Here is a 144179-nt window from a genome sequence, read left to right as displayed (position 1 = left end):
ATACAATAGCTTCTGGCTCGGCGCTAGCCAAGGTGTGGGAGTCTTCACAAGCAAGCTGTTGGTCTTGACGAGCAAACTCTTTCAGTTGGTTTACAGTCTTAAAGTCTAGGAATCATGTTTTTTTTCTTTTCTTTTTGCCAGTATTAACACAGGGACGGGGAAATGTTGGTTCAGTTCTGAGCTTGTCAGAAACTACCTCCTCTGATCTCACAACAGTCCCAGGAGGAGTCAAGGAGGGGCCTTCGCTGACCCTTCGCTACAGTTCCCAGGAGACAGATGTTCATGACTACTGGAGAGCTGAGGAAACTGACGTCGGGCAGGCATTATTACCCCTCCCGGAGGAAAATGAGACTCAGAGAGGTTAAGGAACTTTCCCAAAGTTCCCAGAGCTAGTAAGTAATCCATCTGGGATTTGAATCTGGCACTTGAGACTGTGAGTTGAATAGGCACATATAATAATATTACCTTAAACCAAACAATAAAAACTAGAGCTACCCAAGCATTATTTGTAATAGCCCAACTAGGAAAAAAATAAATAAATAAAAATCTATCAGCAGCAGAATGGATAAATAAAATGTGCTGGGGTCACACACAGAATACCCTACAGCAAAGAAAATGAAGGGGACGTCGCCACAAGTGACCACGTGGCTGAATCTCACAAGCACACGCCAAGGGAAAGACACAGACACCAAAAAAACAACAAAAACCTACCTACTGTGTACTTTAATTCACGGAGAGTTTATAAACAGGCCACCCTAACCCACATGTTAGAGGACAGGATGGCAATTCCCCTTAGGAAATAGGCAGGGGTCAGGGGGTGAGCAGGATCGCAGGGGATCCTGGGGTTTCAGGGGAACTGGCAAAGCCCTGTTTCTTCATCTGGCAGCTGCTTACACAGGTGTGCTCACCTGTGCTAACTCACCGAGGTGCACACTTAACACTTTGTGCATTTTCCTCTACATTTTTGTTAATGTTTATTTATTTTTGAGAGAGAGAGAGAGAGAGAGAGAGAGAGAGAGAGAGAGACATTGTGTGAGTGGGGGAGGGGAGGGGCAGAGAGAGAGGGAGACACAGCATCGGAAGCAGGCTCCAGGCTCTGAGCTGTCAGCACAGAGACCCACGCGGGGCTCGAACTCACGAGCCGTGAGACCATGACCTGAGCCGAAGTCAGATGCTCCACCCACTGAGCCACCCAGGCGCCCCTCTACATTTTTATTTAAAAGTTTGTTTTAAGCAGGGATACCTATGCTTTGCTTTCAATGTTAATTTCAGGATCAGTATTCCAGAAGATGTCTGTGATCACGCAGGCTGAAATAGAACGAGCTAATGCCCCGGGGACACTTAGCATGGTGTCTGGAACAGAGACGTACGTTCCATAAATGCTAGCAAGTGCGATTACCACTGTGATCATGTCTGTGACTTTCCGAAACGGCAGTGGAGAATTTCCGAAAGGCACAGCACGACTAATTCCCGGCTCGAGCGCCAGGAGTTGGCTTAAAGAGGGGCAGAGACGGTAGCAAACAAGGTGAAACCCCCCCACCGCCCAGGCAGGCTGTGGACATGGCCACAGGCCCCGGGCGGGCTGGCAGCAAGGGTGGCGGGCACCTCGGGAGGGCCCAGCCGCCTGCCAAGTTCCAGCCCAGATCCCTTCCCAGGTCCAGATGGTTTTCTCTGCCCTTTTTCCATTACCCACACAGGACACCTTTTTTATAACGTGAGGCTTCTGGACTCGGCCAAAGAGCAGGCACATGCGTCCGCGGGGAAAGCAGAGCAGCTGCGGGGCTCTGCGGGCCACCATAGCCGCTGCCATCGAATTCGCCGCGCCCCACACCGAAGCCCTTCTCCTCCCAGACACCTACGCCCCCGTTTCCCCCACTGGCTCCCCCGCTCCACTGCCGTCCGACTCTGCGGCCCACCCTAGGTCCGGAACTTCCCCCACACTTGGGCACAGTGCTGTGTTCACACTCACATGTTCACACTTCCGCTCATCGAGAACAACCTGTGACCAAGAAATGCCCTTTGTTCACCAGGAGAGGCTCGTGAACCCAGGGCGGGGTTTCTCGAAGCACCGTCTCCCGGTGGCTTACGTAGCACGGTCCCCTGATGGCTTGCGTCACCATCATCTGCCGTGTAAAAAGTCCCACCCTACTCAAGCCCCAGGTCTGCTGAGGCAGAACCCACAGAACCATGGCCCAGGAATCTGCACTGTACCAAGTCAGCATGGGTGGTTTTCACGCACAAAAAACCTGGGAGCCACGGCTCTTTCTAGAGAAAAGGCAGAGGAGTGTGATGGGGGCAGCAAAAATAATCCCAAGGCGGGAGTACAGGGGGGAGTGGGAGTCCACACCCCTGACCCACCGACCCCCTGCTCTGAGCACCATGAAGGTGGCTCTGGCTGGCCGTGGAGGGGGCTGGACCGGGCCGCAGGAACAGGGAGGGACAAAGGGGTTGAGTGACTTCTCTTCGTCTTCAGTGGTAAGAGCAACAGTACCAAGGACTGGAAGAAAGCAGATGTCACGCTCCATAATAAGGTTATTTTCTCAACCCCGGCAGCTTCGGAGGGAATTTTTATTCTGGAGTCCTGGATTATCTAATTACTGGGTAATAAGCCATCCCCAGATTTAATGGTCCACCATTTTATAATCTCATAACTCTGAGGGCTGACGGGCTGGGTCATCTCTGCTGGTCTCACTTGATGGCTCTCACGTGGCTTCAGGAAGATGGAGGTTGGGGCTGGAACATTCAAAATGGCTTTGCTCACACGTCTGGCACCGCAGCAGGGACGGCTGGAAAGCTGCCCCGTCCTCTCTCTCTCTCTCTCTCTCTCCAAATGGCTAGCTAAGGGCTTCCGTACATGGCAGCTGGATCTCAAGGGTGGGAGTTCCAAGAGGAAAGAAGCCCTTCTCCCTCACCTCAGGTTTTGACACAATTATTAAGTAATCTTGAATAAATTTGTCTTTGTTTAATAAAGTTAACAAATTTTGTATCATCAACTAGCATTTTCTCGATTCATCACCAAGAGTTTTGACACCATCAGATCTCAACAAAGAAAACAGTACGTTGTGACAAGATCCATATTTCCTGTTTCATAAGAGAAGCAAAACCTTGGGGCACCCTCCGTACAGATGTCAAAGAATTCCTCCAACACAGATCATTTGTTTTCAGATATGAAAATGCAGCATGAAGTATATTAAATGTCTAGACAAAAACACGAGAAAAAAAATCCTAGTGACCTTGGGTTTAGCAAAGATTTCTTAAATAGGACACAAAATATATGAACTGTAAAAGAAAAAAAAATCGATAAAGTGGGCTTCATCAGAATTTAAAATTGTTGCTCTTCGGGGCGCCCGGGTGGCTCCATCGGTTAAGTGTCCGACTTCGGCTCAGTTCATGGTCTTGCCATTCGTGAGTTCGAGCCCCACAACGGGCTCTGTGCTGACAGCGCGGGGCCTGGAGCCTGCTTCAGATCCTGTGTCTCCCTCTCTCTCTGTCCTTCCTCCACTTGTGCTCTGTCTCTCAAAAATGAATAAACTTTTAAAAAAAATTTCTTTTTTAAATTGTTGCTCTTCAAAAGACAGCCATGAAATCAAAATGCAAGCCCCGCTGGGCAGAAAATATTTCCAAAACACGAAGCTGACAAAGGGCTTGTATCAAGAATAGAAAGAGTACTTACAACTCAAAAAGAAGAAGATAAACAATCTGATAAAAAAAAATGGGCAAAATATTTAAACAGGTACTTCATCCAAGAAGTGATACAGGTGGCAAAATATGCACCTGAGAAGATGCTCACCATTACCGGTCCCTCAGGAAATACAAATTAAAACCGCCATGGGATATCCCCACACACTACTGGAATGGCTAAAATTAAAAAGACTGATCGTATCGAGTATCGGCAAAGATCGAGCCTTGCAGCAGGAACCCTCACCGTCTGCACGCGGTCGATGCTAATGAGGTACAACCACTTGGTAAAGCGGTTTGGCAGTTTCTTGTAACGCTAAACACCTACCTGCCTATGACCCGGCCATTCCACTTCTAGATGTTTCCCCAAGAGAAATGAAAGCACCTGTCCACACAAAGACGCGTACATGAGCGTTCATAACGGCTTCGTCTCGGCCAGTTGAGAACTAGAAACAAACCGCACGTCTGTCCACAGGTGAGCAGATAACCTGCGGCAGATTCACACAACGGACTATGACTCGGCAACGAAAAGGAGCAGGTGAGGCTTACACGTCAGCCTGGTTCCATCGCGTCTCAAAAAAAAAAAAAAAAAAAAAAAAAAAGGAGCAGACACAAAAGACTACATCATGATTACATTCTATTAAGTTCTGGAAAATGCCAACTAATCTGTAGGGACAGAAAGCAGATCCGTGTTTTCACCTGGGCACGAGAATGGGGAGCAGAGAGAAACGCATCGCACAAAGATTTTAGGGGTGATGGGCGTATTCGTGATCTTGATTGTGGTGCTGGCACAAAGAGTGCAAAGAAAAGATGTCGAAACTCGTCAGATTATGCGGTTTATTGCACGTCAACTGTACCTCAATAAAGCTGTAGTAAAAAATAAAATAATAAAAAAATAAAAAGTAGGGGTGCCTGGGTGGCTCAGTCGGTGAAGCGTCCGACTTCGGCTCAGGTCAGGATCTCGCGGTCTGTGAGTTCGAGCCCCGCGTCGGGCTCTGTGCTGACAGCTCAGAGCCTGGAGCCTGTTTCGGATTCTGTGTCTCCCCCTCTCTCTGCCCCTCCCCCACTCATGCTCTATCTCTGTCTCTCTCAAAAATAAATAAACGTTAAAAAAATGTTTAAAAAAAAATAAAAAGTGTATATCAGCCTTTACTTGTTTTAGGCAACTCTTTGGAGCAGGAAAACTACCCTTGGATTTCATCATTTACAAATCTTACAAATGCTACCTTTAGCGAAATACATTGACATATCAACCTAGATGAAGAAGCTATTTTTTGTCTCGCGTAAACCTCTTCAGGGCCGTGTGCCGGGTCATCAGTATCTTGACTTAATTGTATTCTTTCAGAGTGGGACCTTTCCAATTCCTCGGAGTGCATCTCATCTTGGCATTTCACTCACTAAAATTTTACTGGCGTTATTAGGTTTGCACTAACTGTGTGGCCTTTCCTTTTTGGGGCATTAGTTCTGCTGCTAGATAATTTCGCTTCTTCCGCCTGAGTGACTTTTCCTCAAAAGCTTTACGCTGCTAGCGATTCCAACAGCCATTTCGATGCTCGCCTCCTTCCATATCAAGGGGCCATGCCACTGCTGCACCTGCAAATTGTGTGACACACGGGAGGACAACAGGACAGGACCTCGTGGATCGCCGGCTGGTGAAAAAGCCCGCGGATGAGTGGCTTCCATCGTAAAGAACAGCGTCTCTCGAGTCCCTCGTGTGCCCCGGCGCTGTGAAATGTCTCCGAGGACCGAAATTCCTCATCGCTGACCTCCGGTTTCAGGTCCCACCTGCAGCCCTCCTTCCCCGATCCCTAACCTCATCAGAACTGTCCACCCTGGACCTAGAGCTCTCCTTTGTTTTGTTTGTTTTTTAATATAATTTATCGTCAAATCGGCTAACATACAGTGTATACAGTGTGCTCTTGGTTTTGGGGGTAGATTCCAGTGGCTCATCACTTACATACAACACCCAGTGCTCATCCCAACAAGTGCCCTCCTCGATGCCCATCCCCCATCCCCCCCCCCATGGAGCTCTCCTTTGTCACTTCCTACCTCATCTCCAAAGCTCACCACCCTACTCTCAAAAGAGTTTGTAAAACACAAACATTAATAACACATAAAGTAGAAGGGCATGATAGATAAACAAGAAAACTGCACACAGGCGGAAATTCACAATGCCGTTCTCTTCTAAGCTACACAGTGGGTGTTTTGCAATGTTTACCACGGCAGCACAGATGCAGGGTAGGGCAGCTGAGGCACAGTGGGTGAAAATTCCTTTTTCCCTCTTGACTGTTCTCTCTGACTTTCTTTCTTTCTTTTCTTTTTGTTTTTTAAGTTTATTTATTTTGAGAGAGAGAGAGAGAGAGCCTGGACGTGAGCAGGGGAGGGGCAGAGAGGGAGAATCCCAAGCAGGCTCCACACTGTCAGCACAGGGCTCAAGGTGGGGCTCGATCCCACAAACCGTGAGACCGTGACCTGAGCTGAAATCAAGAGACGGCTGAGCCACCCAGGGGCCCCTCTCTCCTTTTCTATTACACCTGTACAGCTTGTTTGCTCCTGGAAGCCAGTCAGTAGTGGGTCAGGATGGCGGGGAGAGGTCATTTGGGAGGGAGGAACTGATGTCATCAACCTGCTGTCCCCCCCGCCCCACCTCCCCCCGGGGTAACTGAGAACTCACTAGCTTTCAACAGCCCTTGAATCAACAGACTCACTGAGAACGGGCTCAGTAGATGAACACAGCGCTGCTCTATGCTCCCGCGGAGGCTGGGGTGGTGAGTTTTCTGTGTCAACTTTGTTATCAGGCTATAGTCCCGGGTTATTGAATCAAGCACTAATCTAAGTCTTGCTTGCAAGTATTTTGTAGGTGTGATTAAAGTGTATAATCAGTTTACTTTAAGGAAGGAAGATTATCCTAGATAATCTGGATGGGCCCAATTCAATCAGTTTAAAGGCTTTCAGAGCAGAATTGAGGCTTTCCCCAGGAAGGAGGAATTCTGCCTGGAACAGCAGCTGCCGCTCACGCCTGTCCCTCCTCGAGGTCCGCCCTACAGAGCTCAGACCTGCCTCGGCAATCCCCACAACGGCTGAAGCCCCTTCCTTGCAGGAAATCTCTGCACACGTGACTCCTGCTGGTTCTGTTTCTCCGGCGGAACTCTGTCCCACCCAGGGGCCCAAGGACCTTTAACAAAACTGTGAGTCTTTTATTGCAAACGCAAGCGCAGACATAAACATTTAAATATAACGCGTGCTTTTTTATCGGTCGCAAATTCTCACAGACACTGAGGTCTACAGAATCTTAGTTTAGAAACTCTGGTTCAAAGTCTTAGTTCCCGACCATTCACCTGGACCTCCTTCAGCGTTCGGAGACAGCACTCTTTCTGACACTGTGACAGTTTCTCATTTTGAGTTATCTGAACCGAGCTTTGCACACTGTCTTGAATAAACAACTCCCAGCTCTAGCTGATCCAGAGACCCCCACACACACACCCCCACCCCATTGCCTGCTCCCCTCGCCCTTGGAAGCCAGTTCCCAAGAAGCTATCCACAGACCAAGCAGAAAATAAAGATCTCCTTTCCTCGTAGGCAAAATGAAGATAATGATATTTGTCCTACCCAACTTCATAGAACTGTTGGGAGAATCAAGTGCGATAAAGGATTACTTTGAAAACTTCAAGTCATAAAGAAGGAAGGATCATCATTATCTTTGTAATTATCTTAATTATTATTATCGCTTAACTAGACCCACCAATTATTCTCTTCCTGCCCACACCCCTTTCTAAGAGCATTTGCCTCCATCCACAGAGTGAGGCCCTGTTAAGCCACTGCATATCCTCCTGGGTGGTTTAGACGGAAACATTTGGATTCCTTTAAGAATTGGCTATACTTCTGTGCTCAGTATCCTTGAAAAAGTTACTTTATATCAGTTAGGGTTCTCGGAGTGTAAATTTTAGAAAAACCCAAGCATACTGACTTAAGAAAAACAACTTACTGGGCCATAAACTGAAAGTTTGCAGAGGACTATCACCGCTAATGATTACATAGTACTCCAGGTCATAGCCGATGTTATAAAGAAAGAAGCAAATGGTGTAAAAATTGGAAGGGAAGAGATAAAACTGTCATCATTTACTTAGAAAAACCAACAGGATCGACAGACAAATTATTAGAATTTATAAGCAATGTTGCCTGATACAAGATTAGCCCATAAAAATCAATAGCATTTTTCTACACCAGCAATAAATCAATAGAAGAAAATAACTTTAAGACACATATTTTTCCACATTTTAATGTGTGTGAAATTGGGATGCATCATACATTTGAATACATACAGAAGCAAAAATAAGACGTCATTCACAATAGTCAGATATTTTAAGTGTCTTGGAAATAACAAAGAACGCACAAGACCTCTACGGAGAAAGCCCTAGAACTCGAACAAAGGATACAGAAGATGATCTGAAGAAGTGAAGTGACTTTTTGTGTTCTTGATGGGATGACTTAATATTATAAAATTGTCAATTCTCTGCAAATTAACTGATAAATTCAGTGCAGTCCCAATGAAAATTCCATATGGACGTTTCAGAGGAACTTAGCAAAATTCTACATAGATTGAAGACCTCACTATGAAAAATACTACAGAATTAATTTTTTAAAAAACAGAATATCACTGTGACATTGGCCAAGGTTTCTCAACCTTTTTCTATTAGCACCTCCTAAGGAGGTTTTTTAGACATTTTTTTTTCCTAATTGTAACCCCACCCTCACCCCAGGAAAATTTTAATATCACAGTTATACTGATTTTCTGTTTATATATTGTATGTATATCTGTGCTTTATATATAAAAAGAGTTAAGGTTTTTCATCCCCCAAGAACCAATTTTCACCCTCTTGGGGGTGATCACCCCACTCACCCACTTAGAACGCATGCATGCTTAAGGTGAGGAAGACCTTTTTTTTTTTTTTTTTTTTTTTTTTTTTTGGAAGACCTTTTTTTTTAAAAAAAATTCAGATCTATCAATTCCACTCCTGGATATATACCTAAAGGAAATGAAATCAATATGTCAGAGATCTCTGCACCCTCAGGTTCACTGCAGCATTATTTACAACAGTACAACAGCCAAGACATGGAGACAATCTAAGTGTCCATCAATAGATAGATGGATCAAGAAAATGCAATATATATATATATATATATATATATACACACACACACATATACACGTATATATGTATATATGTGTATATATGTATATATATACACATACACATATGCACATATGTACATATACATATATACATATGTGTATACATACACATACGTACATATACATATATACATATGTATACATATGTATATACATATGTATATATGTATACACACATATACATGTATACATATATATACATGTATACATATATATGTGTATGTGTGTGTGTATATATATATATATATATAAAAATACACACACACACATGCACACGTACATATACGTACATATACATATATACATATGTATATACATATGTATATATGTATACACACATATACATGTATACATATATATACATGTACACATATATATGTGTATGTGTGTATATAAATATATACACACACACACATGCACACACACGCACACTGGAATAATACCCAGTCATAACAGAGAAGGGAATCCTGCCATTTGTGACAACATGGATAAAATTCAAGGGCATTATACTAAGTGAAATAAGTCAGAGAAAGACAAGTACTGTATGATACCACTTATATGTGAAATCTTGATTAAAAAAAAACAGGGGTGTCTGGGTGGCTCAATTGGCTAAGCGTCTAACTCTTCATTTCAGCTCAGGTCACAATCCTGGGGTTGTGGGATTGAGCCCTGGGTCGGGCTCCACGCTGGGAGTGAAGCCTGCTTAAGATTCTCTCTCTCTCCCTCTGCCCCTCTCCCCTGTCCACGTGCATGCGCTCTCTCTCTCTCTCTCAAAAACAAAACAGAAACAAACAAAACCAAACCCAGACTCATGGGAAAAAAGATCAGATCTGTGGTGATCACAAATGGGGGCTGAGGGGGAGGGGAGATTGGATGCAGGTGTCGAAAGGTTCAAACTTTCACTTATAAGATAAAGTGCTGGGGATGGAGGGCACAACAGGACAACTAGAGCTAACGCCGCCGTGTGCTAAGAAAGTAAATCCTAAACGTTCTCATCACAAACATATCACAAATATGTTTTGTTTTCCTTTTTTTTTTTTTTTTTTGTAACTCTATGAGATGATGGATATTAACTAACTGCGGCAATCATTTTTGCAACATACGTCAGTCAGGTCGTTATGCTGTACATCTGAAACTTATACGGTGCTCCTGTCAACTCTATCTCAATAAAAACGCAAGAAAAAATTCAAAAGCAAGCATAAACTGTAAGGCAAAAGACTGATAAATTTCACTACTGTGTTTAGTTTCCTGCTGCTGCCATAACAAATTGCCACAAATCTACCGACTTCAATCAGCGCTCATCTATCGTCTCACAGTTCTGTAGGTTGGAAGTCTGGTGAGCTCAGCAGGGTACTTGGTTTAAGTTCCCACCAGGCTGGCCTGGGCTCTCTGGTCTGGAGGCTGGAGGAGAATCTGTTTCTAGGCTCATTCCAGTTGTTGGCAGAGCTCAGTTCCCTGCAATTGTGGGACTGGGCTCCCCGTTTTCTTGCTGGCTGTCAGCCGCGGGGGTCCTCCTCGGCTTTTAGAGGCCACGTTCATCCTCTTTCCTCCTTCCTCTGTCTTTCAAACCAGCAACATACAGTCAAGTCTGTCTCATGACTGAAATCTCTCCGGCCTCCTATTTCATTTCTCCTCATGCCTCCTTCTGACATCAGCCAGAGAAATGTCTCTGCTCTTAAAGACTCAAGTGTTTAGGGGGTACTGGGTGGTTGAGCCTCCGACTCTTGATTTGGGCTCAGGTCATGGTCCCAGGGTCATGGGATCAAGCCCCGTGTAGGGCTTTGCGTTGAGCTTAGAGCCTGCTTAAGATTTTCTCTATCCCTTTGCCCCTCTCCCCCACTTGTACTCTCTCTCTCTCTAAAGTAAAAAAAAAAAAAAAAAAAAAAGACTCAAGTGTTCAGATTGCGCTCACCCAGACAATCCAGGATAATCCTATTTAGAGGTCTGGGCTATGGTCTGAATGTTTCTATGCCTGCAAATTTCATTGAAACCTAACCCCCAAGGTGATGATGATATTAGGAGGTCAGGTAATTGGGAGGTTATTACGTCCTGAGTGGGGAGCCCTTACGAAAGAGGCCCTAGGGAGCTCCCTTGGCCCTCCCTCCATGTGAGTTTACAGCTGGAAGGTGCCATGTTTGAACCAGAAAGTGCGCCTCACCAGACACTGAATCTGCGGGGAGCTTGATCTTGGATTTCCCAGCTGCCTGTACTGTGAGAAATAAATTTCTGTTTATAAGAAAATAAACGTGTAAGCCACCCCATCTATGGTATTTTGTTATTGCAGCCAGAATGAACTAACACAGGCCATAACCTTAATTACATCTGCAAAGTCCCTCCACTACAGTATCTCCATTAGTGTTTCATGGAATAATCAGGGGACGGGAATCTTGGAGGGACATCTTCAGATTTCTACCTACTACAGTGACATTAAAACTAAGGATTTCTGGGGCGCCTGGCTGGCTCAGTCGGTTAAGTGTCCAACTTCGGCTCAGGTCATGATCTCACGGTCCGTGAGTTCGAGCCCCGCGTCGGGCTCTGTGCTGACAGCTCAGAGCCTGGAGCCTGTTTCAGTCTGTGTCTCCCTCTCTCTCTGACCCTCCCCCGTTCATGCTCTGTCTCTCTCTGTCTCAAAAATAAATAAAATGTTAAAAAAAAAAAAAACTAAGGATTTCTGATTCACAAAGGACACTGTGGGCAAAGTTAACGAACCGATGAAAGAAGGGGAGAAATAGCTTCAATTTCGGAAAACAACAAGAGTTAATACATATAATATATTTAGAATACAGAAGGAATCTTTGCAAACCAGAAAGAAGAAATGGGCAAAGAGTACGAACAGGTAGTTTATAGAAGTGGTAACCCAAAATACTTACAGGTGTATAAAGAGATGCTCACAATCGTTAGTAATCAGAGAAATGCCAATTTTAAAAACATGAGGTATCATTTTATTTTTATTTGCCTGGAAAATATTAGAAAGCTGGATAATGCTCAGTGCTGATCGGGAAATAGAGATACCGGAACCTTCAGATACTGTCGTAGGGAAGGTAGACTGAGACACCCATTACCCAGAGAAGTCAGCCATTAGTTAGTCAAACTGTGTAGCTCCTAGGACCTAGCAATCCCACTGCTAATGCTCTGACTCTAGGAATCTTACAGAGCTCCATCAGGAGATCTATGCAGCCTGTTCACTCTGTGGAACATGTTTGCTCTGGTTCACTCTTTCGTGGCAGGAGAATGGGTGTGTAGAATATAGTAAACATACACCATGGGGAAGTACGCCATAATGAGAGCCAATGGATGATATGGTACCCGTGGCTAAGAATGGTTTCAGGCACAGCCTCATCCAGGCCTCAGGCAACGTGACCGGGATCACCTCTCTTGGGTTCGCGCTACCCTCAGACTGGCTCGGAAAATCAAATTCGATGATACGCGATTTTCAAGGCAAATGTGTGTTCTGCTTGATTGAATGTTTTTATTTACTAGGCCGTACTCAGACTCGTGGAAAATATACCATCTATTAGTGGCCGCTCCTGCTTTGGTAATTTTAGCCCCGTGAACTCATTTGAATGGGGTTCACTAACGTCTCCGGCGGGCCATGTTGAACAGCTGCAGTCATAGTTCTCAAGACGAACAGAATACAGGCTAATCTGCAGATAAAAACATCTGCACATGGTTATAATCACCCCTGGACGTGCTTATGATTTGATTAAGTACTTGAGATAAGCTTGTTTATTTTTCTGACAAATAGAGAGGAAAGGAGAAAAGTTCATTACGTGAGGACACTAGCTTAGTCGGAATGAAAGCATTAATGAAGGCTTTGTTCCCCTTGGTGGTGGTGAGACACTTCTCAGCTTTCTTCCAGTCGCCTTGTGGATGAGCTCCCCCTCAGACCCCAAAAGTTGGGGGAGAACCAGGGCATCAGCGGCTCTGCCCCTCCCTTCATCTTGAACTCTGCGACCCGCCGAGAACATCACTGTCCGTGATAGCTGCGTTAGTTCTTAGGGCACCCCTAACAAATTACACAAACTGGGGGGTAACCTCTCACTCTTCAAGAGGCTCCAAGTCTAAAATGGAGGTCCCTGCAGGGCTGGTTCCTTCTGGAGGCTCTGAGGGAGAATCTGTCCCAGGCCTCCTGCTCTCTCAGCTTCTGGTGGTCCCCAGCAACCCTTGGAGTTCCTTGGCTTTAGATACATCCCTCTGGTCTTTGTCTCCACCTTTACAGGAACATCTTCTCTGTCTGTCTCTCTGTGTCCTCTCCTGTTTTTATGAGGACAACAGTGATCAGATTTGGGGACCACACCAATCCAGTAAGATCTCACATTAACCAATTATATCCACAAAGACCTTATTTCCAAATAAGGTCACATTCTGAGGCCCTGGGTGGACATGAATCTGGAGGGGACACTCTTCAACCCACCATAGTGGCCTAGCCCTGCATCCGCCCAGGCCTGGACAGGTGATCCGTGAATGCAGGTGCATTAGGCTGATTCACCTCATGCAGAGGGAGGGAGGGCACGTATGGATTATGTGCCATTTGGCCAGACCTAAGCCACGCGGTGATGGCCACCTCATCAATAATAAAGGTCAGAAGCGAGTTCTGACAAACCCCTGCGTTCTGCAGGCAGCAAAGCACCGTATGCTCTGGTAGGGAGAAGTGGCAAAGAACAGAAGTTTACCTTGAGGCCTCTTTAAGACCCGGAGGTCCTCTGGGCTCCTCCGTGGCCATCCAGTGGAGAACAATCACCTTTCTCCAGCTTCCTTGGATGGCTCTTTTACGTTTAATTATGCAGCAACCAACCCCAGCATGTGACTGGAATCCCTAACCGCCATCCGTACCCTGCAACTGAGAGGCGTATCCAAGGAGACTGACAGGTAAATGTGAATGGTATAAATCAAGATCTTGATGTTGCATTCTTAATGCCTTTTTTCCTCTGAAAGGGCTTCTGTGCTTCTCTCTCGGCAGACTTGGTCGGGATGTAATTGAACTGAGGGCTGCACCTGAATGAGAATGTCATCCTGTCTGATTCCAGACCGAGGTGGGAAATAATCCTCCTACCCTGGAAACCCAATTCCTGGGGGGCGTGGGGGTGGGCGTGGGAATAGATACTGCAGCCAAGTATTGTCTGGAATCTTCCTTTCCAAGTAGCTTCATCTCACAAAGGCGCTGTCCACACCTTTGGCCGGGTCAGCCATTCAAAGCATAGTGGTCATTCTTGAATTTGTTACTTTGCAATTGGTTGTTTTAAGGTGCGAGTGCAGCTAGGGCAGGAGTCATTTGTAAAGCTGTCATCCCTCATGGCCTTTTAGAAGATGCTCCATAAGCTTTAAAAGGATCTGTGGGTGAAAGGCACACGGGTCCTTTACAGCAAAATGTTTTCTGTCTTTAAAGCCTGACGGTGGGGCGCCTGGGTGGCTCGGTTGGTTAAGCGTCTGACTTGGGCTCAGGTCATGATCTCACAGTTCACGAGTTCAAGCCCCATCTTGGGCTCTGCACTGACAGCTCAGAGCCTGGAGCCTGCTTCAGATTCTGTGTCTCCCTCTCTCTCTGTCCCTTCCTCACTTACGCTCTCTCTCTCTTTCAAAAATAAATAGACATTTATCAAAAAAAAATCCTGATGGTTTGTTTCTTTAGTCATTCCCTGAATAATTTTTTGAGCTTTGTTTTGTTATCTACTGCTGCATGACCAATCAACCCAAACTCAGTGGCTTACACAACAACAATCATTTCATTAGTTCACAAGTCTGTCATTTGGGCAGGGCTCGGCCGGACAGCTTAGGGCTCTTGCTGTATACACAAAAGGACGATAATGGCTTGTGTATATAAAGTCTAGGAGATGAGCATCCGATGTTGACAGCCACCTGTCTTTCTCCATTTCTGGATTAGCTTTCCTCTCAGGCAGGCCAACCCTCCCCTTGAGATGGCAAAGGCCCCATCCTACCAGCCCCCTCTGAAGAAACCTACTCTTTGCAAACAGCTACCCCAAATCTTCAGGGATTGAAGGTCATTGAACCAGATTGGGTCATGTGTCCATCCCCAAAATAATCGCTAGGGACAAAAGGCAGGAGTAGCTTGAGCGGCCAGGGTCACCTGAATCCTGGGGTCTAGCCCCACTTCATGTGTTCCCGGAGTGGAGGAGAGGCGATTCTCCAAAGGAAAATCAAGGTCCCGTCGTTAGAAGGAAGAGGAGTGAATGTCAAGCGTGCAGAATCAGGTGTCCGTCACGCTACCTTACCTGCCTCACAGTCAAGTTTAACGTATGAGGGTCATGCATGTGGCATTTATTCATTGCATGTGGCAGATACAGCTCCACTCCCTCCGCACCCCCATTTCTTGCTACCAGAACCCAGAACCTGGATTTTACTTCAGTAGAAGGCCTGGAGCCCTTGAGTTCAGAGACCAAAGACTCCTCCACAAGCTCCAAGGGATAAATCATGATTGGTCTACACCAACATGGCGATCCCACTGCACCTTGCCCGATACTGTCTTTCCCATCCTTCCTTGCTGCTAGAGGCGGCCACATCCCCAAGTTCTACCTGGTGAGATACAAGGAGAAGTCTGCCTGGGGGCTCCTGGGAGAGTTTTTGCTTCCTGGTAAAAGTCAGCAGAGCTCCCTCCGGCCATCCCTTCCCCACTTCTTTTCTTGACCATGGTCGCGTCAGGACAAGATGCTTGGAGCTGCAGCAGCCATCCTGCAACCATGAGGCAACAAGCCTCAGACCAAAAGCAGCATGCTGAGCATGACAGAAGAGACAGAAAGCTGTGACTGAGCCACTGCACCAGCCTGGGACTGCCTATCGGCACTCATCTCGTTATAAGAGATAATTAAACGTCTTCATTGCTCTAACCATTGTTAAGTATTCTGTAATGTGCAGCCACACGCACCCTGACACTTTATTATAAAAATGAAAGATTGTTACACCCCTAGTCTGTTTTCCTTGAAGGATCACAAGAGACTACGGAGAAGCTTTCACCAAAACCATGAACTCAGATGCTCCCTCTGCCAGAATTTCAGCAGCTGCCCATTAATATAACTTCTGGAGGCAGGCAGGGTATCTGCAGCTAGCCTTGCTAATTTATAAAGCTGTTTTCACAGCATAGTGGACTATATTATTAGCTGCATAAAGTAGGCAAGTTAATTCCATTCCCTCTGAAATACATGAAGGAACAGGGTATAATTCAGTTTTTTTCTGGGTATTAAAGAGAAAATCATCAGGGACATTTGTCAAGCTTTCAGCAGGGTTTTTTTTTTTTTTTTTGAATTACGAAAAGCAAAAAGATTTTTTTTTTTAAAGATGACAAAGTCACGGAAGTCCAACATATAATAGCAGGACACTCTTGAAACAACTATAGAATTATCTTGTGCTAAATAGAAGTGAACAAAATCCTAACTGTTCAAAAGAGACTCATGTAGCAAAATGATTATACACGACCCACCTATCTGGAGAGCCACAAAAATGTCTTAGGAAACCGGGGTGGGGAGAGGGTTGTCTGGGGCTTAATTCATTAAATAACAATTAGGTGTTTGTAAACCGTAACAGCAAATGCAACAAATATTTACCGACTGCATACTCTCGTGTATGCAGGCACTCCGGCTTGTGCTGTCAATGGATCAACTTACTTAATATTCACACGCATTCGGGAAGTAGCTACTGTTCTTATCCGCATTTTCCAGACGAGGAAACAAGCCTGAAGCTGTTCAGTAAATTGACAAAGGTCATACAGCTCCACTGGGGTGCTGATGGTTAGATATTCAGGAATTTTGTGAGCCGGTTGTTAAACATCGGTGGCTTGAAATTAGTGTGGCGGGAATATTAAGACCACAGTAATTGGCAAATACTACCAATCGGGGCTCCCCCTCCCCATTAATGAGCACACTACTGCACAGCTGATAACTGGTCTAATTGAAGTATCAATATTTAACCGGAACAAATACGTGATTCTATTGATGGAAAGTGACAGACCAGGTATGTTGCTGACAGATTGGAAAATGAGTGGGAATAGTGAATATTCCAAGTAATGACAAGCCCCCGACAGATCCAGGCAAGGTGGCATATATATGCAAAAACAGGATTTTTAAGGATATGAGAATCATCTCTGTGACTCAGTTAGTCTCCAGATAGAAAAATGTAAATTCCTCAAAGCTTAATCAGTGTCAGGGCCCCCTGCTCAGACATCTGAGTTATGTAAATATCACAGACTTGAGAGCTGGGTAGCGTAGAATACATTTGCAAGAATATAACTACTTTAAAGATATTTGCAGAAGCCTTCATTTTGGGGCTGTTGAAAATATTCTACCTAACCGAGAAACAGAATTGAATCCTCTTACGAGCCCGGAAAACAAGGACGATGGCGATAATTTTACAGTGTTCAAAATCAGAAAATTGTAACCGAATATGTGTATTATACGGGGAAAACGCACATTTGAGCTGATATCAAAAGACAAAATAAACGTCTTTGGCCCTCAGCTCGTATCGGTCTTGGGTCATTTCCTGACATTTCCCGTAACATATGCCATGCTGCAGTCACTCTGACCACTTACCTGGCCTTTGCATATACTTTTCCAACGGCCTTTCTTTTGGCTTAACAAACTCCTAGGCCATCGTTGAGACCCAGATCAAACATCACCTCCTCTTGCTGACCTTCCCTGACTCCTCCAGGCACTCCCAGCCACTCCGTTCTCTGAAGTCTTCTAGCCCTCTTGTAGAAATCTCTATTTTGCTGTCATTTACCCAGTCACATGGTGATCTCTCCCACTTGATGGTAAGCCCCACAGACAATCATGTCTGATTCATATCAGTATTCTCAGCATAATCCCTATCTCTTCTCCTAGCACCCCACCTTTATGCCCACCCTAGTGACAGTGCCCTCTATTTCTTGAACTTAGCTAGGCTCCTTTCCATCGTAAAGTTATTGTGTGAGCCCTACAAAGAATGATCTACACAGACACACACACATACACACACACACACACTTTACCTGCTAGGCACCATTCCTAATGTTTGATTGAATCTTTAGGCCTTAGTTCAAATGTCACCTCCTCCTGGAGTTCCTCCTAGATCTCCCAAGCTAGATTAGATGCCACCCTTCCTCCCATTTTATATTCTCATGCTATCCTCCATTTTCCTCCTCAACAAATATTACAGTTAGAACTACATACTAGGGGCACCTGGGTGGCTCAGTTAGTTGAGTGTCAGACTCTTGGTTTCAGCTCAGGTCATGAGCTCACAGTTCATGGGTTCAAGCCCTGTGTCGGGGTCCTCGCTGCCATCATGAAGCCTGCTGGGGATTCCCTCTCTCTCTCTCTCTCTCTCCCTCTCTCTCTGTCAGTCCCCTACTTGTGCTGTCTCTGTCTCTCTCAAAATAAATAACTAAACTTAGAAAAATTTTTTTTTTGCTTCTGTTCCTACTATGTCCCAATGCCTAGCACAGTGACTGGAGTCTAGTAGGTGGTCAAATTTGTGTGCTGAATGAATGAGTAAGTGAATGAGTGAACAGATGAACAGCTGGCCTTCAATTTATGTTTTTGAATGGGTGAAGTGCTTACAGGGGTGACGTGGGCTGGGTTCCTGCTCCTCTCTCTCCTCCTCCTCCTCTCCCATAACCTGAAGGATGGACATGTCAGCATATTATTAAAAGAGTATTCTCTTTCACCCCAGTCTTGTGATGGGTACTTGATTTCATATAAAGGGATTACTGGTCAAAAGAAAGGATTACTTTGGACTATGATCCATTCCTGGTAATAGGCTACATTGTTTCCGAGTAAGAGACTCAAAGAGCTTTTTCTTGGTTTCTGATAAAGCCCAATACATCATGGACAGCAGACACAGCGCCCCTCACATTTAGCTCCCCCTGCCCCTCCCTCCTCCAGATTCATTTCTCTCTGGAGGAGCATTTAGGGGAACCCTGCTGGCTGTTTGTTAAGGCTGGAATCATCCCAACAAAGCAAGGATTGTCCACATTAGCTGCTAGGGAAGCAGCCAAGCCAAACAGACCCTCTCTCTGGGGCCATTTGGGTAAAGCTCTGACCTCTCATTCCCTCCAGGCTAATTATCTAAACACTCATTAACTAATTAACCCAAAGCTCCACCCTCCTCTCTCTGAGGCCCTTGACAATAAGTCTTCCTCTTCCGGCCCTCAAACCCCGTCTCTTGCAGAGTAATGGTGGTGGGGGAGGTGATTTTACACCGACAGAACTCTTGAAGGTTGAACTGTCATTCTCGCCAACTGACCTAAGCCAGTATGGTCACGCACAATCTCTTGGGTTACTTTTGACAGATAGGAGAATTTTCCAGAACGTCTGAAGTGAGCAAGGGTTAGCTAACTTCTCTGCAACCTCGCTGCCGGTTATACTGAAAGCAAACCTCCGACTAAATTCACCACACCTCACAGATTTTTAATTTAGTGCATGAGCGTGCAGTTCACAAACAGTTTATACAGCATGAACTTGGTAAAGTTCCAGCTCTCCAACTTTTTAGCTGATCTGCTCACACATTACAGGGAACGTGTTCTTGAGGATTAGACAAACAAATTTTAGAGGCAGGATCCTGTTATCCCTATGGTTCATATTGGGCAACCGGATAGCCTCCAATGCCATGGCCGGACACAGGCACCATCCCTAAGGGCGCAGGGGAAGCCTTGTTGATATTCTTAAGCCCAGTCATCCAAGCATGGAGAATGTCTCAAAAACATTTCACCCACTCCCCTAAACTTGAATACCACTAATTTTACTAACGAGAGCCCATTTCTGACATCCGTGAGGTCGTTAGCCACGATTTCACCAATAAAAACCCGCTTTTGCTACTCTCTATGCTAATTAGTGAGACACCTGGTGTTGACCAGCGATAAGGCGAACAGACGAGCTTGCAGCAGGTGCCTTGAAGTGTGACCCTTGTGATCTAATCATAACCATCCCTGGCGTGTGGATTCCCTACTGGCTTAGAGGGTCCCTAACACACACACTTTATATCACACCATCTAGAACTAAGTATGTTAAGGTAACAGCAGATACGATAACACCAAGACTTTCTTTTTTAACCTATGGGTCACAAACCCTCAGTGAGTGCGTGCATGGGATTTGGGGGGAGGTCCACGGCTTTGGGTGGGGAAAGCTTACATCTTTATTTTCATTGACCTTGGTATTTATAAACCCTGTCTCTTTGCCATTAAATGAAGTCAGTTATTTTCATATCACATTATAGATGCTTTACGTATCTCGAAATAGCAACACGGATCGCTTCTTCTGGATTATTAGATTCTTCCTCTAGATTCTTCTTCTAGATTATTAGACCTACTGACAGGTCTTTCATTAACTGTATTACCGTATCAGAATAATTCCTATGTCATGTATTAATACGTCATAAGTCTGTTTTCATAATAGTTTGATAACTATGTTTCAGTAGAATTCGTTTCCTTTGCAATCCTATGTATTTTATTATGCATCTACAAACACTACTCTAAGAAGAGGTCCACAGCACAAAAAGAGAATTTCTGACGTGGCTGAGAAGCCTCTTGACCCAGCGGCCGGGCCTCCGGAACACTGCTTTGCTTCTCAGCTTCTAGACTGAAAATTTGCAGTATAGTGTCTAAGTTTGTGGCCAACAAGCCACACCTGATATTCTGGTGGCTTAAAACCGTTCTGTCAAGGTGATGCGTCACAGGTTGGGTTCCCCGGGAAGCAGACTCCGAGGGAGACACCTGCATGCGGGAAGTCTATCGGGGAGCGCACTTTGGAGCAAAGCCTGCTCTGTCCACACAGCGAAAGAAGCAGGGCTGGACAGAGCGAGGGGTGGCCCGCAGTGCAGTCACAACAAGGGCCTCAGCCCATCCCACGGGGGGCTCTGGAGCTGGAGCCTGGTGCTTCACCCCTGTCCCAACTCGGTAGGGAGCTGAGCCTTTGGATCCCCACATCTACTGGTCTCTGGGTGTAGCTGACCCTGGGGAAGGAGGTGTGTCCTTGGGTGAGACAGGACTCAGCTGTCACCTGTCAGCTACCAACACATCCAGCAACTGGGGACGAAAATGCTTCCGTCCCGCAGGGATTCCGGCTGGTGCAGCACGACCTCCTCTGTGTCTACACCACACTGCAACCCGCCATGAACCCCTCACCTGTCTCGGAACCTCACAACCGTTCTAACAAGGTGCGCTTACCACCCTCATTCCAGAGCGGAGGAACTGATGCTCAGAGCCGGGGGGGGGGGGGGGGGGGCGGGAAACGCATCCCCTGCTATAGCCCTCAGTGTCACAGGCTGACACTCTCGTTAAATTTGGGACTTCGGGTTACATAACTATCAGTTCTCAAGCTAGAATCAGCGAACAGAGGAACCTTTCTATTTTCACTCAGGTTTCCCCTCAGAACCTGCTCCTCCCTGTAATCTCCTTTTTCTGGTCAGAGCAGCACCCTCGTCAGGTCCACACCCCTGGTCCCTGATCCCCGCTCAATCCCCATGTCTTGTGACTCCCGTCATCCTCCCCACCTCCCAGCCCTCACCTGCCTGCCCCCCTCCCCGCCTCCACACCCACATTCACCTGAACTGTCCTCACAGAGTCGGGACTCTGGCAGCTACTGGTGTCCCCGTCCCAGCCCACCCTCTCCCCTTCCCCCTCCCCACAGCCAGGTCCACGCTCTTCAAGCTGAGCTCCGACCGTATCTGATCACAGCACCCCATCACCCAGCAGATTAAGCACCGGCACTCACAGGTGCCCTCTACAGAATGTTCCCACCCTTCCTTGCCATCTGTCACCTCCTACACATACTCCACTCTGGTTCCAGCTCAACTGGGTGACTCATTCTATTCCTCACTATTACTCACGATCTTCCCTTTGCCAGAAATGTCCTTCCTGCTACCCGTCTCCCTCCATTCCCCAACCATGCCTTCATTCATTTCATCAGGGGAATATGTGCTGAACGCCCATCAGGTGCCAGAAACCACGGAGGAGGGAGCAATGAGCCAGACGAATGGGGCTCTGACTTTCCGGCTTAACCTTCTGCTGGAAAAAGAAGGTGGTGAGCGAATCAATCCACACGATAATTGCAGATGTTGGTAATTGGTACAAAGGAGGTAGAACAGGTTCGCGCAGGTGGGCCGAACTCCCTGGCCCTGTGCCGGGAACATATTACACATAGATGAGATGTGGAGCCCCTCAACTTTTTGCTTATCCATATAGTCCAGGGAGCCCTGCCCTGTAAGTACCATTTTATGCCTCCACTGGGACATGAAAAAAGCTCGGAAATAGCAAGGGCTGGAACGTGGCACGTGAAACAGTAAGGGCCCCAGTGGCCGATGGCCCGTTTGAGGTGTGGGCCGCTAGGCGGACAGTCGAGAGAAGCCCTGTGTGTGGGAGTTCGGAAAGGAGCAGTCAGGCAGAGGGTCCAGTGGGCCGCAGGCCTGGAGCCAGGCCAGAGCTGTGTGTGTTCCCAGGACACAAGGAAGCTTTCCAAGGTGGGTCCTGGGTCAGGTGGAGGCCTGGTGTGGGGTGAGGCTGGAGGGGCGGGCCAAGGACCAGACCTTCCCTACTCCTGGTGCAGCCTGTGGACCAGCAGGGCCACTACATGTGGGAACTCATCAGAAATGCAGAAATGCTCCACCCTAGGCTTACTGAGTCAAAAATAGCATTTTAACAAGCTCCCCAGACCATTCATTAAAGCTGTGCTTCGGGACCAAGCTACCTAGGTTCTTTTAGACCCTTTTAGATTTAGGAATTTGAAATCCTATCATCCTCTCCTTCAAGGTCAGCGTCAAGTGCTTATTCCTCTGGAAGCCTGTCCTGATCCCCATAAGCTGTTGGAATTTACGTCCTTGTAGATGTCTAAAATGCACTTGGCCACAATTATTGGATCAGAGGATCACAGGTTTCCCGAGATCAGGAAGCACACCTTAGTCATCTTGCAATCTCCAAATCCCCTCACAACATCTTGCCCACCATGGGTAAATTATCAAAACAAAAACACAAACAAAAAACAAAAAACAAAAAATATACTCATGTACTGAGTGCATGTCAGTTAGAATGATGCCATATCGGATGGAACTCTTTTAGGGGAAAGTGACAGAATCAAACTCCACTGGCTTAAGCAAAAGAAGAGGGATTTATTATCTTCCATAGCTGAAAAGTATAGGAGAGTAGCTTCAGGCATGGTTGGATCCGGGTGTTCAAAGAATGTAATCAGAAGTCTGTTTTCCTTCATTTCTCTACTTTGCTTTCCTCTATACTGGCTTCATTCTTAGGATCAAGTTTAAGAATTGATAAAAATGGCCTCCAATAGCCCTAGACCTATAAAGTACCTATAAAGGAACCTGGAGAAAAGTAAACCCTCTTTCTTGATATTTGCAACTTTGGTTTATGCCTTTACATTGGGACAAGAGATAAGACTTAGCACCACCTGAACCAAATACTATTATCAGAAACAAAGGAGAAAGGCCGTTGAGCAGAAGGGGAAGCCATTCATTGTAGCCATCATGAGGCAGACCTGCTGTGGCATCATTAAAAATCAGGATATGGGGGCACCTGGGTGGCTCAGTCGGTTGAGCGTCTCGCTCTTGATTTCAGCTCAGGTCATGATCTCATGGGTCCGGGCCCCACATGGGGCTCTGCACCGGCAGTGTGGAGTCTGCTTAAGATTCTCTCTCCCTCTCTCTCTCTGCCCCTCCCACGCACTCGTGCTCTCTGTCTCTCTTTCAAAATAAATAAACTTTAAAAAATTTATATAAAAAATCAGGATATGGAAGAATATTTATGAAGCTGGGGAAAAAATTCATGGAGTCTTACTAAATGAAAAGAATTGGATGTAAAACATTACTGTGAAATGACATCTATCACATGGGGGGATGAAAACACATTTCTCATAATGTCCATATGCCTAGAATTAAGGTGTTAGGCAATATCCATCCCAATGGGCCCTAGTGGATTGAATATTTTTTCCTTTTTTATATTTTTTTTCCATTTTGAAATTTCTATATTGAATATGTACTGTATTTGCTATCATTGAGAAATGTATCTGGGACACCTGGGTAGCTCAGCCAGTTAAGCATCCGACTTGATTTCAGCTCAGGTCATCATCTCATGGTTTGTGGGATTGAGCCCCGTGTCGGGCTCCATGCTGTCAGTGAGGAGCCTGCTTAGGATTCTCTCTTCCTCTCTCTCTGCCCCTTCCCTCCTTACACACACACACACACACACACACACACACACACACTCTCTCTCTCTCTCTCTCTCAAAATAAATAACTAAACTTAAAAAAAAAAAGAAATGTATTTAAAAATGAATATATGTGTAATGGTTCCTTTACTGTGTCACTGTGGCTGAGCCACAGTGCCCAGATGTTATGGTCAAACACTCTGGATGTTTCTGTGAAGGTGTTTTTTAGAAGAGTGGACTTTGAGTAAAGCAGATTACCCTTTATAATGAGGATGGGCCTCGCCTAATCAGTTGAAGGCCTTACTAGAAGACTAACCTCCCCCAAGCAAGACGGGATGCTGCCAGCAGACTGCCTTTGGAGCTGACCTGCAGCTCTTCCCCATGCTTCCTGCTCGCCAGCCCACACTGGCCATAATCCTATGAGCCAATTCCTTAGCATAAAATCTCTCTCTCTAGGTATATATGTATACACATCCTGTTGGTTCTGTTTCTCCGGAGAACCCTGACTTCTACGGTGTGGTTCCTGCCTTCTATTGTTAACTCCTCATCAAATTTTTAGCAGTCTCGGAGCGAGAAAGCCCGTGTTTGAGCCCAGGGACCCTCTTACCAGAAGGCTGAGCTAGGTGAATTCATGCACCTCCCAGAGCCTGGTTTCCTTGTCTCTAACACAGAGATGACCATTCCAACCTCAACTGTAGGGTATAGGGGACAGAGCCAACAATCCCCACTGTCACAGCCCTTAATGTCACTTTCCAACACCGAGCTGCCAGTTACCTATTTTTAGAGATTAGGTGTTGCCAAGAATTTCTTTACCTTAGAAGTCTGCATGGAACAAAAAATACATACATACATATATAAATACATAAATAAAACCAAATCTCTTGAGCCGGGAGCCTTGTCGAGTCACTGATGAACAGATAAAAAGAAACGCCTGTTTTATCTTTGCACTTAAAACACCTGCAATGTCAATATATTTCCCAATCTCATTATTAGTGTAGAGGCAGACTGATCCGTGTTTAAACCCAGCAAGACTTTGCTCCCACAAGGAAAAGACTCTCACTTCTTGGGTCACCTCTCTGACTTTGTACTTTCTCCGTGCGTTAAACATCAAACGCGTCATGAAGTGAGATGCTCACTTCAAGCCCCCACTCTCTGCATTCCTGAAGAGGTTCTGAGAGCAGTGGAAATGAAACAGCCCTCTCTCCTAATTCCAGCTCGTGTTCACGGCAGGTGCCCGGGAAGGAAGGCCTGCCTTTTCCCCAGATGTGTGTGTCATTGAAGACACCAGCAGTATCCCAAGGTCCCCAGGGCTGCCCTTGGTCTGCCCAGGGTTGTCTCGTAGCATCAGAGATGCTCAAGGTGACCCCCCCAGGGCCCGATGTCATTCTGTCTACCCCAATACTTCTCACACCCGTCAGCCCAGCAGCCCCTTTATAGAACAAAAGATGTTAATGCTTCCTTCACTGTGCTGCAGTGAAATTCATAGACAATTTTACCTCCCTGCACACACAGTTTTTTTTTTAAAATCAATAGGATGTCCTATCCATTATATGAAAGAGGAATAGAAGAAATTTAGAATAAAAATTAGTCATTTAGAGTAAAATAATATCCATGCTTGCAATCATTCAATGCATGTTGATGAGTGCCTCTTCTCTGGTAATTGTGTAGGTGCTGAGGGTTGGATGAAATTGGCAGGCAGAGGGATAGGAAACGTTGAAGGTGTGGGTTAACAGCTCAGGCAAGACCTCACTGGAAAGCCTAATGAACTAATCAGATGCTGGCACCTTCTTGTGTTAATTTATTCAATATTTACTGAATGTTGATGGGGAGAACAGGGGAAGGGGCGGGAGTTGGGGGGGGCAGCACTGTTCTGGGAGATAGGAAACCAGCAGTGAACCAACCCTTCCCCTGTGGAATGCCATTCTAGGCTGGGGCAGAAGCTTGGATGAGAGAGGAATGAGGAGATCGGGACTCGATCTGTACGAGGACACTGGGGGAGCCGGAGGCGTGGCAGACACGAGAGTAAAAGCTAGGATAGCATACGTCCCACCACAAAGCCTTTGCACTCAGATGGGAGGGAGAGAGAATCGTGGGTCACTCCCAGTCTCCATCCTTGCTTTACTTTAGGGCGATGTTGCTTCCATCGACCACGGCCAGAAATACATCTGCGTCCTAGAAAGAAGGCAACCCCAGGCCTCCCAGCTCTCAAGACCTTCAGAAAGAGACTAAATGCAACCCCCAGACACCCAAGCCACCTCCCGCCTGCCACCTCGTTGACTTTTCGCTCGTTTTCCCCTTTCCCTAGAATGTTCTTTTCCCAGGCATCCTCATGGACTCACTCCTTCACTTGACTAAGTCTGTGTTCTCGGCACCTCTTAGGCCATGCCGACTGCTGCGTGCAAAAGCCCCACCTGTCTCAACCCCCCCTCTCACTCTGCTTCATTTTCACTCCTCCCTCCTGACAGCACGTTACCTGCTCTGCTGGTTAGCTCGTTTGTCTACTGTCTGTCTCTCCTACTCAATCTGCACTCTATCAGGGCAGGGGCTTTGTCTGTTTGGTTCGCTGCTGTCACTTCAGCTTAGGACAGTGCCTGGCACATAGTACGCTCTCAATAAACAAATGTCAGATATAATCTATACGCAGTGGTGTGCCGAAGCCAGCTCAAAGCAGCTCGCCAGGGGCAACTGCACACATCTCTTCCCAAATGCATGTGCAGAGAAATCTTAAAACCTGCCAGGATCGGGGGCACCTGGATGGCTCACTCGGTTAAGCGTCCGACTTCGGCTCAGGTCACGATCTCACAGTTCGTGGATCTGAGCCCCGCGTCGGGCTCCGTGCTGACCGCTCGGAGCCCGGAGCCTGCTTCGGATTCTGTGTCTCCCTCTCTCTCTGCCCCTCCCCCGCTCATGCTCTGTCTCCTTCCGTCTCTCGGAAATAAAAATGTTTAAAAAAAATTTTTTTTTTTTAATCTGCCAGGATGGGAGTATTTACTCTGCAGAAATCGGCCAGTACGACACCCTGGGGATTTTTACACCTTGAAAGCTGGTTTTTAAACATTTACCAGTATCTCACTGAACATAAATGAACATGTGCTGTTGGTAGACATCTCCTTTGTTAAGAGAGGTGGTTCCCATCCAACTCCACATCATTTGAGGCATCTGGGGACAAACTGTTTCGACCCCAAGTTGTGTTGTGTCATAGGCTAACAGCTGAGCGGTCCCACACGAAGGCCAAAAACCTACCTCCTGTTTGTTCTCTGCACACTAAGTTACTGATATTAATGTGCGAATGCAGTCGTAACGACACTAGAGCCAGCTAGTAAGGGGAAACATCCTCTCTTTGCTCTAGTAATTAAAAAACGGGAAATGCTAGTCACTAAACTAGGAGAGCTGATAAAGAGTGGTGATAATTTCCGCATTTTTCTCCTCAGGGAAAACAGCAATACTGTACATAGTCATTTTCGATAAATATAGAAAATAAGTAATTATTGCCGGAGCCATTCATTATGAATCTCTATTGCCAGTCGCACTTTTGTAAACACCATACATTGTTTAAAATAATCACTTGGAGAGGCGCTTGTGTGGCTCAGTCGGTTAAGCGTCCGACTTCGGCTCAGGTCACGATCTGACGGTCCGAGAGTTCGAGCCCTGCGTCGGGCTCTGTGCTGATGGCTCAGAGCCTGGAGCCTGCTTCCGATTCTGTGTCTCCCTCTCTCTGCCCCTCCCCCATTCATGCTCTGTCTCTCTCTGTCTCAAAAATAAATAAACGTTAAAAAAAATTTTTTTTTAAATAAAATAATCACTTGGAAAGGCCAAGCCAAACTTCTCACTGCTGGATGATGGGCACTCCTTCAATGAGGAGGCTGCAAACACACAAGGGCAGCCTGGGTGCCTAGTGTCTCACTGGTCGTCCGGGTGCTGATGGTGAAAACGAATTTGAAAAGATCGTCTTTCCAACATGGAAAAAGCCAGAAAGCTCAAGAAAAAGCTAACGTGTCTGTGTGTGCCAGCCAGGGACAGCTGTAGGTTCGGAGATCTAATTAAGAAATGCGCGGGAGGTGAAAGGCTCGCGGATTGACTTTGTGTCCACTCAGCCCACAAGAGCTCCCTTTCATGTCTAACCTTGATTGAACCACGCTTCTCAGAAAGTCCGGCCCCAACGGCAAATAAATTCCACGGAATTCGAATGGAGCCATTAACATCTCCCTTCTCGGGTTCTGAAACATTTATTTGCTTTAAAATACACACACTCATCTCCATTTTATTAGGAGGGAGAGCCAGCTTTTCCTCGGGGGGGGGGGGGGGGGCAGATTTCTCTCTGCCACTCTCCCCACTGCACATGCTGTTCTCCTCCCCAGACGAGACTGAGCTGCTGGGGGAAGGTAGAAGGGACAGGGGTCAGGATACGGGGAGTCCCAGGGGACCCACTCCTCATTGGCTAGTGAGAGAAACCTCAGCACCACTTTGACCAACCCCAAAGCCCTGCTCCCTCCTGGAGCTCACTTTTTGATCTGAATCAGTCATAGCGCCAGTGACTGGAAGAAGATTATTAGTGCAATGTCAGAGATTTGTGCCCAAATCCTGGCTCTGGTATTTTGGCAAGCCTCTCTCTCCCTCCCTGTGTCTTAGTTTCCAATCCATTTGGGAGCGGGGGTTGGACCAGTAGGGGCACTGTTCCCCATGGGGGGTCTTGGAGATCCGTCAGAACATATTTGATGATCACAATGACCAGGGCCACCGTGGACATGAATGGGCATTAAGCAGAGATACTAGATGGCCTGCAACGCTTAGGACAGTATCGCACAATGAAGAATTGTTCCACATCCCATGTGACTTTCAAAGGCCCCACTGCACATTCCTGTACCTCTGTGGTCTTTTTGGGTCACTCTGCTTCTCCAGACTTTCCTTTCCTTATCTTTAGCTGAGACGTATTGTTCTCTGGGCTCATTGTAGGAGCCTATGAGAGTGACTAAAATCAACGTGTTCCTGGGGCACCGGGGTGGCTCAGTCGGTTAAGCGTCCGACTTTGGCTCAGGTCATGATCTCTCGGTTTGTGGAGTTCGGGCCCCCACATCCAGGTCTCCACTGTCAGCACAGAGCCTGCTTTGGATCCTCTGTCTCCCTCTGTCTCTCTGCCTCTCCCCCCCTTCTCAAAAATAAATAAACACTTAAAAAATCACTATGTTCCTCCCCAACAAATATTTCCTTTTGTAATCATTTTTTAACATTTATTTATTTTTGAGAGACGGAGACAGACAGAGTGCGAGGGTGGGGGGAGACAGAGAGAGAAGCAGACCCAGAATCCCAAGCAGGCTCCAGGCTCTGAGCTGTCGTCACAGAGCCCGACATGGGGCTTGAACCCCACGAACCGTGAGATCATGACCTGAGCCGAAGTTGGATGCTTAACCGACTCAGCTGCCCAGGCACCCGGACAAATAGTTCTTGAGCTCTAACTATGTGCCAGGTACTGTGCTGGGTGGTGGGACCCAACCCTGGGTCAGACACAGGTCTCGTCTGCAAGGGGTGGGTACATTCAAACTTGTAATCCTAGCGACGATGGAAAAGGGGTCATGCCCCCAGGTTATCAACACTCAGCCTCCATTTATTGGTTTTCCATGAGGTGCCAGGCGCTGAACTACTGGGAGAGGCTCTGAGTGGAATAAAACAGATCTCCATCCTCGAAGAGCTCAGAGTTAGTGATGGTGACGACCACACAGCGAACATACAATGCAGTGACATAAATCCCGTAACGCAGGTTTGACCGCTAACAAGATAAGAGCTCCCACGTATCACATCCTTCCTCTGTGCCGGGGAGAGATACTTTCCACACATCACGTCATTTCGGCCCAACAACCTCGCGAAATCAGGCAGCATGAGCGGGCGTGTCACCGGGACAGTTTTGGCCATTGCCACCTAACACCTGTTCTGTTATCAACTCGACATTTTTCTTTAACAAATTAAACCGGCCCTCGTCTCAGGCAATAACCTCTCTGCGATCATAAGGCTGATGAGCTCGTTTTACGTATATGTGTATTTCTTCCTAATACCTCTAAACAAATGAGCAACAAATCAAAATTTAAAGCTGGACACCACCTAAGACATCTTGTGTATCAGACGTGGGGAAATGCTGTGGATGCGAGTCAGGGTAAAGAATGGCAGCCGCTGCAGAAACAACATGGTCACAGGTGATTTTTTTGTGTGCTTTGTTTTGTTGTTTGCTCGTGTTATAGTCCAATGTAAGCGACTGGGGATTGGGGATTCTCCACAAAGTCACTCAGAGGCCCAGGCCCCTTCCACTCTCCTCTGGAGCCTCAAGGCCTTTCCGGGGTTCTCTGCATCCAGAGGGCAGGTGAAGGAAGAAACAGCATCACATGTGGCCCATATGGCCCATGTGACCGCACCTAAAAGCAGGGGATGCTGGGACATGCAGTTTGCTCATGGGCCCAAAAGGAAGGGAAAACAGGTCCAGTGAAGATCTGGCATTGTCTCTGCCACGTCGAGGTAAGAATTCCTACTTTGGCAACACTGAGACAAAGCATTTTCCATTTTACAAATGAGGAAATGGAAGTTTTCAAAAGTCAAGTGCCCCGCCCCAGGTTACACAGGCATTAAGAGATAAAGCTTGGCTGGAAGAACAAGCCAAAGACTGTGTTGTAACCATCGCCTCTGTTCTCCATGAGGACTCCCACGCCCTACCTCCACTCAGAACTCACTCCTCACCTCCAGATCTGCACATCAGTCCTTCCGCAGATGTCCTCACCTGAGGGTCCCACAGGCACCTCTCACTACGCGTGACCTGAGCCCAGGTAACCATTTCTCCCCATATCCCAGCCCAGCCACCTTCTCCTTCTGAATTCCCTTTTGGTAAATGAATCCACTGACCAAACCAGAAAACTAGACCTTATCCTAGAATTTTCTCGTCTCAGAATGTTTTTAGCAGCGAGGAACCGAAAACCCAACTCAAAATGGCTCACACCATTATGACGTGTCCCATCTCATACAAAAACAGGCCACCAAACGTGGCAGTTCCAGGATTGGTTGATGGGGTGGTTCACCGTCAGCATCAAGAATCCAAGTTCCTCTGTCTTTCCATTTGGCCACCCTCGGCCTGTTGGCTGGATCTCTTAGCCTGGTTCCAAGTAACACAAGCAGACACCAATGCCCAGAGGCAGAAAAGAAAGTTTCCCTCAACATTCTCTTTTAGAGAGCAAAAAAACTCTCTACAGAGGTACCCCAGTGGAGAGTTCCTTCACATCTCACTGACCATGACTGTGTCACATGCCCATCCTAAACCAGCCATGGGCAAAGGGAATGGAATCATTAGAATGGTCGAGATTAATGGCGATTTACCTTCTGGGATCGTGTGAAAACCAGACCTCTCTGACCACATGATGTCAGAATCAAAACGGTGCTCTTTGGGCGAGAAAGATGAGGGAGAGAATGAGCATCATACAGTGTCTGCGTGGTCCCTTCTTCCTGACTTTACATCCAACCAATCACCACTGTCTGCCAATTTCGGTTTCTCTTGGCTTCATACTTTAATTTTGGTCTCCATGGAGGCTATCTTAACTCAAAGCCTCAGTAGGTTGAGCAAACTTCTTACAGTGAGTGACTTTGTGAGCGTGTAAATAAATCCTTCTTAAATGCTAAAAACTAAACATTCTTGGGGCACCTGGGTGGCTCAGTCGGTTAAGCGGCCGACTTCGGCTCAGGTCATGATCTCGCTGTCCGTGAGTTCAAGCCCCGCGTCGGGCTCTGTGCTGACACCTCAGAGCCCGGAGCCTGTTTCAGATTCTGTGTCTCCCTCTCTCTGACCCTCCCCTGTTCATGCTCTGTCTCTCTCTGTCTCAAAAATAAATAAAAACGTTAAAAAAAAATTTAAAAACTAAACATTCTTGCTTTTAAATCACTGGTATGTCAATTTGCTCCGGTAACTCTTCTCCTCATAGATATATAAAGATAAATTTTATCCCGGTTTTTGTGCAAACTGTAAAAAAAAAATTCAATAAATTCTAAAAGTGAGACATCAGAATTAATGGGTTGGTACTGTATTTGATGTTCTCAGTTTCTAGAAATAATTGCGACTAAAATTGTTATAGAATCTGATTTTTGAAGATGCATTAATTAACATTTTTTAACGTGGCTCGTCAGAGAACATTGAGAGCATATATATTGGTAGCTAACTACCATTTGAAAAATTCACCACCACGTTATCAACAGAAACAGAAATGTGTGTGTATTGTACATATGCATGACCAAATTTTCTCTCTTCCCACCAGAAAGCCCTTCTATCTATGCTCATCTTATGATATGCTAAATGGTAATTTTATTCTTCCAGTTGCCCAAATCAAAAACCTTGTGTTTATTAGTTATGTATGTAACTGCATAACCAATTATCCCCAGAGTTAACAGCTTGAAACCCTGTATTATCACCCAGTCCCTGTGGCTGAGGGGTCTCGACAGGGCTTGGAGGAGCCCTTGCTGTCGGCTGGGTTCATAGGCTGATATCGGTGTCAGTAGGTGCTGTGAGCTCATCTCCAAGCTCAGCCAGGGAAGGACCCCCTCCAAGCTCATATGGCTGTTGCCAGAATTCGGTTCTTCATGGGTTGTTGGGCTGAGGACCCCAGTTCCTTCCTGGCTGTTGGTCAGGGGCCACCCCCAGGTCCTTGCCATGTGGACCTCTAGAGCGAGGCACTCTGTTTCGTTGACGCATGCACGCGCAGAAGACAACAGACAGAAACTGCTAATAGAGGAAGTCAACCTTCTGTAACCTAATCACAGAAGTGACATCTCATCAACTCTGCCATATTCTATTCATTAGAAACAAGTGACAGGGTCCAGCTCGAATCAAGAGAAGGGGAACTACACGGACACGAGGATCAGGAGGTGGGGGTCACCGGATGCCGTGTCGTAAGCCACCAATCGCACTTTGGAACCATCCTCGATTTCCCTCCTTCTCTCAGACCCTGTATCCGACCCATCAGGCAACATGACAGGCTGTCCCTTCAAAGCAACAGATCCAAATGCTTCAGTTGTTTTGCCCCTCAAATGTCACCTGCTCAGTGGTATTTGATCATCCTCTTTACTATTGCCACGTACCCATTAACACACACAAGCTCCCATCCCTCTTCCCTCATTTTTCTTTATAGATCACCATGACTCTAGATACTTTTATCATTTTTAAAATGATCTCTCTCCCCACTTTGGCACATAAGCTGCATAAAGGCAGGGATTTTTATCTGTTTTTTTTTTTTTTTTGTGGCTGTATTCCTCATGCCTAAGGCAGCTCAAAAGTTTTACTGAATGAACGAATGAATATTAAAATACACGGAGATGTGTTCCCTTCATTAAGCCCAATACAACGGGGAAAATGTTATTCAAAGATTTGCAAAGATTCCATCCTGTCTATACAAATAGGTGTGGGCTCTGTTGGTTTTTCCAGGTGCTCTTGCTGGCCTCCCAGACTGCGCCCATCACAGCTCTAACCCCTTACGACACCAAAGCCAGATGGGACGGAGCAGAAGAAAGAACTTGAAGGGTGATCTCTAATTTAGCTTTGAAAACCACACAACACGGGCTCCTGGGATGAAACTGCAGGGAACATTCTGCCAAGGGAGCCCTCAACTCCCAGTGCCCACCAATGGGCAGACGATGGTCATGGGTGGACAGCAATGGAAGGCAGCCCAGGACAGAAGGAACCGGGTATATTTTTCTGCTTAAAGCCCAATGGCCATGAGGCTCAAGGGACTCTTTGTAAAGCAGAGTTTCTCAAACTTTTCCACATCAGTGTCCCTCAGGGTAGAAGAAAATGAATGCTCAACCCCAGGGGCTTGGGGGTCTAGTCTGAAGCTGACCAGAAAGCCAGAACTGTATCTGCTCTTTTTAATTTCCTCTTTCAAATTCACCCAGATTTCGCATTTTTCTCCATCATGCAGCTGCATTTGATTTAATACAAAAATAATGCTTAAAATTACTTATAAAAGGTTCCTAAAATTTTCTACCCTTTTTTTCAGGCAATGAATGCAATGTTGAAGTACCGAAGCTGTAAAATCCAGAAAATTTGGGCTGAATTGACAAGAGTTCATGCTGCAGAGCACATTCAGGACCTGGGCAATTTCTTCTCATGATATTTTGAGAATTCAGATGCTCCCAAACGTGTGGGTGCAGAAGGCAGATGGCGGGGAAGTCAGAGAAGAAAGTGCTGGCAGGGATGAAGTCCCGTGCTCCTCCTGGAAGTTCCTGTCCAGGGAGACTCTATAACCATCTTCTTGCTGAGCAAGTAAGAAGCTTGGGTCAGATGGTGGGCTTTCTGGGTCTTTGATCCTGCTCTCTTTTGGGGGCTGTTTTTACCTTGGGATAAAAAAAACAGTTTTCCAAAGACATTTTCCATGAACAAAGAGGACTGATTCTTTTGTTCCTGTTTTATTACCAAGATCGTAACTTTTGGCATCTTTAAATGAACCGAGCCTCCAAAGATTCAGTCTCCACAATCAACTCCATTCATATCTCATGTTTCATTGTCATCATATCAATTCTGTCATGTGTGGTAAAAAGAAAAGAAAATGTGCCCTAATTCAGGCTTTTAAGAAAATCTGCTAAATGAAGTAAACTTGGGAGCAAGCCTTTACCATTAGGTCAACACTGAATCCACATTTTTACCTTTTGTCTTAATTGGTCCATTTACTCCTTCTTGAAGGATAATAGTTTAAGCCTGAATTCAGTCCTTCAGGACTGGGAGTGCCTCTTCCCCTGACAAAGACAGCCAATGTCTGTACAAAATTCATCATTAAATTCACACCCATTTCGGGGCGCCTGGGTGGCTCAGTGGGTTAAGTGTCCAGCTCTTGGTTTCGGCTCAGGTCACGATCTCATAGTTGGTGAGTTCGAGCCCCACATCGGGCTCTGTGCTGACGGCTCGGTGCCTGCTTGGGATTCTCTTTCTCCCGCTCTTTCTGCCCCTCCCTCACTTGCTCTATATCTCTCTCAGATAAATAAACATTAAAAAAAATCACACCCATTTTAATCCAAAGCTACGGAAAACGATGAGTAGCCAAACAACTTTTGTTTCTGCTTTTTTCAATGCTCCATAGAACACAATGAGAAACCCCGAGAACCTTTCCGATGTGAGGTGTCCCTGTACAACGAGGCAATGCCTGCTGGGGAGTTCAGGTGAGAAGTAACCTTGATCCTGGCTACTTTTGCTGCCCTTTTGCCTGTCACAGGACTGACCTTGTCTTTGCAACATGCTGGCACCTTGTGTTGGCACACTCTCCCCCCTAATCGATACTATGCTCGCTAGAATACAAATCTGGTTGAAAATCCTTCAGGAGGTATTTGACACATTACAAACTTACACACTTCTACGTGAGATCCTGCAGTACAGCGTCTGAGCTGACCTCTTGGACCCTGGAGCTGACCTCTTGCCCCGGATCCTACCCAGCTCTACCAGTCTCTGGCTGCCATATCTCCGAAGCACCTTAGTTTCCTTATCTGTAAACCGGGCCTGACAGGAATGAGGATTCGAATGAGTTCGTGTGCCGGGAGTCTTAACGCCTGACACGTAAGAGGAGCTACGTGGGTGAGCTCTTTCTACAAGCCACCATGTCCCAGATGCCATCACTTATAAAAAGTACACTATTATTGTACGTACTGTGAAGAAAGGGGGAAAAAATGCTGCCAATTAACTATGATGCAATGCTTTTGGATCTCTTAAAATGTTTATTTGAGACTTCTCAAAAGTATTTATTTAAAAAAAAATTTTTTTAATGTTTATTTATTTTTGAGACAGAGAGAGACAGAGCATGAACAGGGGAGGGTCAGAGAGAGGGAGACACAGAATCTGAAACAGGCTCCAGGCTCTGAGCTGTCAGCCCAGAGCCCGACACGGGGCTCGAACTCACGGACTGTGAGATCATGACCCGAGCCGAAGCCAGACGCTTAACCGACTGAGCCACCCAGGCGCCCCTCAAAAGTATTTATTTAGTGACTTGCGTGGATTTATCACATGTCACCCTTGGGCGCGCCTAAAGAGGCAAAAAGCGGAAACAAGTGGTTAAGTTATTCGCAAAATGCTGCCAGAGTCCAAATCTTCTCAGTGATTTTTCAACTCAATGTTGTCAATGTTCATAGTTTTCAACACAAAGTCAGCGCTCCGGGCAATCGATGGCGTGAGGAGGAAGCGTTTCTCTCAAGGCTGCTGCACTGGGTTTCTGAAAGAAGGTGTCAGGCAATGACAACCATGTCACGACCTTGTGTCAAAGACAATAAGACATATTCCGATTATGCAGCTGCTAAAAACGTGTGTGGAGGGGGTGGGCACTGCATCTTAGAATCAATGAAATGTGTTAATAATAATACATTCTAAGCAGAGCAGACGAAGCTTACTAAAATGGCGGCATCACGCAAACCCATGCCTTTATCAAATTGCAAAGGACTGTTAACCTCGGTCACGATCTCAATCAGTTGTTCAAATGCAGCTTCTGAGAACATTCCATTTGTCATTCCCCAAGGGCACAGTGTTCAGCTTGGCTGTTTCATTTTGACCCAAATCAGGTGCACACAGTCTTTGCCAAAGTTTCTCCTGGGATGTGCAGGTTCCCTTCCAAGGAGTTCTGAAAGGAAAGGTCAAGTCATTTTTTATTCGTGTGTTTGATCATGCGGTTGAATGAGAGAGCGGCAAGCCCAGGGTTGATTCCCTTCTGATGGCCTCTTCTCTTTATCCCCTCTGGGTTTTGCTCATCTTTCAAGAGCCCCCCCCACCCCCACCCCACCGCCCCAGGGTAATAGAACTCATGATTCTTTGCTCAAATCAGGATGCAGTACAATCAATCACCTGGAGAGCGTGGTAAAAATGCAGAGAAAGGACCCCACTCGGGAACTGGACTAGAGACTCTGGAAGTGAGACCCAAGAGTCTGCATCTTTATTAAAGAACTTGATCCGGGGCGCCTGGGTGGCTCAGTCCATTAAGTGGCTGACTCCCGATTTCGGCTCAGGTCATGATCTCAAGGTTCGTGAGATCGAGCCCCGTGTCTTCACTGTCAGTGCAGAGGCTCTTGGGATTCTCTCTCTCCTTCTCTCTCTGCTCCTCCCCTGCTTGGCTCTCTCTGTCTCTGTCTCTCTCTCTAAATAAACAGACATTAAAAAAAAAAAAAAAAAGAACTAGATCCTCCCCATGATTCTGATATAACCGAAGTTTGTAGGTCACAGCTCTAAAAAAAAACAGATGGTAGGGAAAAAAAATGGGCAGAAGATGGGTCAAAGGACACGGTAGGAGAACATTAAAAAATGCCCTTACGACGTATTTTCAAAAAGTGGTTCTTTTTCAGCTGCTTTTTAAAGGTAATATATTGACTTTATAGTGCTGTTAAAATGGAGTGAAAGATGTGGGGGAGGCTGTGGAAAAGGCTGGTTCATGCTTTGTACCCTCCATCAGAAGCATTATCCCAGCCGTGTGAAAAATAGAAATGCGCTGTCGCACCCCGTGGGCTGAAGGCTGGGACCCTCAAGATCACAGGGCGACCACCAGGGAAGGTGGGGTAATGTGCTCGCCACACAGTCCCTGGAAAATGGCAACCAACTGGTTCACCTGTTCAGAAATTACTGCAAGAGTTCTTTTGAAGAGATAAAATATAGCATCCACTGTAGAAGAGTTTAAGGGTATTTTTAACTGCTCAAAACCCCAGCAGTCTCACAAAATAATTATCTCCATTCATTAATGACGGCTTTCTAATTTTAATTCTTACACACCCACATAATCCTTACATGATTTTAATCACAGCAAATATACACATATATATGATTTTACGCATAAATTTTTCTCCTAATATTATTCTGTAAACTTTCCTCATGTTTTACAGTCGCTGTATGATTTTAAATAACAGCACGGCATTTCTCGTCGCCGATACACCACAGCTTACTTAACCAAACCCCACCGTTTCTTCTGGCTGTTCCATGTTACAGGCAACGCTGTGATGAAAATCTTTTGCACAGGGCATTTTTACACACCTACGGCTTCAAATGATGTCCATTTTCATTCCTGTCCCGTGCTCTTCCTCGGTTTTCCGACACCTCATTGTTGCCGTCACTGGCTAACGATACGTACTGAGGACTGACAGAGTGGCAGAGAAGCCCGACCCTTGGGGAAGTTACTGAACTCTATTAGACGAAAATTTATTCCTAAAGTCTCACTGTGGGCTAGCTTTCCCACTTCCAATCTTCTCCTGCTTACCCCAGGAAGAATTATTATTAATCACAAACATATTAAAGAAGAGGGGTGGGGAGGAGGAGGAGGAGGAGGAAGGGCAGGAAGAAAGGGGAGTCAGGAAATGTGGGTGGCTGGGGCAGGGCGTCTGGGTGGCTCAGTGGTTAAGCGTCTGACTTCGGTGTGACTTGGGCTCGGGTCACGATCTCATGGTTCGTAAGTTCGAGCCCCACATCACTGCTGTCAGCGCGGAGCCGGCTTTGGGATCCTCTGTCCCCCTCTCTCTCTGCCCCTCCCCCACTCGAAATCTCCCTCCCTTCCTCCCTCTCTCCCTCTGCAAAATAAGTAAATATGAAAAAGAAAAGAAAAAGAAATGTGGGCTGGAAGCTGGGTCAAACAAGGAAGTAGATATTCCCCCCTGAAGTCTCCAGAAACAATGCAGCTCTACCAACCCCTTGATTATAGACTTCTGGCCTCTGGAACTGTTACCGAACAACTCTGCGCTGTTGAAGGCACTAAGTTTACGGGCCTTTGTTACAGCCGTACTAGGAAACGAATGTAGCTGCTCTTCAGGCAGGGCTGGGGAGGACACAGAACCTAACGACAGGAGAGACCCTACAAATAGCCGCTAACACCCAACCATCGAGTGCTTACTCTGTGCCGCACGCATATCTACCCAGATTCAAGCCGCACAGCACTGTGAGGGGAGTGCCACGATTATCCGCGTGCGACAGACCCGAACCTGAGGCTCGAGACGGTTGAGCAGCTTCGCCAAGGTGGCACAGCCTGGGAGGGGTTGATTCAGGACTTGGTCTTAATCCAGCCAGGTGCAGTGGTGGGTGCCTGGCATCCCGGCTACTGAGGGGGCTGAGGCAGGAGGACGGCTTGAACCCCGGAGTTCTGGGCCATCGTGGGCTGTGCCTATGGGACGTCGGCGCTCAGTGCGGCATCCGTGGGGTGACCTCCTGGCAGCGGGGGAACCAGGCTGCCTCAGGAGGGGTGAACTGGCCCGGGGCAACAGCAGACAGGTGGGATTTTAGACCCACTCCAGAATCTAGCAAAGATGCTGTGCAAGACTCTCCCAAGGCACATGGTTTGTGGCGAGGAGGCGGGGGGGGGGGGGGGGACCTACCTTGGACCTTCCAGCTGACTCCAGAGGACTCTTGCCTTGGAGTATGCTTGATGAGGGGGAGGGGTCGCTGGGACTCTGCCGGGGGCTGGAGCTGGTGGAGGGTGTTGAGGCAGGCCCGGAAGGGAACCAGGTGGATTCTTCAGCACCCTGCGCCGGGCCCAGCTCTGGGTTATCACCGCTTCCTAAGCAGACAGAGGCTCTGGGTCTGGGTGGCCGGCCTTGTCTCAGTGTGGACGTAGTCTCTCCAGCTGCTCTTTGGTGCTTCTGTACCTCACAGCCGCCCCCCAGCACCACCCTCTCAAGCCTTCGCGCCTCTGTCCGCAGGGAAGTCTGAGAAAGGGTTGGCAAACCCCACCAGCCCAGGGCTCCTGGGGCCCTTGCAGGCTCCAGGCTCTAGAGTTCATCTCCCAGAAAGAACAAAATGCCTCCCCCAGGCCGGGCTTGCCCAACTGAGCCTCTGAGAGCCACCACTGGCCGCTGCAGGTAACTGTGTGTTCGGAGCGCCACCTCGTGGTGCCCAGGCTCCCCAGAGTTTCTTCCCAAATCTGATCTCGAGGAAGGGGGCTCCCACCTCCCTTCCTCCAGGGAGGTTTAGGTGACTGAGAGGGTCTCCAGCCCTGGGCTGCAGGACACTTTAGAGATGCCCAAGGCCAGCTGGTTCCCTGAAACACTGGATTTACATGGAGCCTGCCCCATCCTGGGCTCTGCCTGAGGGTCCAGAATGCGGGCTCTGGGTTGAGATACAGAATACCGTTTTTTGTCATTTATCAGCTCTGTGACCTGAATGAGTGTGGGGAAGGCGTGGGGGGAATCAGCATCTTATTTCAATGTGAGAGGAACTAATGGAGGAGAGTGAATTTTAAAAAGCTGTTGAGAACACATTTTTTGACAACTTAGATAAAATGGACCAATTCCTCGAAAAACACAAAGACTCACTTAATATGCGCTAGAAAATTTGAATATGCCTACAACTGTTAAGGAAATTGAATTTGTAATTTGAAAACGCCCAAAAAAAGAAGTCTCCAGACCCAGATGGTTTCACTGGAATTCTACCAAGTGTTTAAAGAAGAATTAACACTATCTCTGTACATTCTCCATCAGAAAATACAAGAAGCAGGAAAACACTTCTCAATTCACTGTATGACACGAGTATGACCATGATATCAAAACCAGACAAAGACAGTACAAAAAAGAAAACTATAGATCAATGTCCCTGTGAATATAGACATAAAAATCAATAATGAAATATTAGCAAGTAGAATTCAGCTAAATACAGGAGGAATTGTACGCCATAACCTGGGGATACGAGGCTGATTCAATATTTGAAAAATCAATGAATGGAATCCACCATATTAATAGGCTAAAGAAGAAAATTCACATGATCATATAAATTGATGCGGAAATAGCATTGACAAAATTCAATGCCCATTCATGTTAAAAACTCACAGAAAAATAGGAATAAAGAATCACTTTCTCAACTTGATAAAGAACATCTACAAAAAACACCCTACAGCTAACACACCTAATGGTGAAAGACTGAATGTTTCTCCTTAAGCCTGGGAAGAAGGCAAAGTGTCTACTCTCACTGCTCTTATTCAACACAGTGCTGTAAGGTCTAGACAGTGAAGTAAGGCAAAAAACAACAACAGCAACAACAACAACAGCAAAAGGAAATGAAAGGCATACAGACTAGAAAAGAGGATATATTTGCAGAGGACATGATTGTCCATGTATAAAAATTATTGTATTTCTATATACTATGAACAGATGGACATCAAAGTTATAAAAACAGTATCATTTACAGTTGTTCACAAAAAGGTGAAACATTTACGTGTAAATCAGCAAAACACGTACAGGACTTGTATGCTGAAAACTACAAAATATTTAGGGAGAAATAAAAAATCTAAAGAGACATACCATGTTCATAGATTGGCAGGTTCAATATAGTGAGGATGTTAATTCTCTCCAAATTGCTATACAGGTTTAACCCAATTTCTATCAAACTCCCAGCAAGATTTTTGTAGACATAGACAAGATTATTCTAAACTTTATATGGGAAGGGAAAGGAACTAGAATAGGTAAAACAATTTTGAAAGAGAAGAATAAAGTGGGAGGAATCAGCCCACTCAATTTCAAGACTTATTATAAAGCCACAGTAATCAAGGGTGTGTGGTATTGGTAGAGGAATAGACACATAGATCAATGAAAGAGAACAGAGAACCCAGAAATAGATCTATACAAACATACCCAACTGATTCTGGGTAGGTGCAAAAGTAATTCAGTGGAGGAAAGGTAGCCTCTGCATTCAACACATGGTGGTCGTGTGATGGGACATCTGTAGGCAAATAAACAAACAAAACCCTTAACCTAAACCACACACTCTTGTACAAAAATTAACTCTAAATTTGTCACGGACTTAAATGTTGAACATAAAACTTTAAAACGCTGAGGAAAAGACAGAGGAGACAATCTCCGGGATCTAGGTTTAGGTTATTTTAATTTAGTTTTGAAAATACAAAACGCAAACATACTACAATCTATTTCAAAAAAAAGTAGGAAGCATTTTCTTTCCTTCACCTTCCCAGCTGCGGCCCTTTCCTACAGAAATGATGAAATTACATGGGAAACTTTTAAAGATACTAATGTCCAAGTTTCAATCTGATTCACTTGGTCTAGGGTAGCGCCTGAACATCTGCATTTTGGCAAGCTCCCGGGTGATTCTAATGTGCAACCAGGTTGAGAGCCACTTTGTGAAATGCAGAGCTCCCACAAAACACCTCAGTACAGTGGTTTCCCAAGGGTGGCCCCTGACCATGCTGCAGCATCACCTGGGAGCTTGTTAGAAGCACACATTCTCAGCACACCCCCCCCCAGACCTGCTGAATCAGAAACAGCCACCCATGTTTCAACAAGCCCTCCCTCCAGGGGATTCTGATGCCCACTCAAGTTTGAGAACTCTGCCTCAGTAGACAAATTCTGACACAGACAGGAGCAGCTGGTTCACAAACAAGAAAATACACGACATTAAAAAGCACTGAGAGCACCGTTCAACCTCCCTGGTGATCAAAAGAGAAGCAACATAAAAACAGCAGGGAAATTCCACCTGACACCCGTCCAATAAGCAAATTCAGAAATACATCCAACGAAAGACAATACTTTACGCTTGCCTTTTCACACAACTGAGGTAACCAACCATCCGGTGTGACTAGGACTGAGGGGGTTCCCAGAAGTGGGGCCTTTGTGTGCTAAAGCCAGGACAATTTGGTCCCCTTATACAAGACTTATCAGATTAATATAATCATTGCTTACTCTGTTTTCCCCGTTAGACAGTGATCCACGGGGGCAGAACCCTGTGTTTCTCATACTCTATCATGGTCTCTACCCTTGAACATAATATATATTTGGAGATGGAAGAAAGAAAGGAAGAAACAGAGAGAAAGAGGAAGGGAAGGGGGAAGGAAGGACGATAAAGCATTCCGGGGCAGTCGGTTTCTCCTTCAGTATTTCTACAGTCCCAGACACACACCACGATTTTAATTCGGACTGTGCTACATTACAGCTACTTATTTCTAGGTCTTTCTCCCTCAAGAACCCACGAGCTCCTCCTGTGCTTGGACTATATCCTACCCACCGTGGTATAATCAAAGACGTCAGCGCCTACAGGTTAGGAGAATGAGTGCTGAACTCAAGGCTTCCTGGGTTCAAATCCTGACTCTGTGGATTATCAGCTGTGTGCCCTTGGACAAGCTAACTCACCTTGCTCTACTTCAGCATCATCTGACAAATGGGTATGAAGAGAATAGCACAGGACCTACCTCGCGGGGTTGTTGTGAGAATTTCACACTGACTAACGCACGTAAAAATGGTGCCCGGGAAATACAGAATGCTCAATGCAGTTAGCTATTATCATTAGTAACGGAAAGGGATCCACAAGCCCCATGTGAAGGACTGAAGTTACCTTGTAGTGATCAGGAAGCTGCAGGTGGCTGTATTTTCTAGATGGGGGACAGACAGCAGTGTGACTACCTCCAAACGGTCAGGAGGGAACTTTGTAGGGGTGGGAAGACGATGCAGGAGGCTGCAGGCTACCACGGGGCTCCTCTTGCCCATGTCCTCCTTCTGTGTCCCCTACTCGTTACCCCACGAACACCAGACACCCCAGTGTCTCTGGGGTCCTCAGAGTGCCTGGCCTACAACTACACTTTCACAGGCATGGTCCCTGGAGAGGGACAAGGGGCTCTGACTGGAAAGTCATATTTGGGAGAGCAGACCCTTTGGTTCATTACTGAATCCCTAGGACCTGGTTTCTAGCACAGCATATGCATTCGGGGACTATGTATAAACTGACTGATTTTAATGAGTGTAAATCCTTCTTTTAATCCCTTTCGTTAACCACCTTACCTCTGGTTCTGCCCTCGACGGTGCACTTCCTAGCTGGATCTTTCCTGTTGGGTCACGGATCAGGAAGCAGAATGGCCAAAGTTACTCCACGGGCATTTAGCTGAAGGAGGCGGAACCCAGGTCCACACAAGAACCCGTGTGTGAATGTTCATAGCAGCTTTATTCATGATTATCGAAACCTGGAAGCTACGACCCAGACACCCTTCAGCAGGTGAACGGATAAACAAACTGTGGCACATCCAGACAATGGAATATTATTCAGTGCTAAGAAAGAAATGAGCTAGGGGTGCCTGGGTGGCTCAGTCAGTTAAGCGTCTGACTCTTGGTTTCCGCTCAGGTCATGGCCTCACGGTTCGGGAGCTCAAGCCCCACAGTGGGCTCTGTGCCAACACGTGGTACCTGCTCGGGATTCTCTCGCTGTCTCTGTCTCTCAAAATAAATAAGTAAACTTAAAAAAAAAAAAATGAAATGAGCTAGCAAGCCATGAAAAGACACGAAGGGACCTCGAATGCATATTGCTATGTGAAAGCAGCTCATGCGCAAAGGCTACTACGTACTGCACGACTCCGATTTTCTGACACTCTGGAAAAGGCAAAACTATGGAGACAGTGGAAAGACCGGTGGCTGTCAGGGGTTAGGGGGACGGGTGCATAGGAGGGGTACAGAGGATTTTTAGGGCTGTGAAACTCGTTTTGAAAACTAAATAGCCCCATCTATAAACTCTCCAGGGCTCCACCGCTCCCCACAGCCCGCCCCCCCCCCCCCTTGACTTGAGAGCTAGCAAAGGGAAAGAAAACATGCTGGATTAACTAGGCGAGACTTCACACTGTCTTCATCACCACCCTTTTTAGGCGCCCCCTTTGTCCTGCCTCCTCACTGGCATTCACAACGCAGTCTCAGCCCTGACGCATGGAGCTTGTCTTTCCCATGGAGTTAACCATGCAGTTGGGCACGATGAGAAGACAGGGGCTTGGGAAACGAATAAAGGCTGAATTGGCACCAGTCTCCCCCTCCCTCTGCCCCCCGAGAATGGATCCTCCCTACTGTGTGTACCCCCCCCCCCCCGCCCCCGGGACGTGCTACCAACGACACCTCAGCAAGCTCATTTCTTTATCCCTTTCCTGGACCCAGAGTTGTTCAGGACAGGGATCCCGTTCATTCATGGTTAGGTTAGCCAGCCCCCCGCCCCACCACGAGGTAGCAGGGACTACGCTAAACATGGAAGACAGAGACGAATAAGACACGGCCACAGCCTCTGGCAAGTGTTCGATGCAGGAGCCTTCGTGTCTTGCTCATTTCTGCACCCTTGGCGTTTAGCACGGCGCCTCGCAAATAAAAGACATGTTTGTTGAAGCAATGGATGAAAGTCCCTGCATGACCCCACATCAGGTTGCAGAAAGCGCCACCACCGAAATCCATTCCGGGTTCTCTGGCCATCTAGGCTTGGCCCTGGGGGAGGGGCAGCGATGAAGGCAGGAAGGGTCCGAGTCACCTAAGGACGGAAGGCTGCTTTTATTGTCACAGATCGACAGCCAGGCCGGCCAGCTCAGCGTCCCGACAGCCCAGCCACTCTGGGGGATTTCCTCCATAGAACATACGAACATTCGCAGTAAGGGAAATAAATCAAAACCGCCAAGAGCCTCCTGGCGGCCCGGGGCAGGATTTGCCACACTGTCTACATTTTGGAGCTAGGAGTATGTTTAAGAAAGAAACAAGCACCCAAACTTTCAGCGTCCAGAACGTCTGCAGTTTGCGTTCATGGAGAGGGGAACGTGGGGTACAGTCACTCTGCTGCTTTGTGGGAGAAACTGGCCTCATAAGGCAGAAGGGGGTCGTGCGGGGTAAGGATGAAATCCTGCCCCCCGGGGAGGAAAGCCCGTCTGTGTTTGGATGCCGGCTTTTCCTACTGCAAGCTGGGTGACCCTGGGCCAACCACTCGCCCTGTCTGGGCCTCGTCCCGAAGAGCTGTGGAGGAGCTTGCCGGAACTTGCTCGCTCTTTTAAGACGTAGAGTCCTACTTTCCATCCTCGAATACTTCAAATATTGAAAAGTACTTTGAAAATTGCATGTTTTATAGTGAGGCTCTCATGTCACTTGAAGCAAATGATGTATGAGAAGAATTACACAGAGTTAACCTGGATCATCTCACAGTAAATACTTTCCGCTTTGAAGGCTGAGGTAAAATATCCTCTACTTTGAAAGTGAAGATGTTATTTCTTGGTTTCGAGGATGTCGGATGTAAAACTCTTTTTACCTTTGAGGCTCCTGTGTCTTGATTTCTAAGACGAAACTAGCTTAGCAGGGACCTCGCTAGCGCTGAAGGGATGAGGGCGGTCAGTAAGCTTGCCTTGGTGGATGGCAGAGCCGAGAAGTGAAAAGCCTTTGCTTTTCCTGCAAATGCCACGTGGACCCAGGTACACACTCCGTCCCCGCTAGTCTGTCTGCTCCGACTCACGTAACTGGGAGGCCCAGAAATTGGGCTAGAAGGAAAGGACCCAACAGGAGCCTCGGGAGACCCTCTCTCAATGGCCCCAGATGGCTTCTGCCCGCCCTGGTGGCGCTGGGGTGCTCTGGGTGGGGCAGAGCCCAGGCCAGCCCCACCCGGACCTCCACAGAGACCTATTTCGGTGTCCCGGAATGTGGTTGTTGCAAATGAGGGCCTGGATGGTTCGAAGCTGAGGTTCCAGGAGCAAGTCAACCAAATACCTGGGCAGGACACCAGCAGGTCTCACAAAGAGTCAAACTGTCTCGTTAAGGCCACGGGCTGTCCGGCGGGAAGAGGTGTGAGAATGGGCAACCGTCCACTTTCCGCAAGTGCCGGGGTGCTCTGTCAGGCCACAGGTGGGTGGCCCAGCGAGAGGGGGTCGAGGGGGCACTGGACAGGCTGGGGGCTCGGAGGTCTGCGCTCGGCTGCAGGGACAGAGCAGAGGGAAGGGAAGGGGCCGGTGCAAGGCTTCTTTCCACGTGGTACAACCACACAGACCTGGTGGTTGGAAAACTGCACCCCTGGCTTGTGTACTAAAGTTGGGGTGGGGGCAGAAGGAACAGATTTGGAAATAAAGCCTGAAAAGCCCTCTGTCCAATCCCCTCTGTTGGCGAAGCTTGCCCGCTCCAGATTATAGCACCTTGGTTGCTGGAGGCTCTTTGCACTGAGAATTCTGAGACCAGCGTGCATTTGCCAAGAATAATTTTGCCAGGTCTGAATCGCTCTGCACCAGGAGGTGGGAGGTGGAAATTTTCAAAAGCCCCCGATCCAAGGAGGCCTTTCACAGCTCACCAAATAGACCCTGGAAAATAGCAAACTGGATCTCATCCCTTTAGAAAGTACTGAAGGGGTTTGTTTCTTTAAAAATATTCTAGACTCCACTGTAGAAGTTATCACAAGTATTACTTACTTGCTCATAAGCCCACTAATTTTATACAATAATAACTTTATGTCTCAATGTACCTTCTAATCTATATCTTGATTTACATGTTTATGTTGTTTTAATCAAGTGTTTTTAAATTTCCATCTGTAGCTTTTTCTTTTATAGTCTATAAACACTTTTCCATGTTTTTATGCTCTCCGTGTTAATTCTAAAAATTTTTTAAATGTTTATTTATTTTTGAGAGAGACAGAGAGAGAGAGAGCACGAACAGGGAAGGCACAGACAGAGAGAGGGACACACAGATTTTGCAGCAGGCTCCAAGCTCTGAGCTATCAGCACAGTGGCCGACAGGGATCAAACTCATGAACCGTGAAGTCATGACCTGAACCGAAGTCAGATGCTTAACCGACTGAGCCACCCAGGTGCCCTTCTCTGTGTTAATTCTAACAATAGTATCCATTTCATTGTATTTAATACCATAGATTTCTTTTTTTTTTTCTGTTTATTTATTTTTTTGAGAGAGACAGAGAGAGCAAGCCAGGGAGGGGCAGAGAGAGAGGGAGAGAGAACCCCAAGCAGACTCTGTAATGTCAGTGCAGAGCCCCGTGCAGAAGCCACAAACCACGAAACCGTGACCCGAGCCAAAAGTAAGAGTCGGACACTGACTGGGCCGCCCAGGTGCCCAAATACCATAGATTTCTTAACCAGACTACAAAAAATAGTTTTTAACTATTATAAATAATGCTGCAATGAACATCTCATGCCAACTACTTAAATTAATTTTCAGTTATGTGTTCAGCATATATTTATTGGACGCCTATTATGTTAGGCCCTGGGGATAAGTGAAAAAACAGACATGGTCTGTGCCCCGAAGGCTAACAAACATTTTCTATCTTAATAATCAGCAGATTTTTCTCAAATGCAACAATAATCCTCTGATGTAAACAGGGTAGCACCCACTGCCAAGAGAGCAGACCGGGGCCTGGGACATGCAGAGCGGGGGTCTAATCAACAACATTCCTGTCTCACCCGCTCCCTCCTCAGCTCCCAACACACACACACACACACACACACACACACACACACACACACACAGCACAGAGGATTCCAGGACGGACAGCAAATGGAGCCCACAGCCCCAGGACCGAGGCTGAGGACAGAGGCCCCACTGTAGCAGGACCTTGCTGCCCCACCACAGGGCACGGGTCTGGGCCTCTGCGGGCCTCTCCCACTCCCCTCCCCACAACTCATGCACCCGGGGGCCTCCCCTGTAAAGTGCTGGGATTTGGGGTGCAAGGCGGGTAGAAAGGATGCTTCCTGCAGACGGGCTGTTCCCAAGGGGAGAGGATTCCCTTCCCTCCTGAGCTCCTGATGCAGGTGACTCACCCCCTCCCCCCGCCCCCCCCCCACACCCCGACAGAAGACAGGATGCTGAAGCATCTGGAGCTGCTCCCTGCCCCCACCCCCACCCCACAAGGAAACAGGAATGGGGGCAGCAAAGGCAGTGGTGATGGATTATGGTGCCAACAGTCGACGGTCAGTCAGGAGCTCTCAGCGCCGGGCTGCTTTTGACTTCCTGTTGCTAAGTTAACATACTGAACCCCTATTATGTGCCAGGCAGGGTGCCAACCTTTTGACATCACTGTCCTGTTGAGTCACCTGAACGGCCCCCGACCAGGAGCACTGACCGTCTCTCCTTCGCCAGGGGGCTAGTTACCTTCTCTGGGATCACGCTAGTAAGTAGCAGTGACCAGTTCTAACCAAGATGGGTCTGATGGCGAAGTTGGGATTCCCAGCCTCTGTGCTGTGCTGTTTAGACCTGGTCACCCCCCGATCCCCCTCGTCCCTTGTGCCTTCCTTCTCGAAAATGCAGGGATCGAAAGTCAAAATCACTGCTCAGGTTACCAAGGAGGAAGGAAAGAAAATGTGTCTTCAGGCACACACAAGAATTCGTGGGTCTAGCTGGAAGAACGCCCCCCTCCCCCCACCACCTCCCCAGTGGCCAGATCTGCTGTCTGCCAAAGGTTCGCATATAGTCATCGCTCACACGGGCAGAGGGCTTTCCTTATTTAGTCCTTGTGACAACCACACGAGGGAGGGGCTGATGTTAGCACCCCCCTTTCTCTGGCTGAGCAACCCAGGCCCCAAGAGGTTCGACAGCAAAGTCAGGTCACACAAGCACGTGGCTCAGCTAGGATTTGAACCCAGCCTGTGTGACTTCAGACTTTCACCACCTCCCTCCAATTCCTCTTGGACCGAAGAGGGAGGAAGCAGTCAGTCCGTAGGACGCTGTGGGGATTGCTCACGGAGGTTTTCCTCAGGCCTTTTGACACATGCATTTCTAGATTCTCCCACCAAACAGTCTCAGGGAAAAGTCCGTTATTTCCTAAAACTGGGGACGTGGGGCCGCAGGGCAGGGCAGGTGATAGAAGTCTTGCCTTCCTTCTTAGGCGGTAGACTCCTCGGTGCCTTATTCTTACGCCCAAGTTCTTAACCCTTCTTAGCCTCTTTATTGACCCTCCCTGATTCTAAAACGTCTCCTGCATAAAACATTCCATTTCCATAATGTGGCCTTTCTTTCTCGTGAAGACCTCTCTCCCTTGCAAATATTGACAGAGGTGTTGTTCCCCCCCTGTGGATGAATCAACACACGCCACCGCCCGGCCAGCATCCACTGTGCCCATGCACACCTCGAAATGTCCCCAGAAGGTTTTTCGCTGATTTTGTTTGCAGAGAGAACTGACTGGTCCCTGTTGCACTGAGAACAGAGAGTGAACAGAACAAGGAGGGATCACGAGAGGTGAGGTTTTAAAGCAAATGCTCCACCTGCTTAATGATGATGTAAGTCACATCGAGACCTTCTGTAGCAAGTAAACGGGAAACACAGGCTGTTCTAGGATGGTTAGTCTTGCTTTTCCTTTTGGCAGCTCTGATATTCGGAATCATGGCTCTAACCTGTGCAGTGCCTTACAGAGGTATTTCATGTATGCAATCTTCTTGGAGCCCTATAGCAACCCCGGGGTATGGGGGTGGGGGGGAGTGACAGAGCCCAGAGGGAAGAAGACAGACATAAAACAAAGATTAGCTCCTCCACTGCCTGGGGTTATCTCTGCTTTGCATGGGCTAATCCACTCAATAGACTGGAAAAGCGGAAAAACAAAACAAAACTCACTTTCCCAGTCTCCCTTGCAGCTGGAGGTGGCCATGGGACACAGCTTGGGCCAGGAAGTTAAAAGTAAAAGTCAGCTGGGGTTTGCTGGCATGGCTGCACAAAAGGTAAAGAGGCAGTAGTACCCTTTTTGCCCTGACTATGGACTTGATGCCTGGAGCTACAGCAGCCATCTTGTGACCATGAGGAAAAAGACAAGAGACTTGCCAAGCAGCAGACCCAGAACCCTGACATCAGCGAGCTGCTGCTCCAATAGCTGAAACCACTTGCTTGGGACTTCTCCTTATGGGAGAAGAAGAAATGTTTATTAGTTTAGGCCCCTGGTTGTTACTTGCAGCCAAAAACAATTCTAAACAATATACTTGGATGCTATTATCTCCATTATTCAGGGCAGGAAAATGAGATCAGAGACACTGAGTGTCTTGTTCAAGGTCCAGTTGCCAATCAACAGAATATGAACTGAAGCATGAACCTTGTCTTGCCTCTCCCCTTCTCTTATTCTTTTTTTTTAAATTTTTTAATATTTATTTTTGAGAGAGACAGACAGAGCACAAGCAGGGTAGGGGCAGAAGGAGAGGGAGGGAGGCACATAACCTGAAGCAGGCTCCAGGCTCTGAACTATCAGCACAGAGCCTGACACGGGGTCCAAACCCCACTGAGAGGTCATATCCTGAGCCGAAGTTGGATGCCTAACCAACCGAGTCACCCAGGTGCCCCAATGCCCCCTCCTCTTCTGATCTGGCTTTTGTTCGAGGCTTTGAAAATACAGAGGTCAATAATATTATTGCTAATAATAATAATAGTTAACATTTATACTATTGATAATAATAGTAACAGTTAACATTTATTAAACACTTAGTAAGGATCAAACACAGTGCTAAATGCCTTCTAACCATTATCTCCTCTAATCCACATCCAGCCTCTAAGGTAGGTAGATGCTACAACACGTCCACTTGACGGGGAAGGAAAGTGAGGCACAGGGAGGCTCAGTCGTGTTTCTCAAAAGGCCACACGGCTAGTAAGTGGCAGATGGAGATTCAGTCTGGACTCAGGGCTGCAGGCTCCCACAATTCCCTATGCTGCCCCCAGCTCTCTGGACCCTCCGGCCTGGTTGGGGAGAAAGACATTCCTGAAAATGATCCCACTCTGATCGGCACTATGAAGGAAACTTCCCAGGGACGCTTGCTTGATAATCAAGTCTTTTGAGATCCGGGAAGGGCCTGTTGGGCACCAAGTTGCTCCTTTCAAAGCTGCCATGGGTTGAAACCACGGGGGATGCAGGGAGAAGCTCCTGGCCTAGGTTCCCGGTCTTCAGAACACAAGGCCGTGGGCAAGCTGGAAGATCCCCAACTAAAGCCAGCGAGAGGCTGCTGCAAAACTCCTCCTGGCCTCCTTTCCTTCTGGAGGCTTCTCTTACCTAGTCTGGTCCCCACTCGCCTTTCTTCCTGGTCTCCATGCTGGCTCTAGACAAGACTTCGGCCCTTCCGGGAGGCCCCTGGAATTTACCTTAGAACCCTTCCACAGAGCGTGATGTAAGGGAGAGTATGGGACTTAAGCCACCCCAATGGTGGCATTCAGTCAAAAGGTCACACTCTGGAGGGGCCATCACGAAGTCTGGCTCTCCTGATCTCTGATCCATATTGAAGAGTTTGCTATTTAGCAAAAATAGATGTTAGAAGTACATTTAGGAGGTGAAATTCGTGGCTAAGGAACATCGTGGAAGCTAGAAATGGGCTCTCCTAGGGGTGCCTGGGTGGCTCAGTCGGTTAAGAGTCCGACTTCGGCTCAGATCATGATCTCGCGGTTTGTGAGTTTGAGCCCCGTGTCAGGCTCTGTGCTGACCGCTCAGAGCCTGGAGCCTGTTTCCGATTCTGTGTCTCCCTCTCTCTCTGCCCCTCCCCCACTGATGCTCCGTCTCTGAATAATAAATAAACATTAATTTTTTTTTTTAAAATGGGCTCTCCTTGGTAAAATCTGTGGTTTTCAGATATGTGCATTGGCTAACACACTCTAGAGACATCTCATCCATGTATGAGCAGGGAACGGAACCCCGTGTGCCCTCCCCCATGCTAGCGCCACATTCCCAGTTCCTAAAGGGTCCTATGTCCAGCCACCAGCTCAGAGGATTTGGTGACACTTTGCGTCAATGAGCCTTTTATCCAAGGTGCAGGTGGAGTGTCTAAAAGGATCAAGAATTGGGGCCTCCCTGGGTTTAGTGAGCAGGTCTGCACCTTCCTGCTGATGAGTGTCAGCCAAGTGGTAGCATTTTCACCAGGGAGCAAAGTCAGGGAGCAGCTTCCTTCACCACCCCTGGCAACTACCGGCCTCTGATAGCAACCAAAGGCTACCTGGCCATTTGCCCAACGAGGCTGGCTGCCATTAGTCCACAATATGTCTTCTACTACTCAACCCAACACCACATGCATGGGTCCTTGTAGAGTTCTGTGGGGGTTTTGTGTGGAGTCTTGGAAACAGCTCTGGAAGATTCTAGAGCAATCCTAGAACAGGGTCTCTCGACCTCCGCACTGTCGGCAGTTTGGCCGGATAATTCTTTGTTGCAGCGGCCATGCACGGCAGTACATTTTGCAACACCCTGGCTTCTTCCGCTGGACGCCGATATCACTCCCACCCTCTCGGACCCCTGTGCCCCGTTGTAACAACCAACATGAATGTCCCCTGGGGGTAAAATCACCCCTAGTTGAGAAACCCTTCTTCTGAGTTATTCGGTGAGATTCCAACGCAGTTAACATGCCCATTAATCAAAGGAAGGACGCCCTTCAACCTCCTACAGGAACTGAGTCTCTAAAGAAACACACTGGCCAAAACACAGCCCCACATCTCCACTTCCTAGTGGAGACACAGCCTGAAAAGTTACTGAAAGACCAGGTCTGCTGCGCACCCTAATCTTCGGATCATCTCAACATCTGGAAAAGAACACGGTCTGAACGGCAGAGGCGCCTCAGAGATCAAGTCACTGGTGCCACGTCTGTCCCCGGCGGCCGGTGGTGTCACAAGTTCCCACTGCCCTGGGTCAGAGCGGGTCTTCCCACGCTCAGGTTGCTTGGCTCCGCGTGGCTGTGGCATTTGCTCACTGTGTGAATGCTGGAGCCATCAGCACCCTCAAAGCCACTTAGCTTCTCTGATCCTTCAAGCTTCCTTTGGAAATCAAGGCCGGGAGCCCTCACCCTGCTCCAAGGCAGAGCACTGGACAAAACGGGCCCCTGCAGGTTCTTCCCTCCAGCCTGGAGAGCTGGCATCTTCGACACGCTCACCTTGCCTCTGCGTCCAGGGAAGGTTGTGGCTGAGAGACGCCAAGAGCCTCGGGCGCGCGAGCTGCGTGTCCTTGGAGAAGTCACTCCTTCTTAAACCTCGGTTTCTGCTTCTGCAAAGTGGGTGGCTTTAAGAAGTCCCAGAAGTCTTTGCAAATGTGACCGAGACCAGCTACCATCTCCCTGGATCCGAGAACCTGGTCAGGAATATTCCCTTGGGGGGCTCTAAGCCTGCTCTCAGTTCTGACTTCCTGGAGCCTGTCCTGTCCCTGGAACAATGCTGACCACAGGTCGGGGCCAGGATGCTGAAGGCTGGGAGGGAGCTCAGCACGGGGTGGAGGGCGGCATGAGTGACAGAGTGGGAAGGTGGTTCTCAGCGGGTTTTGTTCTTTGATTACATCAGAGAAAGCCTCCGCTGGTTTCCTTACCACCTCCCTCTGCCACCTAATGCTCTATCGCAGAGAGGCCGGAGGCCCAGTGGCTTCGGGAGGCCACGCTATGTAGCCAGAAGTTAATGCCAACATTTTGTTTTCATCGCATTTCTTTCAAACTGGTTTTGTTTAATTCCAAAGGCAGAAAGAATAAATGGGATTAAGGAATAGGCACTCACAGTTGTCCCCCACCCCATCCCCGGCCACCAGCTCTTCTCTCCTAGGTCATCACCATGTGCCTCTTATGTGGCCTTCCAGAAACAACTCATGCATTTCAGGCACAGGCAATATGCATTTTTAAAAAATTAATATCTGTTTACGGCAAGTGAGGCTGGCTTCCATTTATGATTTTGTTACATGGCTTTGTTTTCAAATAAATGTGTTCAGGGGTCCCTGGCTGGCTCAGTCAACAGAGCATGCAACTCTTGATCTCAGGATTGTGAATTCAAGCCCTATGATGGGTGTAGACAGACAGACAGACAGACGTATGTACATAAATGTGTTCACATTTAAAAGAAGGTGGGGGGCACCCGGATGGCTCAGTTGGTTAAGTGTCTGACTTCGGCTCAGGTCATGATCTCGCTGTTCACGAGTTCGAGCCCCGCGTCGGGCTCTGTGCTGACAGCTCGGAGCCTGGAGCCTATTTCAGATTCTGTGTCTCCCTCTCTCTCTCTGCCCCTCCCCTGCTCACACTTTGTCTCTCTCTCAAAAATAAACACTTAAAACAATAATAAAAGAAGGGGGATCACTTTATTAAACCAGAGTGTTAAGTAAATACACAGAGATGACAAAAATGTTGTAAGCTATGTGATGACACCCACAGGAAAGGCTGTGAAATCCGCGGGGACCTGTCCCCAGCTCTGCCCTGCAGGGATCAGGGGGAGTCTTCACTCCCTCTTATGCCCACCCACAGTGACCAGTGACAGAGGCTGGCAGGCACCTGGTTCATATTCAGATCTGTTGGAGCAGCCCCTCCCCGGGACCCTCTCCCCTGGGAAGCAAGGGGAGCCCGGGTGGAGGGCACAGACCCTTGACGCGAAGCCTCCCGGCCATCAAAGGAACCGGGAGACGGGACCCCGGCCTCCTGTGTTCCGCAGAAGCCTTTGGGTCTGTCTCTATTGTTGCATCCACGTGATGGAGGTTTGGTTACATCATGCCTGACACGTATTTGCTTCCCGAAAGAATGCATCATCTGGAGGGGCTCCTGGGGTGGCTCAGTCGGCTAAGCCTCCCACTTCAGGTCAGGTCACGATCTCACAGTTCGTGAGTTCAAGCCCCGCACCAGGCTCTGTGCCGACAGCTTGGAGCCTGGAGCCTACTTCGGATTCTGTGTCTCCCTCTCTCTCTCTGCCCCTCCCCTGCTCACACTCTGTTTCTCTCTCAAAAATAAATAAACATTAAAAAAAAAAAAAAAGAACGCATCATCTGGAGATGGTCCTTCTGCCCGCTGTGTGAGTGCCCACGGGTCCCCACGCGTGTCTCAGCTCCTCCAGAGAAGCCACAGGTCTGGTGCAATGGCTCCAGACTCATATTCGGCACAGCATTGGCCTGCCAGCACTTAAAGTCACGAATAAAATATTAATGCATTTTAGTTAGGCACTAATGAATGTCATTATAAATACAACTAACGCTCTCCTTCTTCTCAGACATGACACCTTAGGAATCCAATAAACAAAAGTGAGGGAGAACCACCTCCTGCCGTTTTCCGCAGAGATTAGTTTCCCGGGGTCGGATGAAAACACGCTCAGCAGTGCCTGTGTGGTCATAGTCACCCTCTGGTGCCACGAGCCATGTGACAGCCACACGGCAGCAGGCCCGAGTTTCACGTGACGTTGGATTCTTGCTCATTTGGTGGGTGGCCGGCATCATGAGACCTTGAGGCCCAGCTGAACCTTGGGGACTTACCTGAGCATCTCACGCAGACAGTTTGTTCCCTAGGCGCAAAAAGGTCCGGGTCCCAGGGGCCACCTTCAAACAACCATGCGGACCTCTCGGCAGGCCGTGAGAAGGTTGAGGCCACGCCACAGAAAAATGCGTGGGTCTTCCGCACTGGCGCACATCTCTGGAGCTGGATTGGGTTGTCGTGTGGTTCTTTTTTTTAATAGCCTTTATTTCTTAGAGCAGTTTTATTTTCACGGCTAAACTGAGTGGAAGGGACAGAGATATATAACCCCTGCCCTCACACACACACAGGGCGTCCCCCAATTTCAACATCCCCCTCCAGAGCGGTACATTTGCCAAGATCCATGAACCTGACACATCATAATCACCCAAAGTCCCAAGTTTACATCAGGGTTCATTCTCGTTGTCGTACGTTCTGTGGGTCCGGACAAAACATCATCCGGAGTGGTTCCAGTGCCCTAAAACTCCTGTGTTTATATACTGACAAAAGCTATTCACTGTAAGCTATTTCTCACATTATTATTCTCTGGGACAAAGAATGATTTAAGTGGCTGTCTTAGCGGGAGTAGAGGCTAAGCTGGGGTATCAGAGAGCCCCAGAGTGCTGCATCTCCAAAGAGGGGTCCAGAAACACTTCTTTCTCTCTCGTCTACAAGATGGAGGGGGGCAGGGCGCTCCAGGGCTGGTCACCCAAGAACTCTGGTTCCTTCCGCCCTGTTGTTTCCCCTTTGTGTTCTATTCACTGAAGACAGCAGACTGTCCCCATTCCGCACGTGTGCTACCACCCTGAGGTTCTTCTAAAAAATGGGACAGTAATGCCCAGCTCTCGGATCCACCTGTGGGCTGAGACCCTGCACGGCGGAGCCTCAGACGGCGGGCAGCACAGTGAATGCTTTTACTGGAGCCTCCTTGTTTCAGAGGCTCAGCGCAGAGCAGAGTGCATGACGGTGATCGCAAGCAAAGCCCTGAGGAAGCAGCTCCTAAATGCTGCATGTGGCCAGAGAGCCCCCCACGTGGCCCAGAGCCGCCTGACTCCACATCGAGCAGGGACAAGTCCAGGCAGGCCCAGCCCTGAGCAGCTGCCGGTGGCCTTTTCTCCCTTCCTTTGTTAAGGGTCCTGGGTATGGACCCAGGCAAGGTGCCACCAGATTTGAGAAAAAAGAAATTTATAAGAAGTAGTCATTAACCTGTGAGAGCTACATGGGAGGCAAGGCAGTTACCCTCCTCATCATTGTCCTGTCTCTTCACTTCACCGTGAGAAATCCATTTCACCAACTATTAGGCTCAAATTCACGACCGCAGGAAGGACACCAGGGAAGGGTGGTGCCCGTGATGCAGCCAATCCCCGCCCTATGCCCTGCAGGGGTGGGGGACTCATCCACAAAGTCCCCCTCCCATGGGTTGGTGCCACACTAGAGCTGGGGGTAGGGTGTGATATTAGCTCCTGCACATGACATGGTTGTCTTCAAAGGCCTGTGCGGGTTCCAGGCTGGCTGCTGGGGGCCACGGGCTTTTCCTCCCTGCCTCTGCACTTGACCCCTTGGCACAGACAGGCCTCTCCTTCTGGGTCTCCCTCCTGCTGGCCCAGCGCTCTCCTTACCCTAAGAGTCACCCCTACACCCTTGAGCAGCACCAAGGGCTCGAAGCCCCACTCCATGGAGGCGGGGCTCACAGTCCCTCAGAGGTTATTTTCAGGTGACAGCCCTCTCCCACCCTCCCTACCCAACTGACAGACTCCCCTGGACATTTGGAGGCTGTGGGGTAGAAAGAGACGGAGAGTCGCCGTCCTGGCCTTGAATCCCAGCACTGCCCCTTTGCTTCTGTGGACCTCACATGCTGGAAACAGACTCACTCCTGCTCCGACCCGTGTCGCGGCACATCTGGAACACTGCTGCCCTGTCCTGCGCCCACCGCAGCCCACCCAGCCGTCCCCCAGTGAGAGACATCGGGACCGGGCCCAGCTTCCCGATGCCCTGAATGACGCTCCAGTAGACAGCGGCAGGCTCGCTCCCGTACGCACACGTACGAGCTCTCTGGGGCTGGTGCCCCGGGGGGGGGGCAGGACGGCCGGGTCGTGGGGTACACACATCGGCACAGCCCAAGAGTCCCCTCGCTTGGCCTTCATCAGCCTCTGGTGTCGGCAGATCTTACGAGGATAACGTGACCTCCCGTCATTTCCATTCACCTCTTAGTCACTCGTGAGCCTGCACATCTGTCCTCTTCAAGGAACAGCCAGCTCAGCGCCCTCTGCCCGTTTTCTTTCGGGGGCCCTGTCTTCTTGAGGACGGGGCAGGATTCCTTGGAGTCATCTGGCTCTAAGTCCCTTGTCAGTGTTAGACGCTGAGATTGTCTTTTCCCAGTCGGTCCATTCAATGTTTTTGCCTCACGGTCCATGCTTTCAGACCACGGTTTAGCAGTCCGTCCCCACCTCCGGGTCACCGACGTATTTTCCTATATTACCGTACACACTTGATGTTTGTGCCACACGCATGCACTTAGGTCTGTTTCGAGGCTACCTTTGTTACAGGGTGTTAGACACGGATCCTGTTTGACAGTCACACAACTACTGATGGAGTTTTCCCAGCATCGTCTGCCCAGCTGTATGTCCTGCCCTCTTGATGTGCAAGTCCTATAACTTTTTTAGCTCAGCGGGCTTATTCACTCAGCTGAATAGTTTGTGTTCCAACAAAAGTAATGGATTAGAAGTGGGAGGCGGAAGCGGCAGCCTGCTGTTCACACAGATGAACACCAGGGGGCACACCTTCTCTTTGTGCTACTTCACATCCCCGTGAGTTTGGAGTGATGAGTGGATGCTTGACTCTGAGCCGCATCTCCCCCCCTCCCCCCGAAAAATGGGTACAAAAGTTCCGAGGCTTCTTACAAGGGTTCGTCGAACCGCTGCACGTAAAGTGCCTTGCATGTGCAGTCCTTTTGTTCTCCTTGCCTGAAGTTTCCATCAATAATGCCTCTTTTGAGCATCTCCTCTGGGGCCATTTTGAGGTCTTTGTTCTCCTACACACTTGTATTAGCACGTTGCCCCCACATCATCCCAGACATATGAACTATAAGGTTTACAAGTATATGGGAGCCAGATTCAATTGCGTTTGATTAGTTGAGATCATGTTAGGTAGACATTTAAAGATTTCTCCAACTGGGTGGCTCAGTTGGTTAAGCATCCTACTTCGGCTCAGGTCATGATCTCATGGCTCGTGAGTTCAAGCCCCACATCGGGCTCTGTGCTGACAGCTCAGAGCCTGGAGCCTGCTTCAGATTCTGTGTCTCCCTCCCTCTCTCTGCCCCTCCCCTGCTCGCACTCTCTCTCTCTCGCTCTCTCTCAAAAATAAACACTAAAATTTTTTTTTAATGTTTTTTATCATTTTTGAGAGAGAGAGAGAGACAGCAAGCAGGGAAGGGGCAGAGAGAGAGGGAGACACAGATTCGGAAGCAGGCTCCAGGCTCTGAACTGTCGGCACAGAGCCCGATGCAGGGCTCGAACTTACAGACTGAGAGATCATGACCTGAGCTGTAGTCGGCCGCCCAACCGACTGAGACACCAAGGCACCCCAACACTAAAATTTATTTTTAAAAAATATAAATAAATAAAAGATTTCTCCATTGCAGTTTTCCTGGGTTAACTTTTTTCCTTCATGTTTTGAAGCACTTTTTAAAAGGTCTAAAGCCCTGAGCACTGCTGGGGACACAGCCCGAATCCCATCGCTAGACCTACAGCCCCTCAGTCACCTGTGAGACCTTCCAGGCCAACGGATGAGCTGCTTTAGGCTTGTTTTGTGGAAGCGCCCGCTGGAAGCTGGGGACTGAGCTGAGGCCGCCGTGTGCCCGTCTCCTGTGTTCCCCGGGGTCTGTCTGGGGAGACTGAACTTACCCTGGCTTTCCCATCAAGCCAGTTCTGAGCACAATTCCAAACACACAGTAGGGAATTTATACGTAACTGTGGAATGACACACGGCCGTGTCACAATCGGGTTTACTGCTCTTCTCTCCATACCTACTACCCCACCTTCTCCACGGCAACTGCCCTTTCCAGGCTCCCTCCGTCTCTTGCTCAAACTTGGAGCTGCCTACGCATCTGTTTCTCCGACCTCTTTTCCACTCTTCACTCCGACCGAATCATGTAATAACAGTCAATGTTGCCATATGCCTGCTCTCCATACAGTAAGGTTATATTCTAAGTGCTTTATGTTTTTCAACTTCTTAAACGCTCGTAGACATCCTCGGAAGGTACAAGTTAACAGCCCCATTTTACCGAGGAGGGAACTGAGCGAGGCTGAGCGCAGATAACTTGGCCCAGCGGTTGGCACAGCTGTGATTCTAACCGTGCTGCCTTGGTCAGGGCTGGGGCAGGATGTCAACCGGCCCAAAGCCGACTGCCCATCAGGTGCTCGGGACCAGGGTGAGAAGCAGGTGGAGCCCAGAGGGCAGAACTCAATTCCCAGAGCTGTGCAAGGGCTGATCCCGCTCTTAGGAGGCCTTCAGTGAGCGGGCCTCACTCACCTCACCCCCATCCCGGCTCCGGCCCCAGAATGCGTCCCAAAGCACCGGCCAGCGCTTGGAATCTTCCACAGGCTACTTACAACTCCCCTCTCTGCCTTCCCATCTTCCGTTTTCTGTTTCCCCGGGATCCACACCCCTATCTCTTTCCCTGCTTAGATTTTTCTCCATGGCATTTAACACCAGCTCACATTCCATACATGTGACTTGTTATTTTTGCCTGTTTCCCTCCACTATGGTGTAAAGACTTATTGATGTTTTTGTTCATTGCTGAATTCTCCTGCCTGCATAGCATTTTTTTAAAAGAGAGAGCGTGTGCGAGGGGCAGAGAGAAGGAGAGAAAGGGAGAGAGAGAAGCAGGGCTCAAGCTCACCCAATGTGGTACTCAAACTCACAAACCATGAGCTCCTGACTTTAGCCAAAATCAGATGCTTAACAACTGAGCCACTCAGGCGCACTGCGAAGCATTTTGTTTTAAAGAATTTTTTAAAGTTCATTTATTTTGAGAGAGAGCGAGATAGCATGAGCTGGGGAGAGACAGAGAAAGAGGGGAGAGAGAGTCCCAAGCTGGCTCCACGCTGCCAGGACAGTGCCTGATGCAGGGCTCGAACCCACAGAACTGAGATCATGACCTGAGCTGAAACCAAGAGTCGGATGCTTAACTGACTAAGCCACCCAGGCGCCCCATTCATAGCATTTTTTTAAAAAGAAATGAAGGAGTAACTATGTGCATTCACCCGCCCTACCTGAGCACACACACCTTCAGAGTTTTAGAGTTCTCTAGAGAAACTAGGCCAATAGGATATATGTATAGGAAAAGATTTATTATAAGAAATTGATTCATGCAATTACAGACGCTGAGAAGTCCCGCGATCTGCCGTCTGCAAGCTGGAGAGATCCGGGAAAGCTAGTGGCGCCCAGCTCAGACTCAGTCTGAGTCCAAGGGTCTGAGATCCAGGAGCACCAAGAGTAGATAAATATCCCAGCTCAAGCAATCAGGTAGGACAAGCCAAATTCTTTCTTCTATTAAGGCCCTCAATGGATTGGATGGTGCCCACCCACACTGGGGAGAGCAAACGTCTTTACTTGGCCCACTGATTCGATGCTAATTTCCTTCAGAAACACCCTCACGTGCACACGCCCAGAGGTAGTGTTTAGCCAGATATCTGGGTATCCCCTGATCCAGTCAAGATGACACATAAACTAACCATCATAGTGTTTATTCACCTCGTAACCACTGTGCCTCGGATGGAAGGAGCGATCCATAATCTGGTCTCCTGTCTCTTCATTCATTTAGCAAACACTCACCCAGGGTGTTTGCTTTTGCAGTTATTGGGCAGGCCCCACCGCATTTCCCTGACATACAAGAAGGAATCCCCATCATCCCTGCGGGGCAGCCAACCCCACGGGCTCCCCACGCCTCACCGCCGGCCAGTCGCCATGCACTCCCGCACACCTACTGTGTGCCGACCGCAGGGCCAAGGACCTGCTTATCTATCGGCTTTTTCAGAGTCAGCACGTGCTTTCCTGCCCTTCATTTTCTTTTTTTTTTTTTATTTTTTTTATTTTTTTTATTTTTTATTTTTGGGACAGAGAGAGACAGAGCATGAACGGGGGAGGGGCAGAGAGAGAGGGAGACACAGAATCGGAAACAGGCTCCAGGCTCCGAGCCATCAGCCCAGAGCCTGACGCGGGGCTCGAACTCACGGACCGCGAGATCGTGACCTGGCTGAAGTCGGACGCTTAACCGACTGCGCCACCCAGGCGCCCCCCTTCATTTTCATGGCAGTCGAGAGTGTGCTTGCGTGGCTGGTGCTTTTAAGCATGTGGGACAATCTACAAAGGAGATGGTGGCAGGAACCAAGCGGTGTTGTGCTGTGCAAAGGCACATAGCTGCAAGCCAGGATGGCTTCTGGTCACGGCTCCATTTACACCTGTTCACCCCTGACCTTGATGTCGAGGAGGCAGCTTCACGTCTGGCTCTGTTTCTGCACCTGTAACTGGACTCAGAGGAGCTGACCTCCCTTTCCAATCTCGATACTATGAAATAGTACCTGACGGACAAACGACTGTCATAAGGCTGGTCATGGGGTGGGGGGCGGGCACTCACAGACGGCCAGAAGATCCAGAAGCGCCCCATCCCTGCTCTGCTCGGCTCCTTGTGAGACCCCCCCAGGAGTGCCCAGAGGGCAGTGGATGGTGTCAGAGCTATAGGGCATTAGCAGGAAACATCCTGCAGTAAAATCCTGCTTTCTTGCAGTGGAATTTCAAATTCACAAACTCGAAGAAAAAAACAAAACAAAAGTTATTTTCTTTTTCTACATAAAATCTTATGAAATGTTCAAAGTTGAGTGCTCTGATTTAAGGTGGGTTTAGGGAAGAGACCTGGCCTGCCTGTTCTCTGACCTCGCTCTTCAGCTCCCATCGTCTACTGCTGTGCCACAAATGACCCCAAAACTCAAGTTTATGTTCAGCCGACTCCTGGATCTCAGATCAAGGATGCAATCGTGGTGAGTGAAGGTCAGGAAAGGCCTTCTGCCGTTTGGGCACACCTCAGAGACACTGCCGGTCCAGTTCCAGTGATACAGTGTGAGAATAAAGTGAGATGATACGTATTTTGGTTTCTTGGTACATTAAGTTATGCTCATGCTAAACTATAGCTTCTTGTGTGTAGTAGCATTATGTCAGGGGAAAAAAGTACATAACTAAGTTTAAAAACACTTTATTAATAAAATAAAATAGCCATTGGGGCTCCTGGGTGGCTCAGTCAATTGGGTGTCCAACCTCGGCTCAGGTCATGATCTCATGGTTTGTGAGTTCGAGCCCCGCGTCAGGCTCTGTGCTGGCAGCTCAGGGCCTGGAGCCTGCTTCGCATTCTGTGTCTCCCTCTCTCTCTGCCCCTCCCCTGCTTGTGCGCTGTCTCTCTCAAAAATAAATAAAAACATTTTTAAAAAATAAATAAAGGGGCGCCTGGGTGGCTCAGTTGGTTGAGCGTCCGACTTCAGCTCAGGTCACGATCTCGCGGTCCATGAGTTCGAGCCCCGCGTCGGGCTCTGGGCTGACAGCTCAGAGCCTGGAGCCTGCTTCCGATTCTGTGTCTCCCTCTCTCTCTGACCCTCCCCCATTCATGCTCTGTCTCTCTCTGTCTCAAAAATAAATAAACTTAAAAAAAAATTTAAATAAATAAATAAATAAATAAATAAATAAAAACATTTTTAAAAATTAAAAGAATATAAAATAAAACGGCCATCATCTGAGCTTTCCGTGAGTCGTCATCTTTTTGCTGGTGGGGGGTCTTGCCTCGATGTTGACGGCTGCTGACTGCTCCGGGCGCTGGCTGTGGGGGGCTGGGGTGACTGCGGCAGTTTCTTAAAATAAGACAACAGTGAAGTCTGTTGTGTTGACCGACGCTTGCCTTCACAAACGACTTCTCTGTAGCATGCGATGCTGGTCTGACAGCATTTTACCCACAGCAGAACTTCTTCCAAAATTGGGGGAGCCCATTCTCTCAGACTCGGCCACTGTATTACTAACTAAGTGTATGTGAAATTCTAAGTCCTTTGACACTTGAACACTTTCACAGCATCTTCACCAGGAGTAGATTCCAGCTCAAGAAGCCACTTTCCTTGTTTCTATGTGATAGGGACGGCTTCTTCCTACAGACCTCATGAGCCAACCTTTCTTCTGCAACTTTCTCACCTCTCTCAGCCTTCACGGGATGGGAGAGACTCAGGGCCCTGCGCTGGGTTAGGTTTCGGCCTAAGGGGGATGTTGTGACCGCTCTGTTCTTCCATCCAGAAAACTCACACTTTCCCCATATCAACAAGAAGGCTGTTTGGCTTTCCCATCACTCACGTGTTCCCTGGAGTGGCACTTTTCTTGCCTTCATGAACTCGTGTTCACAGCTTGGCTAACTGGATCAAGAGGCTCTGTTTTGGGCCCCGTCGTGGTTTTTGCCATGCCTTCCTCACCAGGCTGACTCATTTCTAGTTTTTGATTTAAAGTGACAGACTCTCCCTTCCACTTGAACATGCAGAGGTCGCTGTGGGGTTATTAATTGGCCTCATTTCAATATTTCTGTGTCTCACAGAAGAGGAGGGAGAGAGACAGGGGAATGGCCAGTTGGTGGAGCCGTCAGAACACGCACCACATTTCTAGATTAAGTTCATGGCCTTGTTCGGGAGCAGTTCGTGGTGGCCCCTAATTACAGTCGTAACATCAGATGACAGATCACTGTCACAAACAGAAGAATGAGAAAGTTGGAAATATTGCCGGAATTACCAAAATGGGACACAAAGTGAGCAGGTGCTGTTGGGAAAACGGCACCAATATTATGAAGGGTCGCCACAGACCCTCAATTTGTAAACAAACAAAAAAAAAAAAACACGGCATCTGAGAAACACAAGAGAAGGACGTACGTCTGGGTTCTCACTCCTCAGACCCTGGTCTCCTAGCTCTGCGTGCAAAACCTCCTCGGAGACGGTCCGGGCTCCCTCCCAGTCGGCTAACCTTGCGAGCTGCCCCCTCCCCTTTTAAAGCCGCTTGAAAGAAGTGCTGCGTAGACACAAAGGAACATCCCTAAAAACCATAAATAATGACGCGCAACAGACGCAGAAGTGCTCCAGTGGGGTTAGGAAAGGGACCTTTGGTTCCTAGCGGCCGCTTAGTGACCCCATCCTCCACTCTAAGTTGGTAACGAGCAGCTTACACTCTGGATCCTTCATTTTCAACTGTCATTCTCTTGCTTTCCCTTACGGTTCTATGCCAATTTTCTCTCTCTCTCTCTCTCTCTCTCTCTCTCTCTCTCTCCACACACACACACACACACACACACACACACACACACTGCCTAGTTCTGCCTGTTTGTTTACGCAATGGAATCACACTGTACGTATTCCTCTGTGACTTTCTCACTCAGCACTGCTTTAGACCGATCCCTCGTGTTCTAGATCTTGCTACGGCTGCTCCAGTCTTCTTGCGTGGATTCGTGTGTCCGTCCTCATCTGATGGCTACTGGGGCTGCTTCCAGGTTTTGCTTTTTGCTGTTCCTCACAGCGCCACGGATCCCCGTACGCGCCTACTGTGCTGGCTGTGTATCTGAGCGTGGAAGAGCCGGGCACCAGGCTATGCAGCTTTCACCTCGTACTAACGTCAAACTGTCTTCCAAAGTGACTGTACCGGTTCATTTACACTCCTGCCAATGGTAAGTAAGCGCTCGATTCGCTCCACACCTTTGCCAACAATCGATGCCGTCAGACTCAAAATGTGCGGTGTGGGTGGAACGCAATGGTTTCTCAAAGCAGTTTAATTTGCCTTTCTCCTCCTTGCTGAGGTGGACGGTTTCACGTTCCGCCTCTTCAGCTCTCATTAACATGAGAATCAAAGGTTCCTGAGGTAAGAGGAGAGATTAACAGGCTCCCTAAAGTGGCCTTGTCCGATAGGTCCTGAGCCAGGCGTAAGAGGCTCCATCAGCCAAGCCTCTTGCAGGCCTTGTGCTAGAAGCTGGGGGGCGGGGTGGGGGGCCGACGGAGGGGAAGAACCCTGATTATCTAGAGCCAGAGACAGACAAGACACATATGGCAGTCTCCACGCAGAGTAATTCAAAGTGCTCTTGAGAGAACACAGAGTACCGCAGAGTGCATGGAGGGAATCCTCGATGGAGGCGGTCCGGAGCAGGGAGGTCAGGAGTCGAGAGTATGTGGAGCACAGAGCAGGCGTGACCAGAAGGGGCAAGTGAAAGCAGAGGTCACAGGTGCAGGTGATGGGCCCTGTGTCCGCCAGGGGACTATGTGCCTATTTAGAGGCCCCCGATAGACACTGAGGGCTTGGGGCGAGGGAAGTCTGAGCAATGAAATCCTGGCTCTACAAAGAGTGGAAATAAACTGGCAGTGTAGAGACCAGTCAGGAAAAGCGCTAACACACCTCGGAGTATGTATTAACTGTGCCGACAACACCGTGCAACGGCGTGCGAGAAGAGAGGGGCCCCGGGAACGGACTCCGCAGCCCCGAGAGCTCGCAGGTGTCACAGACGGAGGGGAGGCAGTATGGAAAGGCGGCGAAGAGGCTGGGCCTGTGACGTCACAGACCTAGCTCTGGGTCCGAACGCTTGCTGCGTCACTAAGCAGCAGTGTAATCCTGAGCGAGGATTCCTACCTGGGACTGTTTCTCCATCTGTAAATGGGTGGGTCCGGGAGTACTTCCTGGGAGAGCTGCTGGAGGACGAAGGATGAGGACAGCCAGAGTGGGTCAGGACACAGGGCCTGGCACGTGCTGCGGCAAACACGCACCGGGCTGATGCTGTGTCAGCCCTCGGCAATCACCCGGGATGGAACAGACGTTTTGGAAAGGTTTCGGTCCGGGTTAACACAAGATAGACATTTCTGCTTAACAACTGATGCATAAGAAAATCAGGTGCACGTGAGTGAACCAACTGAGCCCTGAACACCTACCGTGTGCCAGACACGGCCAGAAGCCGGAATGGTCATAACCAGTGGATCCGTACCCAAGGACTGCTCGGTCCGGAGAGGAAGGATTACAGACCCGCACGCGGCCGTGTGGGGAGGTAACGGGTACGTAGCTGCGGACGTACGGAGTGCTGGGACCGAGAGAGAGTGCACCTGGGTGTGGTTGGGGGCGGCGGGGTGGGGGGCTGGTGCCGCTCTAAAGGTCACGACCTCAAGTAAGCTGGAGGATGGAATCGGAAGAGGCAACAGCACCACCACGTAAATCTCAGCAGCTAGTTCTCGTCATCGTCGACGCAGAACCTGAACTCTATCCGGCGAAGAATCCCGACACCATTCAATAAGAAGGCACACAGGGTGGATATTAATACCTTTTAATGTTTCACATTGTCTGTTTTTCCCAGAAGATACATAACAAAAATACATGGAATTTAATAGGAATCTCAGTACAGTGGGCAATTACAGAATCTAAATAAGACAAATCTATATATAAAGTGTAATCCTTCTTGGGGGGACAGAACATTCCATCCCACTAAGAAGAGAGAATCACAACATGATTAGGCACGAAAATCATACTGCCTATTGTTCTAACTTCAGAGACTGGCAGGCTTGGAGAAAAAAAAAAAAAAAAAAAAACGGTTAAAAAAATAAATAAAACCGAACACAGTCAACTGCCTCAACTCCCCTCTTTGTCCCTTCCCACCTTCTTCACAGCACTGCAGGGGTAAGGGCGGGAGGCAGCGCCCCGGGGGGCAGGTGCAGGCGCTCTGCTGACTAAGAGCCAGGCAGGCGCAGAAGGTCCCTGAGGTGACCAAGAAATGTACTTTGAACCAAGCATTCGGGGTTGCGGCTGGAATACACGTGGAGGGGAGGGCCTGCGGACGGGAGGCCCGGTGGTCACAGCACACGTTTAAAAGCCAACTCAGAGAAAGAGAAGGTGGCCTCCACGTAATCCTGGAACAGTCAGCACATTCACGCAGAAATCTACAGCTGCAGACTCAATCCCTCTTTGTAATAAGACGAGTTGGAAAGCTAACGGAGCGCAAAACCTGCCACCATTCTGCCAGCAACGGTCATCCATTCAGCAGAAAAAGTCAAAACCATTCGGTTTTTCAATGAAAATCCTTCACATCCACCTGTGTTCAAAAATAATAACTTACGATATTAATAGCTTCCTTAAAAAAACGATCACCACAGAAGAGTTAAATCCTAAGTGTGGGAAGACCTATTTTCCTATGAATGTGGTTCTTAGGAAGGGGCAGATACATACAGCACGTGTGAAAAGTAAGGCCGTGATATCTGTGTGTTTAACTTAAAGCTAAAGTTACAACAACAACAACAAAAAAACAGTATTACACAAATTAAATGTTTCTTATTGCAAAAGAGCTCACTTTGACCGACACACAATAAACCAAGTAAAGGAAAACATTTATTGTTTTTCCCCATCTAAGGTGTACCTCTGCCTCCATGATGAGTACTGGCAGGAACCATGCTACAAGTTCCACGCCGGGGAACGTCGCTTGAGACGGGCTGGCCAAGGGGCCGTCACCTCACAACTGGTGATGTGGCACATGGGGCAAATTTGGCCAGACTCAATCATAAACGTACTCGTTGGTGGACACGGAACTCATTAGGGGAGACCCTGCTCAACAGGTGAGTCACTTGACTCCCGGGACCGTTCTCTCTCACGGGACAAGCCTATGCAGCCTCCGAGTGCCTCTCATGCGCGAGGCACCTTACTTGCACACTCTAGACAAGACTTGCTTTTGGACAAAAATCGACTGCTAACGTTTCTCATCTCTAGTAATCACGTACACCTTGGAGGAAAAAAAGAAGGAAAAAAGTGATCAAATTGAGAAAGCTAAACAGTGAGAATAAGCAAATCCAGAAAGGAGAGGTCGCGCTAAAACTGCTCGGCACTTGTTCCATCACCGCCCACCGCGGGGGCTTGGGGCCGGTGACTTCATGGACGCGCCCTCCGACGCGCTGCCGAGTGTCAGCTCCAGTCCATCACGGTGACCCCAGTGCGACGCTGTCTGCCTTCCATCCACCACCTGCTACCCGAGAGATCCAAGGGGGCCTTGGGTGCCACCAGCGCGGGACACGCGGGTGCCAAAGCACAAAACCCTTCCTAAAATCTGCACCTTGGACTTGGGCAAGTTAACGCAGCAGTGGCTTGGAGTGTCGGCAACAGCATCCGCACTGGGGCTTAACCTCAGCAGCCAGCCTGGAGGATGCTTCCCCCAGAGCGCTTGGTCACCGACAAGGTTGTGAATACCTGCGGGGAGGACAAAGCATGAGATTTTCAGACACCTGAACAGATGAGTTAACAGGGAGTTAGAACAGACAGCACCATTCCTATCAAGAGTGACTTGGGGGACCACTTCAAATGAATAAAAACAGTGACATGACCAGGAATGTCACAACTTCTCCCGAGGATAAAAGGGGAAAGACATTTTAAAACCAAGGTGAAAGAAAAAAATTTAGATTGTTACTAATGAAGAACTTTATTACCATGAGGGTGATTAAAACAATTAAATGAGACACCCCGGCTGGTCATCAATTCTCTAAAAGAAATGCAGGGTGAAATATTTTGGATGTGCAGAAAGGTATAAAGTGTACTATTACAAACACCCCTGTGTTCATATACTCAGCTCAGGGATTACAAATGTGGTTAGAGCCCCACATGTGTTCCCCCCCCCCATCACCTCCTTCCTCCCCTCCCCCAGTCAGTGCTCACCATTCCTATACATTCCCTGCATTCCTTTTGTAGGTTTCTCACAACCTTGCTTCTAAATAGCAAGATGACAGATGCACTGTTCTGTCGTCTGCGTCCTGGGCCCCAGTATTCTTCGGAAATACTATATTTCCGTGATTCACCCATATGGATACAAATGGCTCTAATTCTTCCATTTGTCACTGAGTAGTATTCAGTTCCTCTAGTATACGATACATACTGTAGACTACAGAACTCAACTATCAAACAGTGAATATATTACACATTACACACCCAGGCTCCTAGAGCTGGCTATCCCTGCTACTGCTGATATGCTGTTTGCGATAGGCTCCGCGATGTCCCAGTCGTCTCCCTGCACCCAGAGCTAGACACACAATTGATGGGTTGGAGGCTATGCGTCACTTCTAGGCGACTGGATCCCCAGGGTGCCTGACCAACTGATACTTTCATCTGTAGTGACTGATGAGACCACCTCGTGTCATGTCCTTACAAACACTCAGTGCTTACGGACTTAGAGCCTTAACATCGTCAGGCAGCTGTTTTATTGGCTACTGCGCAAGAGGGTCTACACAAAAACAATGATTCTCATACTTTGGTGAACAAAGTCTATTCACATTGATTAAAACACACAGAAATTATACTGATCTTAATATGGCAGATTTAGGGTAGGGCCCAGGAATCTTAGTTTTAGCAGGAGTCCCAAATGGCCTGATTCGTTCTAATGCGGGTATGCCCAAGCACCACACAGTAGAATTTCTTGTGGAGTGCCAATGCAGGCAATGCACTGCGAATTCTTGGCCAAATCCAAAGTCTGGAAGTCTACCGATGGTAAGCTACCATCAGTTGCTTACCTTTGTAGTTTTACCAAATAGGAAGCCTACAGTCAAGATTTTTAGAAACCTAATACTTCTATACATTTAGAAACAGATTTTCATTCCTGATCTAATTGAGTAATTGGTACCAAACCAGCTATCTGGACAAAACACCAGACAACAGGCAGTGACTATAATTCCCTAACAAAGAGAAACAAACAAGGTGAGCCTTCAATAGGCCTGGCTTTCCATCTGGAAGCATCTGCAAGACCCTGGTGCAGTAGGAGGAAGGAGACCAGAGAGAACACAGACATCTCCGGGACTCGAAGAGACAGAGTGGAGGCTGGGGAGGGAGAGGCGGCTGGGATTTGGGGGGTCAAATTCCCAAGAGGCAGCCACCCCAAGGAAGAGCTGTCCCCTCATCTCTGGCTGAATACCAAGCTGTGCACACCTAGAGGGCAGGGCTCCATGAAGCCAGAGAAGACACAACACCAGACAGAGAGCTGGAAGCTGACCACCACCAGAACCCACTCAGGGCTGGGAGATGCCCCAGTTCTCACTAACCAGAGTCAAGAGGCTTCTCTGAGCAATCAGCAGAGACCCTAGAAAGCCACATCTAAAAACAGGGTTGGGGCGCCTGGGTGGCTCAGTCGGTTGGGCGTCCGACTTCGGCTCAGGTCATGATCTCACGGTCCGTGAGTTTGAGCCCTGCGTCGGGCTCTGTGATTCTGTGTCTCCCTTGCTCTCTGCCGCTCCCCCACTCATGCTCTCTCTTGCTCTCTCTCTCTCAGTCTCAAGAAAATAAACATTAAAAAAATTTAAAATAAATAATATAAAATAAAATAAAATAAAATAAAATAAAATAAAATAAAATAAAATAAAATAAAAATAGGGCTAAGCACTACTAGCGCCAGAATAAAAGCTACTCTAAACCACCCTAACAAAGCGTAAAAACAAGTTTCCAAAGGATCAAATGATGCACAAGGACATTAACGGTCTACCACAAAAACAAAAACAAAAACAAAACTCAGTACTCTTTAGAGGAAGACAACAACAAAGCACAGATTCAAAGTGCTAAATAAACAAAGAAACCTGTCAACCTAGAACTTCCTTCCATGAAGAAAGCAAAATAAAGACATTTCAGACAAAGAAAAGCTAAGAGACTTTGTCACCAGCAGACCTCTACTACCAAAAAATGTTAAAGGAAGTTCCTCCAGCTCAGGGAAACAAAGGGAGAACACATTTTCCTACCATCACCGGCCTGCCTGCTGCTCGCCACCCAGGGGGAGCCCCTCCTTCCTCCTCCATAACTCCTCCTTCTGCCAGGCTGGGCTTTGGATCCCATCCCCTCGCCTTCTCATTTCACACATCACCTGAACCCACACCTTTTGATTCTTCACCTTGCCTTTTCCATTGGTTCTTGCTCCTTAGCATTTAAAAGGGCTCTCACTGCATTTATCCTAAAACAATCCTCCCTCAACCTTAGGATCACCTCTACCACCACCGTCTCTTATCCTCTTTACAGGCACAATCTTAAGCTGTCAGTACTCATCATCTATTTTTATCCCTCATTTCACTGCAATCTGGCTTCCATCCCCGCCAGGCCAACGAAGCACCTCTCCTGGGGTTCATCAGGGACTCACCGGCCGCCAAACCCAGAGGGCACCTTGCGGTTTTCCCCGCGCACAGCCTTCTGTAGCCCTCGTCGTCGACCTCACCTCCCTTTTGACAACTCCTTCTTTCCTCTTCCTGTCCCGTGAGAATGACCGTGCCCACATCCCTGTCTTGTGGCCGCCCCCCACCATGGCACCAGGCATGCTGGGATGCTCATCTGCCCGGGCTGACGGGCTGGCTGGCGGAGCCCCCGGAAGGCGGGCCGTGCAGCCCAGCCACCTGCTCTACTTACTCAGTGTGCCGCACGAATGCCGCCGCTGAGGCCAGAAGGTGCTGCCCAGGGCACCCACCCCCAGCGCTCCCCCCGGACACCCTCGCATCACACATCTCATTTAGCCCGCCTCTCCCTTTCGGGCAGATGAATCCACTATCTCCCCAGCCACCGTGTCCCTCCTCAACTACACGCCAGTAAGACCTAACGAACACCTCTTCCCGGATGGCACGTCAACCTCACCGTGTCCAAGACTGAACCCTTAATCCAGCTCCTTGGTGAATGCCATTACCAGGCCATACATCCGGAATTAATGCTTAATTCTTCTGTCTCCATTGCTGCTGCTAAGTAATCAGTTATGAGGTCTGATTCCACTCCTCTGTCAAATCTCATCTTTGTGTTAACACTGACACTTAGTTCCTGTCTTTATAATTCTGACTGAACTCCTCTGAGACTTTTGCTAGTTTCCAAAACATAGAGTGCCTTCACCTCCCTGTGAAGACCTTTTGTGTAGACCACACATTATATACTCTTGCCCTATTAGATGTTAGGGGCCCAGGGCTTGCTTTGACTGGGGACACATGTACAGAAGTGGGATGTGTCATTTCTGAAAATCCTGAGCACCAACGCATGCATTTTTACATGTCCTTCCCCTCTGCCACTTAGCCAAAAATGCCCCGGGAAGGGGCTGCTTTCATCAGTGGGGCCTGGAGCAAAGCGGCATAGGAGTGGGGTCGCAGCTGGTCCACGATGCCCACAGAGCACCGGTGGGGAACAGACCCAAATCATCACCCAAACTGTCCATCCGTATTGCCCAGTCACGAAAACATAAAAAGGCTTTGTGTTCAGTTAATCAAATTTAGAAACATATTTGGCTGAGTATAATTAAGATTGCGATCCAAACCTTTTTGGCCACACCAAGCAAGCTAGAGGGAAACACGGGTATGTTTCTAGCCTCCCCTACATACAGGCCAAGCTTTTGCAGCCACACTAAGCGTCTAGTAAGACTGGAGGCCATGGCTTAGGTGAGTCCCCAGGGGATGCAAGACTCACAGAGCGCCCGTATCCTTGTTGGCACACCTGGACAAACCTTTTGGTCAGCTACCCCTTTGATTCCTGAGAAATAACCGCTTTCCTGGTTTTTAATACAAAGAGGAAAAAGTACAAGAAATCAAGGCCACTTTCATTTATGCAAGTCAAAGCAATAACAATCAGCACCAAAACTACCTCTGAATAAAAGGAGAAAATACTTTTATGTACAGAAGGAACATTACTGAGAAAATCCTTGGTTCATTTCACTCTTAAAGCAGTGACAAAGCCTTTTTACTTCCTGCATCAGCACCTTATCATCAGCACCTTAAAAAATGTAGACCCCATGGACAGTATTTTAAAACATTACAAAAATGAAGCCAGGAGAAAATATGAATGATTCACATTTAAAAAAAAATAAGACACTCATCTGTTAGCAAAGATACGTAAAAGTCTTTGAAAGTTTACGAGCTTAAGTTTTATTTCTTAGGAATTATTTTAGAAATAGAACTGGTAGATTTGGATAGAAAACTAAGCCCATCGGGAGCACCTGGGTGGCTCAAGTCCGTTAAGAATCCAAGTCTTGGTTTCGGTTCAGGTCATGATCTCATGGGGTTCATGGGTTCGAGCTGCACACTGACAGCACAGGGCCTGCTTGGGATTCTCCCTCTCCCTCTCTCTCCTGCCCCTCCCCTGCTCACACGCTCTCTCTAAATAAATAAGTACAATAAACTTAAAAAAAAAAAAACTAAACCCATCAAAAATGCAAGATTTTTTAAAAAAGAGCTCCTAGTTATTTTTCTTGTACCAATAACATGCTAATGGTAAAGCATGTGCCACTGCTGATTGGTCTTGATGAGAAAACTAATGAGGTCAATTTCTTACAAGATTTTATTTGTACATAGCTGTTTTAAGAATTTTCGTGTGAAGTTCCTCAAAAAATTAAAAACAGCCCTACCCTATGACCCAGCAATAGCACTGCTAGGAATTTATCCAAGGGATACAGGAGTACTGGTACATAGGGGCACTTGTACCCCAATGTTTATAGCGGCACTTTCAACAATAGCCAAATTGTGGAAAGAGCCTAAATGGCCATCAACTGATGAATGGATAAAGAAATTGTGGTTTATATACACAATGGAGTCCTACATGGCAATGAGAAAGAACGAAATATGGCCCTTTGTAGCAACGTGGATGGAACTGGAGAGTGTGATGCTAAGTGAAATAAGCCATACAGAGAAAGACAGATACCATATGGTTTCACTCTTATGTGGATCCTGAGAAACGTAACAGAAACCCATGGGGGAGGGGAAGGGGGAAAAAAAAAAAGAGAGAGATTAGAGTAGGAGAGAGACAAAGCATAAGAGACTGTTAAAAACTGAGAACAAACTGAGGGTTGATGGGGGGTGGGAGGGAGGGCAGGGTGGGTGATGGGTATGGAGGAGGGCACCTTTTGGGATGAGCACTGGGTGTTGTATGGAAACCAATTTGACAATAAATTTCATATGTTGAAGAAAAAAATAAAATAAAAGGAAAGGAAAAAAAAAAGAATTTTCATAAAACACATACTTTAAAAATGAGCATGGAGGCTGCCTCTTCATGCTTTTCTAACCCAACACAAAGAGCACTTACAAAGGTCAAGGGCTGCTGTACCTCAATTCTGGTCTGCCACTACCTCCCAGCCTCACAAGACCCTCCACTCTAGGCCACAATTATGTTGCTAATTAAAACTTCCGATGATGTTCGGCACTAAGATTCACTTAAAAACATTTCACAGGGGTCTTTTCTAACGTTCTCTCCTCTCGAGCTATTACTTTTCCCCTACAGATAAACTTGGTTAGCTGAAATTACTCCTCTAAGTGATGTGTCATCAGTTTCCTATTCAATTACTGCTGCTCAGAAGTCCGGAATAAATTATCACCGCCCTACCTTCACACTGAATAGCACTAATGCGTTACTGATTCTCCAAGCGTTACAACCCCCCCCCACCCCCGCCACCTGTACTGACACCACAGTCCTCAAAACAAGAGTACTCTCTCCTCCTTTTATAGCAATTCCTCAGGGGCGCCTGGGTGGCGCAGTCGGTTAAGCGTCCGACTTCAGCCAGGTCACGATCTCGCAGTCCGTGAGTTCGAGCCCCGCGTCAGGCTCTGGGCTGACAGCTCAGAGCCTGGAGCCTCTTTCCGATTCTGTGTCTCCTTCTCTCTCTGCCCCTCCCCCGTTCATGCTCTGTCTCTCTCTGTCCCAAAAATAAATAAAAAAACGTTGAAAAAAAAAAAAAATTATAGCAATTCCTCAACTGACAAATCTGTCTGCTTTTCTAAGTAATTACTCCTCAGAACCAAAGATCGCTCAGTTGCCCAGGTTATTTTATCAAAACGGTATGAAGACCACTCTAGCGATTCGCTCCGCAAACAACGCACAGCCGGCCAGGGGAGCTGTGGCTGGTTCTGAACACTTGAGAACAGTGCTCAGACCAGTTTTTAAATTATTACTTCGAATCCATCTCGTGGACTAACATTTGTGAAATTCAATAAAAATGTATTAGAAAATGAAATTTAAAAGGCATGTAAAATTAAAAGCCAAGATCGGATACTGTCAAATAGGTCTTAAAGTTTCTAACCCTTCCTTTTTCATTTCCATCCATACCTCATGTGGACTAGTAACAAACATTCCGGGGGCGTTTTGTGTGCCACCTCCCTACAGCATGAGGCTGGACGTGAAAAAAACCAATGGGTCTAGTAGCATATCCAATTGCTGCCCAAGCTAGACCCACCATTTAACACGGAGAAAAAGAGTCCTCAAAAATTCCCTACAAATCAAATTTCACTTTCCCTCGATTAAGAAGCTTTAAAAAGTATTTCCAGGGGCGTCTGGGCGGCTCAGTCGGTTAAGCGGCCCACTTCGGCTCAGGTCATGATCTTGAGGTCTGTGAGTTTGAGCCCCACGTCAGGCTCTGTGCTGACCGCTCAGAGCCTGGAGCCTGCTTCTGATTCTGTGTCTCTCTCTCTCTGCCCCTCCCCTGTTCATGCTCTGTCTCTCTCTGTCTCAAAAATAAATAAACGTTAAAAAAAAAAAAAGTTTAAAAAAAATTAAAAAAAAAAAAAGTATTTCCATAGTCAAGGGTCAGAACATTTTGGTTTTTCAAAATCTGGTTTCATACAGAGGGGTATAAAAAAAAAAATGTACAACTCAGCAGCAAAAAATCCAATGACCCAATTAAGTAATAGGTAGATCTGAACAGAGATTTTCCCAAAGACATCCAAATGGCCACGAAAAGATATTCCACATCACTCATCATCAGGGAAATGCAAAGCAAAACCACAATGAGATACCACCTGACACCAGTCAGAATGGCTAGTCTCGAAAAGTAAAGAGTAAGTGTTGGTGAGGATGCTGAGAAAAGGGAGCCCTTGTGCACTGTCGGGGGGAATACAAGTTAGCTGCAGCCACTATGGAAAACAACACGGAGGTTCCTCAAAAATTAAAAACAAAACTACGAATGTGATTCAGGAATGCCACTACTGGGTATACATTCCCCCCAAAAAACACTAATTTGAAAAGATATCTGCACCCCCATATTCCCTGCAGCATAATAGCTAAGATATGGAAACAACCTAAATGTCCATCAATGGATAAAGAAAATGTGGTGTGTGTTACACACACACACACACACACACACACACACACACACACACACACACTAGCCAGCCATAAAAAAGAATGAAACCTTGCCACTTAGGCACAACGATATGCATGGCCTCAAGAACATTATGCTAAGTGAGATGAATCAGACAGAGAAAAACACAAACTATAGCAGCTCTCTTACATGCGGAATCTAGAAAACAAACAAACAAAACAACAGGGGCGCCTAGGTGGCTCAATCAGTCGAGCATCTGACTCTTGACTTCGACTCATGATCCCAGGGTCGTGGGATCAAGTCCCGTGTTGGGCTCCAGACTCAGCGTGGAGCCTGCTTAAGATCCTGTTTCTCTTTGTCTGTCTGTCTGTCTCCCTCACTCATGGGCACTCTCTCTCAAAAAACAAAAACAAACAACATAAAACACAAGCTCACAGAGAAAACAGAATGATGGCTGCAAGAGGCGGGTGTGGGGGGTGGGAGAAATGGATGAATTATTTTGTTCTTGTTGCTGTTTTTAGTTTACATACGTTTCTTTTTAAGATTTTATTTTTAAGTGATCTCTGCATCTAATGTAGGGCTCAAACTCACGATCCCCAAGATCAAGAGTCGTGTGTGTGCTCTACCGACTGAGGCAGCAGACGCTCCTAAATAAATTTTTTAACAAATCACCAGAGAACCTTTTTCTTTCTTTCTTTTTACATTTTTATTTATTCATTTACGAAATCTCTATCCCCCATGTGGGGCTTGAACTCACAACCCCGAGATCCAGAGGCACATGCTCTTCTGACTGAGCTAGTCAAGCGCCCCAGAGAGGAGCGCTTTCAAACTATGCATCCCTGCCCAGCACACCCTGCAACCCCCTTAGAAAATACTGTGGGGGCACTTGGGTGGCTCAGTCGGTGAAGCGTCCACCTCCTGACGCCGGCTCAGGTCATGAACTCACAGTGCGTGAGATCTCTCACGCTCGCTCTCTCAAAATAAATAAAGAAACATTTAAAAGGAAAACACTGTAACGATCACCTTGACTGAAGCCACATCTTCTATAACGAAATACCACCAATACCAGTACCGGGTGCAGGAACTCTCCCAAACACTTTCCGCACAGCACTGCTCATCAGCCCTAGGACTTAGACGTTACACCTCTGTTTTAGTTAACACGGAGACTAAGGTGCCTGAAAAGCTGGGTGCTGTGGCCAGGTTCACGGAGATCTTGCTGAGACTACAATCCAGCTGTGTGTGTCTCCACCACACTCATGTTGCCACTTTTTAAATTCCGTGTCAAATGCCGTAGAAGGGGCCTACGGGTGGAGTATCATTCACACAGCGGCGGGCGCCTGGGGAGCCAGACTGCCTGGGTGAGAATCCTGGTTGTGCCGCTTCCAAGCTGGAGAGCCGTGGGCAAGTTATTCAGCCCCTCTGTCCCCAGGGTCCGCCCTCATCTGTCAAATGGAGATACTACTGCTCCCCGCCCCCCCCCCCCCCCCCCCCCGGGGAATTCGCGTAAGCACTTCCGCAGAGAGCACAGTGCCTGACACACAGGACATCAGTGCCACAGCCAGCGTGACTCCCCCGGACCCTGCTTTCTCTGCTACCGCTCCCCACTTTACTCCCACACCCTCCCCCTCCCACTTCAGGGAAGCCCACCTCCTAGTTCTCTCTCAAATTCTCAAATCCACCAGGGCCTCTCGATGTCCACTGCCGCCACCCCCCCCCCCCGCCCCGCCCGCCCCAGTTCAGGCCGGCACCACATCCTTACTTCCGCATGTGCCTGCTCTGGCCCACGAGGTCCCGTGCCACAGCGTGGCCAGGGATTTCTCCTCACGGCACGTCTGATCACGGCACTCCTGCCCCATCCAACCTTCTCTCGGCTGAACACAAAGGCCCCAGGATAAAGCCCAAACACCCCGCCTCGGTTTACAAGGACACCGACCTTCCTACCTCCTTTCCTAGCATAGTTTCTTCACCTCTCTGGGCTCTCCAAGCTCCAGCAGTGCTGAGGGCCTTCCAGCTGCGTGAAGAAACACGATCCCTCCCAGAGGCCCTGTATTTACTATTCCCTCTGACTGGCTCTCTCCCAGCACGTTTTACTTGTCTCAGACGAGAACTCCCTCCTTCAGACACCACTTTGGATTTCCCTGATCGGGACCTGTCACGCTCCACTGCATCTGGCCCTGGACTCAGCTGCCTCCTGCTCTTTCTCGATCTCATCCTAAATCCCTGCTGTATCCCCAAGCGCCCAGCACAGCGCTACACACAGAACCGCACAACAAACATGTTCACGGAGTGAGACAGCTCCCAATTTTTCTCTCATTCATCAACCACCAGCTTGGAAAAACAAATTTTTTTAAGCCCCGTCAAAGCAGTGAAACTTTCAGTCTGCAAGCTTCACAGTCATACGGGAACTGACTGATGGAGATGCACAGCAGCAGAGACTTACAAAGGTCCCCGGATGTGCCAGGTGTATCCAGGAGGAGAGGCCTTTGGTTGGCTCCGGGAAGCCCTGCCTCTTTGGCGCATCTCCCCGCCTGGCCGGCGGTCAACTCACCCGACACCACCCCGCTGGCCGCTGCCTGTGCGGACAGTGGGAGTCCGTCTTTTAACCAGCCCACCGACAGCTAAGTTCAGGTTTAAAAAGTTAGACGCTCACATACGCAAGTTGAGAAGTCTCTTCATCCATGTCAGAGATGGCTGCTGTCGTTTTTAAGTATGGTGGCCTGACTTCTGAAGTTGTAAGTATACTCACTGCTGTGGGTTAAGTCCTCCAGAAAGATACACTCGAGCCCTCCCCCGGGTGCCTGTTAACAGGACCTTATTTGAATAAGGTCAGGCTGGATTCGGGTGGGCCCTACTCCAATGACTGATGTCCTTCTAATAAGGGGAATCCAGACACAGACATGCAGGAGGTGAGGCCACGCACAGGAAGACGGAAGCCGGGATGCAGGAGCGAGCCAAGGAAGGCCCAGGACTGCCAGTGACCACCACGAGCTGGAAGAGGCCAGGCAAGAGTCTTCTCGAGGGCCGTGGGAGGGAGTATGGCCCTGTCGACGTTTGATTTCGGACCTCCAGCCTCCAGGACTAAGCGAGAATCGAGTTCTGTTGTGGTAGGCCACCCGGTGTGTGGCACTTCGTCACATAAGCCCTAGACGAGTGGAGTTCGTACACTAATGTTCTCACTAAAAGAGTTTTTGAAAAAAATGAGGCTAGTTGGTTCCCTCCCTAGGCAGAGACAGCCTTGGTCATTACACAGAACAAAAAACATACTCACCGTACATTCTTTAAGAGCTTCAATCTAGACTCTTTTCAATTTGGGGTCACATTTTTAAAAGTTTAGTTTTATTTCACAAAAAGAGTAGTTTTCTGTGAATAACGCCCTGGTCACTAGACCTGTTCATACTGTGTGCTTTCACCCTAGCCAGGTGCATATGAACACAGAGGGAGACACTGCCCCTGACCACAGGAAAGGCAAAGCCAAAGGAAACCAAAACCCTCCCTCTTCCAGGTCGTAAAGCCGACATTTCACACGCTCAGCAAAGACTTCAGTTGTTCAAGGGCGAAAAGAACAGAGACCAACCAGTTAACGAGCTCCTGGATGAAATCAGGCAGGAACGTGCACACCTGTGTGCGTGTGAGCACACGTACGCCCTGTAAACCACGGACGGGGGGGGGGGGGGGGGGGGCCAGGTAACGGCTACAATTTTCAAGTCCGTATCCTAAGCTGGACTCATATGAGCTGCCTCCCCCCAACCTTCACCAGTCTCCAAAGGAGACACATTTGTGGCTCGCGAGCCCTATGTGGCAGTAAGCAGCACACCATTCAACCCTGGCATGACCCCAGATGAGCATGAAGAAACACGGACACCCACAGGCCCAGAGCGGTCGACTTCCAGTTCTACTGTCTGCTTCATCTTTCAAAAGCATCACTTTCGGGGCGCCTGGGTGGCTCAGTCGACTAAGCGTCCAACTTCGGCTCAGGTCATGATCTCACAGTTCATGAGTTCGAGCCCTGTGTCAGGATCTGTGCCGACAGCTCGGAGCCTGGAGCCTGCTTCGGACTCTGTGTCTCCCTTTCTCTCTGCCCCTCCCGGCTTGTGCTCGCTCTCTCAAAAATAATAAACATTAAAAATTTAAAAAAAAAATAAATAAAAGCATCACTTTCAAATCTCATCCTTTGACACCAAAAGCTAAAGAGGCAGACAACATCCTTTAGCCTCGAGATGGCTCTGGGACACCTAGAACTGAAGCTCTTTCCGGGTATGAATGGCACCAGTCGCTGCCAGCCATGAAAATAACTGAGGAGATGCGATAAAAGGTTGAATCTCTGTAAATAAATCCCCACCATCATTCCTACCATTTAATAGCACGCTACCACTGTCTAGTTCCCATTAGGAACGAAAAATATTTGGAAAAGGAAAAATGGTTTCTAGACCCAAGGCTTTTTTGAGGTACCCAATCACGAGCTGAACTGTAAGGATGCACGGAAGTAGCTGCACTGTAGCAGAAAGACCCCAGCTTCAGTTCAGAGTGCTACACCCGCCACTTGCCAGCCAGGCGACGGGCACTTTTAAACAGAGCTGTCGACGCACAGGTGACCCACCTCTGCACAGACGGGGTGGATCCCGATGGTACTATCCAGCTGCATTTTGGTCAGTCCACACTTGAGTGCAGCTGCAAAGCCTTGCGTAACCTCTCCAGCATTTGGACCCAGTACGTGGAAGCCGACAACACGTTCCTAAGATATAAAACAAAGGAAGACGGTCACACTGATTCTTTCCTCCTTAACAGACTAGCGTATTAACCCTGTGTATTCTAAAACCCTGTTCAGAAATGATTAAAGACTTATATTTACAGTTGCCAAAAGCGATTTGGGCTGAAGATACTCCAACATGGGCCAACAGAGTGTGGTGGTTACATCAAGCAAGAAGGAAGAGACAAGAGCCGGCCTCGAGCGATGAGGGGGAAAATCATTAAAAGCCAACACGTATGCAACTCCATAAGCACCAAAATGTTCGGGAAAATGTTTTCAAAGGGGCAGATGTGTCCTCATCTCCTTTATTTGGTTGTCTCAAGGCTCCAGATAGACTATCTATGATAGCTGGAACGTTTAAAAGCAGCCATTTAGGGACTCCTGGCTGGCTCAGTCAATGGAGCATGCGACTCTTGATCTTAGGGTTGGGAGTTCAAGCCCCATGCTGGGTGTAGGGATTACTTAAAATTAAAAAATAAATAAATAAATAAAATCTAAAAACAATTAAATAAAGAAAAGCAGTCATTTAAATTTAAAAATCATTTTAACTAAGGCTTTGGGGGTAGACAGCACAATTAGACTTAAGATGCTTCCAATCTGAAAACATTTCTGAAACCAATAGAGAAATGTTTGCAATTCTGAAATACCTATATGGAAATTACTTTGAATAAACTCTATATCCCAGACTCTGGCTACCCTCTGCCAAGGGCAGAGAAATCTGATGCATCCTAATGTTCAGATTTTCATGACTGAGCTATATTATCTAGTCCAATCTCCTCATCACAGATGAAGCAACTCAGGCTGTGGGGTGCAGAGCCTTATCTAAGGTTCAATCACTGCCTGGAAAATAGTTGCCAAAGTATGGTAACATAGTCCACGATGGACTCTCACATTATTCATCCTGCCAATCAGGGGTTTAGTGTATGGATAAAGCACAAAACACACTGCACTGAAAATAAACTAGATTTGCATCTGATAATATGAGTAGATCTCAAAAAAAGAGATATATCAAAGTTGCAGGCTTGTCTTTTTAGCTGAGGATACCATTCTTAATTAAACCACAATGCATAATATTTAACAGGGAGCAAACATAAAACCGTGAACAGGGGAGACACTCCAGGACGGTGTTGCCTCTGGGGCAAGGAGTGAGGAGTACAGGATCGAGAAGGAATACAAAAGATTACACAGGCATAGGATAATGCTTAATAGCATGGGATCAACACTGCCTGGGACTGAGTTCCATTGCCATTAACTAGGCAAGTAGCCTGAGCACACTTACTTAACTTCCATGCGCTTCAGTTTCTTCATCAATGAAACAGGAATAACAACACCACATACTGCACAGGACTGTGTAAGAATTAATTAAGTGAAACCATGTAGATTTCTAAGAAGTACAGGGTACATAGTAAGTGCTCAATAAACATTTCCTCTGTCATGGTTTCCCTCTTTCAAGAGGGAAACATTACTGAATCTGGGTGGTAGGTACTTTCCCTATCTTTCTGTAAATGTTAAAGATTTCATATTAAAAAAAAGAGAATAGCATACAAAAAGAAGCAAAGCCTAGCAGATAATAAATACTGGAAGAACCAAGCACATGTAGACACTGTGAAATGACTGACTCAAAGCGAATAAAGCATATGTCCCAAGCATGGTCAAGTTCTAGAAGCATGCTTTTGTTTAAGACTGCTCATGACAGGGCGCCTGCGTGGCTCAGTCGGTTGAGCAACTCTTGGTTTCGGCTCAGGTCATGACGTCACGGTTTATGATTTTGAGCCTACACCGTCAGCACGAAGCATTGCTTGGGATTCTCTCCCATTCTTGCTGCCCTTCCCCCACTCACACGCATTCGCATGTTCTATCAAAATAAATACACTTAAAAAAAAAACAAAAGATTGCTCATGACCAAAGAACAATGACAAGTATTCATCTTTTCTAATACTATCTTTGCCAATGAAAATAGCTGAGACTAAGACCACCCTACTTATGGCCTCGACTATTTTAATTAATTGGGCTCATTAATAGTGAAAACTACTCTTTATATCATATTTAAAAAGTGTTACTTGAACAAATGACACAACAGTGAAAAAAAAGGCCAAAGAACTACAGGGGCGCCTGGGTGGCTCAGTCAGTTAAGCGTCCGACTTCAGCTCAGGTCACGGTCTCACGGCTCATGGGTTCGAGCCCCGCATCAGACTCTGTGCTGACAGCTCAGAGCCTGGAGCCTGCTTCGGATTCTGTGTCTCCCTGTCTCTCTCTCTACCTCCCTGGCTCATGCTCGCACTCTGTCTCTGTCAAAAATAAATAAACTTTAAAAAAAAAAGAAAAAACACCAAAGAACTACATACAGTTAAAACAAATTTGCTTGGTTTGAAGGAAAATGTGGAGGTTCAATTGACTGCTACACGCAACTGAACCAGCTCTTGCTAGAGGCAGAGATCGGACTGCCAGCAAGAACATCAGTTTCCCCTTCTGTCCACAGTAGCATGATAGCTAACGTATACGCTCATACAAATACTTTTAATAAAACTTCTGTCTGCAAAGAAAAAAACTGCATGAAAGTGTTCTTTACGTCAACTGTGTCTCAGTACGTTCATTTATTAAATGCATCTAGGATGAGCTTTTTTGTAAAGGATCCAGGCTTTCCTGTACTACTGTCTGGAGTAGTTTCTAAACAGGACACATGGGGGGCGCCTGGGTGGCGCAGTCGGTTAAGCGTCCGACTTCAGCCAGGTCACGATCTCGCGGTCCGTGAGTTCGAGCCCCGCGTCAGGCTCTGGGCTGATGGCTCGGAGCCTGGAGCCTGTTTCCGATTCTGTGTCTCCCTCTCTCTCTCTGCCCCTCCCCCGTTCATGCTCTGTCTCTCTCTGTCCCAAAAATAAATAAAAAACGTTGAAAAAAAAAAAAAATTAAAAAAAAAAAAAAATAAACAGGACACATGGTTTAATTATATTCAAATCTCAAAATAAGAAAAGTATGAGTTTATTGGGCTTTTAACTATGGATTCTTTAGCACCATTTACATTTTTACTCAGGACTTTTTTTTAAAAGGTAAGATCCCAATGAAGTTAGAAATACCGCTTCTCGAAAGACGTGTACATACATGTGTTATGAGTTACAATATAAAATGGGGACAGGGCGCCTGCATGGCTCAGTCTGTGAAGTGGCCGACTTCAGCTCAGGTCATGATCTCGCGGTTTCTGAGTCCGAGCCTTGCATCGGCTCTGTGATGACAGCTTGGAGCCTGGAGCCTGCTTCGGATTCTTTGTCTCCGTCTCTCTCTGCCCCTCCCCCACTCGCACTCTGTGTCTCTCTCCCCTTCAAAAATAACTAAACATTAAAAAAAAAATTTTTTTTAAAGGGGGGTTTGCCTGGGTGGCTCCGTGGGAAGGGCATGCAACTCTTGACCTCAGGGTCATGAGTTCAAGCCCCATGTTAGGTGTAGAGATTACTTAAGTAAATAAATATTTAATAAATAAATAAAATAAAATGGGGACAGCAGTCAAAAAAAGACTGACGGGGCGCCTGGGTGGCTCAGTCGGTTGAGTGTCTGGCTCTTGGTTTCACCTCAGGTCATGATCTCGTGGTTTGTGGAGCTCGAGTCCCCCATCAGGCCCTGTGCTGACAGCATGTGGCCCACTTGGGTTCTCTCTCTCTCCCTCTCTCTCTCTCTCTCTCCCTCTGCCCCTCCCCCTGCTCGCACTCTCTCTCAAAAAGAATTAAACTTAAAAAAAAAAAAAAGAAAAGAGAAGGAAAAAAAAAGACTGAAAGCCAACAATTTACTCAATCATCGTGTAGGTGTGGAAACAAACCCTATGAGGTCAAGGAGTCCGCCACAGGCCTTCAGCTACTGGTTGACATGCAGCAGCAGGCAACAAAATCTGAAACCAGAACCCAATTAAGAGCTCTTCCTATTACACTTTTCTCATTAGTGCCAGCTGCTTAGGATACAAACCTGTGTAACTCCGTTTATATCTTCTCATTTTTAGACAGTGACTTCACTGCTTTCCTTTTATAAACACAAACATCAGTTCTCAAATCGTCTCTGTAGTCTTCGCTCCGCAAGTTCTGCCTGCCTGCCTGCCTGCCTACCAAGGGCAGAGCCCTGTGCCAGTGACACTGAGTGGAGATCAAGCGCATCACCATGACCCCTGCCCTCAGGTAATGTCCACTCAGCTGGGGAGACCAACAGGTAAAGTACGAAAGGAATGCAATGTATATCATGGGATCCAAATAGAACCACGTAGTAAAAACAAAATGAAATTACTGGAGAAAGGATTAAATGAGGATTTCACTTACATTGTCTTTGATATTACAGATTATTTTTGCATAACACTTATTGTTATCTCTTGATGGAATCGTCCATTCCAATGGCCAAAAGTAACTATGGTAAACCTAAAAAGATACAAACACAATTGAGACCCATTACCGTAAGAAACATGTTTGTCAAACACCCGGTGTCCGGTGTGGTTTGAAAACACTGGAGGCTCTTTGATACTTACTTTCATTGAAGAATAAAATTCATGGAATAAACAGGAATTTGGTAGAAGGTAAATGACCTTAAACTTGTGGTTAAGCCTCTTTGCTATAAGCTCATCCTTTAATTACATCTCAACCTGAGAAGAATAAACCTTAAGTAACAATAACAACAAAGAGCAGACAAATGAGAGAAAGAAGCCAGGTAATTACTTGCTGTCTTCCATCAAAAAAAAAAAAAAAAAAAAAAGAAAAGAAAAAGAAAAAAAAGAAAAGGAAAAAAAACCCCAACATTATCTTGTATAGAAATGACAACTTTGGGCAAGAAACAAGCAAGGTGCCAGGAACAATTAGAGCAATTATCTAGCTCCTTGCTTAATGCTTCCAAAGACATTTCCTCCTTTGGCATTATTCACCAAAGGAAGGAGAGAAGAAGAGAGGGAGGAAGATGAGAAGGTGGAGGGACGCAGATATTTTTATTGATGTTCCATAAACTTAAGTCTGGGTGACTAGAGGGATTTGTTTTCCTCCTCCAGCTGCTACCCTCAATTCAAAATATATATGGTTGGCTACCTCTTAAAAACTTACTGATTATGTAGCTATTCTAGTGTTCTTCAAGGTTGTAATGCAATGTGAATTTTTTTTTAATGTGGGTTACAAAACTGAATATAGTGTCATAGTATCACACCAATTATGCAGGGAAAAGATAATTAAAGAAATTACCCCAAATTGCTAGCAACTGCTGTGTTACAGACATTAGTCTATGGGTAACTGTTTGCTATTTCCATTTTCAAAATTTCAACTGAAATGTATTACTTTTATAACGAAAAATGCAAACTCTAATAAAATGAAAGCCAAAGCCTGTCAAGAAATATGAAATATACATTAAGAACCTCAAGTTTTAAGTATCTTTCAATAGGAATCTATCCTCAGAAAATAATCTAGAGAAATGGACAATGAATTATGAAGATGTTCATCATTCTATTTGTAATAGTGAAAAACTAGAAACAATGTAATAAAAGTATGGCTTAAATTATTGTATAGCATCCAAAAATGCAGAAGTCATTTTTTAAAATGCTGTTTTTAGGGACAAATGCTCATGACCTAACATTAAATGCACATAACTTTATCACACTTAAAAAAAAAAAATTAAGGGGCGCCTGGGTGGCTCAGTCGGTTAAGCATCCGACTTCGGCTCAGGTCATGATTTCGCAGTCCGTGAATTCGAGCCCCGCATCAGGCTCTGTGCTCAGAGCCTGCAGCCTGTTTCGGATTCTGTGTCTCCCTCTCTCTCTGATCCTCCCCCGTTCATGCTCTGTCTCTCTCTGTCTCAAAAATAAATAAACGTAAAAAAAAAATTAAAAAAAAAAAAATTAAGACATATGTACCTACAATTATACATGCACACGTATATATACACTATATAAACACATAAATATTTTGAGAAACTAGAAGAAAATATGCCAAAATATTAATAGCAATGATCTCTTCTTGAATTAAAATTTCCTTATATTTTCCTAATTTTTCAAACTTCCTATGAGGATATACTATTTTTACAATCAGATGTTACTAACGTGATACTAATTAGATCAAGATATTACCACTGATGCATATAATAAGAAAAAGATTTAAGAGATTTAAAACAGACTTTTAAGGGGCGCCTGGGTGGCTTGGTCAGTTAAGCGTCCGACTTCGGCTCAGGTCATGATCTCACGGTCCGTGAGTTTGAGCCGCGCGTTGGGCTCTGTGCTGACAGCTCAGAGCCTGGAGCCTGTTTCAGATTCTGTGTCTCCCTCTCTCTCTGCCCCGCCCCTGTTCATGCTCTGTCTCTCTCTGTCTCAAAAATAAACGTTAAAAAAAAAAATTTTTTTTAAAAAACAGATTTTTATGTCATAAAATTTACTCTGATTTACAAATCTGGTCTTTTAGAAGGTTTTACTGGTAACTTTTTTCCTAAATGATTTAAAGCAGCAATCCCTTTGGGTAGCACTGTATACATACAAATAGCGTTATTTCTTGCGCATGTTCCTTGACTGGGGCAAAGTTACTAGAAGGTAATGATACAAAAATACCCAACTATTGTTATTAGAGTGGTAAAAATGTAGTTAATTTTTAGTTTTCTTCTTTGTATTTTCCTGTATTTTTCCTATTTCCAGCAATATTGTTTTAATAATAAAAAGAACTAGTTAAGGTGGTTTTAAAAAGTAGAAGGAAGGGCACCTGGGCGGCTCAATCGGTTAAGCGTCCAACTCTTGGTCTCGGCTCAGGTCATGACCTCACAATTCATGGGTTCAAGCCCCACATCAGCCCCTGCACTGAATGTGGAGCCTGCTTGGGATTCTCTCTCTCCCTCTCTCTCTGCCCCTTCCTCTGCTCTCTCTCTCAAAAATAAATTAAAAAAAAAAAGTAGTCAAGTCTGGGTCAACTGACAGAATTGGAAAATGAAAGGTAGATCTTAACCTTCCTAAAAAGGGTAACTATACAGTGGTTACTTAAGAAAATACCCTGTTCACGGGAAGCACACACTGAAGAATTCAGGAGTAAAAAGGCATTTCACTTACTTACCAAACGTGGAGGAAAAAATAATACACACAGACACACAGAAATAAAGAAAGAATACAAAAAGTTTATATAAAATAAGTGGGCAAAATGTTGACAGCACAAGTCTGTATTCTAGGTCTTTGTGCTACTTTTCACCCTTTCTGGATGCTTGAAATTACTTTTAATTTTGAATAAAAAGTAGTAGTAGCTTAACAGAGGAGGGTGTAACTTACCTCAATGTTTTCTTCCCCAAATTTCTCCACAGCCTTCTCCTCAGAAAGACCACAAGCACCATACTCCAAAGGAGTAAACACAGTTGTCGGAACATTTTCATAGTCACACTGGTTCAAAACGAAGAAAAGAGTTACAACAGGAGAAATTGTAACCCAAAAAAGGGTGTATGGCAAAAAAGGTTCAAACTTAGGAGGGGACAGCAGACTAATAAATTTCTACCAAAAGTATGGGAAGTCAGAAACCCAAATATCAGACCTACTATGCTGAGAACCATCAACTCATGTGATCATTTCAGGAAAGGTGTGAAACCTGGCAAGACCAGTCGTGCCTGCTCCGTCCGTCAACCAACCGATGTCAACAAGGACGCACTGCTTCTCCCTTTATCAAGCAGCCAAAAACAATACGAGTGCACCCGACGCTAAGAGTCTCATCTTGGTGACAGGAATTAATAGACTTCTTTTGGGAAATCAACTAGGTAATGCCTATTAAGAGCCATAAAAACATTCTTTAGCTTTGTGCCAAGAACCCCACTCTTAGCATTCTATAATAATAATTTACCGTCCAGAAAAAGCTACGTGCGTTAATGGAGCACTCTGCAGCACTCAACAGCGGCTGTCTCTTGGGATTAGCAAATCCCAAGGGCAAACAGGAAAGGGGTTCATACTCTCAGTGTATCATTATGCAGCCACTGAAGCGGTAACGAAGACTACAGAAACAGAAAGTTAGCGACAGTGTTTCCAAAGCATATTTTATGATGTTAACAGTGCAGATGACTAAAGGGTTCTGAAGTCAAACAAGTCTGTGAAGCGCTGGACTAAGCAAGCAAACAGGTTTCGCTACTACTGATTTCTCAGAGCCTCCAGTACACAGACGTGAATTGTGGAAAAGGTATTACGTAAGTGCCAAACACGTTTGTAAATGCTATTGGGTAAAAATCTACCAGTCACATTTGTACACAGAGGTGAGCCTCATAAGTAACATTCTGCATTTAAAATATTGGAAATTCAATTCTCAATTCTCATTCTTTAAAACACTAGTGTAAAAATCCTTAAAATGTGTCTCCCTCTATGGGGCGCCTGGGCGGCTCAGTCGGTTAAGCGTCCGACTTCAGCTCAGGTCACGATCTCGCGGTCCGTGGGTTCGAGCCCCGCGTCGGGCTCTGGGCTGATGGCTCAGAGCCTGGAGCCTGCTTCCGATTCTGTGTCTCCCTCTCTCTCTGCCCCTCCCCCGTTCATGCTCTCTCTCTGTCTCAAAAATAAATAAGTGTTAAAAAAAAAAAAACAATTAAAAAAAATGTGTCTCCCTCTAGAAACAATAAATATAATTCTTTTTCTCTAAAAAGAGCATAAACCCTTGGAATTCTGAATCAAAATAAAGGTAGGGGCGCCTGGGTGGCTCAGTCAGTTGAGTGTCCAATTTCGGCTCAGGTCATAATCTCATGGTTCGGGTTTGTGAGTTCGAGCCCCGCATGAGGCTCTCTGCCATCAGCAAGGAGCCCGCTTCAGATCTTCTGTCCCCCCACCCTTCTCAAATAGAAATAAACTTAAAAAAAATAAAACAAAAGTGAAGGCAGACATCCACGTACAGCCATAATGGTATGCCAGGGACCAATTTACTTTCCTGCTGTCAACAACTAGACCACCAAACAGCAGGCGACAAACACTTCCAGACATGGGACGACAGGCAGTGCAGGACTGTGATCCTGACAGAAGGGAAACGAATGAGGCGAGCCTGGAGATTTCTCTAGTTTACTGCCCAGAGCGCTTCCTGAGGACTGGGTGCAACAAGAAGGAAACCAAACAGAGCACAGCGGTATCTCCATTACGGAGGCTGGAAGCTGCAGGGCGGAGCCCCCGAGGGCAGAGCTGCACAAAAAGAACTCTTGACATCTGCAGAGATTTAGGCTGAGAACTGATCTGTAAATGTGTCGCAGGAGGGATTCAAGGGTGAGTAAAGAACCACCGGAGAGCAGTAAGCAGCAGGCCCCCAGAGCCTTATGGGACTGGAAATAGTTTCGGTTCCCTGAAGCCAAAGCAGAAAGGATTCATCAAGTAAGAGGAATGGGGTGGAGTTCTCCAAAAGGCATCAGTTTAGTGGCGGAACCAAATCAGCCCTAGATAAAAGGTGGTTATTGGCAGGCCCTAAAAAAGCTTTTAAAAGCAAGTTACAAAAGGATAAAACTAATTCCATGTAACTTCACAGGCTGCCAAAGCAAAATTGAACACCATATAAAGGAATTCAATAAAACCTGGCACCCGAAAATTTAAAATGTTCAACGTACAATGTCCACATCCTTCCAAATTAACAAGACATGCAAAGGAGCAAGAACATGTGAGCCAATACCAAGAAACATCAATGAACAGAAAGAGACACTGAAAAATAGATGACAGAATTAATAGAGGACATTAAATGAGCTACTATAAATATGTAGAAAACTGAGAAAAACACGAACTTCCTGAGGAGAGAAAAGGAAAACATTTTAAATAAAACTAGTAGAGATGAAAAAACCCAGTTGAAGCGCAAATTACACAATATAGAATTAGAAGTGGAGAAATCAGCAGACTTGAACTTGATCAGGCTCTCTAAGAAAATAATGCACAGAAAGGCGGGGGGGGTGGGGAAAGAACATGAAAAGAGCATCAGAGACCCATAGGATAATACTGAGTGAACCAACATTCATTAACTGGAGGCTGAGAGGAAAAAATAAAATAACTTGATGACAAAGGCAAACAGATAAATCCAAGAATCCTGACAAATCTTAAGCAGAATAAATATAAGAAAAAGCATGCCAAGACATACAATAATTTAGCAGTTAATTGCTAAAAATCACTGATAACAAAAAAAATCTAAAGAATAAAGATAAAAATGATAGCATACTTCTGTTCAGAATCTACGCAACCAGAAATAGTAGGCAAATTGTTAAAATATTTAAAGAAACACAGTAAGTCTAGAACTCAATATTCAGCAAAAATATCTCCCCCCCCCCCCCAAATGGAAGTAAAATCAACAACAACAACAAAAACCACCACCAACAACAACAAAGAGGAGAAAAGGAATTCACTAGGAGCAGACACACACTAAATAACTGTGAAAGGAAATTCTTCAGGCAGAAAAAGGTGTATCAGATGGAAATCTGCATTCACATAAAAAGACCAGTTTCTTCCAGGTTCCAAAATGCAGTTTCCAATCGACTTAAATGACCGTTGTGGCCTAGCCTGGAAAATGCAATCCTCGTTTCTAACACTTTTATCTGGAAAGCGTACTGGGCAGTTTTCACAACAATCAACTTAATGAACTTTTGAAGATATGTGTACTGTAGCTGCTCCAGAGTTTCCACAGAAAATATTTTATATAAATATATAAATTATATATATATATATATATATATATATATATATATATATATCTTTTAAGAAGTCTCCACACCCAACACAGGGCTTGAACTCATGACTCTGAGATCAAGAGTTGCATGCTCTACCAAATGAGTCAGCCAGGTGACCATAAAATATTTTATATTTACTATAAAACTGAGTTAACTAATAAAGTAGCACCTTAATAATAAAGATGCTAATGTTTACTCTATAAATTTCAAGTGTTTGAGAGCAATTCTAAAAAGATCCAAGAGAAAACAACGGTTCACTCTGCTGAAGTGCCCATCACACTGTGCTTTAAAGTTTGTACGTGTATCTTACCATTGGGCTTTTTAAAAAAAAAAAAAAAAAAAAAAAAAAAAAGGGCTTAGTGGAATATCTGTCATCCACAGGCTGACTCAGCTTTATAGTCTGTTCTCTATCAGTTTTTGAAATGATAAAAACTTTTTTTTCATTCCTTCATTTATGTTCCCTAAAGAATGGAATATTTAGTATTTAGTGGCAAATATTTTTAAGTTTTGAAAATGACGTTAACCATTATTAAGTGTTAAAAAGGTTCAGTTAAATTTTCCCGATGTATTTTCCACTTCATTTAGGAAAATTACACATTACAGAGGTGTTTGCAAATTGGTAGATTCTTTAAAAGTCTGGAGGCTGGGGTGCCTGGGTGGCTCAGTTGGTCGAGCATCCAACTTTTGGTTTCGCCTCAGGTCACGGTCTCCCAGCTTCGTGGGGTTGCCCTGCATCAGGCTCAGGGCTGACAGCGCAAAGCCTACTTGGGATTCTCCTTCTCTCCCTCTCTCTCTGCCCCTTCTCCACTTGTGCTCTGTATCTCTCAAAACAAATAAATTAAAAAAAAAAAAAAAGTAAGGAAACATCATTCCTATTCCATCCCCTATTCTTCTATAATCTATACTTTCCAAATCTTCTTTCTTAGGCAATAAATCATCATGAGTAAGACAGCAGTACTACAGGGGCGCCTGGGTGGCTCAGTTGGTTAAGTGTCCGACTTCGGCTCAGGTCATGATCTCACAGCTGATGAGTTTGAGCCCCGTGTCGGGCTCTGTGCTGACAGCTCAGAGCCTGGAACCTGGAGCCTGCTTTGGATTCTGTGTCTCCCTCTCTCTCTGCTCCCCCCTCACTCATGCTCTGTCTCTATCAAAAAATAAATAAATGTAGGGGCGCCTGGGTGGCTCAGTCGATTAAGCGTCCGACTTTGGCTCAGGTCGTGATCTCGCAGTCCGTGAGCTCGAGCCCCGCATCAGGCTCTGTGCTGACAGCTCAGAGCCTGGAGCCTGTTTCAGATTCTGTGTCTCCCTCTCTCCGACCCTCCCCCGTTCATGCTTTGTCTCTCTCTGTCTCAAAAATAAAGGTTAAAAATAAAAAAAAATTTTTTTAAATAAATAAATAAATGTAAAAAAAAAAAAAAAAGAGAGACAGCAGTACTGGAGACTTCCATTTATGCTTTGGCTGCCTACCAGCCTTGTGACTTTGCACAGTTACCTAATCTCCCTGGACTGTGTCAGCAATCTCCATAGCTGCCCTGAGGCTGAATGAGACAATGCATACAAAGCACTTAGCACATTACCAGGCATGTCCCAAGTACTCAAACGTCACACTCTGTCTCCTTTCCTCTGAACACTCTTGGGAAGCGATGAGGAATAGATGACAGCAATTTTGGAGGAAGGCACGAACACCCACAATTCAATCTGGGCTCTCTTCAAATCCCACAAGGGATTAAACTCAGCCAGGTGTTTATGTTAAGCTAAACTTTTCCATAGACAGCTGCTTCTTCGGGAGACGGGCAGGCATGGATTCCCTCACCTCTCTGATATGTGCTAACGTTCTCACACACATTGGGTGAAACTAAAGGAATTATGCAGTTGCTTAAAAAAAAATATGTGATTTCCCCCAATACATTTAACCTTGATACCTGCTGGCATTTCGACTTTATTTACTACACTGATGAAGAGACCAGTAAGATTTCAAACTCAGAGACCTGAGCAGCACCTGTTGATCTTCCTATTTGGTCAAGCATCTGTCTTATTATTAGACTACAGATAAGGAAAAAAACAAAAAAGAGTCTTTTAATTTTAACTTACATTAAATTCTGACGTTGATAAAAGCTTCTGGCCCTCTCAGAAAACACCTGCTCTACCGAGCAGAGGACAGAATACAGCACCACACCCACACATGGAAGGCTGTCTATGTCCAAAGCGGGTGCAAACATTCAGGAAAGGTTTTGAAGAGTTTTGTGCTACTTTTAACTTAAAATTTATTTAGGAGTAAATTTTTGTAAGTGCTCCCTTTGGTTCTTGTTGGTATATAAAAATATCTCCACTTTAGGGAAACACAAAGACACAGGGTCAAGAGCAAATCAAATGCATCTCAAGCTATATCTGTAGATACGCTTTTCTCAGTTTACTGGTCAATAACTGCGACAATGAACACAAAACAGGACTCACTCGAAGAAGCAGTTAAATGTACCCCAAACAGTAACATGAACCAGATGCTATACGTCCTGGATGATCAGACAATCTGGGATTCAAACTCTTTTTAGCCTCAATCCTGTCCATTTCAAAACATGAGGTCTTATTATATGATTATGCAAACTAACCCCAGGTGCGCTGGGAATGCTTGTCACAAATTTGACAAGCTGTATTCTTTGAGGTTTCTGTTTCCGAAACCAACATAAATCAACCCATGATGATTATGTGCAAGAAAAATGGGTAGCGACTAAATTATTTACAATCTATGCTCCTGGAATCCTTTCAAAAAATTAATTAGGGAGGGAATGTTGGTAATGAGGAAGGCCATGCTGTATGAAGGCAGGGACTAACACAGGAAATCTCGGATCTTCATCTCAATTTTGCTGTGAACGTGCAACTGCTCTAAAAAATAAGCTTAAAAAATCATCAGAATATATTTATTCCTTCCTTGACATCTAGTCCCATGAAACATACTTAAGAGTTTCAATTTCCTACAATGACTAAAAAAATCACTTTAAAACATTAATATAACACATTAAGCATTCCAAGAGCAGAAGACATATTTTTAGAAAGGACAGGGTAATAAAGCCTGAATTCTGGTTTAGGCAGCTCTGCACATGATTACCACCTAGATCCCCAAATCCTTGTATAGCCTAGATAGGTGCCATAAAAAGATTTAGAAAATTATACTGAAATTGGTAATAATGAAATCAAGGTAAAATCCAACTATTATGAGAATATGGAACACAATAATAGTGCTGAAACTTGATTAGTCAAGCTCATTTTTTCCCAGTGTGATTCCAGGAATGACAATTTTCATAACAAAGTCACAAAGACACAGCAGTCTTCACGATGTCTTGTTTGGAATACAGTTAACAGAGCACATGTAGGATGCCACCAGCAAGAGAACTAAATTATTCAAGACCTGGAAAACTTCACAGCTACCCTTAAACAGAGGATAGTGGTGTTACTAAAACCAGTATCAACAGGTGTCAGCCACAAGCTCACCTTGATATTGGAGCCAGCATAGAGCCTCTGAGCCAGCAGTCTCCCTGCCTGGATTGCTACTGGGGTGAGCTCAAGCTTCCCCTCCAATATATCGCCGATGGCATAGATATAAGGCACGTTGGTCTGCTCTTCATCTGTGACAGGTATTTTTCCAGTCCTGAAAATTCATTCAGTTAAAATCATCAATTACTCCTATTAATTAAGTGGAACAAAAAAATTCCCCTTTCTCCCAAAGAAGCCAAAATTGTGACTCTAGCAAAGGGCAGCATTCTAACGTATTATTTAAAAATACATACATACCTACATACATAAAATAAAATAAAATGAGTATTTTAAAAGCTTAGAGACAATTCTGGAATAAGAAAACCTGGGAGAAAACTACAACAGAGTGGTTAAGAATATGTGTATTCTAAACTGTAACAACTAGGTCTGTGAGTTGTCACCTCTATGATGTTGGGAGGGCTATTTATTATCTCTGAGCTTTATTTTCCCACCTATTAATGCGAACAATAATAATGAGAACACTGTAAGAAGAAAAGGGATGCCATCAACTACCTTAAGGGGCTGTGAGGATTAAATGAAAATAGGTACAAAATATTCAGCACAACGGTCCATGGCTCACAGTAAGTGCAGAATAAGTGTTAGCTGTTTCCATTATATAAAATCTAAGCTTTGGACCCCCTGGAAATAGGCTAGCGTGTTTATTATGCTGGTGCAATATTTGGTCTGCTAAATCTTATTGGTGACCTCCTCAACAATTCTGTCTGTCTACCCTAGTTAAAAAATAAATAAAACAAAAATCCTCACACTAAGATTAGGAAGTCTCTTCTCCAGAATAGATGTTATTCCTAGAAGGGACAAAAACGAAACAAAACAAAAACACCTTTATTTTTTAGCTTCCAAGGCAGTTCCCATTCACAGCACTTGTTTCTACTTGGCTGTAAGGAAGGTGATATTGGGAAATACCCCAGACAGCAGATAAGCAGATACCACTGAGTCTCAGTTATCTCCTCTACTGCTATAGGCCAAAGGATTTTAACTTCAACCCTTGCAAGTAAGTTTTTCATACTTGTAGCTGTCACTAGAAATGCAGTGACCACTCATCATCCTAAAACTTAGTAGCTCTCAACATGGTTCAGATCTACGTATTATTTAGTAAAGCTCAGAGCACATGCCTGCAATTAACTGGGGGGTTAGACTCTTTTATTCTATACGCTGTACATTAAAGAAACAAACTGCAAGCCGCCCTATCTTCCACTTAGATTTTGAAAAGGAAAAAACAAAATAAAACAAACAGAAAATACCAACGTGAGCGGCACTGAAGGAAGAGATCTCTAGGCTTAAAAAGGGAAATCTCCAACTATGATAAAAACTAACTCTAACAATCTAAAACTCCACTATTAATCAGTATTATCAACAACTGAAATAATATTCAGTAAGACACAATAAAATTGTTTTCTTACTTGTCATTTATCTTTACCCCCACAGTTTCTAAGCCAAGTTTTCTTGTGCAAGCGTCTCTTCCTATTGCCAGCAATACCTGAAAAAGTATTAATATACCAGGTGAGTATGATTAAAAAGACTTCACGTAAGTTACTTAACCATTAAGCTACTCTGATTTCACTTTCCAGACCTGTAGAGAAATATTTCATTAAGAAAATAACGTAAGAGTTTATGGGGCACCCAGGTGGCACAGCCAGTTAAGTGTCTGACTCTTGGTTCCAGCTCAGGTCACGATCTCAGTTTGTGGGTCTGAGCCCTGAACTGGGCTCTGCACTATCAATGGACAGTGCGGAACCTGCTTGGGATTCTCTCTCTTTGCCCCGCCCCCCCCACCCCCACACTCTTTCTCTCTCAAAATAAATAAACTTAAAAAAAAAAAGCAAGAGTTTAAGCAAATTAAACAAAAAAAAAAAACCCCTTGAACAGGATATAGCAGAAATCCTCATCCATTGATTAAGAAAAAAAGTTAGCAATTCCTTTATAAATCTAGTGAAGTTCAGAGACAAAGACAACATAGCCTATGACTGAATTAAGTTTTTTTTTTAATATTTTTTTTTTTTTCTAAAGGTTTATTTTTGAGAGAGAGGGACAGAGTGCAAGCAGGGGAGGGGCAGAGAGAGAGGAAGACACAGAATCCGAAGCAGGCTCCAGGCTCTAAGTTGTCAACACAGAGCCCAATGCGGGGCTAGAACTCACCAACGGTGAGATCATGACCTGAGCCGAAGCTGGAAGCTTAACTGACTGAGCCACCCAGGCACCCCTTAAGTTTTGTTTTTCTTTTTTAAAGTAGTGAGGTATGAAGATAAAATTTTGAAGGACAGAGAAGTTCTACTTCATTTAAAAAGGATGTCTTTTTATAGCTATTTGACAAATGATATTTTTAAGTTACATGGAAGAAAATTTGAAGCCATCCCTATCCCAAAACAAATTACAATATCACAAGCAATATAGATGTCTTAGAATAGGAACATAATCAGGTTTTGAAAATAGAAAGCAGCCATTACATGTACCCAGCAAATATCCAAATAGCCAATAAGCACATTATTTGCTTTCTAATAAAGGGCTAACCTGGGTCCATTCCTTACCGTATTATACTCTCCTTCAATGGTTTCACCACCACTGGTGGACTGGGCTACCACCCTGAGTCGGCCTGGTGTCCCTGCTTCAATTTGTTCAACCTATAAAAGTGACAAAGTTTTACTCCACAATAAAGACATGTATCAACTCCCTCCTATCAGGTTGACCCAAAGTGAAAACACAAAATCTGGCGTGAGAGGTCTTTCATGTCCCACCCCCTCACCATAACATCATTAGGACATTAAGAGATTTTTCTATTTTATCCCCCTTTTTCTTGCTGCTTAATGTTTGCTAGAGGGGCTTTCTTTCCAATAGTTCCCAAACAGAATAAAATTCAAAGAGAAAAAAGTGGGAAAGGAAAAAGCCAGAGAAAGCACACTACGATCCCTAAAACACAGCTAATGACGTCGCTCTTCCCAGGCTCCTATCTCGTAACTCACCCAGAGCCCTTAATCCCCTGGAGAGCCACTACGGCTCAAATTCAGAGATTGTCTTCTGGCTACAGACGTTCAGCTTTGTCAACAAAGAACAGACACTGGAGTAGATCAAACATGATACAGGTAAACAGCCAGAAAGCCCTAAAAAGCATAGTGAGCAAGGAGGTACATTTACAAGAACGAGGGGTGGTCTTCGTTGTTCAAGATGTAGGGAAGAACAAGCAAGTCCCGGAACGTGCACTATGCCAGATGCGATTAAACATACCAGCTCACCACTCCTGGATGTCAACAATAACCTTCAGACTGCGTTGCAACAAATGAAAACCCTTATCACCTAGAGGCTTCTGCAAGCCTGCAGTTAACCTTGGTCTCTGCACTGGCAGCAAATCATGGGTTCCTGTAAAATATTTACTGGGAGAAACTCATAAAAGTCACCTGCAATTTCTACTCTACCTTTTAAATGCAACCACTCTGCATGGGAAAATGTCAAGGGTCATTTTACTTTCACCATTAATAAGTAGCAAAAGTTTCCTTCTCAAATTCCTTCCTTCTTACATAGTTAAGCCCATCTGAACATACTGAAAATGTCTTTCGTAGTTAAGCTATAATCTAATCTTTGGAGAAGAGCTGCATTAGTCAGATTACCTGCATTAGCTCAGATTTACCTAAAAATGATAAGGGCCTCATCTCACCTCTAATTCCTTCCTGCCTCACTCACTTTTGTGTTCCAGTTAGGCTTTTCCTATGTCTACAACAATTTCTGCATTTAGGACTTTATTCCCCACAATCTCTGTGCACATCACACAATGTGCTCTCGCCTTCCTCCCTGCCAAAGGCCGCTTCTATCAGGTCACTGAAGAACACAGCATGTGTTCACCGTGACCCAAGGAGACCAGAGACACCTTGGTAACCCAGGTAAAATGTTAATGTGCACAGACACAGGTTTATTTCACTAGGGGATAGTCTATGAGATTCTCAAAAGGGCCCACAACTCTCCCAATGTTAAGACATTATAGAGGAATGGTCAATTCATCTTGAACAAAGGAGGCAAGAATATGCAATGGGAAAAAGTCTCTTCAACAAATGATGTTGGGAAAACTGGACAGCTACGTGCAAAAAAAAGAAAAGAAAAGAAAAGAAAAGAAACTGAACCACTTTCTTATACTATACACAAAACTAAACTCAAGATGGATTAAGGATCTAAATGAGAGAACTGAAACCATAAAAATCCTAGAAGACAATACAGACTTTCTATGACATAGCCACAGCAATATCTTTCTAAGATATGTCTCCTAAAGCAAGGGAAACAAAAATAAAAATAAACTATTGGGACTTTATCAAAATAAAAACCTTTTGCACAGACAGCAAAGGAAAACAATCAACAGGACTAAAAGACAACCTACCGAATGGGGGAAGATATTTGCAAATGACATATCTAATACAGGGTTAGTATCCAAAATATATACTGAACTTATTAAAAAAATAAAGAATTTATACAACTCAATACCAAAAAAAAAAAAAAAATCCAATTAAAAAATGGACAGAAAACATGAACAGACATTTCTCCAAAGACATCCACATGGCCAACAGACACAGGGAAAGATGGTCAACATCACTCATCATCAGGGAAATGCAAATCAAAACCACAATCAGATATCATCTTACACCTGTCAGAATGGCTAAAATCAAAAAACATAAACATGCGGTGGCAAGGATGTAGGGAAACAGGAACCCTCATGCATTATTGGCAGGAATAGAAACTGGTGCAGCCATTCTGGAGGATCCTTAAAAATTAAAAACAGAACCACTGGGGCACCTGGGTGGCTCAGTCAGTTAAGCGTCCGACTCTTGATTTCAGTTCAGGTCATGGTCACAGGGTCGTGGGACCAAGCCTCGCCTTGGGCTCTGTGCTGCCAGTGAAGCCTGCTTAAGATTCTCTCCCTTTCTCTCTCTCTGCCCCTCCTCTGTTTGCACTTTCTCTCGCTCTTTAAAACAACAACAACAAAAAAAGCTAAAGAAAAAAATAGAACTACCATATGTGATGCAGTAATTGCACTACCAGGTATTTACCCAAAGAATACAAAAACACTAATGCGAAAGGATATACGCACCCCTATGCTTATCGCAGCATTATTTACAACAGCCAAATTACAGAAGCAACCCAAGTGTCTATCGGTAGATGAATAAAGATGTGGTTTATATAAAAAATGATTACTCAGCCACAAAAAAGAATGAAATCTTGCTATTTGCAACAACAAGGATGCTAAGTGAAATAAGCCAGTCAGAGAAAGACGAATACCACATGATTTCACTCCTATATGGAATTTAAGAAACAAAACAAATGAACAAAAGAAAAAAAACAGATGAACCATGGGGCACCTGGGTGGCTCAGTTGGTTAAGCATCCAACTTCGGCGCAGGTCATGATCTCACGGTCCGTGAGTTTGAGCCCCGCATCGGGCTCTGTGCTGACAGCTCGGAGCCTGGAGCCTGCTTCAGATTCTGTGTTTCCCTCTCTCTCTGCCCCTGCCCTGCTCACACTCTGTCTCTCGCTCTCTCAAAAATAAACATTAAAAAAAAAAAAAATTAAAAAAAAAAAAAAAACAGATGAACCAAGAAACAGACTCTTAACTACAGAAAACCAACAGATGGTTACCAGAGGGGAGGTGGGTGGGGGATGGGTGAGATAGGTGATGGGGATTAAGATCACACTTCTCAGAATACTTAAGTGGCTCAGTCGATGAATAGTCCAACTCTTGACTTCAGCTCAGGTCATGATGCCAGGGTCAAGGGATCGAGCCCCAAGCCGGGTTCCATGCGGAGTGCGGGGCCTGCTTAAGATTCTCTCTTTCCCCCTCTGACCCTCTCCCCTGCTTGCATGCTCGCTCTCTCTCAAAACAAAACAAAACAAAACAAAAACACAGAACACACTTCTCATGAGCAGTGAGTAAAGGGTGGAAGTGTTGACTCACTGTATCGTACACCTGAAACTAATGTAACACTGCATGTTGCCGCTGCATGTTGGAATTAAAAATAGACATCACGGAAGCAGATGTTACTTTTCCATGGCACAACTTGTATGTACAGCTGCTGTTTTCTAACCACAGCCCTAAGGCAAATGGATCACATGTACTTCTACTCCCTAAAAGACACCTCCAGGAATCAAGGAGCGATAACTTCCAGGACCTGTGCTGCTTCCCCCTCACAACAGTATTAGACTTACTCTCTGCCAGGTACTGTTCTAATTACTTCCTAAGTGTCAGCTAATGCAATCTTCACAAGAACTCTGAGATAGCTGCTGTTATTATCCTAATTTTATGGAAGAAACTGAAGCTCAGAGAGGTTAAATAATTTCCCCAAAGACATACAGCAAGAAAATGGTAGGACAGTATCGAAAGTAGGTCATTCTCATCCCAACGCTCGAACTCTTATCAACATGAAGCGATTCTTAACACGGTCACCCAAAGGGCCTAAGTTAACCCGCTGAGCAAATGACAGCCAGAATTCCTTAACTTTAACACAACAGTCTCATCCTTACCTGCACTAAAGGAAACTCATCTATTAGAGACATGAGAAGTGATTGATTTTGTCACTTTTATGTATCAAAATATTTGTGATGGTGTTAACAATTCCCAGTGTAACTTGGCATATTTTTCCACCTTTTCAAAAGGAGACTAAAGAAGCAGAAAAAAAAAGGGGGGGGGGAGCCCATGTAACAAATTTAGATAATCATTTTCAGAGAAGCCAGAATAATACAGTGTATCTGTTGACTACATGGTACACAAGGACAAGTTTCTCATGAAGAACATTTAAAAATCAGCCGGGTCTTGAACTCTTATTTCAATCACTGGTGTGTACAAAGAAACAAAGGATAACAGACCAAAGATTATAAAGTGAAGGAATGTATGAAGGGAAACATTAAACAGAAGAGAACTAAAAGTAAGAAGGGTGAGAGGAGAATAAAGAAATTACTGAGCTGCAGAGAAGAACAAAGCTCTTCAGGTGGCAGTGGGTACAAGTTCATATACCGACATCACAGCTGAGAAACCGCAGCACTCCCGATGGTTTAGACCGCAGAAGGAACGCTTCCATCACCTACCCCAACCCTCTCTCTCCTGCCTAAACAGGAGTATGAAACCAACAAACCTACCAGCAACTCCACTTACTTTTATTGGTATGAACTGTTTTATAAACTTGACACCATGTTCTTCCATATGTTCGCCAATTTTGTTGGCCATGTCCTGGTCAAATCCTCTCAGGAGGATGGATCGTACCATAACAGTGACATCTAAACCGATGCCAGCAAGAAATCCAGCACATTCCAAGGCGACATACGATGCTCCAACCACCAGGGTCTTACCCGGGCAGTAAGGTAAGGAGAAAAGATCATCACTGAAAAGAAATTAAAAAAAAAAAAAAAAAGGTGGGGGGGTGGGGAAGAAAAGAAAGAAATTAAAAATGTTCCTATGTGAGTAATGACTGAATCAAAGTAAATATTTTTGCTTTCTTAAGAATACACTTTTAAAAACTAAAAACATTCAATTGGCTACATACATAATCTATGAAAACTGTTTACGAGGGCTTAGACCCAGTTCCTTTCTTGCCACTCAGTTGCTCTGGGAGCAGCTCAAGCTGCCCATAGCCAAACACAGTCTCCGAGGTGGAAGATCTATCTAGAACACGAATCAGCAAGAGAGGAGTAGGGGAAAACTTCCAACATAACCGTTTTGTCATATAAAAACCAACTATAAAGAGTAAAAGCTGACAAAATCTTTTAGCCAAGTAAAGAATACACGAGACGTGAGAGGGATCACAAAAGCATTTTTAGGAAATGAGTTTTTTTTAAATATGAGAAGGAAACCCATCCAAGACGGAGAAGACAACAGTCGCCATCTGAGCTGCCCCTGTATGAGGTGCCAAGGAAAAAAAATCACATACCCTTCCCGAAAAAGGGCCTGAGAAGAAATAATGTGTAACATGAGCAGAAACTCCTCAGCAGAAAGCATCCAAGAGGACACATTTGTCAACCATAGTATGTTAACACGTTTACAAAACATGCCCACACATGTATAAATTTCAAACAGAACTTTCAATATAAGTATGTATTTATATGTTAACAGTGATGTTAAGTGGGTGGTAAGAAAGACCCATGTTTATAGCTTTGAATTTTTTAAATGTTCTCTTGCATGAAAGAATTTTTTCCCTTCTCTTTTTCCCAGGCCCCTGTCCCTTTGGGCAGAAACACAGAAATTAAAAAAAAAAAAAACCCTCGGAAGTTCTAGGAAATGGACTAAATGGGTTTGAAGAAAAAAACTGAAAAGTAGAACTCAACAACGGGTGCCTCCTTTTCTCCCTCTGGTGCCCCCTCACCTGCTGATGCAGAACTCTTTGTCACCAGGGATGCCCAGATACCGTGGCCTCTCGCCAGTAGCAATGAGAAATTTCTCTGCTGTATAAATTTTTTCTTTGCCTTTGTTATTTGTTGCCTACAAAGAAACCAAGTGCCAACTTTTAATAAGCTAGTGTTCATTAAAATTGTAGTTATAGTGAACAGAGGCCATTCGCCACATTAGCCAATTTGATCCTCATAAAAATTTGGTAATACGGGGGCGCCTGGGTGGCGCAGTCGGTTAAGCGTCCGACTTCAGCCAGGTCACGATCTCGCGGTCCGTGAGTTCGAGCCCCGCGTCAGGCTCTGGGCTGATGGCTCGGAGCCTGGAGCCTGTTTCCGATTCTGTGTCTCCCTCTCTCTCTGCCCCTCCCCCGTTCATGCTCTGTCTCTCTCTGTCCCAAAAATAAATAAAAAACGTTGAAAAAAAAAAAAAATTAAAAAAAAAAAATTTTGGTAATACGTACTAAGGCTCTAAGAAATTAACGGACTTACTCAAAATCATAAGGCTAATAAGTGGCAGGGCCAAGACTCAGATCCAGGTAATCTGGCCCCAAACCCAGTATTCTTACACTGCCACAACCACACGGAAAAGGCCCATAAGAAGATGTGTCTGCAAAATCATCAAACTGGACAGTTTGGGTCACAGTGGCTTTTACTTTTATCGAGACAATCACTTTCTCTTTTCCTCCCCTACCCCTCACAAAAGTTTAAGACAGACAAACATTAGCTCCTCAGGGTGTCACACAATTACCTTAATCCTATGAGGACCTACAAACTGGCCATATGCATTCTCATAGGTCACTTTTCTCTCCCGCAGAGCGACCCGATAGCCCCAGTTCAGGGAGCCGATGTAATTCTGTACAGCTTCTGTCATCTTATCCCAGTCATGTTTAACTGCACAAGAAAATAACACAAAATGTTTTTAGCTTTTCGATCGCCTGGCAAAGATCACTTCTCAGGAACTGTTCGCGTGGATTACAAAGGGCAGACCTTTTTGTCTAAAACAGCAGGGTCCTTCATTTCAAACACATAAACATCCTTTTCAAGCTCAAATATTCTTTCCTTTTTTAGAAAACTACCATACAATTACATAATGTCAGGCTTCCTGGAAAGTCTTAAAATAACCACGCATAATAACTAAAATAACCATGCATAATCCTTTTCACTTCTGTAGAAATGAACGGGAATTTTACTTTGATTGTAAATACTGATTGCTGGGGTAATGGTGAAGGTGAAGCCTGGAGGATTCTATACCCTGTAACAATCCCCAAGGGATCTTGATGTAGTCTGGAGTCACTAAACTGGTAACAATGTCTAAACCAGAGGCTGGTAAACAAAGGCAAATTAAGGCCCCACAGTCAAATGCAGCCCATCACCCTTTTTATAAGCAGTTTTACTAAAATACACCAATGATCGTTTATTTACACGTTGTCTAAGGCTTCTTTTGTGCTATGATGACAGAGCTGAGTAGTTGTGACAGATCAGTAGGTCCCATGAAACCTAAAATATTTACTGTCTGGCCCTTTATAAAACAAGTTCGCTGACCCTTGATATCGACAGAGAATTTTGAGAGTCTGTCTCACTGCCCCCCCAAATCCCTCCCTCACCAAAGAGAGGACGATTTTTAAATTCTATTATAAAATGAATCGTTTGAGTCAGGCACAAATATACTGAACTTCAATGCATAAAAATCAATCATTTACTAATTAATACCTCATGAATAACAAGGAAAAAAATAGGATACATAGAAAATATACTCTGGTGGTAGGATGAAGACAGATTCTAGGAAAGCTGTGGTTTAGAAGGAAGGAAAAGAAAACCAACATATACTGAAAGACTGTCATGGAAATGAGGAGTCTCAATCTTAGATTCAGGGTTAAGTAGCTTGACCACATAGGAGGTGGTGAACCAAGTCTACAAGATACAATGGCTAGCGTCTGGAATCGGGAATGACAGCACGAAAATTGGTTTGTGGCCTCCTAGAGAACAGATCATCGATGTTCGTTTCACAGAACCGTAAAATGTTAGACTTTGGGAGATCAATTCAACTTAAAAGGACAGTGACTGCAGAAGCCACTGTGACTGCAGAAGCCACTGTGACTGCAGTACTAAGAGGACTAGGTGCGGGGCGACGGGAGTGGGGGACGCTGCCCACCTGCCCATCTGGCCTCCACCTAGCAACACCAGAAAAAAGATGATAGGGTTCACTTCCGGTTTCTCCACTAGGAATGGAACAGAATAGTAACTCTGCAATGATCTTGCTTTCTTTGTAATGATAATGGGATCCTCAAATACTTAATGTTTGAAAGGCAGATTTAATTCTTTTTTTTTTTTTTTTAACGTTTATTTATTTTTGGGACAGAGAGAGACAGAGCATGAACAGGGGAGGGGCAGAGAGAGAGGGAGACACAGAATCGGAAGCAGGCTCCAGGCTCTGAGCCATCAGCCCAGAGCCCGACGCGGGGCTCGAACTCACGAACTGCGAGATCGTGACCTGAGCCGAAGTCGGACACTCAACCGACTGAGCCACCCAGGCGCCCCAAAAGGCAGATTTAATTCTTGAGCACAGGGAACTCAAATTGATAAATCTAAAATATATAAAGCAAAGAAATCTTCCAGAAAGGACCAATTCATCCAGTTTACATGACTGGGCTCCAGGTTTTTTGTTTGTTTCTTTGTTTGTTTAAAGGCCTGAGGCTTTCTCTGTACGTTCTCAGTTCAGAGCTTTAGGAAAAGGGCAGATCACACTGAGTCCTGGATGTGTTACTCCCCCTACCCCTGTCCCAGGCAGATTCAGCTATGCTGCCTGGTCCAGGTCCCTTTCCTCCTCCACTATGCCTGGAGCTATCTGCAGTGTCAGAGAAGACAACCCTCCCAGACAACTAGAGTGCTGTTCTTTGGTCAAGGACGTGAGATTAGATAGGTTTCTATTCAAAAAATGTAAAATAAGCCTTCATACTTCATCTGTGGGAACAGGGATCAGCAGCCTCTAGGGGGTTCCCATTTGAAAAATACACCTCCAAGTTTCTTTCTCACTCTAAGATCTAATGACATAAAGTAATGTTTGTTTAAATCTACTATATTCCGAGTCGCCAAAATGAACAAATCAGGAGACTATAGATGCTGGAGAGGATGTGGAGAAACGGGAACCCTCTTGCACTGTTGGTGGGAATGCAAATTGGTGCAGCCACTCTGGAAAACAGTGTGGAGGTTCCTCAAAAAATTAAAAATAGACCTACCCCATGACCCAGCAGTAGCACTGCTAGGAATTTACCCAAGGGATACAGGAGTGCTGATCCATAGGGGCACTTGTACCCCAATGTTTATAGCAGCACTCTCAACAATAGCCAAATTATGGAAAGAGCCTAAATGGCCATCAACTGCTGAATGGATAAAGAAATTGTGGTTTATATACACAATGGAGTACTACAGGGCAATGAGAAAGAACGAAATACGGCCCTTTGTAGCAACGTGGATGGAACTGGAGAGTGTGATGCTAAGTGAAATAAGCCACACAGAGAAAGACAGATACCATATGCTTTCACTCTTATGTGGATCCTGAGAAACTTAACAGAAACCCATGGGGAAGGGGAAGGAAAAAAAAAAAGAGGTTAGAGTGGGAGAGAGCCAAAGCATAAGAGACTCTTAAAAACTGAGAACAAACTGAGGGTTGATTGGGGGGGGGGGGGGGGAGGGTGGGTGATGGGTATTGAGGAGGGCACCTTTTGGGATGAGCACTGGGTGTTGTATGGAAACCATTTTGACAACAGATTTCATATACTGAAAAAAAAAAATCCACTATATTCCTCATCACAACCATTTTCAAAGGAGGGAGGTAATTTACTGCTGCCTCAGTGGTAGACTCTGGCAGGCACAGAAGGCCTCTCCCACCAAGCCCAGCTCTGGTTCTTTCTGCTAGGCCACAGCAAGCTTCAGAGGTCCCAAGGCTTAATGAGAAAATTGAAGATAACAGAATAAACAAACCGCTAGGTTTCCATTTACCAAGAGTAAAGGGATTTAAACACAGGGCACAGCTCTCATCAAACACCTTGGGATTGCTGCTGCTAACAAATACAAGAGGAGTAAGGCATTAAAAACAGAAAAGTATGTATTTCTAATGGTAAAACCTGGAAAGGGGGAAGAAACACAAAAGTAACACTGTTAACGTAGCTGAATAAATAATTTCTTTAAAGAGAGACAAATAAAACAACTTTGATCTGGTCCAACTTTTCAAACCCCATGAAATTCAGGGAGCTTATACTGGTTTTAGTGTATAGATCTGGACCATGCTACTAGTGACTCTTTATTACTTCAGTGGCTAAACATTTATTAGTTCCTTATTATGTAACTTAGAAATAAATTCAACATAAATAAGCATAGCCAGTCCTTATTGTTACATGACAGCTACAGAGATATTCTTTTGCTGGAAAGATCCGCCAATTCACCAAGTTCTATTTCACCATCCACCTGGTTACTGAATTTATTAGAATTAACTCACTTGGCCCTGTTAACAAAAATCCACATTCAGCGGAGGTCTGTACTTAACTCTTATCTTTTTAAGATTCTAAAGACCCACCCGCTATATATACTTCCTACATTTTTAAATTAAGAATTCTGTTCCAATGACTTCATTTTTCTTAAGAGTTGACAGTTTAAAGCTAACATCAATTAGTACAATATACCAATTTGAGTACTAGATCCCTGTGTGAATGAATAAAAATTGTGTGGCTGAGTCGTATAGCTCCCCGGCACTGTTTTTACCTAGATTTAAGGGACAGATTGCATTCACTACGTAGATGACAGTACATGGAAATTATAAAGCTGCGTCAATCAAAATTTGCTCGGAACAAAGTTACTTTTTCCAACAAATTCTAGACTTTTTCAGATTAATATTCCTGTTACATGTCCTCTTTAAGAGGAAACTAACTTCGTTCAAATATACAACTTCCTTTGGTATCTGTAAAGGTTTTCCTACAAACCAGTAACCAAAGAACCAAGTGCTTGCCAAGTGCTTGCCAGGGTCTACTCTAATTTATTGAAACTCTGAACGGAAGAATTAAAAGCAGCAAGTCCAGAGGAAAGGACAGAAACTAATGTCTGCTGAGTGGCAGCTATTTTACCACCCTACTGTATCCAATCCTCATCACAGGCAGTAAATGGCAAAGTCACCAGTTGTGCCCAGGTCTACCTACGACAATAACCCACCTTTAACGCTGTCAGGAAGGCTAGGGTGAAGGAAAGAGTACGTGACACCACTTCAATCACATTACCCATCCTACCTCTGGGCTCCCAGGGTACTCGGTCTGTACAGCGATGACGTTAGTGCATGAGTAGTTAACAGAATCTGCATGCTAACAGAATTTGTATTATTCATCTGAATTTCCCCAGCACAGACTCACCTGCAAATAGTGGACGCTCGACAATAAGATTATATGACTTTATCAGCAGAATTTCTAAAATTTCTAACATGTCTACTAAGAAGTCTAATAAATTAACTGAAGGGAGACCCTCTTATGAACCAGGTACATTAAAAGCAGGCTCGTCCCCCTTGCCCGTCACGTAACACGCGTTTGTGGGGAACCTGGTGCCAAACCATTCGTAAACAACCTGCTTCTGGGTCCGGGCTTCATACGTAGCAGAGCAGCTCCCTCACTGTGATCTAGCGAACGTCAGCCCTCGACACAAGGGTTTGTAAAAAAAATTTTTTTGATTTAAAAAGAAAAACAAAAGTAGGCTTCCCGAAAGGAAAGAGTGTACTAATGGCAGACTCAGTGGGGAGACATTCAGACATGGGAGTAAATAGTAACTTGGGGGGGGGGGGGGTAGAGGTGGGAATAGCGGTGGACTACGGCTACATTATGTGTTAGATTCATATTCCATAGGTCAAAGGAATCAGCTCAACTACCCTTTTTGTTGGAAAGAGAAATGGACATGAGGCTGCCTGAGGCCCCAAAGGTCACGGACAGAGAACAGCCTCGTAAGGATCTGGGAAAGAGATATGACCGCAACGTAAGAAAGCTTTTAAAGTAACTGATCTTCTAAGATTCCAGACTTGAAAAAAAAAGTGCTGTTGATTTTAAACAGGAAGTAAACACATCAAACAAAGGAAGCATGACTAATTTGAGTAGGAGCAAAATTTTTCAAAGCATGTATTTATGCCTTGTTTTTTTAATATTTAATAAACTATTAATTAAAACTCAGAAAAAGTTATAGAATAATTTACCCTAGGAAATGTCCCATACCCTGTAGATCTCGAAACTAATATTAGATAAGGTTAGAGTTTCCCTCTTCAAGGACACGGTGACCTATGTCATTAATTAACTATGAAGCTGTGCCAACCTCATTTTATTCTTCTACCAAATAATACAACCTACTTTCTAAAGGCAACAAATTCCTCTTCAAGTTCTCTAGGGTTGCTAGGGTACTCTAAATATTTTATCCAAAGACTAACCAACGCTTTCTCAACAAACAGAGTCCCTCCACCCCAAAAATATCGCTCATAAACTGATTTCTTTGGACAGAGAAAAACAAAACAACTTCAAAGGAAAGCAAATAAATTTGCACTCCCTTATGAAACTCTATGTAATTATAAGAATTTACTTGAGGGGCATCTGGCTGGCTCAGGTGATAGAGCAAATGACTACTGATCTCAAGGTTGTGAGTTCAAGTCCCATGCTGGATGTAGGAGATTAGTTTAAAACAAAATAGGAATAATACAAAACGAATTTACCTGAAAAAATTCTGGTTTCCTTTTTTTTTTTTTTTAAAGTTTATTCATTTTTGAGAGACAGAGACAGAGCATGAGCAGGGCAGAGAGAGAGAGACATGGAATCCAAAGCAGGCTCCAGGCTCTGAGCTGTCAGCACGGAGCCCGACACAGGGCTCGAACTCACGAACTGTGAGATCATGACCGGAGCCGAAGTCGGACACTTAACCGACTGAGCCACCCAGGTGCCCCTGAAAAAATTCTGGTTTTCCATTACAGAAAGACACTCTAAGTACAGTATCCGTTCTGTGCAGCTACGTGACGCAAGGTAATTGCAGTAATTTTATACATAAAAAACATAAACAATAAAAACTGCCAGATTATCCTCTAGTCTTGTAAAAATGGATGCTGCGTCCCCAGACCACAGCTCACACCCCTCAAAAACACAAGCAGCCTCTCCCACCATACCTGTCTCCTCTATCTTCCAACCATAGTTTCGAGAGTCTTGCACGGCTTGTCCTAACAAAGCTGCTTGGTGCATCAGTTTTTTAGGTATGCAACCCACATTCACACACGTTCCTCCGAGACCTGCAAGAACATCAAGAAATAAGTTTATACCCTGCTTCACGATCCTTGATGGAAAAAGGTCAGTAATCATTATAATGTGCTACGAAAGATCATAATTTATTCGCCCAACGTAGCTCAATACTGTATGCAAATTCATTCCTAAGTTTCAAGGCATTTCTAAGCTCAGAGAGCCTTATGTATCAAACACAGTGAGTGACCTCACCCTCAAACAAAAGAAAAATGAGATTTCTACAATTTCCATACCCTCAAAAATTCAAAATTAACTGACTGCTGATAAAGATGCCAGAAATTGAAATTTTACTTTGCATGCAATCCTATACTTGCCACCAAATCTTTGAACAGAACTGTATGGTAAAGGGGTTATTAAGCTAGCCACAGTTGGACAGTGGTGGGTCTGGAACTACATACAAAATGTGGTGTATGTGAGCATTTTTTTTAAGATGGTGGTCTACAGCTTTCATGGATTCTCACAAAAGGATTCATGACCAAAACAAACACAAGCTTTAGCATCTCTGAGACTACAGAACGTGGCGCTAGACTGTCTCCATTAGAACAAAATACAGGCAGGCAGGGAGGCGGACAAAATGGCGTGAGATTGCAAGATGGCAGCTGACGTCACAGCTCAGAAAACAGAAGCCTTCTGAGGAGAATGCTTCCAGACTGCCACTATGGAGTGCAACCTCCCCAGGCCAGAGGGGCTATCCCCAGCACAAGAATAGTGCCTGGGGCACCCGGGTGGCACAGGAGGTTAAGCATCCAACTTTGGCTCAGGTCATGATCTCATGGTTCAAGCCCCGTATCGGGCTCTGTGCTGACAATGAGAAGCCTGCTTGCTTGGGATTCTCTCTCCCTCTCTCTCTCTCTCTCTCTGTCCCTCCCTCTCTCTCTCTCTCTCTCTCTCTCAAAATAAATGAACTTAAAAAAAAAAAAAATGGGGCACCTGAGTGGCTCAGCTGGTTAAGCATGTGACCTCAGCTCAGGTCATGATCTCACAGTTCGTGGGTTTGAGCCCTGCATCAGGCTCTGAGCTGACAGCCCACAGCCTGGAGCCTGCTTCAAATTCTGTGTCTCCCTCTCTCTCTGCCCCTCCCTCACTCACGTTCTGTCTCTTTCTGTCTCTCAAAAATGAGTAAACGTTAAAAAAAAAATTAAAAAAAAAAAAAAAAAAAAGAATAGTGTCCAACACAATACCGACACCTAATAAATATCTGTTGAATGGATGAATTAGAAAGGGAGACACTCTCTTATCCAAGAGTTCCTGCTTCTTGCCTCCTAATCAGAGCAGCTAAGTCATCTTGGTAAAATTTATGTATCACATCAATCCCCTTCTCAAAGGCTTCCTACTAGGCTTCGATTAGGTCCAATTCCTCACCTCGGCCTACTGAGACCTGTACAGCCTGACACGTGCCTTCGTCTCTAATCTTACCTCCAGCTCGTATCACCCAGGCTACCACCATGATGGTCTCCCACCTGCCTCAGGGCCTTTATATGTTCTATTCTGTGACAGAGACCGAGAAAAGTCCCCTGGAAGGTTCTTCCTCAGCTTTTGGCACAGCTGGTTCATTCTTATTCTTTTGGCCTCATTTAAAGGCCACCTCTTCAGAGGCCTTCCTTGATAATCTTCTCAAAGTTAAACTCTTTCCTCTACCCAGTTCCTCTCTATCCCACCATATAATTTTTTTTAGTACCACTCATCATAATTTGTAAAGTTCTTGCTTATCTCTTGTCTCCCCGCTAGCATATAAACTCCACAAGGACAAGAACTTCGCGTCTACCGCACCCACTGCTACATCTCCAATGCCCTGGTTCGTAGTAAGTGTTCAATTAACATCTGTGGAATAAATGAATACAGAACATTGATTCCACAAGATTCGGAAGCAGCACGGGCTCTCCACTGAGCTATCTGATTCCAGTTCTTACTGAATGTAGGAACTGGTTTTAAGACAGAAACTCACAGGTAAGTGTTTCAACTTTCAGTCACTAAATCCCTAAGTTTGCCAAACTACTCAAATCTTTAGTTTTAAATCATCATGGCAGCTGTGGAGAAGGTTTTGCATCATCCTGACACTGCCAGAAACTCCAAATTTTCAACATTTAACATTTCCATTTTAACTTAGCACAAGTGAAAGAGGCACATATCTTTTTTGTTGTTTTAATTTAACTTTTAAATTTTCAATTGGGTTTTAGGAGCCATTTAAACATATGCCAGGGAAAAACCTGCTCCTACAAATCCACTTCTAAAATACTTCAAAGCTTACCCCATCTAGTTCCATGGGGGGTTGGAGTGACAAAATCCAGGACCAATATCTTCTTGTCATATTTGGCTGCCTCCTAGAAAATAAACGTATTAAAATGAACTCGAAAGGTGACCATGACAGACTAGAAATGGACTGTTAAAAATCCAAGCTATTCTTATTAAGCTACAGTGCCCACAGCATAACCAGTTATTACTGCCTGGAACTTCAGATACTGCACCAAGATGGTTAGTGAGACTCCAAAATAAAAATTAGGCAACTGAGACAGTCACAGGGTAGTTGTAAAGAACATACACAGCACAGTTGTAAAACTGTCTTCCGGACACACTAGTATCCTCTTACATAATTCCATGCAAACAGTAACATATTAAGCAATAATCTGAAGAACCTGGGGTCTTTTCTAAGCAGGCAGAAGGTGAATAGCCAGTAAAAAAGATTTAGGACAGTCTACAACCCTTGATTCAATCTGTATTCTGTAAGTATTTCTGAAAATATTTTAAGTTTTATCTAATTCAGTATCTAGGCAGAATATTGGGAAAGTTTTTCTTCTCAAATTGTCAGATTTCCTAAAATTTCACATGAAAAGCCAGTAAGAAAGTTGATGGTATCTATGAGCTTTCCAAATAGATTTTAGGGGAATGATGACAATAGTCAGAAGTTCATTTTGCAGAGTATCCTGTATCTTTTTCAGAGAATAAGTTTTGTGTATTGGCAACTACAACCTCCAAAGGTTATTTGAAAGGATTGAGTCTATGTTTCCTTTAAAACCAACAGAACGAGGGGCGCCTGGGTGGCTCAGTCGGTTAAGTGTCCAATCGCAGTTCCTGAGTTCGAGCCCCACGTCGGGCTCTGTGCTGACAGCTCAGAGCCTGGAGCCTGCTTCGGATTCTGTGTTTCCCTCTCTCTCTCTGTCACTCCTCCACTCATGTTCTATCATGCTCTCTCTCAAAAATAAACATTAAAAAAAATTTTTTTTAATAGAAGAAAAATAAAACTCACCAGAACTAGAGTAAAATACATCCAGTATTATTACTGAATTATTTATAGCTAAGTATGGCCTCATGCCAGATGCTGGCCTGCTCCTCATTTGGGCAGCTTCATTTGAATCTACCCTTACTGACCCACAAGCTACACCTTTTAAACCATGTCATCTTTTATTTAAAAAAAATTTTTTTAATGCTGGTTTATTTTTGAGAGAAAGACAGCTGTCAGCACAGAGCCTACTTGGGATTCTCTCTCTCCCTCTCTCTCTGCAACCCCCCACCCACATGCACACGCATGCATGCACATGCTCGCTCTCTCTCTCTCTCTCTCTCTCAAAATGAATAAACTTAAAAAAAAATAAAAGTACCTGTTGGAGAAGGATGACAGGCCCAAGGGCCCTTGGCCCCTCACACATGGAAGACGTATCTCAATTTAGGACCAGGAGTCTCATTCCTTAACCTCCCTTATTTATACTTCCTCTCCCCCATGACCCCCAGACCAGAGTTAGTGGGTATTCTCTTAGTTCACTTCTTATACAAAGGAGGCAAACATTTTCAATTTTTTTTAATGTGTATTTTTGAGATCGAGCGTGCGCGAGCGAGCGGGGGAGGGGCAGAGAGAGAGAGGGAGACACAGAATCTGAAGCAGGTTCCAGGCTCTGAGCTGACAATACAGAGCTTGATGCAGGGCTTGAACTCACAGACCTCAAGATCAGACGCTTAACCGACTGAGCCACCCAGGTGCCCCAGGAGGCAAATGTTTTTAATGATTAAGTTTAAGGAATCCAATTGCTCTCCATTTTTCTACTGGGGAGGAGGGCCTGTGAACAGGAAAATCATCAAAGTGAAAAAAACCTAATATTGATATTTATAAAGAGTAAGAACTATATTTATTTAATTTCAAACTATTTCTATACCACACCTTTATTATCTTTGAAAAGCCAGCCAAACTTAAAATGAATGAAAATGTGTCCCAAAATACGGGGCACGGTACTGTCATGTAGAAGTGCTTTCATAAAGAAGGTACAGTTCAACCTGGAAAACTGATTTACAAAATAGTCCCTTTGTAAACATGTCCTGCCCGAGTTAAGGTGCAGAATGTCACAAGAGTGGCTCAACCTAATTCCAGTGAGAACCGGCGGACGTCTATCAGGAGCGTGACTCCTACCCATCACCCAGATGACACACAGGAGCCTTGCCTTAGCAGCTGCCAGCCCTCCTGAGCCGCCTCCAACGATGATGAGGTCATAGTCATAGGACTCGGGAAGACCCTCCGAGCCGTTCATTTCCAGTAGCTTTTGAAGTCTGCCCTCCTGATAAGCCTAAAGAAAAGGAAGAGGAAATAAGTTAACTTAAAAGCAGCAATGCCTGAAAAGTTTTGTGAGGAAAACCTTTCTCTGAAAAAAGCAAAAGGAATATTCAAAGGAAAAATATCGTTTAACTTCTATCACAGCACGCAAGAAGAAAATGTTCAACCCTCTTTTCGAGTGGTGACCAAGAATTTGCTTTTTGTTAGGACTGTCCTAATTCCTTTTCGCATCACAGATAGCTAACTGAAATGTTCATATAGTACTTCTAATGTTAGACCCTGACATTCCAACAAAATCAACTTAGTCCTAAATGAAGTATGATCATCAGTCCTTTTTCCCCAGAATTATTACACTAGGTTTTAAATTTGGTTTTTAAAATATTTGTACTGTATGTTTTTAATAAAACCATCAATAACCATTCAGTAGTCATCTTTATTTTCTGGCCAAAGGTACAAAAATAAGTGGCCTATGTTCTCAGATTAGGATAGCGGCCTGGTAGGGGTACCTGGTTGAGCGTCCGACTTCGGCTCAAGTCACGATCTCACAGTTCTTGAGTTTGAGCCCCACATTGGGCTCACTGCTGTTATCCTGTCAGCACAGAGCCTGTTTCAGATCCTCTGCCCCCCTCCCTCTGCCCCTCTCCCGCTTGTGCTCTCCTAAAAAATAAATATTAAAAAAAAAAAAAAAAAAAAAGATAGAGGCCTGGTAAATAGCAACTGAAACAGATTAGCCAAATACTTAAGACTTTTCTACATTGCTCAGGTAAAAGTTCAGAACAAAAGCATTAATTGACATTTACCTAATGGAAAAGTCCCTGCTTTTCCAAGGCATTTTATTTATTTTTTTATGTTTATTTATTTTTGAGGGAGGGAGGGAGGGAGGGAGGGAGGGAGAGAGAGAGAGAGAGAGATCGCGCCTGCACACAGTGTGGGAGGGGCAGAGAGAGAGACAGAGAGAGAGAGACACAGAATCCGAAGCAGGCTCCAGGCTCTGAGCTGTCAGCACAGAGCCTGATATGGGGCTTGAACTCATGAGCCGTGAAATCATGACCTGAGTCAGCTGGACGCTTAACTGACTGAGCCACCCAGGAGCCTCCCAAGATACTTCATATAAGGAAAGAAATAAAAAGTGGGGGAGGGTGCGGGAGACAATAAATTAAGCACAACTCTGTAAAACTTTTTTTTAAGAACACATTTTTTTAAATGTATTTTTTTAGCTGTTTTAAGCAATCTCTCCACCCAACATGGGGCGCGAACTCACAACCCTGAGATCGAGAGTTGTATGCTCTACCCACTGAGCCAGCCAGGCACCCCTAAAGCTTACTGCTTTAATCTACCTAGGCACGAGGCCTCCTATACTGTATTAGTTTCCATGTACTTGGCACATAACAGACTTTATAATATAAATATTATAGACTTTTAACTTCAAAAGCCATTTCATTTCACTAGGTTTTATATACATGAGTTATATTTCATATTAGCTTGGAACGCTGTTTTGGTGATTATTTTTTAAAGCAGGCTTCACTCCCAGAGTGGGGCTTGAACTCATGACCCTGAGATCAAGCCCTGAGCTGAGCTCAAGAGTCGGATGCTTAATCAACAGAGCCAACCAGGTGCCTCCTGTTTTGGTGGTATTTTTAATATTACCTTTTATTAAAACAAACATGTGTGCTAAATGTTATACCAGCAACAAAAAAGTGTTTTTAAAAATGAAGTTTTAATCTCAATAATCGATAAAAGTCCCCCAAACTTACCAGCCCCGACGCCACATTTTTCTCCTGCCTACCATCAGCTGTAGGGGGCGAAGGGCAGAGCTTAGGGTCAGTAGAGCAGGATGCTGGGGACGCGGAAGGGGGAGCACTGGAGGAAGGTGCAGGAAGAGGCATGGCACCGTGGCTGCCCCTTGGCAGGGTGGCAGGTGCACCTGACGGCTCAGAGACTGAAGGGAGAGCACGTGGGTACCAGCAACAATGGGGACAAGACTGCATCAACCTGACCGTCCGTACAAAAGGTCTAACGTGAGAGGCTGGTAAACACAACCAGTATTCATCTACTGACATTTTGGCAGAGGCTCCTCCTTCAGTACAAGGCACTGTGGGGGGAAAAACAATTTGGTAATAATAGCCATTCAGATCACAGGACAGTTATAAGCTTCAGGTAACAAACATTACTCTCTAGTTGGTCTCCAGGAGCACAGGCTGACTTGCTGGCTTAAAAGAATTAATAAATGCAGCTAGATGTCCTTTTGGAAAAATAACGTATTACCATTTTAATCTCAGCCTCAGCTTTATCTGCAAGTACTTGGCACAGTGTCGGAAGACCGTCACTGGCTGTCTAAATGAAAACTACCCATTTCATAACCACCCCCACCATTATCTACTAGAACAAAAGAAAGAAAACGCACTGTCATGCTGAAAAGCCACCAATGTATAATCTGTTCTGTCCCGAAATTCTGGATCACACCTGATTCTTATTCAAGCTTAAAGTCAAATTGTATCAACCAGAATACAGATTTTATGAAGAAAACTAAGTGAGCCTGAACACTTTTGACTCTGTAAGTATAACAGTAAGACACAGGCAACTAAAGCAGTCCACTGACCCCAAAACTACACATAGTGTTTTAAAATTCCAATCCAACTTAAAACTGAAATTGCTATCCTTAAGGTCTAAGTTAAGTGGTTTGCCACCTAAAATATAAACAAGATAGGCAGTAGAATAAAGCTTCCCCAACGTCAAGGAGGAGCACACAGATGGGTAAAAGAGAAAAGAAAAATGCCCCCCCATTCTCCTCCAATTATGCTTGTTAGAAATAGTGGCCACTGACTATATTAGCTGATAAAGAACAAGAATTCTCAAACTTTTTAGTCTTAGGATCCCTTTACAACCTTAAATATGTAGGACCCCAAAGAGCTTTGGTTAATGTGAGGTTTATTTATCAATTTTAGTGTACAGAAATTAAAACTAAGAAATGTTAATATTAAAATATTTTAAATTAAAATAGTAAATGCCTTAAGCATTACTGTTAAACATACTTGTTAAAAATAATTTTTTAATTAGTGACAGTACAATTCTTTTTAATGCCTGTCTTAATAAAAGACACTCATATCTTTAATGCGTTCAGTCTGTTACAAAGTCACCTGTCTGGTGACTGTCAGATGAGAAAAGCATCTTAGTATTATGGAGATTATTTTGACTTCAAGGCCTTCCTGTTGGGGCCGCAGGAAGTCCCCAGAAGAACTCACTTTGAGAAGCAATACTATAGGACACAGCACCTCACCCCTAGCAGGTGTTTGCCAGACTTACGTACTGGATATTCTTTCACTTTTTCCATCTGCTTCTTAGGAAAAATGCCTATTCCCACCCCTACCCCTAGTGTGCTCCAGACTCACCTCTGAAAAGGCACAACACAGAAAACAATTCAAGTGTCCCAGATTTCTTCAAAATTAGAATGATTTTTACATTCCTCCCACCAAACATGATTCATATCCACTGAGCAGAGACGTGTACTAGTTTTTTCTTACCGTTATACATCAGCTCTGGTGTTGAGATGACCTGGGTTAAAACACTTGCTCTACCACTCTCTAAGCTAGGTGACTTGGGCTCATCACCTAATCCTTAGGGAGTCTGTCTTCTTATTTTGTAAAATGAAATTAACATACCCTTGTACTACACCAAACGGCAGGGTAATGCATATCAGCACAGACGCTGGTAGAAAAATCTCTTTAGGTTACTAATTCTCCCCTTCCCAAAGAAGGAAACCTGCGTGGTCAAAAAGCTCCTGGAGTGTTTAACAGATGTCCCCTGCACTTCCCTGTGCCACACCTCGCCTGAAATGCCCTCTTCCCATCAAATCCTGACACAGTATATAAACAGTAACTAAACACCGATGTTATATTATTTTTATTCAGTACACACAAACACATCACCCTTCCTAAGGCATTCCTTCAGGAGTTGGGGGGCGGGGGGGGTTCTTTTACCAAAGTCTCCAATACAATATCCATTTCTTCCATTAAGGTCTTCCTAAATTTCCCAAACAACTTTTTCCTTTTGCTTCTTGCAACTCCATTAACACATATCATAACCTTATACAAGGAAGCAGAGGGAGACTTCACTACAGTAGTAAATGTGAAGACAGACTTAAGAAGTTGCACCAGCAACTCTGAAAATGGGAGGAAGATACTGTAAAGCAAGGATTACAGGTGGCGTCTGAAACTGACAAGAAAACAGATTCTCCCCTCAGAGCCTCAGCAGAACCAGTTCTGCTAACACCTTGATTTTAGCCCAGAGAAACAGATACGAGACTTTCAACCTCTAGAACTATAATATAATATACGTTTTCTGTTATTTTAAGCCACTAAAAGTTTGGTAATTTGTTACAGCAGCAATAGGACACTACTACATGCACTAAAATATAAATTCCCTAAGAGACGGTCCATTTCCTGTCCACCACTTTCCCCCCACTGCCTAGACCAGCATCTGGTACAGTGAACACTCAAACAATGCTGAGTAAGTAACAATTGCCAATTCCAATCACTTGATAATAGATTCCCCAAAACAAAGGCAAAGGCATGAGGAAGTCCTATCTAGATATAAAGTGAATGAACCATGACAGAGATGTCACCACTAAAGTAGGTTACAGCACAGAATATCTGACCCTGAAAGGAGGCCCTAATATGAGGGCTCACTCCTGAGCCAGACACTGTGCGAGGTGCTTTGCATATATTATCCCATTTGTATATATTATCCCATCTAGTCCTCACAATAGCCTTCCAATGTGGTCATCTCATAAACGATAATATAGAAGCCCTTAGAGATGAAGAGAGTCGCCCGATGAATTAAGATTGAACCCAGGAGTAAATGATTACTAAGCTCTTGCTCTTCTCACTATACCATACCCCGGAACTCAGGTTTCTAAGTACAGCTGACCCTCCAACAACATGGGTTTGAAATGCAATCTACTTATATGCGGATTTTTCAATAAATAGAGTATTATAAACATATTTCTCTTCCTCTCAGTATTATGATTTTCCTATTTTCTCTAGCTTCCTTTATTGTAGAATATAGTATATAATACATATAACATACAAAATATGTTTTAATTGACTTTATGTTAACAGTAAGGCTTCTGGTCAACAGCTGGCTATTAGTAGTTAAGTTTTGGGGGAATCAAAAGTTACAGTTGCATTTCTGACTGTGCAGGGGGGATGGTGTCCCTGAACCCCTCATTGTTTAAGAGCCAACTGTCCTTGTCACATACATTTTCCAATTTTATCCTTATTGTAAACTTAAGAGACAGGTGTTATTCCTATTTAGCAAATCAAAAACCTATGGTTTACACGTTCAATAATTTGCCCAAAGCCTCTAACTAGAATGTTAATTAAGTCAGGATTTGATTCCAGGTGCTTTGATCAGAAAGTGGTTCTGTTACACAATAAAGTTCTAGTTAAAAATTCTTTCTGTAATATTCTCCTAAATTTCAGTTGATTTTATTGAACCTGTGAAATTTAAGCCCCTCTAATTATATTCCTGGGAAACCAGCAGATCTGCAGTTTGCCTCATATCTAATCTCTGTAATTATCTATCGGTCAATTCTTTTTTCCTTCAAGGTAAGCTGTCACTTTAATTTCAAAATGATGTGGCAACTAAGGTGTCACAGTAAAAACAGAAACAAGTGGTCAACATGATTTAGATTTTAAAAGCTGTTAACTTTAGAGAAGGCCCCCAAAATTACCTTCCCCCCAAATCTGTACATTCTCTACTGATGCTTTTAGTCAAGTCTCCAATACTCTGTAAAGACACTGGGCACTTAACTGAGCAATCCAGTGATGAGTAAAAAAAGTGAGGCAGAATCCTCTTGCTACTAAGAAATTCTTTTCCTCTAATGGCAAATCTCTGGAAAACCCAAGGAACTTGGGTACTAAAGACAGGCTAAAATGAGAATCAGCAAAACCAAATGATACTTCCGTGATGCTAAATAAATCAAAGGGTGGCACACCCAGCAAGGTTAGCATTCCTTTATGAAAAAGGGGGAAAGAGGGGCGCCTGGGTGGTCAGTCAGTTAAGCATCCAACTTGAGTTCAGCTCAGGTCATGATCTCGCTATTGAGTTCGAGCCCTGCAGTGGGACTCTCAGTGTGCAGGCTGCTTGAGATTCTCACTCTCTTCCTCCCTCTCTCTGCCCCTCCCCTGCACTCCCACGCTCCCTCTCTCTCAAAATAAAAAACTTAAAAAAAAAAAAAAAGGAAAGAAAGGAAGGAAAAGGGGAAGGAATGGCTACTTTATTTTTTTTTTTAACGTTTATGTATTTTTAAGAGAGAGAGAAAGAGACAGAGCACAAGTGGGCAAAGGGCAGAGAGAGGGAGACAAAGAATCTGAAGCAGGCTCCAGGCTCTGAACTGTTAGCAACAGAGCCTGATGCAGGGCTCAAACTCACAAACCGTAAGATCATGATCTGAGCTGAAGTCAGACCCTTAAACAACTGAGCCACCCAGGCACCCCAGGAATGGCTACTTTAGAAAACAACTGAACAAGTTTCGTGAGAAATTTCTATTTTGGCAAAAAACCTCAACTACTACTGAAGAATCTGTCCCCGACACACATTAGGATCACTCCTGTCAATCTTGATGCCATTTATTTAGTCTTTGGACTTCCTTTCCCTATTCTACACAAGACTTAGTAGGAAAGTTCATTGTTACTTCTCCCCAAGCCAGATACTTACCCACTTGCCAAATAATGCCTAATGGCAAAGTCCACTACTACCCCAGATTAAGCTCCTATAGGGATGAAAAAAAGCAGCCTAGGGAGCTCCTGGTGGCTCAGTCAGCTAAGCACTTGACTCTTGGCTTTGGCTCAGGTCACGAAGCCTACTTTGCAATTTTGTCTGCCAGTCCCCCGTTCACAGTGTCTCTCAAATAAGTGAACTTCATTTTTTTCTGTTTACTTATTTTTTTGAGAGAGAGGGCGTGAGTGGGGGAGGGACAGAGAAAGAGGGGGACAAAGGATCTTTAGTGGACTTGGTGCTGACAGCAGCAAGTCAGATGCAGGCCTCCAACTCACGAAAGGTGAGATCATGACCTAAGCTGAAGTCGGACCCTCAACCGAGCCATCCAGATGCTCCAAATAAATAAACTTAAAAAAAAAAAAACTTATGGGCAACTCAGTCCATAGAGCAAGTGACTCTTGATCTCTAGGTCCTGCATTCAAGCCCCACATACAGCATGGGGAAGGAAGGAAGGAAGGAAGGAAGGAAGGAAGGAAGGAAGGAAGGAAGGGGAGAGAAAGAAAGAGAAAGAAAAGTAGCTTACAAACAGACATGCTCTGCACCTTCAAGATTGTTTTCTTAAAGACCCACATTTTTAGCATAACTTCTAAGATTGTAATTCATAATTGCAAGCAACAAAAAGAAAAAACAAGTCTTTATGGTGAAGTAAAGAACATATGGGCAAGTTAGCTATATATTTCAGCATAAACAGAGATAGTTTCCAGGCATTTAAAGCCCTCATAAGAAACACAAAATTGAACTGGGAATATTCAAGGCTGTTACATAATGAAACCCCACCGATTCTGAAGGCCAATCTGTGTACCAGCAGCAACCACAAAGGGTTTGGAAATTAGAGGCCAGAGAAGAAATTAACCAAGTAGATAAAGACTGTAACTCTTGGCCTCTATTTGGCCTCCATATTCCCCCTGCCGAGAATACCTCTGCTGTCTTTGATTAACCCCTACTTACCTTTCAGCACACACTTAAATGATGCCTCACCTATCTACTGTAGAGGTTATTTTGTCCAATCACAGGAGAAACTATTTAGAATATGGATACCCACACATTAATCTTATGGAGTCTTCTTTGCAATGAAGCAAGGAATCTACATTTTTTAAAAATAGTGTTGCATCGCTTATTCACTGACCTATGTATAAAGTCTTTCTTGACTTTTTTTTTTTTAATACCCACTCTTCCCCCAACCTTGTCGGAGCCTCATTCGGGATTCCTTTGGTTCCTTGTAACAAAAGAAGCAATGTAGTATCACAGTGCATCATAAAATTGAGTTTTTGGTAAATTATCAATGCCTTTTAACTTAGGAAATTCAGAACTGACTTTTATTGATAAAGTCTTAATGGGCATTCAAAAAAAATCTTTCCGTGAACATGCCAATGAATATTTTTTAATAACAGATCATGACAACTTCATAAACTACCAAAAAAAAAAAAAAATACATTGCACAGTAAAACAATTTCTGATGTTTTGAAAATACTTTTTCACTTTACATGAAATACACTATGTGCTTCTGCTTGGATCTTACTCTCAATTTTGAGATACTTTGGAAAAGCCACAAAATACATTCTATACTAAGAACAAAAGTCCCTAGTATGAGTTTGTGATCATAGCCTCTGAAATCTCAAAAGTTGCCACAATATTTTTCCAGTCCTGTAAACTTAAAGATATAACTCCTTGTCTCCTGCCATGAGAACTGGGATCATTTCCCTCACCCACTTGGTTAATATTAATCGGCTCTAATATTGGCAGCCTGTCTTGGTCAAGCCTTATTCTTGCAAAACCATCCCTTATAATGAAAGAAACATAAAATATATTCTCCACAGTACGAGAAAAAGAGTTTGGATCAATCACAAACTCAAAATAGGACACGGGAGTATCAGGATACTTTCGAAAGTAAGTTTGCAACAATCCCAAGATTCTTTCTACTTCTTTTTCTGTTGCTTCTTGATTATTACTCAGGTCCAACTTCCTCAGCTTTGTAGGCATAGCCCCATTTTCTTCCATTTTGTGAGCTTTCTTCTGGTGTTCAAGTCGGGGCTTTGGTGCAGAAGGCTTAGACTTGAATGAACCAAAAATAAAGTGGAATGTTTCAGCTTGCACTATCCAGGATGTTGCTTCCTTCTGTACTGTCTCCCAGAAGGAAAGAGCTATATTATCATCACAGCCACTCAATTCATCACGTTCATCATCTTCCATCCAGTTCAGGCCCACAAATATAAACAGAAAGTCACAGAACGCTACTTGATTAAAAAAGCTCATATCACAGTTCAGTTTCTTTGCTTTCTCTTTACCCAAATCAGAAGCCAAAACAAGAAACTGGGCATCGAGTGCCGCTTCTCTGGTTCGGCTAACTCCATCAAACAGGACATTGGCTTCTTCAAGGGCCTCGGTTAACGTGTCGCTCGCCGTGTTCACTATTTCATCACGGTTCTGCTGGACACTATAGATGAGCTGTCGGTACTGCCTGCGGATTTTCCGGCATTTCTCCTCGTCATCCGCAAGCCCTAGGAGGTATGGGTCTATGTCGGCCTCCCGGCAGCTGAGGTCGTCAGGGCAGCCATCAGCCCCCACCGCCACTTCCACCTTCATCGGTTCTTCCTCGTCCTCCACCCGCTTCACAGAGAACGCACTACCAGCGATGGTCCCCGCTGGCTCCTCTCCTTTCTCTACGCCTCCCCTCAAGGAGCCTTTTTCATCAGACATTCCGGTGACCGGCGCGCTCAGCTGACGCTCAGCTAACAGCACTCGCTACGTTTCCGACCATGGCGGAAATTGAAGGGGGTCCGTAGGAGAAGACGTCGCCCATGCGCACTGGCGGGGTCCCGAGGCCCCGCCCCCAGCTGGCTGCGGTTCCCGGCGGCCCAGGCCCGCGGAGCCCAGACGCACCGGCGTTAGCAACCGGCTCCCTGCAGCGCAGCACAACACAGAACGTGCGCAATAATGGGGCCCCTATCCACACTACGATAATACCCGCTCAACAGATAGCTATTATTTTAGCAATTACTGACAGTGTCCTCTGGCTTTCAAAGAAATACCTAGAGAATCATAGCAAAAAGGGGGAGGGGAGGGCCAAAGCTCCTGCACTTTAAAACATTTGCCGTCATGTTGCAGTTAGGTCAGCCTATGTTTTTCGTTCTTCTCTGATTAAAAGGCAGGGTCCTTGGGGTTTTGGTTTTTTGAGAACTGAATCTGGCTGCGTTGTAAACTGCCCATAAAGCCAAGCATTGTGAGTTGCTGAACCTCCACTACAAATAGGCCGAACCCTCAGAGTTCACTTGCAAAGTGGCTGTTTGCATTAATTACCTTCGCGGGCCCTCAAAAGCCAGACCCCCTCCAAACTAGGGCAGAGGCAGTTGCGAGGCAAGAGAGCCTCGGCTAGCGCATGAGCTAAAGTGGTGGCAGGTCAGGCATTACTCAAGTGACCTTTGGTTCTCCACCACCCAAGGGTGGAAGAATAAAGTGGGTGCAGTCTCCGCAAAAGAGAGGTTTCTTTGAAAGTTTGCCAAAAGCTAAAGACCACAGACTGAATGGAGAGTAAATCTGAACCCTAAAAGGTAAGCAAAGCTATGAAGATTTTAAACACAATCTGTTGCAAGAAAAAGGAAGCGAATGATGTACATCGAGTGACTACATTGGAAAATTCACCGGGAATCCCCGCACAGTTGGGGGAAAGGGCTTACTTAGCTCATCAGTCTCACAAGCAGCAAAGCAGATGTAACAATAAGGAATACATTTTGTTTTCAAAGAGAACAAAAAAGTGCACTCTCAACCCAGATCAAAAGCTTTTCACTTCAACAGGTGCCATTTTAATTGGGGGTGCGGGGAGACAAACACCACTGCACCTGTCAATTCTGGTTTCAAGGCACCAAGAGGTAGTAAATTAGCCCTACCTTCCTTCCCATGCGTCTAGACTGGGTCATTTTTCCTGTGTTTACCAGAAAGTTTCTTGCAAATGCGTGAACAGTAAAACCTAGTATTAAGTTTCTCTAAACTATTTACATTACTCTTCATCCCCCATTATTTTAAGTGTAGGTAATTCAGGGGGAAAAACGTGCATTTTTCAAAAGCACCAGGCATTATAGTTACTCATGCATATATATTATCCTGCTCTATTAGACTGAACTTCTCTAAAGCAAGAATCTGATTTTAAATCTTCCAAGCAAAGCTGTGTTCACCTGGATACACTGGAATATGCATGTTTGAATGTATAAATGAATGTAGATGAAAACTTTGTTCCAGCCCCTACTGCAAGTTATTTGGCAGCAAAATATTAATTTCACAGATCAGTGGGAAAACACAGATCCAACACACTGAAAAGAAAACTTGACTGCTTTTCAGAAAGTCAGGTTTAAGTCTTCTCTGAAATACAGTAAAAGCAAGAGAAAAACAAAGGTGGGCCCCAGTTTCACCAAAGGGCCATATTTTCTTCCCCAAGTTTGGCCAACTACAAACTATTTAAATCTGTTCTAAATCTTAGATGAAAACATATAATTAATCCCAAGTTCCAAATACAAAAATGTTTCCTTTTACAGTTAACCATATTCTTGGGAGCTTCTGTGAAAGCCAGTGAAATCCAGTGAAAGCAATTTATAAAAGAACTCCAAAACATAAGCCAACCTTCCCACCCCAAGGTGCCTCTTCTCCCGTCTCAGAGAAGGGAAAACAGGCTGACACCAATGTGCTCCATACACAGCCTTTCATCTAAGAATTCCGAAACGGTTTATAGAAAAATAATTCTCCCAACCTACTTCTAAAGCATTATTAATACTATTTACAGGGATTTCTCAGGAGATAACAGCCCACACAACTTGCCCAGAGCAACAGAACGCATCAAGACAAGCATCGTATTATTAAGTAGTGATTTCCAGTGCTGAATTCTGCACTGGATCCCTGTCCTTAAGAACCTTGGGAACCTGTAACTCAGATCATCCTCAGAAAGCCATACTTGTGGGGCACCTGGCTGGCTCGCTCGGGAGAGCATGTGACTCTTCATCTTGGGGTCTTGAGTTCCAGCCCCACATTGGGTGTAGAGATGACTTACATGAATAAATGAATAAACTAAAAAAAACAAGTCATACTTGCATTATATTTTGCGTTTTTAACTCTGCCTTTAGACCACAAGTTTTGAATGTCGCTACAGAGCAAAAATCTCAAGTGTAACAATTTTCCTTAATCTTTTAAAGAATGGGATTTCTACACTTGCGAATCCTGCAATCACTAAATAGCGATTTTCTACCCTAAGGTCCAATTACTCGTAGTAAGTATATAAACGCAGCTTAAAAAGAAGAACGCAACGCATACGTTCAGTTATACTGGTAACCTTCTCTATGAATTGTAACAGCACAAGCACACTAGTGCTTTGAAGAAATCACTCAAGTTTGCCTTCTTCATTCAGTAAGGTGACAAGTTCAGGCAACCATGACATACAGCCAGGCAAAATAATTCAGCTCTTCTCCTCCCCCTTTTTTCCTCTTTCAGGAGTTGCTGGCAAGAGCTCAACATGGCCCTATATTTCCTTTCTTCTTTCCTCCAGTTTTTCCCTATTTTCCAGTCCCTTGCTAGGAGTTCGGACTCATTTGAGTCCCAGCTCTTAAGCAGTCTCCCACAACCCCTGGTGGTCAACACAAACGTGATGGGATGGATGGCACAGATTACAGGTCTCTCTATGGCCAAATAAAAAAGGAACTCCCAGAGGGTCAGTGGGGCTTCCAATGCAGGATTAATCTATAACAAATGGGCATATGAGAGACCTCTGAGCCGAAGCCAGGAGCCAATCAGGTCTGGGTCCCCATCCAGCAGGTATGCTTCTAATGCTACCAGCTAGCTCCCTGAACTTTTCTGTTCCTTCTTTCCCAGCCCCTTCTCTGCCCTTATCCTGCCACGGTGACTATTCAATACTTAGATAAGAAGAGTCTTTTTTTTTTTTTTTTCATTTGTTGTTGTTGTTTTATTTTTGAGAGAGACAGAGCACAAGCAGGGGAAGGACAGAGAGAGAGAAAGACACAGGATCTAAAATAGGCTCCAGGCTCCAAGCTGACAGCACAAAGCCTGACGCAGGGCTCGAACTCACAAGCCGTGAGATCACGACTTACGCCGAAGTCGGACGCTTAACCGACTGAGCCACCCAGGCGCCCTAGATGAGATGAGTCTTACTGATCAAAGTACTAGTTTGATTTGTCAGAATAGCAGGACATTAGGTATATTTTCTCTTTTATCTTAATTTCCTTCAAGGTTATGTTTGTGTGCATACATTTTTGCTTTAGTTGGTGTTTTAGTATTTCAGGTAAACTTTGCCATGATCAAGGTAGATACATATTTAAATAACCATGGACAGTGGAAGGAGGCAAACCTGGGTTCCAATCTTAACCTATTATTAGTTACTAGGTTTCTCTTAGGTAGGTTGCTTAACTGCTCAGTGTCTGGTTTCCTCATTTGTAAGGCAGAAATAGTACTACTTAAACACCATAAGCTACTATAAGTTTTGAATGAGAATTATGTGACAGATCGGATAATATTTTCAAATACTTAGTAGGTAATTAGTAAGTCTTCAATCATCCCAAAGATAGTAAATGTTTAATAAACATTATAAACTAAATGGAAAAAAAGAAGTATACAAACCAGTAGCTTCACTCCTGCATGTTGTTTTAGGAAAAGAAAAATATTTTAAAGGTTAAATCCACAAGGAGGCATACAAGAATATATCCCCACTGTAACTAATACCAGGGAAAAGGCACTTGCCACATAATGCAATTTAAAAACCTAGGAAGTCTTCAACTAATGGAGTGCATATAGTACTTTGAAGAGGTAAACCTCTGTACTAAATATTCTGAAGCGGGTCTATTAAGAGTCTGAGATTGGGGCGCCTGGGTGGCTCAGTCGGTTAAGCGGCCGACTTCGGCTCGGGTCATGATCTCGCGGTCCATGAGTTCGAGCTCCGCGTCGGGCTCTGGGCTGACGGCTCAGAGCCTGGAGCCTGCTTCCGATTCTGTGTCTCCCTCTCTCTCTCTGCCCCTCCCCCATTCATGCTCTGTCTCTCTCTGTCTCAAAAATAAATAAACGTTAAAAAAAATTTAAAAAAAAAAGAGTCTGAGATTTATATGCAAAATTATCGGTTATATTTTTCTCATGAGTGGTTCCTTGGATTTCAGCAGATTCTTAAAAAAAAAAAAAAGTATCCAAAAGAAGCTCTGAATAACTGTTCTATTCAAATAACATGGGCTTTATTGTTGGTGAAGTAAGAGTACACAAAACCTCCACCCTCGCTCTGTAGTCAGAAGGCACACGCTTCGCGGACACCAGCAAACCCAGTGCTGGCTGACTTTCCAAGCCTCAAGAGCTAACGTAAACAAGGGTGTGAGTTGAGAATAGAACCTTTCAGGTTATGAGAGCAATTACCAACCCTCTCGGGACACACCTCAGAAGTCAGCAATGACCGGGAGCATTATTTTGATAGACGACGGGTAGGAAAGCACAGGATATGTGGTTTCTAAGAAGGCAGCCTTGAAGGAGTTCACGCTGGAGGTCTGGGCTCCAATCAGAACTAGTGCTGTATTAGTTTCCACTTATTCTCCTCAGAGTCTGAGTCTCCTCATTTGTAAAGTGAGTCTACTGGATGTCAACCCAGATTGGCTGTCACTCTATAATCATATACAAATATCTGTTGACAAACATATTTTTAAATATATACATTTGCCCCACAGATTTCTGTTACAGATAGCAAAAACAGTGCCTAGCCCAAGGTGGAGAACACAGGTACTCAAAAGTACCTGTAGCTAAATAAATGTAATGGGACTTCCTTCTCAACTGACCTTGACACACCTGCATAAAACAAAGAAGGTAGCCGCTGCTGCTGTTATACAGCTCTTTAAAATTCTGAACCATTTATATGCTGCCTAGAATCTCTCCAGGATATCTTAAGTCTTGGTCTCAGATAGAGACAGTCCACCTTCATAAAATCAGACATCTTGTAACTAAATAACCTCACTTGAAGTTAGTCTCCTTTGGCCCCTACCATCATCCAGTCATTCAACAAATTATTTATTGAATGCATACCAAGTGTTACACACACACACAGAGAAGGTACAAAAATAAGTCATTTTTGTTCTAAAGGAATGTAAATTTAGTAGGCACGGAGGAATGCAGTTCCACTCTGCAAGCATTTAATGAATGAATGCCAATTTGCCAGAGCTATGCTAGAAATACTGAGATACGCATGGGCTCAGCTCTGAATCATGAGCACACAACCACACTGGGGAGCTCAGGCATGTATCCCAATAGCTGTAACACAAAGTCAAGTGCCGGGAAGTATGAGTACCACACAGTGAATTTCACAGACAGGCCTGGATTCCATTCCTGGTTCTGCCACTTAAACTAGCTGTGTAATGTGGGCATGTTCCTTAAATTCCCAGGGCCTCCATTTTCTCCTCTGTAAACCTAGATAAAACCACCTTCTGCAGAGGACTACTGTGATTAAATTCTATTTAATCAATGAGGCAATAGAGCATTTAGAGTAGGCATTCAATAAATGATAGCTATTATCATTAATAGGCATGTTCATTTAAATAGTTTTTGAACTCTAATATAGACCTGGGATCCCAGGCACAAAGAAGACTAACTCTCCACTGCTGATATGTAAGCCAAAAAATTATAATTGGCAGGATTCTTCCTCTTCCAGAGAGAAGATTCTCGGGGGTGCTGTGGGAGCACGGAGGGAAAGAATGGGCAAATCTGGCCTTGTACTGTAACACAGGGAGGCGGTTGGAAAAGTGTCTTAGAACAGGAAGATAAACCAGAAACTGAAATGAAGAACAGAGGAGAGAAATTTTAGGGACTCTGGCTGCAATGGTAGCCCCACTGCAGATAGGTAAGGGAGCAGAGCAAGAGATAACCAGAGAAGCAGGTGGGGGCCAGGCCCCGCCACACAGAAGGCCAAGCTAAGGAGTGTGCCCTTTACCCTGGATGCAGACCCAGGGGCAGCGAAGCAGCAATCAGAAGAGGACTCCCAACAGCACAGGGACGAGAAGGGGAGGGAGACCAAAGTGGGAGGCCGGGGCAGAAGCCTCTGTTACAGGCAGTGGGCAGGTATGTGGGAAGCAGTCAGGCCCTGGCACATGAGGAGCCAGGAGAGGCCAGAGTAGCAGCACTGCTGTGGAAGGAACATGAACAGCAAGAAAGAGGTTCATGCTGTCAGTTCAAGTGGAAGGAAGCAAGATGGAGTCTCAACGTGGATTCACAACTAGCAAAAAGTTTACTACGTAATTCAGCCCCAGATAAATTTATTTGTGGTCCTAACAATCCAGGCCTCTTTTGAATCTTGTTAGTCCTTCCCCCCGCGACCTTCTTAGTGTCAGCCAGTCGGTGCTCTTCCCCTCTCCTTGGGCCTTAAGCTCCACTCGGCCACAGCAGGTACACCACTAGTCTCCCCAGAAGGATCAGGTCAGAGTAAAGAATCAAAAGAAATGAAGTTCTCTGCCAATTTTGGTAGAGTATATTAAGATAGAAAGGGGATGGTTGGGGAGTTATTAAATTACCACTCATTTCCTGATGTCTACTCAGTTAAGAGTCTGGTTCCTGGTAACTTTAGAAGTTAGGCTTCAAAGGAGGAAACCTGCCTTTTAGTGTCTACCCGTAGAGCCTGGACCGCGGGGCCCGAACCTCTGCACGGGCCTGAGCTCCTCCTACAACTGCCTCCATAATTCACCTCCCTGTTAACCGGGCACTGCCTTACGTCTGGCATCTCTCCTACTATGGCCTTGAAGAAATGAAGTCCTGTGTTGCCAGTGTTAGTCTTCTCTCCCAAGACTATGATCTCAAACTACTTGTCTTAATTCTGTCCTGCACTTAGTATCCCCATAAACACTTTTTCATGCACTTTGCTTTTCCTCTCAATACCACCACCGAGCATTTATACAAGTGGTTTCAAAACTCTGGGATCCTGGAGACACTGACTCACATACAAGAAAGGCTCCCTGCAAGAATACTTGCAATCTTGCCCTTAGGAACTAAAATGTTTATGGGGCGCCTGGGTGGCTCATTTGGTTAAGCGTCCGACTTCAGCTCAAGTCATGATCTCATGGTTCAGTGGGTTTAGCTGGCATGGCCGACATCAGGCTCTCTGCTGTCAGCGCAGAGCCGGCTTCGGATCTTCTGTTCTCTCCCTCTCTCTCCCTCTCTCTCTCTCTCAAAAATAAACAAACATTGGGGCGCCTGGGTGGCTCAGTCGGTTAAGTGGCTCAGACTAGGGTTAAGTGTCCCCTGCCTGTGGGAAAACTATCCATGAAAACAAAGACTTCAAAAATAAGACAATTCAAGACCCAGCATCAAAACAGTCCTTTAAGGGGCACCTTGGTGGCTCAGTTGGTTAGGCGTCCGACTTCGACTCAGGTCATGATCTCACAGCTCGTGGGTTCAAGTCCCGCACTGAGCTCTGTGCTGACAGTTCGGAGCCTGGGGCCTGCTTCAGATTCTGTGCCTCCTTCTCTCTCTGCCCCTCCCTTGTTCATGCTCTGTCTCTCTCTCTCGAAAATAAACATTAAAAAAGAATTTTTTAAACATTAAAAAAAAGGAAGAAAAAAAGGAACTAAAATGTTTATGAAAGCCAGATGACTTTTGAGCATAGGAATTCTATTCATAGTTCTTAGAATTCAGTAGGCTCCCTAGTTCCAATGTCACACCTGCACATTCAAGTCCTGGCCACAGACAGCATATTTCTCTATTTTTCTATTCAGGTTTAAAGTGTTAGTGGCCTGGTGAGTTACCACCATTTGCTATCTTCTAATGCGTATCCTTTGGGGATTAAACAGTAGTACTTTGGGGGCACCTGGGTGGCGCTGTTAGTTAGGTGGAGTCAGACTCTGATTTTGGCTCAAGTTATGATCTCACAGATTGTGGGTTCGAGCCCTACAACAGGCTCTGCACTGCTGGTGCGGAGCCTACTTGGGTTTCTCTCTCTCTCCTTCTCTCCCTCCCCTGCTCATGCTCTCGCACGTACCCGCTCTCCCTCAAAATAAATAAAACATTAAAAAAAAAAAAAATGTAGTACTTTGTTTGGTTTTCCCCGATTGTAATTATTTAGCAACCAACCCTGACCAAACTACCTTCTACATTAAAGTAAGTCTCAAATGTGAGATTTATCCTAATAATTACTTGAGGGGACTTGCTTAAAATAAATTAAAAGGCAGATCCTAGCCCCTTCCAGAAAGTTCACTTAAGAAGACCTCAGGTAAAGCCTAGGCATGCACATTCAACAAGCACTCCAGACATCCCGTGCAGGTGGCCCATAGACTAGATTTCTGAAACAAACTTCCTTAAAGCTTTCAGCTTCCTATAGGTAGTCATCTAGACTTATAAGTGCCTTCAAGCAGGATTCTCATTCCCTGTCTTCTATAGGACACTGTGACAGCTAGGTAGATTTTGCTGCTGCTGCTGCTGTGTTTATTTAGGGGAAAGAGAGACAAAGGAAGAAAGAAAAGAGGAGAAAAGAAAAGCAGGCATTTTAAAGAGCTCCCTCTCCCCTATTTACCTTGCAATTAAAGTATAAAATCTTAACCTTTTTTTTTTTTTAAGGTGTGAACTTTAGGATCATAACACTACTCTTATAAACTCAATTCTCCACTAAATAAATGTTTTTCTCCACTCAAACCCAATGTTCCCTAAAGATTTTCAGAACCTACCACTTAGCCCCAAATTGGGACAGCAGTTGGCTGGAAATTCACAAACATTTCAAACCAGTGGTCCTTACTTTGTTGTGTCTTAGGACTCATTAGAAACCAAAAATAAATAATACAAAGTAGAGTGGTAAGCTTACTTTAAAAACTGTGCTAAATAACTTTTTTTCATTTTAATTATGACGTGGTGGTATACTTTTCAACCTTGGCACCGCACCTCATTAAATGTCTGAAATTAACTATGATTAATGGATTGAAAACATCAGTACATACCAATAAAGTGGGTTCAAAGCTTTTAAGAAGAGTGATTCTTTTTACTCCCAACGATGCTAAAACCAGAACCATTTGTAGAATTTATATAAAGGTCAAATACCCATATAACTTTTTAAGTGCAAATTTATGACACAGGTGGAGAAAACAGAACAATCCAGACAGAAAGTCATATTAATAGACCTTTGTCTCATTTTACTTGCAAACTAAAGGTCTGACTAATACTTTCAATCAAGCTAAAAGCCTTTTTATCCTTTAATTATTTTCCATGAATTTTCCATTTGTCTTTGAAGTCTATCTGTGTTTCCTATTTCATCACCCATTCTTCAAAAATGGTAAACAAGATTCTTTTAGAAGAAAAGGTAGTAAATAAAAATGCAAATTAATTGTTAATATTCTTCCTAAATGTGCAGGCATCTAAGTAGACTTTTTACATTTAACCTGAGGCCTCAGGTTTACTTCTAAGAAGGCAATGTTCAAGCAGGAGTTCCATTTCTTAAGAATTACACGGATACAAACAGACAAGGACAAAAAGATAATCAGCAAAATTTAAAGCAGACAGATGTATCAAGGTGATGAGATTATGAGACTTTCTAACCGGGTAACCAACCACACTCAATGCAGAACATCACGCACGACGGGTATTCCCCTACAACCTGCACGGGGACCACAGCCATGACCCACCCACCCCACGGTGCGGGGTCCTAAGGGAGGACTGCCACCGCGCCTGCCACTGGTCAAAAGAAAGATTTTTCTCCCTTTCCCTCCACCCAATAGTTAACTCTGGGCTACAAGAGATACCAGAAGGGAAATGAACTCACTCCAGGAGCTTGCAGGTTACTCTCCCCAGAGCCTGGGGCTTCTGGGTTTCCCTCCCAGTGAATTAAAGAGAAAGAGGATAGGGACCGACGAAGATATGCATTTCCTGATCCCCTTTGCTCAGTACTTCTCCCAACAGCTCACTTTCAGCAGTTTACACTGCTGCTAAAATTTAAGTTATTTAGATTGATTAGAAGGGGCAAAGGCAGGGAAAGTCGGGAAGGAAAATTTTTCTGAACGCGTATTTCAGAAGACGAAAAGTTACATATTCCCTTGCAAGCTCCCCAGTTCTGAATTTACCCGCCGTCTCATCAACTTCCATTAACACGTGAGCTGGCCCCTACTGCTTCTTTGTCGTTTTTAAGGACGCGCTCCGTTTGGAGGTTCGTTCACACATCCACCCTGGCCCCGAAAGGAGGGCCGCGAGCACGGTGGGCTCCAGGAGTTCCCTCCCGGGACCGGCGGGTAGAGAACTTTAATGTCCCCCGCGCCCCCACCCCCCTACCTTCAGGGTCGGACCATGGCCTCCTATCTTTCGCCGCTTCACAAACACCACCGGCACGTCGGTTTCCGAGGTCAGCTCCGAGAGCGCTCTCTCCAGGCCCCTGGCGTCCTCTGCGGCACAAAAGCAGAGAGGGGCGCGGGTCAGTCTCGCCGCCCCGGGCCGCGGCGGGAAGTGCACGGCGGGGGCGGGGCTTCCGCGTCCCCGACCGCGCCGCCCCCTGCCGCGGCCCGGGGCCCGGGCCCCTCTCCCCGCACACCTGCGCGCGCCGGCCGCAGGGTCCCCGGCCGGCTCCCGCACCCGAGGTCCCGCCGCGCTCAAATCCTGGCGGCCTCGCCGGACCAGACGCCCCGAATCCCGGTAAATCCCCAATGCAGAGAAGCCTCGCAAAGGAGGCTTAAGACAGTCATCTCCACTTCTATAAAACGCCTCCCAATTTAATCTGCCTTTGAACTCTGCATTTATATAGAATGCCAAAAGCCAACTTCCCAGGTTTCTTTGAAATTTGAAACCACGAGGCAAAATTAGGAACACTCTGCCCTCTTAGGGTGCTTTCTTTCATTTCAGAACCTTGAAGCCATACAGCAACACCCTGCTTGACAGACCGGGAGCTAATGGCCCAATTTTACAAACGGGTGAACTCAGGTAGGCAGTGAGTCAATGATAGAATTAAAAATAGACTCCAGTTACTCTAACATCATCCGGCCCATTCATGACACAAAAATCACACCAACTCAGAAGCGCTGCTGCTTGACAACAATGGCAGCTAGCACTTCTGCGATGCTTTGCACATTACCAACACTCAATCTTCACAGCTACTCTTTGCAAGTAGGTCCCGTCCGGCCCGTCTCACACACGGGCAGAGCCGGCACGGAAAAGCTAACGTGCCCGAGTTCAAAGCAGCTAGGTCGTCAGAGCAGAGCCAGGGTTCAAACCCAGGCAGTGCCGTGCACGCCTGTAACCCTGTACGCCCGATACAGCGAGACCAGCCCTGGGTCCTACTCGCCGCTGTCGCGTTGAAGAGCCTGGGGCAAGTCACGTGATTCTGAGCCTCGGTTTCCCCAACTGTAAATAGGGAGGTACGGACATTTTGCCAACTCGGGATTTCCGGGGATTAAATGGTGCGACAATTTCTTAAGAGACATCTTTAAATTATTATACTCCTTTAATGCTGTGGAGGATCTGTCGATCTATTCGTCACATTGTCATCTACATTCCGACACTCGTACAGTAGGAAACGCTACAAACACCCATTTTCTCACGTTTCTGCACACTGTCTCTACAGAGGGCGAGCGGAAGGAAGCCACCAGCCGACAAGGGCCGGCCGGTCTCTCCCCAGCCCAGGCTCGGCTTCCACCGACCCACGCGACACAATGAACGCGGCCCGCAAGAGCACCGCCTTACACCAAGCTTCACCCCTACTCAGACACACCTTAAAACATCCCTTTCCGGGGTTCGAAGCGCACCCGACAGACGGCTGCCCACGTCCCCAGCCTCGCAGCCCAGAGGCTCGCAGCCCTACCCGGGTTTCTGGGTCCCCACCGCTTACGTGAAGGGGAGCGCCGGGCCACCAGGCTCTTCTGGAGGGCGGCCCCCCACCTTCCGCTCGGAGGCACTGCGGAGACACTGCGAGGGACTGCTGCGAACCGAGGGAAAGGGTGGCGGGCTCCCCGCCGCCACGAGAAGCCACGCCCTGCTCGGAGCGGGCGGCCGGGCCGCCAGAGTCAGAATGACAAAGCAGAAATCCACTCCGGTGCAGCCCTGGCGACTACGCCAACGGGCTTAGCGAAGCGAGACCTCCTAATTGGGTGACACCACATCCTCTTCCTGCTCAGAGCGCCCCCAACCCAAGGAAAGAGCAAAAACAACGTAAGAATGTTTGGAACCAGAGCACAGAGACAAGTGTGTTTTAATTAAGCAAAACTGGACCGTCCCCTAAGGCAGTGACTCGGGAACTTTGCTGCCCATTGTGATCACGAGAGGATCTTGAAGAACACCCACGCCTCACTCCCACCCCCAGACATTCTGGGTGAATGGGTATTAGGTGTGACCCGGGCGGGCATCCGAGGGGATTTTGTTTTTGTTTTTAACTCCCTGGGTGATTCTAGTGAACAGCAAAGTCTGGGACCCTTTGCCCTAGCATAATGGACTTGTCAGTCTGGCAGTTCTCTAAAGGAAATTACCAGGCTTTTAAAAGAAACATCTAGTCCATTCTGACTAATCCTGAAAAGTGACAAATTTTCACCAACACATAACTTCCCCTTACGTCCTTCCTCCTTAACCCACTCAGGTTTTGGGTTGTCACGTTTGTTTTAGGGAAAACAGCATATTTAACTCCAGTCATGCCAAGCCACCTGCAGCTGCCCAAGTGAGCCATGCTCTCTCATACTTCCTGCTCTTACTCCTATTCTTACTCAGCACCTTGGATCAGTAGGGAAGTAGGAATATTTGCTGAATAAATAAATGAATGAATGAATGTCTCTCCCACCGCTTTGGATATTGGCCGACTGAAGCACACAGGGGTGAAAGGGTTGTTGGTTTTTGAAGGCTGCGAGAAACCACACCGTCTCTGAGGTGGCAGGCAACCACAGTTCCCTCCTTTGAGTTCATTCCAAGGCACGGTTGGAGGCTTGGTGAACACACATGCACTTGTGCAAACACACATACACACACTCACGACGCACATGAATGGAGGTACTCTCCTTGCATGGTAGTTGTTTGCCTAAGTGTGTGCCTCACCTGTTCTGGGGTCCTTAGAACAGAGTATGGGTCTAGCACAGGTGTCCAGGAAACAAGGAGCGAAGGAGAGGGAAAGAAGCCAGGGCTCCCAGGTGGAAAACAACATTTCCTCCTGGCTGCTGTGCCCACCTCTGTTAACTGTCTTCTATGCCTTAGCTCAGTTAATTGACACGATAATGTCCCATGAACCAGGCACATAAACTCCTCATTCCTGTGATGTATAGAACCTACAGCTTCTTTCAAAGGTCAAGATAGAGATGGACTTTAAAATCATTTCACTTGAAATAATGTACTAAACGCAAGCGATAAGGACTGATTTTTATGATCCTTATATGACAGGTCAGCGTTGCCATAGTTAGTATCTTCGAATAGCATACCAGAAAAGGCTAGATAAGGCATTTTAACTTCACACTGTTCTTAAGTGAGCAAATTATAGCACAAATACGTAGAGTAGCTCCATGTAGTTGTTTTTTTTAAGTTAAACAAATCGCCACTTTAAAAAAAAAAAAAAACCTTCATGTTTCTTTCAAACCTTTCTTGCTGCAATTAAGGGGCCAGATGCCTTACCCTTGTCACAAAATAGAGAGAACTCCAACTCCTTAGTTATATTTAGTTTCCGGGCAGTGGAAGAAGTACCTCATCTCCCACCATTTCTCATCTCGCAGCATTTGTTTCAGACATATGTCTTACATCTCTTGACTGAGCTCATGTTATTCCCTGCCTAAAATAATCTACCCTCCCTAAGGCCTATTCCTTCAAAGCTCATCTGAAATGTCATCTCCTCTGGGAGGGCTTCCCTGATTCCCACCCAGTGTTGATAGCTCTGTCCCTATTCTGAGATCCCAAATACCTAAAAATCATTATAAATCATGTATATCCAAGAGGGCTTTAGGAAGGCAAACCCTTGTTTGACTTATCTTGTCTTCCCAGAACCTGCTACATATAGTAAGTACTCAGAAAATGCTGGAAAAGACCCTCTCCATTCCTGAACTGTCATCTAAGCACACTATAAACAGATCTATGAGGGGTATTAGATCAAGGGTCCTATTGCACTAAACTATTGTTCCTCCTACAATAAGTTTCTCACACACACACCACCACATTGAGCTAGAACAATCTTTCTGACACTCAACTCTTCTCCGCTCAAACCTTGTCACTCTATAGGACCCTCAAAATAAAGTCCAAACTCCTCAATTGTACTGACTTGGCAAGGCCCACCCTTGTTAAACCCAGCTGTCCACATATTCTGTACCCTACTTACATAGCAAAACACCACTGGAGAAAACAGAACTTAAAAGTGATTTCACTTTAAGGTCAAGACCACAAACTTCCATGTGTCCCCAAAGCTTCCCAGCAGTCCTTTACATCTCTGATATACTTGTTTTCCTAGTTTCCAAAGTAAATATTTCACACTTCTTCCCCTTTTGTCAAACCTCTAATATACCTACGCCTTGCCATTAACTCATGACTTGCTTGCTTTCTTCTTTAAGAAAACAGAATCAGTCAGAACTCAACCACCAAGCTGCCATACTCCCTGCCTTCACCCTCATTTAACGAAGCGTACTCCACCTGTGTACAGATTCTCATCTCTTCTTGCCTTCTCAGTCTTCAATAACTTCATTCCTGAAATTAGCCTCCCTCTCTGGCATCATCAGTTTCTTCTTCTCTACCCGATAATTCCCAACATCATACACATGGTAGTTTTCACATTTAAAAAAAAGTCTCCCATGATCCCCTGGACCCAACCATCATAGTTACTACCCCATTTCATTGTTCCCCTTCACAGGGGGGAAAAAAACAGCTTTGAAAGAATTCTTTGTACCCTGAAGAAGAAGAAAGTAGGGTAGGGAGGTCAAGAAAGATCTAAGAATATGGCACTTGAGCTGAGACCAGAATGAAAGGAGGGAGCAAGATTTATGGGGGGGGGGGGGGAATCTTTCTAAGCAGAGGAACAGGAAGTACTAGGGGGCCCTGGTTTGCTCAGTGGGTGAAGCATGGGACTCTTAATCTCGGGTTGTAAATTCAAGCCCCAATGTTGGGCGTAGAGAGTTCTTAAAAATAAGAATCTTTTAAAAAGGAGGAGGAGGGGGAGGAAGAAGAAGAGAAGGAAGAGAAGAAGAAGGAGAAGGAGGAGAAGGGGAAGGAGAGGAAGAAGAAAACAAGAAGTACTAAAGCCCTAAGCTGGAAGCCTGCTTGACTTGTCTGAAGAACTGTGAAGCAAGCAGTGTGTCTAAAGCTCAGTGAACAAGGAAGAAAATGGCAGGTAGTGAAGCCAGAGGCGTAGCCAGAGGTCAGAACCCAAAGGCCATAGGACTTTGGATCTCATTGTAAATGTAATAAGAAGCCAAAGTGTCACAAGCAAGGAGATGGAAATCGGCTAGTTTGTATCTTAGAAGGATTGCTCTGCTGTGTGTGGTATCGACTAGGGTGGGTAGGGACTTAGGAGAAACACAGACCGCTGGGAGGTCGCTGTTGTGGTCCGAGCCAGAGACAACGAAGGCTTGGATTAGGAGGTGAGAAGAGATATTTGAAAGTAAAGCTCATAAATGCTGCCGATGGGTGGAATAAGGAAGGTAAAAGAAGGAGAACAATCGATGATGACTAAGGAGTTTTAGCCTTCGCAACTGGGTGAATGGGGGCACTGTGGAATGGAAAGGGGGAACACCCAGGGAGGGGGAGGAAAGATAGGAGTGGGGCAGGTGGAAAGCAGTAGTTTGGGACAGATCCCACACTGGTTTGAGAGACCTGTTGTCATCTGAATGGAGATGCTCAGTATGCAAATCTGGAGTTCACGGGAGAAGTCAGAGCAAGAAATAAGAATCTGGGAGTCAAATATAAAAGACATTTAATGCCGTATATGTTAGTTCTCCAGAGAAACGGGACCAATAGAATATATAAATAGACAGAGAGAAACAAACTGGCTCTCAGGATTGTGGGGACTAGCAAGTCCTAAACCTACTGGACAGGCCAACAGGCTGGGAAGGCCAGTGGTCCTAATGTTGCGGTGTTGAGTCCAAAGGCAATCTCACTTCCTTTCTCTGCAGGAGGCCTCGGTCTTTTCTCTGAAGGACTTCAACTGATTGGATGAAGCCCACTCATGTTATGAAGGATAATCTGCTTCCCTCAAAGTCTACTGTTTTCAGCGTTAATCACATCAGAGAGTACGTTCACAGCAACCGTCTACACTGGTGTTTGGTCAAACGACAGGGCACCATAAAATTAACCTTCACAGGTGGGACTAGATGAAGTTACCCAGGGAGTTAATATATTTAAGGAAACGAAGATGGTCCAGGAACGCAAAGTGCAAAGGAGGAGAAGGGGCCAGCAAAGGAGCCTGAGAAGAAACTGGAGGGAGGTGGGAGAGAAACCAAGAGAATGTGGTGTCTCAGAGGCCAGTGAAGAAATGCTCCCCGAAGGAGGAAGACCCACTAGATGAGAAATAACGACAAGATACAAACCGAGCCATGGAAGTCAGTCGTTGTTGATTTTTATGAAAACGATGGAGGAAACAAAGCCTAATTAGAGGACGCTCAACCAGAAACAGAAAAAAGGACATGAAGGTAGTAAGGACTGCCAACTCTTTGAAGGAGTTTTGGTATAAAAACACAAAAGAGGGAAAGTAGCTGAAGAGCAACATAGGATCAAGGAGGGTGTTTTGTTTAGTTGTATCTAAGAAGGAAATTACGATAGCACGTTTTTATGCTGAGAAACCAATCTAGTAGAGCGAAATTTGGCAATTTTCAAAGAGGAAAGGAGCAAGAGGAGGTCATTACAGAGGCAAAGTCCTGTGAATGTGCATCCATTGCACAGCGTCGACTTCAGTCAAACCCAGGCTCGATCAGTGACTAGACTGTCCAGTTACTCCGCCTCTCAGCTTCCTTATCCTCTTTCTACAAGACCCTCTTTGGTCCTTCTACCTCTTTATCTCACCCAAACCTGCCCTCCGTCTCTACAGCCCAGCCGTTAGCCTTTTTTCAGTCTCTTTAATTACCTAACCACAGGTCTTTGCTAACTCCCAGCCGTTCATCAGATCTGAGAACAAGCATGCCTTCCCCGAGGAAACTACCACATGGGTCAAATCCCCCAATGAGGTGCTCCTGTGTTACCATGCATTCTTTCTGCCTGCTACTTATCACAACTGCAGTTATATTTTTATAGACGATTATTTGATCAATGTCGGCCTCCCCCTAGAACAGCACAGCTCAACAGAATTTTCTGTGATGATGAAATGTTCTGTATCGGCACTGTCCAACCCACATGTGATTACTGAGCACTTAAAATGTGGCTGGTGCAACTGCAAATCTTAAGTTTTTATTTTATTTAGGTTTAATCTGTTTAAATGTAAGTAGCCACATGTAGGCAGGGTCCAGGATTACTTATGCTCACCACAATGTTCTCAGTACTTAAAACAGTGTCCACACACACAACAACAACAACAGTGCCCACACATAGTAATAGCTCAATAAATATTTCTTGGAAGACTCAATCTGTAAAATGGAGATAATACTAGTTAATCTGTCGATCCCATCTTTTTCAGAGGAAAGGAAAAAAGACTTTACATGGCAACTCTCAGGGGTTCTCAGCCCTCCTACAGAGATGAATTTGCCCTTTTAGTTTGATCCATCCCAGAGGGTAGCGGGGATAATGAATGAGAACTCTTTGGGTGGCCTGAATGAAATAATATCTGTAATATGGCTAGGAGCGTGCCTGAAACATAGTAGGTGCTCAAATGTGGTGGGCCATCAACTTCAAATAGGGAAAGCAAATAATGATGTGGGACAATTGGGGAAGGCCTCACAAAGCAAGTGATCTGAGGAATAATGAAGGTAAAAGTAATGGGAGTGGGAGAAATATTTCTCCCACTGAGAATGTTTCTGTGCTTGCTGAATGTTTCTGTGCTTGCTGAAAAAACCCTCAGGTATAGAAAGATAATTATCTTGTCCATGGCCACCTAACTAACAATCGGCAGAGCTGAGACTGACACCCGGTCCTTGGCAATTACCACAATGCTGTTCTATGTCTTGAACAGAATTTTTTCTAGGCAGAGGGAGCAATACGTATAAAGGCACAGCTGTAGGAAAGAAATGGTTTCTGCATGAGATGCAGAAGCATAAGCGGAGATGAAACCATCAATATATGTTGAATTCACTTTAGGTTCACAATGCAGATAAGTGTCTGGTTCATTTCCCTACATTCTCAGTTAATCCTCCGAAATCACCTTAAGGTTACACCATATGAAAACCTGAAATTTCAAGAAGTTACGAATCTTGCCAAAGGTCACAAAAGAGCTGTGTTGGAGTAAGGATATAAATCCATTGTTTGCCTCACAATTCAGTAATAATATATAGTGAG

General features: G+C 45.3%; 2 protein-coding genes across 2 annotated transcripts; both read right to left on the bottom strand.

The window, feature by feature from the left end:
* Positions 1-67201: 67201 nt before the first annotated feature.
* Positions 67202-137798, bottom strand: TXNRD1 (thioredoxin reductase 1). Its single transcript, XM_078449537.2, has 15 exons — positions 137638-137798; positions 136092-136201; positions 115948-116070; positions 113769-113841; positions 111391-111510; positions 104968-105110; positions 104195-104310; positions 102991-103216; positions 98397-98489; positions 97272-97348; positions 95809-95965; positions 88940-89047; positions 85989-86084; positions 81544-81678; positions 67202-69121 (listed from the first exon to the last, which is right to left on the bottom strand). Exons 3-15 carry the CDS (start codon positions 116032-116034, stop codon positions 69059-69061), a joined length of 1494 nt encoding a protein of 497 aa, XP_078305663.1. The 5' UTR covers positions 116035-116070; positions 136092-136201; positions 137638-137798; the 3' UTR covers positions 67202-69058.
* Positions 123969-136073, bottom strand: EID3 (EP300 interacting inhibitor of differentiation 3). Its single transcript, XM_060656563.2, has one exon. It carries the CDS (start codon positions 125532-125534, stop codon positions 124419-124421), a length of 1116 nt encoding a protein of 371 aa, XP_060512546.2. The 5' UTR covers positions 125535-136073; the 3' UTR covers positions 123969-124418.
* Positions 137799-144179: the final 6381 nt, after the last annotated feature.

This window comes from Panthera onca, chromosome B4 (assembly GCF_046562875.1).
Source record: "Panthera onca isolate mPanOnc1 chromosome B4, mPanOnc1 haplotype 2, whole genome shotgun sequence".
Taxonomy (NCBI): domain Eukaryota; kingdom Metazoa; phylum Chordata; class Mammalia; order Carnivora; family Felidae; genus Panthera; species Panthera onca.
The sequence above is the reverse complement of the archived record's forward strand: the minus strand, read 5'-3'. Positions and strand labels throughout refer to the sequence as shown.

Excerpts from the sequence above, each read along its gene's own strand:
- TXNRD1 (XM_078449537.2), bottom strand. The coding sequence starts at position 116,034 with ATGAACGGCTCGGAGGGTCTTCCCGAGTCCTATGACTATGACCTCATC. Across the intron at positions 113,842-115,947 it reads GAGGGCTGGCAGCTGCTAAG|GAGGCAGCCAAATATGACAA; the intron begins GCAAGGCTCCTG and ends TTTATTTTCTAG. Across the intron at positions 111,511-113,768 it reads CCCCCATGGAACTAGATGGG|GTCTCGGAGGAACGTGTGTG; the intron begins GTAAGCTTTGAA and ends ATGTTCTTGCAG.
- EID3 (XM_060656563.2), bottom strand. The coding sequence starts at position 125,534 with ATGTCTGATGAAAAAGGCTCCTTGAGGGGAGGCGTAGAGAAAGGAGAG.